The 144,179-nt window shown below is 48.4% G+C and overlaps 3 protein-coding genes and 3 pseudogenes across 6 annotated transcripts in view; 4 read left to right on the top strand and 2 right to left on the bottom strand.

The window, feature by feature from the left end:
- Positions 1-22,893: 22,893 nt before the first annotated feature.
- LOC144590561 (putative G-protein coupled receptor 139) lies at positions 22,894-25,188 on the bottom strand. Its single transcript, XM_078395087.1, has 2 exons — positions 25,056-25,188; positions 22,894-23,795 (listed from the first exon to the last, which is right to left on the bottom strand). Exons 1-2 carry the CDS (start codon positions 25,186-25,188, stop codon positions 22,894-22,896), a joined length of 1,035 nt encoding a protein of 344 aa, XP_078251213.1.
- A 5,836-nt stretch (positions 25,189-31,024) lies between these two features.
- Positions 31,025-42,029, bottom strand: LOC144590557 (protein FAM187B-like; annotated as a pseudogene).
- A 1,871-nt stretch (positions 42,030-43,900) lies between these two features.
- On the top strand, positions 43,901-84,192 carry LOC144590558 (uncharacterized). Its single transcript, XM_078395084.1, has 13 exons — positions 43,901-44,673; positions 56,471-56,615; positions 57,204-57,280; positions 58,070-58,249; positions 60,840-60,981; positions 61,274-61,350; positions 64,994-65,141; positions 67,772-67,848; positions 72,082-72,174; positions 73,547-73,651; positions 75,075-75,170; positions 81,743-81,838; positions 84,006-84,192. The coding sequence occupies exons 1-13, from the start codon at positions 44,631-44,633 to the stop codon at positions 84,071-84,073; spliced, it is 1,347 nt and encodes a 448-aa protein (XP_078251210.1). The 5' UTR covers positions 43,901-44,630; the 3' UTR covers positions 84,074-84,192.
- Positions 84,193-106,746: 22,554 nt separating this feature from the next.
- Positions 106,747-112,755, top strand: LOC144590560 (uncharacterized; annotated as a pseudogene).
- A 3,592-nt stretch (positions 112,756-116,347) lies between these two features.
- On the top strand, positions 116,348-117,465 carry LOC144590562 (protein FAM187B-like; annotated as a pseudogene).
- Positions 117,466-127,813: 10,348 nt separating this feature from the next.
- Positions 127,814-144,179, top strand: part of LOC144590559 (uncharacterized) — a 38,426-nt gene continuing 22,060 nt past the window's right edge. For 2 of the 4 annotated variants that reach the window (XR_013546438.1, XM_078395085.1), the window contains exons 1-2: positions 127,814-127,914; positions 130,256-130,361. The gene's annotated coding sequence lies outside the window, so the exon portion shown is untranslated. Of the gene's footprint in view, positions 127,915-130,255; positions 130,362-136,939; positions 140,497-143,461; positions 143,577-144,179 lie in introns of those variants that run through there. The other 2 variants (XR_013546440.1, XR_013546439.1) reach the window with 2 other exon arrangements.

The following is a 144,179-nucleotide window of genomic DNA, read 5'->3' as shown; positions in this document are numbered from 1 at the left end:
TATTATCACCCCAAGGAATTTAGTTTCATTTACTCTTTCTATGTTAACACCCTCTATCTGTACCTGTGCTTGATTGTTTATTTTACTGTTCCCAAATATCATAATTTTTGTTTTGCTCAAGTTTAGTGATAATTTGTTAATGTCAAACTATTTTTTAATTTTGCAAAATTCTGAGGTGATACTGTCCAAAGGTTACTGTAAATTTTCACCAGAACCAAGAATGTTAGTGTCATCAGCAAATAGGATGAATTTCAATATTTTTGATAATTTACATATATCATTGATGTAGATGATGAAGAGTTTAGGACCCAACACTGACCCCTGGGGGACTCCACACACAATGTCCAAACATCCAGACCGATATTCTCCCATCTTCACGAATTGTTTCCTGTTCTTTAAATAACTTCTAACCCACTCTAAAGCCAACCCCCTAATCCCATATAGTTCCAATTTATTGATTAATATTTCATCATTTATTGTATCGAATGCTTTTTTTAGATCAATGAATACCCCAACAGCATATTTCTTTTTATCTATAGAATTTGTGATTTGTTCAATGAGTTCAGTTAAAGCTAGTGATGTTGACCGGTTACTTCTAAATCCATATTGACTATTAGAGAGTAAATTGTGCTTATCTATGAAATTGTCTAATCTGTTGACGAAAAGTTTTTCCAGAATTTTAGGGAACTGTGGGAGAAGAGAAACAGGTCTGTAATTTGTGAAGTGGTGTTTATCTCCAGTTTTATATCTCCAATCTATTTTCATATTATTGGGAAATTGACCGGTTTGTAATGATAAATTAAAAATGTGTGTTTTCATATCTGTCTCATTATAATCAGTGGATGTTTTATTTTTGCATTTATTAACAATATCTACAATCTCCATTTCTTCTACCGGTTTAAGAAACATTGTACTTGGATTCGTTTCTATAAGATTATCATTAGATGTCACCGGATCTGGGATTTTTTCTGCTAAATTAGGTCTGACACTTACAAAAAAATTATTAAATTTATTAACCACGTCATCCATGTTATTTAGAGTCTTATCATTTTCTATAAAATACTGCGCGTAATTAATCTGTCTAGAGTTATTTCTAATTATGCTGTTTAATATATTCCATATACCCTTAATGTTGTGTTTATTGTTTTCTAATAGTTTATTATAATATTCTTTCTTACAATTTCTCATGATATTAGTTAACTTGTTTTTATATTTCTTATATTTATTTTCTGCTTCTATAGTTCTATGTTTAATGAATTCTCTGTATAGTGTATTTTTCTTTTTACAGGCATTTAGCAATCCTTTTGACATCCAATGATTATCTTTATACTTTATTTCTCTACAATATTGTTTCATTGGACAATTTTTATCATATAGTACTTTAAATATTCTTAAAAATTCATCATAAGCTTTATCAATATCATTTTCTTTATATATTAATTCCCAGTTTTGTGCAAGTAAATCATTTTTAAGTGCTGTATGCAGACACAAAATGCTGGAATAACTCAGCGGGTCAGGCAGCATCTTAAGAGAAGGAATGGGTGACTTTTCGGGTCGCTACCTGACCTGCTGAGTTACTCCAGTATTTTGTGTCTACCTTCCATTGAAACCAGCATCTGCAGTTTTTTTTCCTAAGTAAGCTGTATAGTCACAATCTCTTTCTCATGATAAAAGTCATAGGTTTAAGGAGGTACACATTTTTCAGAGCATGGTGAGTATATGGAATGAGCAGCCAGAGCAAGTGGTTGAGGCACGTACAATTATTATGTTTCAAAGAAATTTGAAGAGGCACTTGGACAATAAAGATGTAGAGAGAGATACAACAAACTGCATATTCTGCAATTTTGAACAAATCTCCAAGTGCTGGAAGAGCTCAGCAGGTCAAGCAGCATCTGTGGAGGGAATGGACAGGCAACGTTTCAGGTCAGTCTCCCTCGTCAGACTCCGAACACCATCTGTCCATACCCTCCACAGATGCTATCTGTCCAGTTGTGTTGCTCCAACACTTGGAGGAACACTTGCTCAGGGACATGGGCAAACCACGGACGTGTTGGGCCAAAGTGCATGTTTCCATGCTGTTCAAGTCTATGCCAGCTGTGAAGACATTAAATGTTACCACGCAGGAATGTCCAATTCAGGCTAAAATCACAGCCATACCATGTGCCCATCCCTGCTTGCTGCAATCATGCAATTTTGTTCCTGTCTAAACTAACATCATTCCTAACATTGTGTACTTTACAACACACTCAAAGCTCAGTGTTCAACATTAATAGTGAGCCATCCTGGGGAGGGATGTATCTATTCTCTGGATGTTTATTGTCCAATCCATTCTGTGTATAAAATTCCAGTACACAACAGAGGGCCATCATTAGCTCACTGCTGGTGTGGGAGGAAATTATCCTGCAGATGATGCCTCTCTCACACGTCTGTCCTCTGATTCACCATCTCTGCTCACTGTGCACCAGCCCCCCTCCTCCCTTACTCAGCTGTGCTCCCCTCAAGTCAAGGCATCACAGACAGACACAGATCAAGAGAATGGGTTTGAACCTGGTGAATGGAACTTAATAAAGAGCAATGTGAGGTCAAGCACTTGTGTGAAGTATGAAAAGGCAGAGGAAATTGAAAATGGTGGAGTGCAGACAGATCGAGGTTTTCTTGTGCATGAGACACCTGACAGTCGACATGAAGGTGTGACAAACATCAGGAAGGTAAGCAGCACATTGGGATTTATTGCAAGCGGGGTTGGAGATGAAAATGCAGAGTTTGAATTCAACCTGAAATATTATGTGTGGTATTGGTCTCGTTATTTAAGAGTATATTTGCATTGAAGATAGCCCAGAAGAGATTAACTCACCTAATTTCAGGGATAAACCTTTTATATTATCACAAATGTCTAAAAATGTTGGTTTGTGTTGTTTGGAGTTGACAAGGATGAGGGATAAATGAGGGATGAGCCACACACGAGCCCAAGGCAGCAGATATCTATGTATGTCTATAACAGGCTAGATGGTGGGACAGAGTCAATAGACAATAGACAATAGGTGCAGGAGTAGGCCATTCAGCCCTTCGAGCCAGCACCGCCATTCAATGCGATCATGGCTGATCACTCTCAATCAGTACCCCGTTCCTGCCTTCTCCCCATACCCCCTCACTCCGCTATCCTTAAGAGCTCTATCCAGCTCTCTCTTGAAAGCATCCAACGAACTGGCCTCCACTGCCTTCTGAGGCAGAGAATTCCACACCTTCACCACCCTCTGACTGAAAAAGTTCTTCCTCGTCTCCGTTCTAAATGGCCTACCCCTTATTCTCAAACTGAAGCAAACAAACAGCATGGAAACAGGACCTTTGACTCCACACCAACCATCCATTAAAAAAAAACCAAACCTCAACTAAATTATTCTCCCCCATTTTATCTTTGGGCTTGCTTTGTTTCTCACCAACATTGTTTTTATTACTAAAACATTATTTGTGTTGATGTTGTCTTTTATAGAGGTATTAGGCTGCTGCAAATAAGAATTTCATTGCACCGTTTCAGTAAATATGTTTCAATCTCTCCCTTCTCCCTCCTCCCATTCCCCCATCCGCACCCCCCTCCCCCTTTCCCACTTCCTCTTCCCATTCTGCCCACCCAGATTGCTCCATTCACCGCAACACAGAACAATGTAAAAGATAGAATTAAAATAAAGTACCATCATTGATGTTTTGGGAGCTGAGAGGAAACCCACAAGGTGAAAGGGAGAATGTGTAAATTCCACACAGTCAGCACCCGAGGTCACATTCGAAGCCAGATGATGGGAGAACCGAGGCAGCAGCTCTACGAGCTGCACCACTGTGAGAAGTTTTGAACAAAGCTATTTAAGAAGGGAATTATTGAAAAGGGCAGGAAGAATAAATCAGGGAGCTACAGAACACTGAGCCTGACATCAGTGGCGCAAAGGTTATTTGAGGGAAGTTGGAGGGACTGGATCTACCAGCATTTCGATAGGCATGGACATTCTCAAGGGGAGGTTGAGTGCTGTGCATGTTGGCACAAATGACATTAGGAAAAAGAAAGAAGTCCCACAAAATGAATATACATAGTTAGGCAAAAGGTTCAAAAGCAGGACCCCCAGTACCACGTGCTAATGAGGGTAGGTACAAGAAATTTGGACAGACAAATGTGTGGCTGAGGAGTTGTTGCAGGGGGTAGGGATTTGGATTTTTGAACCATTAGAATCTCTTCTGGGGCAGAGGTGATCCATACAAGGAGGATGGGTTACACTTGATCTGGAGACCAACCAATATCCTGGCAGGAAAGTTTACTGCTGGTAGTCGGGTGGGTTTAAATTAACTTTGCTGGTTGGGGGGGGGGGGGGTTCACTGCAGAACTGAGAGAACTGAGGCAGGTGAGAGGCTGTAACTAAATATGGAAGATGATAAAGAAAGCTCACTAGACGGGATAGTACAGCAGGACGTGACGTAGGACTATTGTGAATTTGTGGAATCACCCACAGTTTTGAAATTGTGGAATCACCCAGAGAGCTGAGAATTTATGGAATTCTCTGCCACGGAAGGCAGTGGAGGCCAATTCACTGGATGGATTTAAAAGAGAGTTAGATAGAGCTCTTGGGGTTAGCAAAATCAAAGGGTATGGGAGAAGGCAGGCACAGGTGACTGATTATGGATGATCAGCCTTGATCACAATGAATAGCGGTGCTGGCTCGAAGGGACGAATGGCCTCCTCCTCCTGCACCTATTTTCTGTTTCTATGTTTCTATTGAATTGCGTCTATTTAATGCAAGAGGCCTGATGGGTAAGACTTGGATAGGTACATGCGACTAGGACATTTTAAACATTACAAAAACGTGGCTAAGAGAGGTACAGAACTGGCAGTTTAATGATCCAGGGTACAGGTGCTAGAGGTACAAGAGATGGGGGTAAAAGAGGAGAGGATGTTGCTCGATTGATTAAGGAGAATGTCACAGCAGTAATCAGATGACATTTCTGATGGGTCTTGTTGTGAGGTTATATGGGTGGAGCTCAGAAATTAAAAAACGGATGATCAGCTTGTTGGGAGTGTACTACAGGCCCTTAAATAGCCAATGGGAATTATAAGAACAAATGTGCGAGGACATTTCAGACAGCTGACTAATAGGGTTACCATCATCGCGGATTTTAACTTTCCCAATATAGACTGGGACAGCCAGTGTCAAGGGCTGAGATGGCATGGAATTTATCAAATGAGTTCAGGAAAGTTTCCTCAGGCAATAATTAGAGGCCACTATGGGAGAGAGCAAAGCTCGATCTTCTCTTTAGAAATTGGGGCAGGCAAGTGCCTGAAATGTCAGAGGATGAGCGTTTTAGGAGGTGTTGGAAAATAACTGCAGATGCTGGTACAAATCGAAGGTATCACAAAATGCTGGAATAATTCAGCAGGTCAGGCAGCATATCATATCATATATATACAGCCAGAAACAGGCCTTTTCGGCCCTCCAAGTCCGTGCCGCCCAGCGATCCCCGTACATTAACACTATCCTACACCCACTAGGGACAATTTTTACATTTACCCAGCCAATTAACCTACATACCTGTACGTCTTTGTAGCATCTCAGGAGAGAAAGAATGGGTGACGTTTCCGGTCGAGACCATTCTTCAGACTGATGTCAGGGGGCGGGACAAAGAAAGGATATAGGTGGAGACAGGAAGACAGAGGGAGAACTGGGAAGGGGGAGGGGAAGAGAGAGACAGAGGAACTATCTAAAGTTGGAGAAGTCAATGTTCATACCGCTGCGCTGCAAGCTGACCAAGCGAAATATGAGGTGCAATTCCTCGAATTTCCGGTGGGCCTCACCATAGCACTGGAGGAGGCCCATGACAGAAAGGTCAGATTGGAAATGGGAGGGGGAGTTGAAGTGCATAGCCACCGAGAGATCAGGTTGGTTAAGGCGGACTGAACAAAGGTGTTGAGCGAAACGATCACCGAGCCTGCGTTTGGTCTCGCCGATGTAGAGAAGTTGACATCTAGAACAGCGGATACAATAGATGATGTTGGAGGAGGTGCAGGTGAACCTCTGTCTCACCTGGAAAGACAATTTGGGTCCTTGGATGGAGTTGTTGGGGGAGGTAAAGGGACATGTGTTGCATCTCCTGCGGTTGCAGGGGAAAGTGCCCGGGGAGGGGGTGGTTTGGGTAGGAAGGGACGAGTGGACCATAGAGTTACGGAGGGAACGGTCTCTGCAGAACGCAGAAAGGGGAGGAGATAGGAAGATATGGCCAGTAGTGGGGTCCCGTTGGAGGTGACGGAAATGTTGGAGGATGATTTGTTGGATACGCTGGCTGATGGGGTGGAAGGTGAGGACGAAACATCACCCATTCCTTTTCTTCTGATATGCTGCCTGACCCGCTGAGTTACTCCAGCATTTTGTGATACCAGCGTTTTAGGAGGAGTGACCACAGTTCTATTAGCTTTAAAATAGTTATGGATAAAGAGAGGGTGGGCCCACAAGTTAAAATTCTAAATTGGGACTCGTGTAACTTTGATGGTATGAGACAGGAACTTGCTCAAGTTGATGGAGTAGGTTGTTTGCAGGCAAAGGAACATCCGGAAAGCGGGATGCCTTTAAAAGTTTGATGGCATGTGCTCAGAACATGCATGTTCCGATTCGAGCAAAGGGCAAGGCAGGTGGTAGTAAGGAAGCCTGCATGATCAGAGAAATTGAGCCTCTGGTCTGGAAAAAGGAGGCATAGAACTTGTGTAGGCAGCTGGGATCAAGTGTAACCCTGGAGAAGTTTTGGGAAAATCAGGAGGGCAAAAAATAGGGAAATAATATTAAGGAAAATCCAGAGAGATTTTATGTACATTAAGATAAAGACGGTAAATAGAGAGAGAATAAGGTTCTCCAGAAACCTAAATGGCTATCTCTAAATGCTGCAGGAGACGGGCAAGGTCCTCAGTTAGGAAAGTCTGTAATATGGTCGAAGAGGTACTGGATGTCCTAAGGTAATTGGAAGTACATAAATCTCCTGGGCCTGATCAGACATATCCAAGAATACTGTAGGTAGCTTGAGAAGAATTGCAGGATCCCTGGCTAAGATATATGAATCATCATTAGGCGCGGGTGAGCTGCCGCAAGAGTGGAGGGTGGCTAATGTTGCGCCTCTATTTGAGAAAGGCTGCCAGGAAAATCCTGGGAACTATAGACCAGTAAGCCAAACATCTGTGGTAGGCAAATTACTGGAGAGGATTCTGAGATGAGATATACATGCATTTGGTTAGACATGGGCTGATTAGAGTCAGAGAGTTACACAGCGTGGAAACAGACTTTTTGGTCTAACTTGCCTAAGCCAACCAATATGCCCCATCTACACTGCCCTGGTGTGCTTAAAATGTTTAAAGTCCTCTTCATGCATGATAATAATTCTGTGTTTTAAAGAAGGTTGAAACTGAGCATCTGCAGCTGACACTCACTGCAGTTTACTTTAGTCAGATTCTGTTCTCAAAGGACAAATGGCAATGATAAAACAATAAGTTGGTGCAGTGTGTTTCCTGCAGGATGTGGGAAGGTAGAGACACTGCTGGAGCTTCTGGGAGCTTCACCTGCAAGAACTGTTTCCAGGTGCAGCTCCTGACTGGACGTGTGGCTGAGTTGGAGAAGCAGCTGGTTGACCTCAGGGCCATCCGGGAATGCGAGAGTTTCCTGGACAGGACCTACTGTGAGGCTGTCACACCAAGGGTCCAGGTCGAGCGAAGGTGGGAGACCGTTTCAGGGGGGAGCGAACGTGGACTACAGAAGACCCCGGTGGCTGTGCCTATTGCAAACAGGTACACCCTGTTGGGGCAGAAGACACTTCCAGTCCGAGCGGCAGTCGCGTTGGCGGTTCTAACCCAGGCAAGGAAACTCGACCGGGGAGACCGAAGTCAGGAAGAGCCATAGTAGTGGGTGACTCCATTGTCCGAGGTACGGACAGTAGATTCTGTGGCGACAGGCGGGAGTCGAGGATGGTTAGTTGCCTCCCTGGTGCCAGGGTTCAAGACATCACGGAGCGGCTTCAGAACATCCTAGCGAGGGAAGGTGATCAACCGGAAGTAGTTGTGCACGTGGGAACGAACGACGTCAGGAGGACGAGGAAGGAGATACTGCAGCGTGAGTTTAGAGAGTTAGGAAGAAGACTGAGAAGTAGGACGTCGAAGGTGGTTATCTCTGGACTGCTGCCTGTACCTCGTGCTGGTGAGGGCAGGAACAGAGAGATCGGGGATATGAATGTATGGCTGAGGGGCTGGTGCAGGGAGCAGGGATTTAGATTTCTGGACCACTGGGATCTCTTCTGGGGTAGGGGTGACCTGTACAAAAGGGACGGGTTACACCTTAACAGCAGGGGGACCAACATTCTGGCAGGCAGTTTTGCTAGTGCTACAAGTGTGGCTTTAAACTAAGTAGTGGGGGGGGAGGGGTTGACAAACTGGGAATATGGAGATGGAGTTAAAGGGGAAGCAAATACAGGAGAAACTGTAAAGGACTCTCGTATGAATGGGAAGGGAAGTTCTAGAAGGGATATGAGAGTAAGGTCAGGGCCAATTGTGACCGGTGTGAGAAGGGAGGTAAATACAGAAGTTAAAGTGTTGTATTTAAATGCGCGAAGTATAAGAAATAAAATGGATGAGCTTGAGGCTCAGTTAGACATTGGCAAGTATGATGTTGTGGGAATCACTGAGACATGGCTACAAGAGGACTAGGGCTGGGAGCTGAATATTCAGTGGTACACAACGTACAGAAAAAAACAGGCAGGTGGGGAGAGGGGCCGGGGTAGCTCTGTTGGTAAGGAATGATATTCACTCCCTTGCAAGGAGTGACATAGAATCAGGAGATGTAGGATCAGTATGGATAGAGATGAGGAATTGTAAGGGTAAAAAGACCCTAATGGGAGTCAGCTGCGGCTCACCGGCAGTCTCTCTGTCTTTTTTTTGTTTTTTGTCTATTGTCATCGTTTAATGTACGTTTTGTTCTATTTTTAACTCTGTGTATGTGGGGGGGTGGTGGGGGGGTTGGGGGAAACCTTTTTTTCTAATCTCTTCCTCAACGGAGATGCGACCTTTACCGTGTCGTATCTCCGTTCGCGCTACGGCCTAACATCGTGGAGTCGGCGGCCTCCAGCTGGGATCGACCTTGAAGACTCCGGTCGCAGGGCCTGGACTTACCATCTCGGAGGCTTCGGCCGTGGGCCCTGCAGACCGCAACATCGGGAGTTCGCAGGTCCCTGGCTGGCGACCGGTTTTTGGGAGCTCCAGCCGTAGCAGCTTCGACCGCCCCGAAGCGCGAGGTACGATCGACCCGCTCGCAGGCCCTTCATCACCCTGCGTGGCTCAGCCGCAGCACTTTCCATCGCCCGGTGGGGGCTCAGGACTTTCATCGGCCTGCTCGGCTCGGCCCTGGGACTTTCCATCGCCCGGTGGGGGCTTCAGAAAGTTGGGAGCCTCGATCACCTCGTGGCACCACGGGAGAAGAATGAGGAGGAGATAAGACTTTGCCTTCCATCACAGTGAGGGTATGCCTAGAGCAATCACTGTGATGGCTGTTTGTGTAAAAATTGTATCTGTGTGTCCTGTGCTTTTTGTTGTCTACTGCCGGACCCTGACGTGAGAGGATGCTGGCGTTGTTTATTCGCCGCTTTTCCGTCAGGATAGTTTGTCTGTTTGTTTTTATGTTAATTGTCTTTGTAAAGCGCTTTGAGCACCCGATAAGGCGCTATATAAAATAAATGAATTATTATTATTATTATCATTATCTACAGGCCCCCAAACAGTAGCCTCGACATAGGGTGCAAGTTGAATCAGGAGCTAAAATTGGCATGTCACAAATGTAATGCTACAGTGGTCATGGGAGATTTCAACATGCAGGTAGACTGGGAAAATCAGGTTGGTAATGGACCCCAGGAAAGAGAGTTTGTGGAGTGCCTCCGAGATGGATTCTTAGAACAGCTTGTACTGGAGCCTACCAGGGAGAAGGCAATTCTGGATTTAGTGTTATGTAATGAACCTGACCTGATAAGGGGACTCGAGGTAAATGAGCCATTAGGAGGCAGTGACCACAATATGATAAGTTTTACTGTACAAATTGAGAGGGAGAAGGGAAAATCGGAGGTGTCAGTATTACAGTATAGCAAAGGGGATTACAGAGGCATGAGGCAGGAGTTGGCCAAATTTGACTGGAAGAAGGCCCTAGCAGGGAAGAGTGGGAAGCCAGAGGATTGGGACTCTTTTAAAGAGCAACAGAAGATAACTAAAAAGGCAATACGGGGAGAAAAGATGAGTTACGAGGGTAAACTAGCCAATAATATAAAGGAGGATAGTAAAAGCTTTTTTAGGTATGTGAAGAGGAAAAAAATAGTCAAGGCAAATGTAGGTCCCTTGAAGACAGAAGCAGGGGAATTTATTATGGGGAACAAGGAAATGGCAGACGAGTTGAACCGGTACTTTGGATCTGTCTTCACTGAGGAGGATACAAACAATCTCCCAGATGTTCTAGTGGCCAGAGATCCTAGGGTGACAGAGGAACTGGAGGAAATCCACATTAGGCAGGAAAAAGTTTTGGGTAGACTAATGGGACTCAAGGCTGATAAATCCCCAGGGCCTGATGGTCTGCATCCCAGGGTGCTTAAGAAGGTTGCTCTAGAAATTGTGGACGCATTAGTGATTATTTTCCAATGTTCTATAGATTCCGGGTCAGTTCCTGTGGATTGGAGGGTAGCTAATGTTATCCCACTTTTCAAGAAAGGAGGAAGAGAGAAAACGGGAAATTATAGACCAGTTAGTCTGACATCAGTGGTGGGGAAGATGCTGGAGTCAATTATAAAAGACGAAATTGCGGAGCATTTGGATCGCAGTAACAGGATCGTTCCGAGTCAGCATGGATTTACGAAGGGGAAATCGTGCTTGACTAATCTACTGGATTTTTTGAGGATGGAACTAGGAAAATTGACAGGGGAGAGCCGGTGGATGTGGTGTACCTCGACTTTCAGAAAGCCTTCGACAAGGTCCCACATAGGAGATTGGTGGGCAAAATTAGAGCACATGGTATTGGAGATAGGGTACTGACATGGATAGAAAGTTGGTTGACAGACAGAAAGCAAAGAGTGGGGATAAATGGGTCCCTTTCAGAATGGCAGGCAGTGACTAGTGGGGTACCGCAAGGCTCGGTGTTGGGACCACAGCTATTTACAATATACATCAATGACTTGGATGAAGGGATTAAAAGTACCATTAGCAAATTTGCCGATGATACAAAGCTAGGTGGCACTGTGAACTGTGAAGAAGATGCTATGAGGTTGCAGGGTGACTTGGACAGGTTGTGTGAGTGGGCGGATGCATGGCAGATGCAGTTTAATGTAGATAAGTGTGAGGTTATCCACTTTGGTGGTAAGAATAGGAAGGCTGATTATTATTTGAATGATGTCAAGTTAGGAAAAGGGGACGTACAACGTGATCTGGGTGTCTTAGTGCATCAGTCACTGAAAGGAAGCATGCAGGTACAGCAGGCAGTGAAGAAAGCCAATGGAATGTTGGCCTTCATAACAAGAGGAGTTGAGTATAGGAGCAAAGAGGTCCTTCTGCAATTGTACAGGGCCCTAGTGAGACCGCACCTGGAGTACTGTGTGCAGTTTTGGTCTCCAAATTTGAGGAAGGATATTCTTGCCATTGAGGGCGTGCAGCGTAGGTTTACTAGGTTAATTCCCGGAATGGCGGAACTGTCATATGTTGAAAGACTGGAGAGACTATTAGTTTGTATACACTGGAATTTAGAAGGATGAGAGGGGATGTTATCGAAACGTATAAGATTATTAAGGGGTTGGACATGTTAGAGCCAGGAAACATGTTCCCAATGTTGGGGGAGTCCAGAACCAGGGGCCACAGTTTAAGAATAAGGGGTAGGCCATTTAGAACAGAGATGAGGAAACACTTTTTTAGTCAGAGAGTTGTGAATCTGTGGAATTCTCTGCCTCAGAGGGCAGTGGAGACCAATTCTCTGAATACATTCAAGAGAGAGCTAGATAGAGCTCTTAAGGATAGCGGAGTCAGGGGATATGGAGAGAAAGCAGGAACGGGGTACTGATTGAGAATGATCAGCCATGACCACATTGAATGGCGGTGCTGGCTCGAAGGGCCGAATGGCCTACTCCTGCACCTATTGTCTATTGTCTATTGTCTAATAAAATACAGTTGAAAGGGTAACAGGACATTTGCTTATCTGTAATGGCTGTGTTTACTCTGCTGCGCTTTGAGAGGTGCACAATGTATATTTGTATAAGATCATTTGGAGGAAGGAAAACCTCTAAAGTGTTTGCTATGGCAAACCAAACATCAAAAGGAAAGTCTGTACTTAAGGAACAGATGAATCTTTGTTCGTTGAGCAATCTCCTACGATTGCTCCCAGTGATCACTGTGTTTGGCGCTTTGGAATAAAGTCTTGCTTTTCTTGCCAGATCTTTGTGTTGTGTTCTAAAGTTTTCTTTAACAAGGGGGAGTTGGGCAAGCTAGGGCTTTATTCCTTTGAGCTCAGGAGGCTAAGCGGTGATCATAAGGTGTATATATTATTGTCTATGTCGTCTGAGCGTTTGACAGCACCGGGCCTCGACTCGCCAAAGTTTAGAAAGTTGAGGGGGGAACCTCATTGGAAATTACAAAACAATGAAACGCTGTAGAGTGGATGTGGAAAGCATGTTTCCACTGGTGGGAGAGTTTCGGACCAGAAGTTATAGCCACAGAATGAAAGGGCGCTCTTTCAGAAACGAGGTAAGGAGGAAATTCTTTAGTCATAGGATAGTTAATCTGTGGAATAAGAAGACAGAGGGCAGCCAGTGGATATTTTTAAGGCAGAGATGGACAAATTCTTGATTAGAATAGGTGTCAAGTGTTATGGGGAGAAGGCAGGAAATGGGATTAGGATACAGAGATCAGCCATGATTGAATGGGGAATTGGTTTTCGATGGACCAAATTGCCTAATTCTACTCGTGTAACTCGTGAACTTTTATCCTGAGTAGGGAAATCAAGAACCAGAGGGACTTAAGTTTAATGTGAGAGGCAAAAGATTCAATAGAAATCTGAGGGCAGCATTTTCAAACAGAGGGTGGATAAATAGAAGTAGCTGCCAGAGGAGGTAGTTAAGGGGGGTGCTGTATAAACATTTTAAAACATTTGGACAGGTACTTGGATAGGAAAGGTTTAGAGGGTTATGGGCCACATTGTGGCAGGTGGGACGCGTAGACAGAAGGAAGAAGAGCCTGCTCATTGAACAGAAGAGCCTGCTTCTGTGCAGTATGACTCCAGGTCGGTTTAGAGATAGTCAGCATTGCTTTGGCAATGGGAAATCCTATCTCACAAACCTAACAAGTATATTTCGAAGATGAGGCCAGGACAGTGAACAGGGCAGTTTATATGGACTTCAGAACACCATTGACAAGTTGCCATATGGTAGGCTAGTGTGGAAGGTTAGATCACATGGAATCCAAGGCAAGCTAGACAATTCGATTCAAGATTGGCTTGGATGAAAGAGTCAATGGTTAGTTTTGGAGCACTGTTTTTCTCATTGGAGGCCTGTGACCAGTGGAGTGATGCAGAGGTTAGTGCTGTGTCCACTGTTGTTTGTTATCCACATTAACAATCTGGATGACAGTGTAGTTAAATTTGTACGTGAATTTGCAAATTATGGTAATTATTACACCATAATTGTTCAGTCACATTCAGGGAGAGCATGGTGACGCTGGAATTCCCCACCCTGGAGGTTAGATTGTTGATGATGGAGGTCACAGATCAGTTTTTCAAAGATCATGGAATGCAAAGCTATGTGCAGTTGGCACAGGAGAGGAGTTGAGGTGTGGAGCAAATTGGCTCTGGTCACATTAAATTATGGGGCATGTTTGAGGAGACAAGTGGCCCACTCTCACTTCTGTCCCTTTCGTGTAGTGGTGTAAAAGGGTAGAGTGCTTTGGGAGGTGATTCTTGGGCAGAGGGTCTAATCTGAGTTACTCCAGCATTTTGTGAATAAATCGTCTAATCAGACATGTCTGGATGATCTAAATTCAGTTGAGATCGACCCCGTGGAGTGCTCATCCTGCAACATGTGGAAGATCAGGGATATTGTCGATGTCCCTGATGACTACGTGTGCAGGAAGTGTGTCCAGCTGCAGCTCCTGGCAGACCGCATTGAACGTTTGGAGCTGCGGTTGGTACTCATTCTGGAGCATCCACGATGCTGAGAAGGTCGTGAATAGCACGTACAGTGAGCTGGCCACACCGCAGGTAAAAGATAAGCGGACAGAAAGGGTACAGGTGGCCACTAGCTAGCGTAGCAGTAGGCAGGTAGTGCAGGAGTCCCCTGCGGTCATCTCCCTCCTAAACAGATATACCATTTTGGATACTGTTGGGGGAGATGGCTCATCAGGGGAAGGCAGCAGCAGCCACGTTCATGGCACCGTGGGTGGCTCTGTGGCAAAGGAGGGGAGGAAAAAGAGTGGAAGGGCTATAGTAATATGGGATTCAATTGTAAGGGGAATAAGATAGGCGTTTCTGCGGCCGCAAACGAGACTCCAGGATGGTATATTGCCTCCCTGGTGCAAGGGTCAGGGATGTCTCTGAGCGGCTGCAGAACATTCTGGAAAGGGAGGGTGAACAGCCAGTTGTCGTGGTGTACATTGGCACCAACGATGTAGGTAAAAAACGGGATGAGGTCCTACAAGGTGAATTTAGGGAACTGGGAGATAAACTTAAAAGTAGGACCTCAAAGGTAATAATCTCTGGATTACTACCAGTGCCACGTGCTAGTCAGAGTAGAAATAGGAGGATATTTCAGATGAATACGTGGCTTGAAAAATGGTGCAAGGGGGAGGGATTCAAACTTCTAGGACATTGGAACCAGTTCTGGGGGAGGTGGGACCAGTACAAACAGGACGGTCTGCACCTGAGCTGGAATGGAACCAATGTCCTTGGGGGAGTATTTGCTAGTGCTGTCGGGGAGGATTTAAACGAATGTGGCAGGGGGATGGGAGCATGAGCAGAGAGACAGAGGGGGTGTAAAATGAGGGTAGAAGCAATAGGTAGCAAGGTGAAAAGTAAAAGTGGCAGACAGACAAATCGAGGGCAAAAATCAAAAAGGGCCACTTTTCAACATAATTGTATAAGGGGTAAGAGTGTTGTAAAAACAAGCCTGAAGGCTTTGTGTCTCAATGCAAGGAGCATTCGTAATAAGGTGGATAAGTGGAATGTGCAGATAGTTATTAATGAATATGATATAGTGGGATTACGGAGACATGGCTCCAGGGTGACCAAGGCTGGGAGCTGAACATCCAGGGATATTCAATATTCAGGAGGGATAGACAGAAAGGAAAAGGAGGTGGGGTAGCGTTGCTGGTTAGAGAGGAGATTAACGCAATAGAAAGGAAGGACGTTAGCTTGGAGGATGTGGAATCGATATGGGGAGAGCTGCGAAACACTAAGGGGCAGAAAACACTAGTGGAGTTGTGTACAGGCCACCTAACAGTCGTAACAGAGTTGGGGATGGCATCAAACAGGAAATTAGAAATGCGTGCAACAAAGGTAAAACAGTTACAATGGGTGACTTCAATCTACATATAGATTGGGTGAATCAAATTGGCAGAGGTGCTGAGGAAGAGGGTTTCTTGGAATGTATGCGGGATAGTTTTCTAAACCAACATGTAGAGGAACCAACGAGAGAGCAGGCTATTCTAGACTGGGTATTGAGTAATGAGGAAGGGTTAGTTAGCAGTCTTGATGTGCGTGGCCCCTTGGGCAAGAGTGACCATAATATGGTTGAGTTCTTCATTAGGATGGAGAGTGACATAGTTAATTCAGAAACAACGGTTCTGAACTTAAAGAAAGGTAACTTTGAGGGCATGAGACGTGAATTGGCCAAGATAGACTGGCAATTGATTCTTAAAGGGTTGACGGTGGATATGCAATGGAAGGCATTTAAAGACCGCATGGATGAACTACAACAATTGTTCATCCCAGTTTGGCAAAAGAATAAATCAGGGAAGGTAGTGCATCCGTGGCTAACAAAGGAGATTAGGGATAGTATCAAAACAAAAGATGAAGCGGACAAATTAGCAAGAAAAAGCAGCCTACCAGAGGACTGGGAGAAATTCAGCCCAGCAGAGGAGGACAAAGGGCTTAATTAGGAAAGGGAAAATAGATTATGAAAGAAAACTGGCAGGGAACATAAAAACTGACTGCAAAAGCTTTTATAGATATGTGAAGAGAAAAAGAATAGTTAAAACAAATGTAGGTCCCTTGCTGTCAGAAACAGGTGAATTGGTCATGGGGAACAAGGACATGTCAGACTAATTGAATAACTACTTTGGTTCTGTCTTCACTAAGGAAGACATAAATAATCTGCCGGAAATAGCAGGGGACCGGGGGTCAAATGAGATGGAGGAACTGAGTGAAATCCAGGTTAGTCGGGAAGTTGTGTTAGGTAAATTGAATGGATTAAAGGCCGATAAATCCCCAGGGCCAGATAGGCTGCATCCCAGAGTGCTTTAGGAGGTAGCCCCAGAAATAGTGGATGCATTAATGATAATTTTTCAAAACTCTTTAGATTCTGGAGTAGTTCCTGAGGATTGGAGTGTAGCTAATGTAACCCCACTTTTCAAAAAGGGAGGGAGAGAGAAAACGGGGAATTACAGACCAGTTAGTCTAACATCGGTATTGGAGAATATGCTAGAGTCAGTTATTAAAGATGGGATAGCAGCACATTTGGAAAGTGGTGAAATCATTGGACAAAGTCAGCATGGATTTATGAAAGGTAAATCATGTCTGACGAATCTTATAGAATTTTTTAAGGATGTAACTAGTCGAATGGATAAGGGAGAACCAGTGGATGTGTTATATCTGGACTTCCAGAAGGCTTTCATCAAGGTCCCACATAAAAGATTAGTATGCAAACTTAAAGCACACGGTATTGTGGGTTCAGTATTGATGTGGATAGAGAACTGGCTGGCAGACAGGAAGCAAAGAGTAGGAATAAATGGGTCCTTTTCAGAATGGCAGGCAGTGACTAGTGGGGTACCGCAAGGCTCAGTGCTGGGACCCCAGTTATTTACAATATATATTAATGATTTGGACGAGGGAATTGAATGCAACATCTCCAAGTTTGCGGATGACACGAAGCTGGGGGGCAGTGTTAGCTGTGAGGAGGATGCTCGGAGGCTGCAACGTGACTTGGATAGGTTAGGTGAGTAGGCAAATGCATGGCAGATGCAGTATAATGTGGATAAATGTGAGGTTATCCACTTTGGTGGCAAGAACAGGAAAGCTGACTATTATCTGAATGGTGGCCGATTAGGAGAAGGGGAGGTGCAACGAGACCAGGGTGTCGTGGTACACCAGTCATTGAAAGTAGGCATGCAGGTGCAGCAGGTAGTGAAGAAAGCGAATGGTATGTTGGCATTCAGAGCGAGGGGATTTGAATATAGGAGCAGGGTGGTTCTGCTGCAGTTGTACAGGGCATTGGTGAGACCACACCTGGAGTACTGCGTACAGTTTTGGTCTCCTAATCTGAGGAAAGACATTCTTGCCATAGAGGGAGTACAGAGAAGGTTCACCAGATTGATTCCTGGGAAGGCAGGACTTTCATATGAAGAAAGACTGGATGGACTCGGCTTGTACTCGCTGGAATTTAGAAGATTGAGGGGGGATCTTATAGAAACTTACAAAATTCTTAAGGGGTTGGACAGGCTAGATGCAGGAAGATTGTTCCCGATGTTGGGGAAGTCCAGAACAAGGGGTCACAGTTTAAGGATAAGGGGGAAGTCTTTTAGGACCGAGATGAGAAAGTTTTTTTTCACACAGATTGGTGAATCTGTGGAATTCTCTGCCACAGAAGGTAGTTGAGGCCAGTTCATTGCCTATATTTAAGAGGGAGTTAGATGTGGCCTGTGTGGCTAAAGGGATCAGGGGATATGGAGAGAAGGCAGGTATGGGATACTGAGTTGGATGATCAGCCATGATCATATTGAATGGCAGTGCAGGCTCGAAGGGCCGAATGGCCTACTCCTGCACCTATTTTCTATGTTTCTAAAGAGATAAATGAGGAGGTGCGATCATAATGAGGAGTAAGGCAAGACAAAACACACACCCATCTTCCAGTCCCAGCTCCCTCTCACCTCAGCCTTTCTTGTGTCTGTTGGTCAACTGTTCCCTGCGGCCTTTCACCAAACCTTGCCTCTGTTTCTGACATGTAGAGCCCGTTGTTCTCGCTCTATCCGCTTCCTGAAACAAATGCGACATCAGTCAGGGGCGCGACAGGGAAATAAAATCTGACTGCTAGAACTTTAATGAATGTTGGAAATCAAAGAGTCATGCAGCACCACATCCCCTTTAAATTTTCCCCTCTCACACTGAACCTATAAACCCTAGTTTTAGACCTTCACCCGATCTGTGCTCACGTGATTTTATAAACCTGTATGTCATCTCCTTATGTTTCTTTGCTCCATGGAAATCAATCCCAGCCTATCCAGCTCCTCCTTCTCACTCAAACCCTCCAATCCAGGTAATGAATCGATCTATGTTGCATCTTTTCCAGTTTACTAACACCCTTCCTGTAGCAGGGTGACTGGAACTGTACATATCATAGCGGGTGTGGTCTCCCTAATGTCTTGCACATTGAGACAGGATGCTGCAGAACAGATCTAGAGACAGATTACCTCTGGGGCTGTCTGCATTCCCTATACCTCCCTGGCCAGGCTCCATCTCCCAGCTCCAACCCCCTCCATGTCTCCCTCCTACTAATGTCCCCCTCCCCAGTTCAAATATCAATCCCCCTGTGTCTGCCTCACATGTCCTAAACCCTCACCATCCCCTCTGCCCCTCCTCACTCTTTCCTCTCCCTCGACTCCCATAACCCTTGCTATCTCCTCTCCATCCTCCTTGCTGTCCCTGCCCAACCATCGTCCCCTTCAGCCCCATGTCCTCCCTCCCACCCTGACTATGCCCCTCACTGCCCACCCTCCCCCCACACCCCTCCCCACACCCCTCACCCTCTCCCCTCATCCCTCACCCTCTCCCCTACACCCTCCCCCTCTCCCCACACCCTCCCCTACACGCCTCTCTCCCCCAACACCGCTTACCCTCCCCTACACCCCTCCCCCTCCCCCAACACCCCTCACCCTCCCCCCTCCCCCTCACCCTCCCCCCCTCCCCCTCCCCCAACACCCCTCACCCTCCCCCTACACCCCTCACCCTCCCCCAACACCCCTCACCCTCCCCCAACACCCCTCACCCTCCCCTACACCCCTCACCCTCCCCCTACACCCCTCACCCTCCCCCAACACCCCTCACCCTCCCCCTACACCCCTCACCTTCTCTCCCCACTCCCTCCCCATCCCGCTTCTCACTCCCTTCCCCCTCACCTTTCCTTCCCACCCCCTTCTCTCCCCCCACATCCCCTTTCTCTCCCACCCCCTTCCCCGCCCCCATCCTCCCCTTCTCTACCCCACCCTGAGCCACCCGGCCCCACCTGTCGTCTCTCCCCGCTCCATCCTCCGTCCCCTCGGGCGCTCCCTCGCTCTCCGACCGTTAAACCGCCATCCTCGCGGGGCTCGCGATCGACCTGACGGCGTGACGTAGGGCGGGGCTGAAGGTCCGCTTGACGTGTTGACGTAGGGCGGGGCTGGAGGTCCACCTGACGGCATGACGTAGGGCGGGGCTTGAGGTCCACCTGACATAGGGCGGGGCTTGAGTTCCACCTGACGTAGTGACATACGGCGCGGCTCAGGACCACGTGACGGCGTGACATGAAGCAAACCTACGGGCACTGACGGCGTGACGTAATGGGGAGGTCGGGACCAACTGACGGCGTTACGTCATGGGAATCCCCTGGCCGACCTGTCGTGTGATGTAGATGGAATTCCGCGGGGAGCGCGGGGCAGCGGGTGAAGGTGGATCCTGGTCCGAATCAAAGATACCAGAGGAACAAAATGGTTTCCTGGCTTAAACGGGCGCATATTTCCTTCTCCTGCACCTATTGTCTATTGTCTATTGTCTATTGACCTGTGCCTGCTTAACTTTCTCAGATTTTACCAACCGTTTAATAGACAATAGGTGCAGGTGTAGGCCATTCGGCCCTTCGAGCCTGCACCGCCATTCAATGTGATCATGGCTGATCATTCACAATCAGCACCCCGTTCCTGCCTTCTCCCCGTACCCCCTGACTTCGCTATCTTTAAGAGCTCTATCTAGCTCTCTCTTGAAAACATCCAGAGAATTGGCCTCCACTGCCTTCTGAGGCAGAGAATTCCACAGATTTCAAGCTCTCTGACTGAAAAAGTTTTCCCTCATCTCCGTTCTATATTGCCTACCCCTTCTTCTTAAACTGTGGGCCCTGGTTCTGGACTCCCCCAACATTGGGAACATGTTTCCTGCCTCTAATGTGTCCAATCCCTTAATAATCTTATATGTTTCAATAAGATCCCCTCTCATCCTTCTAAATTCCAGCATGTACAAGCCTCCGTCGCTCCAGTCTTTCAACATACGGCAGTCACACCATTCCGGGAATTAACCTAGTGAACCTAGCTGCACGCTCTCAACAGCAAGAATATCCTTCCTCAAATTTGGAGACCACACATGGGTTGAACATATCTTAAGGATTTTTCATCATTGCATAACAGGGCTACCTTCTCTGGAGTCATCGGAGGTCCAGCGCTGATTCGTTCCAATCATTTGTCATAATGTATATTAATAGGACTGGTCGGTGCTATGATTGAAATTACCGAGAGCAAAGAGAGGGTTTCCACAGGGTAAACATAGACAGAGAGCGTAGGTTGAGTAGACGGATGTTAGTGCACGTAAATGAATCATCCGGATATGTTTGCGTATCTTGAAGTTCGCTATGAAAATCTGCCCCCGTTCGCTCAATTTATTGGGAGAAGATGATAACGAGAACACCATCCCTGATCTCTGGGAAACCTCCCAGTAAACAATAATGATTGAAATGGCGGATAAATCACACTTACACTCAATAAGACATCATAAAAAATGATTAAAAACGCTCGTGCAAGTTGAGTCAATAGACAATAGACAATAGACAATAGGTGCAGGAGTAGGCCATTCAGCCCTTCGAGCCAGCACCGCCATTCAATGCGATCATGGCTGATCACTATCAATCAGTACCCCGTTCCTGCCTTCTCCCCATACCCCCTCACTCCGCTATCCTTAAGAGCTCTATCCAGCTCTCTCTTGAAAGCATCCAACGAACTGGCCTCCACTGCCTTCTGAGGCAGAGAATTCCACACCTTCACCACCCTCTGACTGAAAAAGTTCTTCCTCATCTCCGTTCTAAATGGCCTACCCCTTATTCTCAAACTGTGGCCCCTTGTTCTGGACTCCCCCAACATTGGGAACATGTTATCTGCCTCTAATGTGTCCAATCCCCTAATTATCTTATATGTTTCAATAAGATCCCCCCTCATCCTTCTAAATTCCAGTGTATACAAGCCCAATCGCTCCAGCCTTTCAACATACGACAGTCCCGCCATTCCGGGAATTAATCTAGTGAACCTACGCTGCACGCCCTCCATAGCAAGAATATCCTTCCTCAAATTTGGAGACCAAAACTGCACACAGTACTCCAGGTGCGGTCTCACCAGGGCCCGGTACAACTGTAGAAGGACCTCTTTGCTCCTATACTCAACTCCTCTTGTTACGAAGGCCAACATTCCATTGGCTTTCTTCACTGCCTGCTGAACCTGCATGCTTCCTTTCATTGACTGATGCACTAGGACACCCAGATCTCGTTGAACTCCCCCTCCTCCTAACTTGACACCATTCAGATAATAATCTGCCTTTCTATTCTTACTTCCAAAGTGAATAACCTCACACTTATCTACATTAAACTGCATCTGCCATGTATCCGCCCACTCACACAACCTGTCCAGGTCACCCTGCAGCCTTATTGCATCTTCCTCACAATTCACACTACCCCCCAACTTAGTATCATCTGCAAATTTGCTAATGGTACTTTTAATCCCTTCGTCTAAGTCATTAATGTATATCGTAAATAGCTGGGGTCCCAGCACCGAACCTTGCGGTACCCCACTGGTCACTGCCTGCCATTCAGAGTCCAGAGGAAAAAGTGAATCAAAGAGAGGTAGAGTGACCGGGTACAGAGAGAGGAATCGAGAGACGGGGCACTAACGGAGAGCGAGAGCAAAACGCAGGGGAGATCGTTGAGGAAGATTAATATACAGGAACACTCATGCAGAGAGATTTGGACTAAACACAGAGTACACAGTCGAGGACTAGAAAGGGAAAAAGTAGATAAACAGAGGCCATCTTGTGGAGAGAGGGGGAGAGGGCGAGAAACCCGTTGCGCTGAGAACGGTGATGACTTTGATACATTGTTCTGGTTTCATCTTCAATGATGCCGAGAGAGTTGAACTTTGCTTAGCTTTTTAAGAATGAAAAATACCCGTTTGGTTCCTTTGGGATAATTTATTGCTTTGAGAAGAACTGTCGATGTGACAGAAATGTTCTGTGACAATCTGAAGAAAACATCCTGGTTGTGTTGTTGCGCTGCAGATTTGCCGCATGCTTCGCCATTCTTTAGATGATTTGCAATTGAACCAGAATTTCTAAGTTAGTTCAGTGGTTCGTAATTCCGATGTACTCTGTGTTGAGGCACTGGTGGGGCAATGGGGGCGGGTCTGATGGTGGTGGGAGGATGGTTGTGGATCCAGCAACTGCCGGAGATTCGTTGGGGCAAATGAAGAAATGTTGGTCACGGTATCCGGGGACATACCAGGACTGTAACTGTCCACTTTGGGTTAGCACACTGAGTTTTCACAGTGTGCCAGGGAGTGGGATGCGGTGCGGGGGTGGGTGGGTCGGATGGAGAGGGCACGGATTCCTAGACTTCGCGGCGCTGAATGCATTTTTTAAAGGGCGATTTCACCACTTCTTTAAACTGCTGCCTGAACTTAGTCTGGGTGACGGCGTAAAGAGCAGTGTTTGTGCAGCAGCTCATGATCTGCAGCATGTAGCCCACTTCCCCGATGGCGAATTCTGGATATTTCCAGCTAGGAATTATTCCAGCCAGTCTGAACCACACAACAAATATCGCATGGACTGCCCACAACACAATTAAATTCCCCGAGATGACCAGCAGTAAAATGAGGGATTTCCTACGGCGCTCCACCTCCGGATCTCTGCCACTCTCCCCACTGCTGGGACCCCGGAGTCTCCTGCGGGCTCTGCTCGCCACTAACACGTATCTGATGGTCGAAGTGTTGAACAGGAGAATGAGGACAAATGGGATCACGGGGGTGATGAGATACTGGAGAAACTCCCCGATTCCCCAGGCTAGTGAGAATCGAACACCAGGTGTTGCCCAACAAAACCAGGGAGAATTAGAAAGCAAGTACATACCCCTCAACATAAAATACCAGCATATGTTTTTTAAACAGCTCAGCACAGTAACTGTCCCCAGAACCCAAGCCGCTGTTCTCTCGGTGCAATACTTTGTTTTCAGCTTCTGGCAACAAATGACAACAAATCGATCAAAGGTGAAGGTGACGGTGAACCAGACAGAACAGTCGGTGACGGCGTAAAGCAAGACGGCGTGGATATTGCACACTCTGACATACTTCAGGAATATAAACGCTTCCCAGTAAGCAATCGGAATCTGCCTCAGTATCAGGTCGACAATCATCACCAGTAGATCAGCCGTTGCCATGGCGATCAGGTAGCGAGTGACACCTGTGGAGAGACCGCACTTCCCCCGGGACAGGACCACAATCGTCAGCGAGTTCACTGTGAGGAGGGAAGTAAACAGACATGACAGCGGACAAAGCAAATGCGGCAGATTTATCGAGGGGCAAATCAAATGCACAATCCTGCTCTGGGATTCAGAGTTGTAGAATAATGTCCAACGAGGCTGCCTACCAGTAATAATTCAACGAAATAAATTACTAATGGTAAAATAACTGCATCTGCTCGACTACTTAACAGATGAGAAGCAGCAGTTACGACGGTTCGGATAAAGAACCAAACCGGTTTCTGATCATTGCTCACTTCACCATGGGAGTTTAGCTCATTGGTTCACTGTGAATTGGGTTCAGTGTGGGCTGGAGAACACACACTCGTCCTGCTCTTTATGCGGGGACGTTGCGTTAGTGTTGGTCAATCAGCCCAGGGTTATCCCTCTGTTCATTGCCCAATGCGCCAGTGTCAGTCTGTTGGGACAGTACTGGTTCCGATACGGAGCAATACTCAGACACTGTGATATTGGGCAAAACTGGCCCAGGTCCCAGCAGGAACCATTCGCTTCAGTCGCACCTGGGAGGAGGAGGGAGGCAAAGGAATGCGTGTCAGTATCTCAAGAGTACATTACACCTGTAAAAACTATAAAACCTGTAAAAATCCAATAAAATCAGTTTACTGTTTGCCGTGGTCAGTTTCGGCAGCTGCATATAGGTCGCCAGGCGCACGCCAGCAGTGAATTACAGCAGGAAAATGACTTACAGGAACTGGAATGCCGTTAATGATTGTTTCCCGTTTTAGTAACATTAGCTGTGATAAACCGCGGGAAACATCTGATCTCCACAGTCAGCACATTATCCATTACGCAGTCGAAGATTGCTAAAATGGAACACGTCATGGATTCATATCATATCATATATATACAGCCGGAAACAGGCCTTTTCGGCCCACCAAGTCCGCGCCGCCCAGCGATCCCCGTACATTAACACTATCCTACGCCCACTAGGGACAATTTTTTTTTACATTTACCCAGCCAATTAACCTACATACCTGTACGTCTTTGGAATGTGGGAGGAAACCGAAGATCTCGGAGAAAACCCACGCAGGTCACGGGGAGAACGTACAAACTCCTTACAGTGCAGCACCCGTAGTCAGGATCGAACCTGAGTCTCCGGCGCTGCATTCGCTGTAAAGCAGCAACTCTACCGCTGCGCTACCGTGCCGCCTTGTCAGAGCTACAGTCAGTTATATCGGATCCCGTAACTGCCGCTTCTCACCTGATGTTGCACGAGAATTTAGACGGAGACTTACTTGGAAGAGCAACAAGGGCTAGGATGGGATAAACGACAGGCTGCATATTCATGAGTAACATATAGATCCGATCACTTAAGCTGTACGCAGACCCATAAGTATCGTCAGCCGGATAGAAGATACCCTTCTCCATCGCGGTAACATCCCAGTCTACCTTTGTCAGAGGCCGTAACATTTCTGCAACACCGCACCCACTGTTCCTCGATTGCAATCACTTCACTCTCTAGTCTTCTCCGATTCCTAACCACCATCTAACATCTCCCTTATTGTTCACAGATTCCGAATGGTTTTCTTCCTCTGTGGAGCTGTGAGTGTGATGGATGGCCTGGTCTCACTGACACTCTCACATCCCATCGACAGGAGCCTTTTTATTGGACCTGGTTAAACCCCTGGTGACACGAACGGGGCTCCGTGCTGACTGACGTTAATTGCACTCACTGAACAACTGTTAACTCCTTTGTGTCCGGGCACAAGTAGCCGCACGGAAAGGGTAGCAGTCATCATGGGTGATGATGCCCATTATTTATGTTCTGTCGAGTGGACTGTTAGTGCCAGGGAGCAATCTGCAGGGCTGATAGAGTCCACACCTTCTCTCCGCAATCCCAATAATCGTGAGCACTCGCCTGAAATCGGAATGTTCGGATAAATCGTTTCCATGGACGAGTGAATGGAAGTGGAAATTCGGGAACCTTGAATCATTTAATCTGACACCTTGATGTGGAGGACAGTTATTAGAAAATTAAACGAACGGACAGGCACCATTAGTTATATTTATGTAATGGTTTGGGGGCCCGGGCAACCGGACAGTAATAAAGGCATCCATCAGATCGCGTTTACACTACTTTCCTCTCACCCTAACTAAACCTATGTCCTTCTGAAGTTGATACCCAGACCAGGGAAAACAAAACGTCGACCTCTGCTCTCTGTCCCTCGTAACCGAACACATTTCATTCCGTTGACCTCTCCTCGTCCCTGGCTGCAGGGGAAAACGTCACTTTCCTCCAATCTCAAGTTTCAAAAGTGTTTAATTGTCGTATGTAGTGAAAACTCAATAATTATTTGTACTTGCAGCAGCATAACACATCTGTAAACACAGCACACGTTGAAAACATAATGAACAAATGATGGTTCAAATCTATTAGGGCAAATCCAAAGCTCGAAGTCTCAAGTGTAACCAAGGCATTTCGTAGCCCGTCATTTAGTCCATGTTTGCCGTGGTCAATAGCCTTATTGTTATTGAGAAACTGTACGTTAATCTGGGGTGATCACAGTTTGCAGACTGCGATACCCTTACTCCGAGTTGGCCGCCCCAAGGTATTGTGTATCTTGGGTCCTTTACTGTTTATTGTGGGGTGTATTCTTATTGGCATTAGCGCTGTGCATATTAACCCCCCTTATTCGGACAATCGGTAACAACAGAAAACATCATCCCACGTGTGGTCCGCTAGAGCGAGAGTTTACTGTGACACCAACAACATGTCCGGAACAATCACATTGAAATGCCGGCCGCGAAAACACAGCAATGCCTCGTCTTCCTCAGAAGAGAAAGGAAGTTCGAAATGTCCCCAGTATCTCTCACCAACTTCTGCACACTAGCAGATTGCATCACATCTTAGTTTTGCACCAACTCTGCCCAAGACAGCAATAAATTGCTGAGAGTTGTGAATGTCGCCCAATGCATTACAGAGAGCGGCTTCCCAATCCCCACCCACCCTCAGCTCCATTTACACTTCACGCTGCCTCTGGAATGCAGACAATATAATCAAGGACCATTCATCCCCTCTCCCTTTACTCTCGTACCCTCCCCCATTGGGAAAAAGATACAAAACATAGAAAAGACGAATCGCCAGATTCAGGAACAGCTTTATCCCTCCTGTTATCAGACTGCTGAACGATCCTTCCAAAGGCCAGGAATACAGCCGATGTTCCAACCTACATCAAGAGGACTGTGGACATTTGCTCTGTGAGGCGCGAACTATGTTCTTCACTGCAGATTTTATCACTTTGCACAGCCTGGTGTACGCACATAGTGTACGATTCGCCTGGGCAGCATGCAAACACTATATCTTGGTGCACATGGTAATTATAAATCTGTACCAATAGATGTGCAACAAATGTCGCCATGGACGTGGTGGGCCGAAGGACCTGTTGTTGTGCACCTTGGGTCCAGGGCTCAAAGAGCAGTATTTCACCCCACACAGTATTGCTTTGATCGAATTCTGTCCAAAGTCACAACACAAATAGACAGGCGGTTTATGCAAAAGTATTCTGGCTCCGACACCATTCCTGGTCTCTGTATCCCCCATGGCACTTAAAGCCCTGTCTGTCTCTTTAACCACACCCAGACCCTACAAACCTATCCGTCTCCAACCTTCACCGGCTACTTCATCTCTCCCTATCTTAGTTTGTTTCTGCTTTTTTTTACTGTCAAGTGTACAGGGAAAACGTTGTGTTGCGTGCTATCGAGGCGAATAATTCCATGCCTGTGTGCAACATGTTTTACAATAGAGAAAGGAAACAGGGCAGAATATAACGTTGCAGCTGCCTCTAAACCCCTACGTATGTAACTCACTGTGACCCCATACACTCCTCTCTGTCTATGAACCCCCTCCAACCCCTATACCCCTTCCTGTTTTTGTAACCCCCCTCCAACTCCTAAACCCCTTCCTGTTTCTGCAATACCTTCCTAAGCCCCTTCTTACATCTGTAACCCCCCCTCCTCCCCACCCGGCTATCACCCCCCCCCCCCCCTGTCTCTGTAACCCTCTCTGACCCCTACACCCTTCCCTGGTAGTATTCTGATGACTTTCTCTTAAAGTCCCTCCAAATCCTCCACATCCTTCCTGTAATAGGCTTCTCAGGATGGACGGCAAGCTGGCGCGACGGTAAAATTGCTGCCTTACTGCGCCAGAGACCCGGGTTCGGTCCTGATCTCGGCTGCTGTACGGACATTGTACGTCCTCTCCGTAACCGCGTGGGTATCCCCGGGACCTCCCGTTTCCTCCCGCACTCCAAACACGTACAGATTTTGAAGGTAAATTGGCTTTGGTAAATATTGCAAATTGTCAAAGGTGTGTCGGATAGTGCAACTGTAAGGGGGAATAATTCATTGGAGCGGACACGGTGGGCCGAAGGACCGGTTTCCACGGTGTATCTTTAAACTACGCCAAACTAAACTAAACAAAACTGCACGCAAACTGAAAATGTGACTGAACCCAAATTTTGTGAAATCACAGTTGATGAGGAAACTACCGATGCCAGTTTTCACAGGGCTTTGAAACAACGACACAAATTAGGGTCCTCGTCGCATTGAAGGCCGTGGAATGAAACACCAGGGTTTACTGTAGATGAGGTGAATGCACAGCATGTTTTTACCCAGGGTAGGGGAATCAAGAACCAGAGGACAAAGGTATACGTTGAGGTGATAAAGATTAAATAGGAGCTTGAGGAGCAACTTTATCACTCACTGAGTGCTGGGGATATGGAAGTACTACTAAGCATTGAAAATACATTCGGACAGGTATATGGCAAGGAAGGGTGGAGAGGGATAAGGGTCAAACGCAGGCAAATGGGACTAGCTGTAGACGGGCTAGTTTGGTTAGAATGGGAGGCCAGAGTCCAAAATCCGGCTCCGTTCGTACGCTCCACATTCCTGGCTCAAGTTCTTGAATAAATCGGGATTTCCATGACTGGTGGATGCTGGATTATCGAAGTTACGTTATATTAGTTGCCACCATCACAACATGCGCCCTCAGCCACAGCCCCCGCCACACTGCCTTCCATCAATAATACAGATAAGTTGCTCACATTTATACATGAATGGCAATATATATTCTTAATCTTTTAAATTTACCCCACCACAAAGCAGCCCCCTTTGTTGAGAACAAAGCTGCCCTGATACCCACGGTTGGCTGTGCAGATCCATGGGAGCTCTCTCCTGGTTGTTCAAGGGGTTTCCAACTCAACTCAACTCAATCCCACCAGACAATTCCACGATAAATTATTTGATGCAGACGCCAATGGAAGCTTCTCCATTGCAAGTCAATCAGGAATGTCTCAGCAACGTTTCCATCCCGTGGTTCATAATGGTGATTGTGTGCTGCAGACCAACGCAGCAAAATGTGGTTTTGTCAATGCAGCTAATTCGCTGTGGCATCGGCAGCTTTAATGCATTGGTCCTACCACTGGACTTCGTGCCGTCTGTGGTCAAATCTCAGTGCTTCTAATACCGTCCAGCAGCTTGATTGCAGCTCTCTCCCATCAACGCAGCTGAATGTAGTCTATTCAGTGCATCTTAGTCCGCTTTGGTCCAGTGCCAGATGTTGTTTCTCCAGCCTGACTGCATTGGTGCGGTGTCATTTTAATGCAACTTGCAACAAATATGTGTTTCCAATGCATCTCAACAGAGTGCCGCTCAGCTTCCAGAGCAGAACATTCAACGGATTGTCCGGGATTCACGGTGACTTAGTCGGATGGATTCAGAACCGGCTTATTCATCGAAGACAGCGAGTTGTGGTGGGCAGGGATATATTCTGGCTGGAGGTCCGAGACATGCTGAGTTCTGCGGTGATCTGCGCTGGATTGGCAGTTAGTGGGTGCGCACCGCAGTGGTAATGCGAATAAGAAGAGCTTAATTAGTTGACAAGTACAGGTGTCAGGGGTTACGGAGAGAAAACAGGAGAATGGGGTTGAGAGGGAAAGATAGATCAGCCATGATTGTATGGCGGAGTAGAATTGATGGGCCCAATGGCCTAATTATGCTGACATGAATTTATGTAATGGGGGGATGTTTGGAAAAATAATAAAGGAGAAAGGAATGGGATGGCAAACAGAACTTGCATAATCTGAATGGGCTGATTGGCCTGCTGGGATATTAGTGCATATGAAGGTGTATTTGTAACGTGTGGACGTTTCCAGTGCACGGCCTGGTGGCGCCGCACGTGGGCGCAGTATGTATAGAGAAAATACAGGAAAATGAGCAAAACAGACACCAAGGCAATGGCAGCCAAGATGTACCAAACCAAGCGCGCCCTGCTTTCCGCCCGCCGCGGCCATTCTTCCGTTATGTTCGAGCACCCTCAGGTGGAAGGCACCGGCCAGTTCCTCCGATTCGTACACCCTCTCATCTGCTTTCTGGACGCCTCTTATAGTGTCACATCGTCCAAAGTTTGAGTGCTCCCTCGTCGTCGGGAGAGATATGCCCGCGAAACCTCGTTGGAATTTCTCCGCCAGGTCACCGGAGTGCAGACTGAGGCGCCGGGACACTTAAAGCTACCGTTCCGTTGACGTTGACCAAGTGAGTATCGATCAGGAGGAACACCGGACAGTTGCAAAGGGGATTCGGTCACGTGGGGAACGATGCACGGTTCCAATCCCATCTCGGGAGGCCGTCCTGGAAGTTACTGCCGCTTCGCCAAAGACCAGATGCCATGGGTTTCTGGTCGCCCAGGAATGGACGGGCGTAACAGAATCCCAAACGTCTTTCTCTCCGCGCCGGTCGCAGTCCTCCCAAGTGTTCCAGACCGTGAATAGTTTCAAGTGCTGATCTCCGACTTCTAAGAAGCAACTGGGAAGAGAGGAGACGCCGATGGATTTGTCCGAGATATGGATCTTGTCCGCATCTTGCATGTCGCCTCGTGGTAAGCGAAAGTCCTGTTTCCCGACCTGCAGAGATAGACGCCTGAGGCCCGAACGGTGGCGGACCTGATGACTAGATGCGGCCAGGATAACATGTAACCGGCCGGGAGATAGAACAGCGCGTTCTCCTTCAGAGATTCCTCTCCCGTTCCAACGAGAACTACCGCCTTGGTGTTAGTCTCCGTGGTGTTACAGAAGACCCAAGCCACGCCACGGGGACGGGTCGGTCTGTTGGGATGGATAAAGGAGGCTGGCTTTTTGGTGTGAAAGGGGATCTGACCAGTTAGGGTAACAAGTTACTAAGGTCCCACCCCACGCCAGCCGGGCGCAGGTCAATTGGGAGAGTAGAGGACCTCCCCAACGCGCTCCAACCCAACCCGGCGTCCATCCCACGGCGTCTGAGCGAGAGAGCCGTTTCCCGCCACCAACACTCCATCTCCTGGAAAGTGCAAAGAAGTGGACAATGTCTCAATAATGGGCAGATTTCACAATTCTACCCGGTCCCGGCCAGAGGTTTGCCCCATCTGGTTCTAAAACAATAGACTGTAAATGGGAGGGGATCCTCCCTAAATCCCGGCTGTGATCACCCGAAATGAGTTTGGTTTCAGTTTAGTTTTATGGTCACGTGTACCGAGGTACACTGCCAAGCTTTTGTTGCGTGCTATCCAGTCAGCGGAAGGACAATATTGACAATCTAGCCGCCCACAGTGTACAGGTACACGATAAAGAGAATAACGCGAATAACGATTAGTGCAAGATAAAGCCAGTAAAGTCCGATCAAAGATAGTCGGAGTGTATCTAGTAATAGGGGCGGCATGGTGGCGCAGCGGTGCAGCTGCCTTCTAAGGCCAGCGATCTGTTTCGACCCTGACAATATGTTCAGTTCAGTTTATTGTATTGTCACTTGTGGTGAGGTACAGTGAAAAGCTTGTGTTTAAAATCGAGCCATCCAAAGTGTAAGATACACGACGAAGGGGAATACGTGAATAACGTTTATTGCAAGATAAAGCCAATAAAATCCGATCAAAGATAATCGGAGGGACTCTGATGAGGTAGATGGCAGTTCAGGACTACTCCCCAGTTGTTGGTAAGATAACAGTGGGGTGGAAACTGAGCCTGAATCTGCAGATGTGCGTTTTCATACTTCTATACCATTTGCCCTATGGCAGAGGGCAGAAAAGGGAGTGACCGGAGGTGCGACTGACCCTTGATGATGCTGCTGGCCTTGCCGCGGCAGCGTTTGGTGTAAATGGAGTCAATTGAATTATCTGGGATTAACTGGAATAAACGGGGATTATCCCATTTACACAATATCCGGGTAGGCTGGGTCGAATCAAACGGGTTGAGAGGGGTTATATTTAGAGTAGTGCCACCCCAAATTCGACATGTTTATATACAGTGCAGCACAGTGACTCAGCAGTAGACTTATTGCCTTCCAGTGCTAGAGATCTGCGTTTGTATGTTATTCACCGAGATGCTGCCTGACCTGCTGAGTTACTCCAGCATTTTGTGAATAAATCGATTTGTACCAGCATCTGCAGTTATTTTCTTATACATGCGTTTGTAAATTAATTGGATTGGAATAATTGTAAATTGGCCCCAGTGTGTGTAGGATGGTGCTAGTGTGCAGGGACCACTGGAACACATGGGCAAGTACTTTGAGTTAAATACATTGGGGCAGTGGGTAGACTTATGACTCCAGCATGCCGGGTTCGATCCTGACCCGCAGTGCAATGTGTGCGTTTGTAAGTGTCTGTGCCCGTGTGCGTGTCTGTGCCCAGGCTCTTGATCAGCTGGACAAGTGGCCTGAGGAATGGTTAATGGAGTTGAATGTAGAAAAGTGCGATGCATTGCATTTTGCCAGCAACCCATGGCACGGCTTTCACAGTGAATGGTCGGGCCCTGTGGAGGGTTATAGAGCAGAGCGATTGAGTACAGGTGCACAGTTCTCTGAAAATTGTGTCACAGGCAAAGAAGATGGTAAAGAATGTCTTTGGTACATTGACCTTCACTAGTCAGTGTATTGAGTACCGAAGATGGGACACCTTTACAGTTGCTGAGACCACTTTTAGAGTACAGTTTTCAATTTTAATTACCTTACCCTAGGAAGGATGTCATTAATCTGGAAAGATGCGAAGAATATGTCTAAGGATGTTACCAGGGCTGGAAAGGTTGGGTAGGCGAGGACTATATTGGCCGGGAATGCGAGAGTTTTGGACAGGACCTACTGCGAGGCTGTCACGCCAAAGGTCCAGGTCGAGCGAAGGTGGGAGACCCTTTCAGGGGGAACGAATGTGGATTACAGGAGACCCCGGTGGCTGTGCCTATTGCAAACAGGTACACCCTCTTGGGAACTATCGGGGCAGAAGACGCTTCCAGTCCGAGCGGCGGACGTGTTGGCAGATGTAACCCAGGCAAGGAAACTCGACCGGGGAGACCGAAGTCAGGAAGAGCCATAGTAGTGGGTGACTCCATTGTCCGAGGTACGGACAGTAGATTCTGTGGCGGCAGGCGGGACTCGAGGATGCTCTGTTGCCTCCCTGGTGCCAGGGTTCAAGACATCACTGCGAGGCTTCAGAACATCCTAGCGAGGGAAGGCGATCAACCGGAAGTAGTTGTGCATGTGGGCATGAACGACGTCGGGAGGACGAGGAAGGAGATACTGCGACGTGAGTATAGAGAGTTAGGAAGAAGACTGAGAAGTAGGACATTGAAGGTGGTTATCTCTGGACTGCTACCTGTACCTCGTGCTGGTGAGGGCAGGAACAGAGAGATTGGGGATATGAATGTATGGCTGAGGGGCTGGTGCAGGGAGCAGGGATTTAGATTTCTAGATCACTGGGATCTCTTCTGGCGTAGGGGTGACCTGTACAAAAGGGACGGGTTACACCTTAACAGCAGGGGGACCAACATTCTGGCAGGCAGTTTTGCTAGTGCTGTAAGTGTGGCTTTAAACTAAGCAGTGGGGGGGGGGGAGGGGGGGGGTTGACAAACTGGGAATATGAAGATGGAGTTAAAGGGGAAGCGAATACAGGAGAAATTGCAAAGGACTCTCGAATGCATGGGGAGGGATGTTCTAGAAGGGATAAGAGTAAGGTCAGGGCCAATTGTGACCGGTGCGAGAGGGGAGGTGAATATTGAAATTAAAGTATTGTATTTAAATGCGCAAAGTATAAGAAATAAAGTGGATGAGCTTGAGGCTCAGTTAGACATTGGCAAGTATGATGTTGTGGGAATCACTGAGACATGGCTACAAGAGGACCAGGGCTGGGAACTGAATATTCAGGGGTACACAACGTATGGAAAAGACAGACAGGTGGGCAGAGGGGATGGGGTCACTCTGTTGGTGAGGAATGATATTCACTCCCTTGCAAGGGGTGACATAGAATCAGGAGATGTAGAATCAGTATGGATAAAAATGAGGAATTGTAAGGGTAAAAAGACCCTAATGGGAGTTATCTACAGGCCCCCAAATAGTAGCCTCGACATAGGGTGCAAGTTGAATCAGGAGCTAAAATTGGCATGTCGCAAATGTAATGCTACGGTGGTTATGGGAGATTTCAACATGCAGGTAGACTGGGAAAATCAGGTTGGCAATGGACTCCAGGAAAGAGAGTTTGTGGAGTGTCTCCGAGAAGGATTCTTAGAACAGCTTGTACTGGAGCCTACTAGGGAGAAGGCAATTCTGGATTTAGTGTTGTGTAATGAACCTGATCTGATAAGGGGACTCGAGGTAAAAGAGCCATTAGGAGGCAGTGATCACAATATGATAAGTTTTACTCTACGAATTGAGAGTGAGAAGGGAAAATCGGAAGTGTCAGCATTACAGTATAGCAAAGGAGATTACAGAGGCATGAGGCAGGAGCTGGCCAGAATTGATTGGAAGGGGGCCCTAGCAGGGAAGACGGTGGAACAGCAATGGCAGGTATTCCTGGGAATAATGCAGAAGTTGCAAGATCAATTTATCCCAAAGAGGAGGAAAGATTCCAAGGGGAGTAAGAGGCACCTGTGGCTGACAAGGGAAGGCAAGGACAGCATAAAAATAAAAGAGAAGAAGTACAACAAAGCAAAGAAGAGTGGGAAGCTAGAGTCAAGAGCAACAGAAGATGACTAAGAAGGCAATACGGGGAGAAAAGATGAGGTACAAGGGTAAACTAGCCAATAGTATAAAGGAGGATAGTAAAAGCTTCTTTACGTATGTAAAGAGGAAAAAGTAGTCAAGGCAAATGTGGGTCCCTTGAAGACAGAAGCGGGGGAATTTATTATGGGGAACAAGGAAATGGCAGACGAGTTGAACCGGTACTTTGGATCTGTCTTCACTAAGGAAGATACAAGCAATCTCCCAGATGTTCTAGTGGCCAGAGATCCTAGGGTGACAGAGGAACTGAAGGAAATTGACATTAGGCAGGAAATGGTGTTGTGTAGACTGATGGGACAGAAGGCTGATAAATCCCCAGGGCCTGATGGTCTGCATCCCAGAGTACTTAAGGAGGTGGCGCTAGAAATTGTGGGCGCATTGGTGATCATTTTCCTATAGATTCAGGATCAGTTCCTGTGGATTGGAGGGTAGCTAATGTTGTCCCTCTTTTTAAGAAAGGAGGGAGAGAAAAAACGGGAAATTATTGCCCAGTTAGTCTGACATCAGTGGTGGGGAAGATGCTGGAGTCAATTATAAAAGACGAAATTGCGGAGCATTTGGATATTAGTAACAGGATTGTTCCGAGTCAGCATGGATTTACGAAGGGGAAATCATGCTTGACTAATCTTCTGGAATTCTTTGAGGATTTTAACTAGGAAAATTGACAGGGGAGAGTCAGTGGATGTGGTGTACCTCGACTTTCAGAAAGCCTTCGACAAGGTCCCACATAAGAAGAGGAGTTGAGTATAGGAGCAAAGAGGTCCTTCTGCAGTTGTACAGGGCCCTAGTGAGACCGCACCTGGAGTACTGTGTGCAGTTTTGGTCTCCAAATTTGAGGAAGGATATTCTTGCTATTGAGGGCGTGCAGCGTAGGTTTACTAGGGTAATTCCCGGAATGGCAGGACTGTCATATGTTGAAAGACTTGAGCGACTAACTTGTATGCACTGGAATTTAGAAGGATGAGAGGAGAACTTATCGAACCGTATAAGATTATTAAGGGGTTGGACACGTTAGAGGCAGGAAACATTTTCCCAATGTTGGGGGAGTCCAGAACAAGGGGCCACAGTTTAAGAATAGGGGGTAGACCATTTAGAACTGAGATGAGGAAAAACTTTTTCAGTCAGAGAGTTGTGAGTCTGTGGAATTCTCTGCCTCAGAAGGCAGTGGAGGCCAATTCTCTGAATGCATTCAAGAGAGAACTGGATAGAGCTCGTAAGGATAGCTGAGTCAGGGGGTATGGGGAGAAGGCAGGAACGGGGTACTGATTGAGAATGATTTGCCATGATTACATTGAATGGCGGTGCTGGCTCGAAGGGCCGAATGGCCTCCTCCTGCACCTATTGTCTATTGTCTATTCCTTGATGCGGAGAAGGGAGGATCTCGTAGAGCTGTATACTATCATGATAGAGTGAAAGCCCAGTCTTTTATCCAGAGTAAGGGAATTTAAAAAAACAGACCCATAGGTTAAAGTGAGAGAAGCAAGATTTGATCGGAATCTGACGGACAGGTTTTTCATTCAGAGGGTGGATATATAAAACAAGCTGCTGAAAGAGGTAGTTGTGTATGGTACTATAACAACATTTAAAAACACTTGGTCAGGTACACGGATCGGAAAGGTTTGGAGGGATATGTGCCAAATATGTGCAAAAAGAATGAAGGTAGATGGGGCATCTTGACAGGCATGGGCGATTTGAGCCCGAGAGCCTGTTTCCGTGCTGCATGTCTCTGAATCTAAAACAATTTGCCTTGAATGCGACCCACCAGAGTGCTAGTCCTGTCGCCACCAGTCCAGAACAGCTGTGTCATACCTTGCTCTCTTCCTCCAATGCAGCTTCTGTAGTTCATTCAATGCATCTAAATCAGTTTGTGTGCCAATGCATTTCAGCGCAATTGACATTTGATCCATATAACCATATAACAACTACAGCACGGAAACAGGCCCGTTCGGCCCTTCCAGTCCACGCCGACCACTCTCCCTGACCTAGTCTCATCTACCTGCACTCAGACCATAACCCTCTAATCCCCTCTTATCCATATACCTATCCAATTTACTCTTAAATAATAAAATCGAGCCAGCCTCCACCACTTCCACCGGAAGCCCATTCCATACAGCCACCACCCTCTGAGTAAAGAAGTTACCCCTCGTGTTACCCCTAAACTTTTGTCCCTCAATTCTGAAGCTATGTCCCCTTGTTGGAATCTTCCCCACTCTCAAAGGGAAAAGCCTACCCACGTCAACTCTGTCCGTCCCTCTCAAAATTTAAAAAACCTCTATCGTCCCCCCTCAACCTTCTACGCTCCAAAGAATAAAGACCCAACCTGTTCAACCTCTCTCTGTAGCCTAAGTGCTGAAACCCAGGCAACATTCTAGTAAATCTCCTCTGTACCCTCTCCATTTTGTCGACATCCTTCCTATAATTTGGCGACCAGAACTGCACACCATACTCCAGATTCGGCCTCACCAATGCCCTGTACAATTTTAACATTACATCCCAACTTCTATACTCGATGCTCTGATTTATAAAGGCAAGCATACCAAATGCCTTCTTCACCACCCTATCCACATGAGATTCCACCTTCAGGGAACAGTTATTCCCAGATCCCTCTGTTCCACTGCATTCCTCAATTCCCTACCATTTACCCTGTACGTCCTATTTTGATTTGTCCTACCAAAATGCAGCACCTCACACTTATCAGCATTAAACTCCATCTGCCATCTTTCAGCCCACCCTTCCAAAAGGCCCAAGTCTCTGTAGACTTTGAAACTCTACTTCATTACTAACTACACCACCTATCTTAGTATCATCTGCATATTTACTAATCCAATTTGCCACACCATCATCCAGATCATTAATGTAAATGACAAACAACAGTGGACCCAACACAGATCCCTGGGGCACTCCACTAGACACTGGCCTCCAACCTGACATACAATTGTCAACCATTACCCTCTGGTATCTCCCATTCAGCCATTGTTGAATCCATCTTGCAACCTCACTATTAATACCCAATGATTTAACCTTCTTAATCAACCTTCCATGTGGAACCTTGTCAAATGCCTTACTGAAGTCCATATAGACAACATCCACAGCCTTGCCCTTATTACCTGGTAACCTCTTCAAAAAATTCAAGAAGATTAGTCAAACATGACCTTCCAGGCACAAATCCATGTTGACTGTTTCTAATCAGTCCTTGTTTGTCCAAATAATTATATATATTGTCCCTAAGTATATTTTCCATTAATTTTCCCACCACAGACGTCAAACTAATAGGTCTATAATTGCTAAGTTTACTTTTAGAACCTTTTTTAAACAAAGGCACAACATGGCACAACATGCGCAATGCGCCAATCTTCCGGCACCATCCCCGTTTCTAATGGCGTTTGAAATATTTCCGTCTTGGCCCCTGCTATTTCTGCACTAACTTCCCTCAATGTCCTAGGGAATATCCTATCAGGACCTGGAGACTTATCCACTTTTATATTTTTCAAAAGTGTCCGTACCTCCTCTTCTTTAATCCTCATAATTTCCATCACTACTCTACTTGTTTCGCTTACCTCACATAATTCAATATCCTTCTCCTCGGTGAATACCGAAGAAATTGTTTAATATCTCCCCCATTTATTCCGGCTCATCACATAGCAGTCCACTCTGACTCTCTAATGGACCAATTTTATCCCTCACTATCCTTTTGCTATTGACATATCTGTAGAACCCCTTGGGGTTTACTTTTACATTACTTGCCAAAGCAGCCTCATATCTTTTTTTCGCTTTTCTAATTTCTTTCTTAAGATTCCTTTTACATTCTTTATATTCCTCAAGAACCTTATTTATTCCCTGCCGCTTATATATATTGTATATCTCCCTCTTTTTCCGAACCAAGTGTCCAATTTCTCTGGAAAACCACGGCTCTTTCAAATTATTATTCTTTCCTTTCCACCGAACAGGGACATAAAGACCCTGTACTCTCAAAATTTCACCTTTAAATATCCTCCATTTCTCTATTATATCCTTTTCATAAAACAAAAAGTTCCATTTCACTCCTTTTAAATCCTTTCTCATCTCCTCAAAATTAGCCTTTCTCCAATCCAAAATCTCAACCCTTGGTCCAGATTTGACCTTCTCCATAATGATATTGAAACTAATGGCATTGTGATCACTAGACCCAAAGTGCTCCTCAACACATACCTCCGTCACCTGACCCGTCTCATTTCCGAACAGGAGGTCCAACACGGCCCCTTCTCTGGTAGGCACCTCTACGTATTGCTGCAAAAAACTATCCTGCACACATTTTACAAACTCCAAACCATCCAGCCCTTTAACAGAATGTGATTCCCAGTCTATATACGGAAAATTGAAATCACCCACAATCACTACTCTGTGCTTACTACTAATATCTGCTATCTCCTTACATATTTGCTCTTCCAATTCTCGTTCCCTATTTGGCGGTCTATAATACACCCCTATAAGTGTTGCTAAACCTTTCTCATTTCTGAGTTCCACCCAAACAGCCTCCCTAATCAAGCCTTCTAGTCTGTCCTGCCAAAGCACTGCTGTGATATCCTCCCTGACAAGCAATGCCACACACCCACCTCTTGCCCCTCCGATTCTATCACATCTGAAACAATGAAATCCTGGAATATTTAATTGCCAATCGCAACCCACCTGCAACCATGTTTCACTGATCGCCACAACATCATACTTCCAGATGTCAATCCAGGCTCTAAGCTCATCCACCTTTCTTACAATGCTCCTAGCATTAAAATATACACATTTAAGGGACCCATCATTTCTTATTCTCAGTTTATTTCTTTTCCCTTCTTTCTCTCCTACATATTGGGTCTGAGTGTTTCCCTTTTCTGCCTCCTGCCTCTCACACTGCGTATTAGCTATCTATGTTTGAGTCCCTCCCCCCAACCGTACTAGTTTAAAATCTCCGCAATTACCTTAGCAAATCTCCCCGCCAGGATATTGGTTCCCCTCAGGTTCAGATGCAACCCGTCCTTTTTGTACAGGTCATACTTCCCCCAGAAGAGGTCCCAATGATCCAGAAACTTGAATACCTGCTCCTTGCACCAGTTCCTCAGCCACGTATTTATCCAGCATTGGCAGTGTACTAAGTCCACCTCAGGAACGTTTTACAGAGAGGTTCTACCAATCCCATTCAAAATTTGGAATCTTAAATGCTCCCCGCTGCATCTCTGAGGCAATGTTTGAAATATACATCAGTTCTACCACAGCTCGGTCGCTCGGGTGGAGTGCAGGTCTTCCAATGCAGCTGACTGCGTGGGTAGCGAAATCAGTGTTGCCATTGCAGGTGTTTTTCACTGCAACCAGGCATAACGAAACAGTGAGTCTGGCAGCATCTCTGGAGGAAAGGAATAGAAAAGGAAATCTGAAGAAGGATCTTGACCCAAAGCGTCACCTATTAAGGCAGAGTCACGTTGCCAAGACACGGGCGTATATAGTGAAGCGCCTGGGCAGGTCAAATGGGCATCGTCGGGTACATTGAGTAGCACCAACTCTAGCAACAGCGAACGAGGACCAGCCAGTCCAAAGCAGTCTCTTGACCCCACCACCAATCACCAATCACCGGCCGTCTCCACGGTGCCCGTCCTCTCCACCACCCCTGCCTCCTTCCGGCACGCCCGCCGGCAGATCCCAACTGAAGCTCCGCGCCGCGTCGGGGCAAGGCCTGTCCCTAGTGCTGTTTCATCAGGCCGCAGGGCAAGGTTTCTCCTTCCTCCTCCTGCTCCTCATCTTCATCCTCTCCGCGCAACATGGCGTAACAGAAGCCCACCCTTTTCTATTCCCCCACCGCACCGTCGCAGCCCTGTCAGGGTCCCCAGTGGACGTGCAGCTGGATGATGCCCTGAGCCCAGCATAGAACCTGGGGAAAACCTCAGGCTTTTGTTCACCAGCGCACACTGGCCCAACCCCCGGTGGGATACGTGAATCAGCGATGAGTCCACCCGGTAAGCGGCCAGGGTGGATAAACCCGATTTGCAGATGTACAGACCCGAATCAGATGTCTGGGCCTGGGATGGTCAAGGAGGGAATATAGGGTGGGGTGACTGCCCAGCTTACCCAGCGGGCCACGGTTGAAACTGAAGCCTCGGGGTCGAGCGAAGATGTGGGGTTCGGCTTGAGGTTGGCCTAGGCCGAGATACTGCCACTACACTGTGCCTTCCTTTGCTTCGGACACCGCTGGGTAGCGCAGGCTGAATGGGTTGTGAGACAGGAAAGCCAGCGAGCAAAGAGCCGTGCCTGAGCAATTGGCCTCGCCCCCATCCTGCCTCAGGAAACGGGCCAACCACCAGAAGGGCCAGCAGGCCCAGTTAGGGCCGTCTTAATGCATGGGCCTGATGGGCACTTGCCCGGGGCCCCACGAGCATAGGGGCCGCATGCTGATCTGTGTATGTTAAGTGACTTGCAATAAATAAATACTACTTTTATAATGTAGGTTCAATAAGTGTTTTTTTCGCAACAATGGGGCCCCGTGACCTCAACTTTGATGGCGTCACCTGTTAGGACGAGAAAGCATCGCATCTTGGGAGGGGTAGTGTGGAGGGAGCGTTGTGCCACGGGTGGGAGCGTGATTAAGCAGGGAATACTGTTCTGTGGGACGTGCAGTGAGCAGGGAATGCTGCTCTGTCGGAGGGGCAGTGTGGATGGGAATGCTGCTCTGTGAGAGGGGCAGTGAGGAGGGAATGCTGCTCTGTGGGAGGGCAGTGAGCAGGGAATACTACACGGTGGGAGGGGCGAAGATGAGGGAGAACCGTGTTGTCGGAGGGGCGCTGAGAACAAAAGTTTTCCTAACTTCCCTCTAATTTCACTCAAACATGTTCTACATTCCTTTGGGCTTTCCGCACCGTTGAGTTCTCAGTGTCTGGCAGAAACGTTGTGTTCTCTTTGGGTTCTCTCACTGTCTGTACACCTTGTTACCCATGAAGCGCCTCCTGTTTTTTCTCGGAAACATGTTTACCCTGAAGCTCCTCTTTAACAGTCTCCCTCTGCTCTGACGTGGATTCATTTTTAGTTTCCTATCCACTAATGCACAATTGTTTCTCAGTCCATTAAATATCTCAGCTGAATTCAGCACTTCCCTTAAATTTCTGTCCTTACCCAGAATGATGGCAAGTTTTGGATTTCCCCCCTTCCCCCAGATGTTCCTCCCTTCCTACCAGCTCCTTTCCCATCCCCCCAAGCATCACTCAGACCATTCTCGCATCTAAATCCTCATCTCCTCCCCCTTAAGCTCTCCTCACTCAAAATCTGCACTCCTCTTGCCCCCTCATAGCCTCCCTCCGTCCACTCAGATAGCTTCCCGCCTCAGCCCCTCTTCCTCCCAATTCAAATGCTCCTCGTTTCCCCAAAGAACATCTCAACTCAGTCTCTCCTCCCATCAATCCCTCACAACTTAGATGCTCCTCCCCTCGGTCCCTCACAGTTCCAACCTTTCTCACAGCTCAGTCCATCCTCACAGTTCAAACACACCTCACAGCTCAAACCCTCCTCACAACTCAGTCCATCCTCACAGCTCAGTTCATTCTCGCAGCCCAGACCCTCCTCACAGCTCGGACCCTCCTCACAATTCGGACCCTTCTCCTCTCAGTCCTCTCAGTCCCTCACAACTCAGAACCTTCTCTCACTCAGATCCTCATTTCCTTTCCCTTGGGCCATCGTCACTCAACATCTACCCTACAGGTCTTCTATCTACCCTCATAGCCCCCTTCCTTCCCCACAGACTCTTCCCTTCTCCACTCCTCTCCATTTACTCTATTCACTTCCCTTCAGAACCTCTCAACTCAGACCCTCCTCCCTCCCACACGGACCCTCTTCTCCTCAGTCCCTCTCAATTTAGACCCTCCTTGCCTCAACCCCTCACAACTTAGAACCTCTTCCTGCGGGCCGTCACAACTCAGACCCTCCTCACAACTCAGACCCCCCCTCACAACTCAGACCCTCCTCACAACTCAGACCCCCTCACAACTCAGACCCCCTCACAACTCAGACCCCCTCACAACTCAGACCCCCTCACAACTCAGACCCCCTCACAACTCAGACCCCCCCTCACAACTCAGACCCCCCTCACAACTCAGACCCCCTCACAACTCAGACCCTCCTCACAACTCAGACCCCCCCTCACAACTCAGACCCCCCTCACAACTCAGACCCTCCTCACAACTCAGACCCCCTCACAACTCAGACCCTCCTCACAACTCAGACCCCCCCTCACAACTCAGACCCCCCCTCACAACTCAGACCCCCTCACAACTCAGACCCCCTCACAACTCAGACCCCCCTCACAACTCAGATCCCCCTCACAACTCAGACCCCCTCACAACTCAGACCCCCTCACAACTGAGACCCTCCTCACAACTCAGACCCCCTCACAACTCAGACCCCCCTCACAACTCGGATCTTCCTCCCCTCGGTTTCTCACGACTGAGACCCACTTCTCCTCAGCCTCTCACAGGTCTGACCTGCCTCCTCTAAATCCCTCACAACACAGTCCCTCCCTCTCTCTCCCCCTCAGGCTGAGACCCTCCCCTCTCCCCATCAAAGCCTCATTCCTTCCCCTCAGTCTACCCCGCCCCTCCTCCTTTCCTCTCCATTTACTCTCCTCACTTCCCCTCAGAACTCAACTCAGTCCCTCCTCCCCTCGGTCCCTCACAACTCAGTCCCTCCTCCCTCGGTCCCTCACAACTCAGTCCCTCCTCCCCTCGGTCCCTCACAACTCAAGACGCCGCCAATCGCCCGCGCACGCGCTCTCTCTCCCGCGCGCGGAGCCGGGACGTCGCCCTCGCGCGGTGACGGTTGGAAGCAGCGGGGACGCGTTGCGCAGGCGCCGTGTTTCCAACCGGCCGCGGGGCCGCTCTGCGCGTGCGCTACTTTTCCAACCTTCACCGCGCGAGGGCGACGCGCTCCCGGCTCCGCGCGCGGGAGAGAGAGAGCGCGTGCACGGGCGGTTGGCGGCGTCCAATCGCCGGGCGGAGGGTGGAGCAGAGAGGGAGGGAGGGAGGGAGGGACTGAGCTGTGAGGGACCGAGGGGAGGAGGGTCTGAGTTGTGGAAGAGGATATCGGTCAGGAGGTTCCGAAGGGAAGTGAGGAGAGTCTGAATAGAGAGGAATGGAGGAGGGACTGAGGGGCAGGATGGGACTGGGCTGAGAGGGGAAGGAGGCTTTGAGTGGGAGAGTAAAGAGGACTGACGCGCAGTATCTGAGTGAAGAGGGGCTTAAGGAGAAGGGATGGGGAGGATCTGAGTGCAAGAAGTGTTTGAGGGGCGAGAGGAGGGACATGGAAGAAGCTGCCTGAGGGAAAGGGAGGAACATCTGAGAGAGTGGGAATCTAAGACTTTCCAACATCATTAAATGCACAAAGATAAAATAGTAGGGAAGGAGCAGAATCTTGCTGCGGTATTGACTGGGCTAAGATACAAGTGTGTAAACATGGGCAGGAAACTGATCAGAAACTGAGTCTACATCAGAGCAATGGTAGACCGTCAAGGAGGACGTTCATTGGGTTGAGATTAAACATGTTCCAAAACAAAGCAGGAGGCATTCAGTGGGTAGCATGGTTTATAGTGGGTGAGAGGACCAGTGAGGGAAGTTTCTGTCAGACACTGAGATTCCAAAACTGCACAAAGCTTGATTGAATGTAGAACATTTTAGAGTGAAATTTGAGAGAAGTTAGGAAAGCACGGTATTAAAATATATTGGCTGTAACATTAATAGAAAAGTAAGGGTGTTTTACAAGTACATTAAGATGATAACAACTGACGAAAAGACTTAGGGCCGATGGAACCAAAAATGGACCATTCTGCAGTGGCAGAGGATTTGGGTAAGGTTCCAAATGAATACTTTGCCGCTACCGTTACAAAATAAGGGTGAAGGGTTGATGCAAATGAGTGAGAAATATTGTAACGCATTAATATAGTAAGACGAGAGGTATTAAAGGGTTTGGAACCTCGACACAGTTGAACTCCACACCCAGATGGTGTTGGCGTTTGCATCTCAAGGGCAGGATAGTCGGTATTATGCTTTTATTCTTCGGACGAATAAACACACATGCTCTCATACATCGGTGTTGCTTTAACCGGAAGAGAAGACTTTTATTTTGTTTTCATATGCATTTTATATCTGGTACACCGGTAGTGACGTCAGTATAAGAGCACATCTAAACAGTTTCGGTTTAACATCCAACACCCCCACTTGCTCTTATGCTGTGTATTACATTTAACAACATATACAACATAACTTAATCTGATTACATTCTCTGTATCACCACATTTTACACATTTACAGTGTTCAACCTTTCAAAAAAAAAAAATGTTGTTATGATTTTACACTCCAAACATATAATCCCTGAATTTCTCAGTTTTAAACTTTGTTGCAGGCTTAGTTAAGATATCTGCAACCATGTCTGCTGTTGGACAATACTCAAGGATTACTTTCTTATCACTGAGTGCAGACCGAATGAAATGATACCTAATGTCGATATGTTTGCATCTTTGTCGGTTCACTGGGTTCTTTGATAATGCAATCGCACCTTGATTGTCCTCAAAGATTTTCACTGGCTCGTACTGGCAATCTTTGTCCATTCCTTTCAATAGCTGCACAAGATAAAAGCTCTCTTGTGTAGTAGCCGCCATTGCCATATATTCGGCTTCACATGTGGATAAGGCTACTGTCTGCTGTTTCTTGGATTTCCATGAAATAACAGGCCCATTTTCAGACAAACTAAAACAATATCCTGTTGTGCTTCGCCTGTCATTTTGATCTGCCGCCCAGTCAGCGTCACTGTATGCAACAAGTTTTGAGTTTTTCCTCTCTTTTCTTGTAACACAGCTCCTGGTTTATAGTACCCTTTAAGTACCTCAACACATGTTTGGTAGTTATCCTATGTTGTTCTTTAGGCTCTGCTAGATATTGTGACAGTTTACTGACAATCCAGCTTAAATCAGGCCTTGTACATGTCATCACATATATCAAGCTGCCTACCACTTCCCTGTATTGTGTTGGATTAACAGGCTCATCATCATCATAAAAGTTTTGTTTCTGTTCACATGGAGTTGACCTTGTTTTACAGTCAGACATTCCAAACTTCTCCAGTATTTTTGTTATGTACCTCTTTTGGTTCATTTTTATTTCTCCCTCTGTCTGTGAAAAATCAATGCCTAGAAAATGTCTAAGTTTCCCACGATCTTTCATATTAAACTTTGCACTTAGCATTTCTTTCACACCATTGAGATATTCTTTATCACTGGCAGCAATAATTAGGTCGTCAACCCACATGATCAGAATTATTCTCTCATTTTCAGTCTCTTTACTGTACACGCAGTGATCTGCTGGATTTTGTGCGAAACTATTTTTGCTGAGATGATCATGCAGCATCTTGTTCCAGTTCCGTCCTGACTGTTTCAGTCCATACAGTGATTTGTTAAATTTGCAGACCAGCTTTTTACCTGTGTCTGTTTTCACTTCAAATCCTTCAGGTTGTTCAATATACAGCTCACAATCAATTGGAGCATGTAGATAAGCTGTTTTCACATCCATCTGGTGTAATTCCAAATCGTACTGAGCTGCTAGCTGCATCAGACTGTGCACTGATGTCATGTTAGCTGTTGGGGAAAACGTCTCCTTGTAATCTATTCCTACTACTTGACTATACCCCTTTGCAACATACCTGGCTTTGTATGTCTCAGTCTTATCTGAAGATTCTTTTACTGCAAACACCCACTTCCCCCCCACTGCCTTTTTGCCCTGTGGTATTGTGGTTAGAGTGTATGTGTCATTTTCTTTGAGAGATTTGATTTCCTCCTTCATAGCTTTAGCCTAAATGTCAGATTTTGATGAACTCATAGCTTCTTTGAAGGTTTGTGGAACATTATACATCACGCTGTAGCAGTAGTCTACATTTACATTTATCTGGTCATCCTCTTTTACTTTACACTCATAGTCTCGTAAGTACTGTGGGCTTTTCCTTTCTCTCTTAGGATAGCGTGTGCTCTGACTATTTTCACCCTGTCCAGTTTGAGTGTTGCTATCACTCTCAATAGTATCCGTGTGTGACTTCAGTGTCACTTCTGGACTCTGATCAGTCACCTCTGCGTTTGGTCTGGGGGATGTTAATCTCTTCCCAGGATGGTCATCATCACTCATCTCCATATCTGTCTGAGTTTGGCATTCAGTTACACTTTTTGTTATGAACTTCACTAGTCTGTTTTTGAGAACTCGGTAGTAGACTAAGTATGCAGGGCTGTTTTTGTCATAACCTACAAAAATCCCTTTTTCACATCTTGAGTCTAACTTCTTTTTGACTTGTTTGTATGAGAAACAGACTGATCCAAACTTCTTCATTTTTGAAAGATTAGGCTTTCTGCCTGTCACCATGTAGTGTGGAGTCTGACCAACACGTTTGTTGTAGCATCTGTTGCGGATTACTGCAGCAGTCATTACAGCATATGTCCACAATTCTTTCGGTAGGTTACTCTCGAGTAGCATGCACCTTGCCATTTCAAATAGCGTTCTCCAGTTTCTCTCAGCTGTCCCATTTTGATGGGGGGAGTAAGGTGCGGAGGTTTCATGCCTTATGGCATTTCTACTGAGCAATGATTGGAAATCTGCTGCTGTGAACTCTGTGCCATTATCAGATCTTATGCACTTAATTTTTCCATAGGGGGCCGCGTCCGCTATGAACTTTTCTGTAGCTTTTATAGTGTCACGTTTTGTTTTCAAGAAGTAAACAAACACTTCTCCTGAGTAGTCATCTGTGAAAGTTTGTATGTATTTGTATCCATCTTTTGCTTCTGGCTCTATAGAGCCAGCCAAATCAGTATGCACTAACTCAAGTGCTTCTTTAGCCCTTACATCTGGCTCTCTGTTCCTGCTCTGTGCAAATTTGCCTTTTATACAGACCTCACAGTTGAGTTTGGACTTATCAACTTTACCTTTGATTTTCATGCCCTCTGTTACCCTCTCTAACTGTGATACATCATCATAGTTACAGTGACCAAGTATCTCGTGCCAAGTTTGAATATCATAACACCCGTGACATCCGTCATTAGTTTTATGACTTACAGTGTTTAGATAGTATAGTCTGTCGTACTCCTTAATGTCGAACTTGGTACCGTTCTTGTGGATGAGCTCGTTGCTGCCTTGGCGAAAGATCACTGAAGCTCCGGTGGTCGTTGCTGCCTTGACAGAGAAGATGTCCTGTGGGAATGATGGGATGTACAACGCCTTTCTCAGCGTCGTCCTCACACGACGGCCCTCGCTGTCTCTCAGGTACACCTCTGCTTCGCCTTTCCTCTGTGCGACACCGCTCGTCCTTGTCCCGTCAGCCAACTCGATGAAGTGTTTGGCGGGCTGGAAAGTCTCATCAAAGTTCTTAAACTTTTCAATGTCTGTGATTATGTGTGACGTTGCGCCCGTGTCGACCATAAGCTCTTTACGAGTCTCTTCACTTGCCTGGCAGTCATTTATTTTGAATGCAAATGTGTGGTCGTTGGAGTTGGATGCTTGTTTCACGTTGTCTCGCTTTTACTTTCTGCAGTTTGCCTCCTTATGAGTGGGGCTCTTGCAAAAACTGCACCACTGTCTCTGTTCTTTACCGCTGCGCTCTCCGCTGCATTCCCACGCTTTGTGTCCCGTCTGACCGCAGTTGTAGCAGGTGAATGTCTTCTCTGAGCCTTTAGTCCTTTCTTTCACCCAACCTCTTGCTTTCATTACGTTGTCGTCACTCATATGGCCGCTAAATCTTTCAGTGCTCTCGTAGCTTCTCAACTTGGTCTTAAACTCACCAAAAGTTGTCTTCTCATCACCCTGTGTTATGTGGATGGCAAATGGCTTAAATGTCTCTGGCAAGCCTTTCAGAACCATGGCAATCAGCAGCCCGTCACTAAGAGCCTCTCCAGCTTTTCTTAGTGCTGTAATCGCCGTTTCTGCACGAATAATGTATTTTGTTACACTTTCGTTTATGGCCTTTTTCAGCGACGTCAGCTCGGTGTAGAGGCCGATCACTCGCTGCTTCCCTGTTTCCGCGTAATGGCTCCTCAGTAGCTGCAACGCTTTTCTCCCGTCGTCCGCCGCTTCTCTCATAATGAGCGACGAACTTTTGTCGTCTAGCACTTGTATCAGCTCGGCGTAGGCTTTTTCGTTTTTCTCGGCTTCCCCGTCGTCTTCTTCGCCGGTAGCCAGCTCGTTCAGAATTGTTGACTTTAAGCCTTGTAGCCGCAGGTGGCCTAAAAATTTGTTTCCCATAATTCGTAATTCTTTTCATCTCCGTCGAAGCATAATCTGTTCCATCGGCTTCCACCATCCCTCCTGGGCCCATAACCTGTTGGCGTTTGCATCTCAAGGGCAGGATAGTCGGTATTATGCTTTTATTCTTCGGGGGAATAAACACACATGCTCTCATACGTCGGTGTTGCTTTAACCGGAAGAGAAGACTTTTATTTTGTTTTCATATGCATTTTATATCTGGTTTTCGAGGATGTAACTAGTAGAGTGGATAAGGGAGAACCAGTCGATGTGTTATATCTGGACTTTCAGAAGGCCTTCGACAAGGTTTCACATAGGAGATTGGTGTACAAACTTAAAGCACACGGTATTGAGGGTTCAGTGTTGAGGTGGATAGAAAATTGGTTGGCGGACAGGAAGCAAAGAGTAGGAATTAACGGGTCCTTTTCGGAATAGCAGGCAGTGACTAGTGGGGTACCGCGAGGCTCAGTGCTGGGACCCCAGTTATTTACAGTGTATATTAATGATTTGGACGAGGGAATTGAATGCAACATCTCTAAGTTTGCGGATGACACGAAGCTGGGTGGCAGTGTTAGCTGCGAGGAGGATGCTAGGAGGCTGCAGAGTGACTTGGATAGATTAGGCGAGTGGGCAAATGCATGGCAGATGCAATATAATGTGGATAAATGTGAGGTTATCCACTTTGGCGGCAAGAACAGGAAAGCAGAGTATTACCTGAATGGTGACCGATTGAGAGAAGGGGAGATGCAACGTGACCTGGGTGTCATGGTGCACCAGTCATTGAAAGCAAGCATGCAGGTGCAGCAGGCAGTGAAGAAAGCGAATGGTATGTTGGCATTCATAGCAATGCGGAAGTGACGTGACGTGAGAAGTGCGGAAGTGACGTGAGAGGACGCTGGCGTTGTTTGTTCGCCGCTTCTCACCACTTCTCTGTTTGTATTAATTTTGCTGTTTTTGGAAAGATTTTCTCTGTTTGCATTAATCCTTCTGCTTGGACTAATCCTTCTGCTTGACCCTCCTGGCATCATCTGCCCAGCTCTACCACCGTTGCCTCCGCTGCCTCCGCACCCTTGGTCTTCTCACTCCTGTCTGTGCTCCTGTCTCTGCTGGCTTGGACTGCTCTCCTGTGGGTTACCTGGACAGCTAGCTAGCTCCCTGCTAGCCACCGCTGCAGTCATCGAGCTGCAGGTTACTCGCTAGTTGCTAACGCTAACAGATGCCCGGCTACCTCCTCTGCCTGCACGTCCTCAGCTCCCTATTAACCCTCAGGCTGCTCAGCTTCCTCGATCCTCCTCATAGGCCTTGCTCTGGATCAGCCTGTTGTGCCTGTTGTGACGTTTTGATGTGCTAGCCCGCGGTAGCCGGCATGGCACTGAGGTACTTCGCTGCGAGGCTGCTCCAGCTCAACAACCACTCCACTCCGCCATGCATCTCTGCCATCATCAACCACGGACTTCTACGACGACCCAGATACATCCACAGAGGCTCCGGTCACAAGTTTGCTTACTCCCAGACCGGTCACTCCATCCCTACACTCTGGTCAGCTGAGCGGACTTCCACTCGTCGATTACATCATCACAACAACGCACACGAGCGCGCCCCCTGTCTGCAAACCCTGGCAAAATCACCCGTGTCCATCCACACCATACAAAGCAACATGAAGCTCACTCTGTTCAATATCCGGTCCCTCAACAATAAAAACCACATTCTGAATGACTTCATCCTGGAAAATAAACTGGACTTCCTCTGTCTGACTGAAACCTGGCAACAACCTCTGGATTACCTCCCACTCAACCTCATTACACCCAACGGATACTCCTACATCAATAAACCACGCTCGGAGGGCCGAGGTGGTGGGATTGCCGTAATTCACCGACAGGACTTCAAGATCAGCCTCATCTCCATCTCATCTGCTCCTTCATTTGAATACCTGGCTTTCAAACACTCTGGCCACACACAATTAGTCATGGCAGTTGTCTACCGTCCTCCCAAACCACACCCATCATTCCTTTCTGACTTCTCTGACTTTCTGACCCAGCTCTGTTCTCTCTCCCCCTCAATCCTCCTCCTCGGTGATTTCAACATCCATATGGACTCCACTGACTCCACAATAACCGCTGACTTCACTGAAATACTCAACTGCTTCAACCTCACTCAACACGTCAATTTTCCCACCCATAACCGTGGGCACATTCTGGACCTTGTCTGCTCCACTGGACTAAATCTACATCACCTCTCTGGCTCCGACTCCACCCTCTCTGATCACTTAGCCATCACCATGTCCGTCAACATTCCCACCCCAGCTCCAAGGCGAAAATGCAAAATCAACTTCCGTAAGCTGAACTCTGTTTCACCTACCTCGCTCTCATCCTCCCTCTCTGAAATAATGTCCGCCTCTCCCTTCGTTGACCTCCAAAGCCCCTCAGACCTCACTGACTACTACAACCGCACTCTCTCCTCCTGCCTCGACCAGCTTGCACCTATAAAAACCAAAACAGTTTCCTTCACCCACTCTGCTCCCTAGTTTACCCCCGAACTCCGCATGATGAAAACTCATGCCCACCAACTTGAAAGACTCCACAACAAAACAGGTCTCACAATTCAGTCCCAAGCCTACAAAGACCACCTGCAGCACTACAAAGATGCCCTCTCCCCGCGCCCACTCCACCTACTACTCTCAAATAATTCACTCTGGCTCCGGAAACCCAAAAGCACTCTTCTCTACAATAAACAAACTCCTCAGCCCCCTGGACACCATCTCCCAATCATTCACAGTTGACAAATGCACCACTTTCCTTTCATTCTTCCAAAGCAAAATAGACAGCATCTACAGCACCTTAACCACCAACGCACCTGCTCCCCCTCAAACCACCTGCCCCCCCCTTATCCTGTCAACCCCTGCCTCAGTTCTCCCCAGTCTCCACCACGGACCTCTCTGACCTCTTCACAGGAATAAAAACTGCCACCTGCTCTCTGGACCCCATCCCCTCCAGCTTTGTCAAGGCCTGCCTTCCTGCTCTCTCTCCACTTATCACTGCAACAATAAATTCCTCCCTGTCCATTGGCATCATCCCGCCATCCCTCAAAATCGCTGCTGTCACCCCCATTTTGAAAAAACCTGGTCTCAACCCTGACACCCCAAACAGGTTCAGACCAATCTCCAACCTACCCTTTCTGTCCAAAGTTTTGGAACGTGCTGTAGCTTCCCAACTCAAATACCACCTCTCTACCAATAACCTGTATGAAACTTTCCAATCCGGATTCCGCTCCAACCACTGTACTGAAACTGCACTCCTCAAAATCACAAATGACCTTTTCCTCTCCTCCGACGCTGGCAACCTCAACATCCTCATTCTACTTGACCTCAGCGCCGCGTTTGACACCATAAATCACTCCATTCTCCTCACCCGACTTGAAACCTCCTTTAACATCACCGGCACAGCCCTATCCTGGTTCAAATCTTACCTCTCTGACAGGCACCGGTTCATCTCCATTAACAACTGTAAATCCCCCACCGCTCCCCTCCCCCAAGGTGTCCCCCAAGGCTCAGTCCATGGCCCCCTCCTCTTCATCCTCTACCTGTTCCCCCTTGGTCAATTAATCCGCCGTCATGGTCTCAACTTCCACTGCTTCGCCGATGATATCCAGCTCCTCATCTCCACCAAGTCAATCTCCACCACCACACACTCTACACTGACAAACTGCATCACTGAAATAAAATCTTGGCTTCAATCAAATTTCCTCAAACTCAACTGCAACAAATCTGAAATCATCATCATTGGTCCAAAAACGCTCACCAAATCCACCCAAAACTTCATCCTCAATATTGATGGTCTCCCAGTATCCACCTCCCCTCACATCCGGAATCTTGGAATCATCTTTGATCAAACCCTCTCCTTCGACAAACACATCAAACACATCACAAAGACAGTCTTCTTCCACCTCAAAAACATTGCCCGTCTCCGTCCATCCCTCTCCTTCACAGCTGCAGAAACCCTCATCCACGCCTTCATCACCTCCCGTCTGGACTACTGCAACAGCCTCCTCTATGGCTCACCCTCAAAAATCATCAGTAAACTTCAATACATTCAAAACTCCGCTGCCCGTCTACTCACCCACTCCCCGATCCGTGACCATATCACCCCCGTCCTTTACAAACTCCACTGGCTCCCCATCCCCCAGAGAATCCAGTACAAAATCCTCCTCATGACCTACAAAGCCCTCCATAACCTGGCCCCATCCTACCTGACTGACCTCCTCCACAGGCACACTCCCACCTGCACCCTCCGCTCTGCTGCTGCCAATCTCCTGTCCCCCCCCATCCGGACCAAACTCAGATCCTGGGGGGACAGGGCTTTCTCTATCGCTGTTCCCACCCTATGGAACTCACTTCCCCAAACCGTCAGAGACTCCTCCTCACTCACCACATTCAAAACATCACTGAAGTCTCACCTCTTCAGCACTGCCTTCAACCACTGAAGGTCACCTCACCTTCTGTCTCCTTTCTCTGTTCGTTTACTTATTTATCTATTTATTCACTTCTCTATGTTCTAGAAATCCCTGTAAAGCGTCTTTGAGTGTTTGAAAAGCGCTATATAAATGTAATGCATTATTATTATTATTATTATAGCAAGAGGATTTGAGTTTAGGAGTTTAGTGAACTTCCCGCATCTAGCCTCTCCAACCCCTTAAGAATTTTATATGTTTCTATAAGATCCCCCCTCAGTCTTCTAAATTCCAGCGAGTACAAGCCTAGTCTATCCAGTCTTTCTTCATATGAAAGTCCCGCCATCCCAGGGATCAATCTGGTGAACCTTCTCTGTATTCCCTCTAAGGCAAGAACGTCTTTCCTCAGATTAGGAGACCAAAACTGCACACAATACTCCAGGTCTCACCAATGCCCTGTACAACTGCAGTAGAACCTCCCTGCTCCTAAACTCAAATCCTCTTCCGTCCATTCACAGACCTCCCAACCCTTCCGAATTTGGCAGAAAGTTTCCGCTTTCTTATTTCATTCCCGCCATTCTGATTTTGGCTCACATTTTTCCGCAAAACACATGCCTCGCCGCTTGCCACGTCCCGCCGCTCGCCACAGCCCGCCCCACCGCTCACCTCGTATCTGGCCTGGCCTGGCCTACCCGCTGGCCCGTACTCGCTGCTGTACTCACCTCGCCTCTAGCCTGGCCTTGCCTCTAGCCTGTCCTGGCCTCGACGCTAGCCTGGTCTGGCCTCGCCACTGGTCTCGCCTCGCCACTGGCCCAGCCTCGGCGCTAGCCTCGCCTCAACTCATTGCTCACACGGCCTCGCCTCGCCGCTGGCCCGGCCTCACCTCCCCTCTTGCCTCTGGTCTCGCCTCGCCTCTTGCTCCTCGCCTCGCCTCTCGCCGCTGGCCTGGCCTCGCCGCTGGCCTAACCTCGCTGCGGAGCATGAGACCCGTTGATGTTGAGAGGGGATGGGGGGGGGGTTGGGGTGCGGGGTGCGGGGGAGGGGGCCAGTGTAGTGGGAGAGGGAGTGGGGGCCGGGGGGTTGGGGGAGAGTGGGGTTTGGCGGGGAGTGCGGCAGTAGGGGTCGGGGTGTGGATTTGGGGGGAGAGGCGAGGAGGGGTGGGGGGGGTGGGGAGAGGGGGGGTGGTGGGGAGAAGGGGGGAGTAGGGTTGGGGGGGACATGGACCGTTGTGATTTGCTGTTGAAGACCACTGGAGCAAGTATGTCTTTAATTAAAATAGGTATGTGCTGTTTTTTAAATGAAACTCTTTCTTCATAACTTAATCATACATTTTATGACCATTGTTCTTTTATTCAATACCAAGAGAATTGGGATGTGTAAGGAAAAAGCAAAATAGAAAAAACGAAACAAAACAATTTTTTCTTTGTTGTAAAATGTATTTCCGTTCAATAACCTTTCTATAATAGTAGAATATACTCGTGATAGGCCTGAAATTGTACATGTAATCCAAGAACTACAGACTGTTGGAAAAAATAGTCGTTTTGCACACGTACGCGCATTTGGCGTGCATACTTTCTTTCGCTGAAAAGTTGCATTATGTGCCATATTATGAATTGTGATGTAAAATTCTGAATTTTGGACATCAAAATTATGAATTTGTAAAATCAAATGTTGGGAGGTCTGCATTAATTCAACAGAAGCTGCCTGGCCCACTGAGTTTGTCCAGTACTTTGTATTTTTGCTCTATATTCCAGCATCTGCAGTGTCTTGTGTCACCACCTTCTTTGTTTCCCAGTCAACCTGTATCACCACATCATTGGAACTATGTACCTGTACCCCTCAGTCTCTTTGTGTAAGTCCTGCCTGGCTTGTCTTACCAAAATGCAACACCTCACATTTATCTGTATTAAAATCCATCTGCTGTTGCTTGGCTCATTGACCCAGTTGATAATGATCTTGTTATTAGATAACCACCTTCGCTTCCACTATTCCTCCAATTTTAATTTGATTTGCAGGAGAAAGTTACAAATATTATACCTCCATCTCCATTTAGATCTCTTCCCTACCCACCCCTGAAAGGATTGGCTCTGGTCCTAGATAACTCAATCAGCATGGCCAGCTTCTTTTTGCCCAATCAGCTCCCTTCAATACAGCTTACACCTGTACAAGATTTATATGAAGTACTTTATATTAAATATAAATTGATATGGGCCAAACGTGAGCAGGTGGGACCAGTGTAGCTTGGACATGCTGGCCAGTGTGGGCAGATTGGGCTGAAGTCCCTGTTTCCATGCAGTATGATTCTATGAAAAGAGAATTGAATAGCCTGTGTGAAAGAGAATAAGTTGCAGGTCTGAAGGGAACTAATGAGGAAGGAATGGAAATGATGGGTTTCCTGCACCAGTAGCTGGCATCATCCAGTTGGGCCCATTGGTCTCCCCAGTCCCTTTTTCAATATAATGTGTGCGGCAGTGAAAGCAAGATGGAGGAATCATTGGTGTGTTCATTTGGTTGACCTTTATACTGGCTAGAGGGTATAACTTGGAATGCTTGGTAATCCAAGGAGAAAGTTCTTCCACACAGAGTGGTGAATGTGCAGCCAGAGAGGGTGGTAGAATCAGAACCAATCATGGGAATTATGATTCATTTACACAGATATGTGAACAGGCAAGACACAGAAGGATATGGACCTATTGTAGGCATTTGCGATTAGTCCAGATGGCCAAAAGGCTGGAATGAAATATTACGTGACAATACCAAACATAAACCAAATCCTTGATATGGTGGTTGTCGGACTCGTTTCTGTGCTGCTTTTTATCACTGGCTCTAAATTGGAGATTGTCGGTGCTCCTGTGTTGGTGGATGTGGCTGGGGTTTGAGTGAACTTAGCTCAGTCCTACTTTAACGCTGATCATCATCCTGTCCCTCAGATGCAGACTCCACGCTCGGTGATCCGTGTGTAACCCACACCGTCCTGGATCAGCCCTGGAGGAGCTCGGTTTGTCTTGAAACTCGGTGCAGTGGCCGATGGATGGATGATGGAAATCTGAAGGAAGGGTGGTACAGATTTAGCAGGTAAATTGATCGCACGTGAGAATATGTCCGAGTTAGTGCTGGTGCTTGCATCTGCAAGGATCCCACTTCGATCCTGACATCTGGCACTTTCTGTGTGGATTTGCATGGTCTTCCCTGGATGGGTTTCCCCCTGGTGTTCCGCATCCCAAATATATGCTGGTAGATGAATTGGTCCTGTGAACTCCCACTCGTGGAGGCAAGTGGCAAAATAATCAAAGGAGTATTCACGGGCAGGTGAGAGGGAATAAGTTGCAGTGCTACAGGGAAATTAGGAGAGGGGGCAGAGGGCTGAGGAGTCACTTTCCTGAGGGCCAGTATGATTATGATGGGCTGAATAGCAACCAACTGTCATATATCAAGTAACTGAAAGGGAATAAGGCGTTAGATTGATAGTATCAACCCCCATTTTGGGAAGCGAGTGGAGTATAGGGAAAGGAAACTCTTACATTCTGGTGGAAGGAATGAGATTTTGGAGAGGGCAAAAAAGGGTTTCCTGGCACTGGACCTATATTGGACAGTGCGATGGTGTAGACCCCAGTCGCTCATCTTTCCCTCAGTCGGGGGCTGACTCTCTGCTTGTTGTTTCAGTTATGACAACGTGAAGATTCCCGAGAGTGCAGTTCCATTCCAGCGCTGCTCTGGGTGGCGTCCCGGCTGGTTAAATGGTAGGTGGACAAGAATGTACAACTGATGCACTCTGTTACTTTAGCAAAGGTCAGAGTGATGATCCAGATCTGTACAGCTCTACAGATAAAATAGAATAATAAAAAATACGATGTATTTGTTAATAACTGCAACTCCAGGTAACTGTAACAGAGCAAACACCAAAGTCTGTTGTGCAACCAAAGACACAATCAATAGAAGATCATGGTTGCTGAGGTTAGTGTTGTGAAGTGTTCAAGAGCCTGATAGTTGCTGGGAAGAAGCTGTTCTTGAACCTGGAGGTCGCAGTTTTCAGGCTCCTGCACTTTCTTCCCGATGATAGTCGTGAGATGAGAGCGTGGCCAGGGTGTGGCCTCATCAACACACTGCACAGTTGCAACAAGACTTCACTGCTTGAAGTTAATCAAATTCACTTTTTGCAAAACCTGACTTTGTTTGTTTTAATATTCTGATTTTATTTTAATAGGTTTTGTATAATTTCAATGTTTGTGTCTGTAAATATGTGTGAAAGTTGAAGACTTTGCGATGTTTAATGGCCAATCAGCCTGAGGCTGAGGCAGGTCAGGGGTGGGTCTGTGTGTCCATCCGAGAGCCCAGTGACCCACAGGGTCTCATGGAGCAGGTGCTGCTGTGGGGAGTGTGGGAGAGGAGGGTGAGGGCAGCAGCTCACCACTGACTGAGACTGAGACTGACTGGGTTGTGATCGCTGCGTTACACTGGCTCCAGATTCACATTCCCTGCTGCACTGAGGGACTGGGTACATTTTACAATGTTTATAAACCTCATTGCAGGTCTCCATCCCAGTGTGGGAGATGGGGAGGTGACCAGGACAGTCTGTTTCACCTGGATTAAAGACAACAGCAATGGAGACACCTGCCTCAAGCATCAGGAAATCACAATCAAAAACTGTGATGGTTATTTTGTTTATCTTCTGAAGCCGACAGCCGGAGATTACAGTGTGTATTGTGCAGGTATGTTGCTCTCCATGTTGATAAAGTGTGGGTGGGAGTGGAGCTTGTAGGGTGTTTGAGGAGCGGAGGGGGAGGGGGTAATGTCTGGGACGTCCCGAGTCATCAGCCCACACACAGGGCTGAATGTTGCATCCGTGGTCAGTGCTCCCCACATGCAGATCTCCCTCTCCCACAGTCTGATCAAGCTGTTGTGTCTGGAACTCGCCTTCCTAGAGTGACCTGTGACCTCCACCCTGTGAATGACCTGTGCCCCCCCATGCCCCCCCCCCTACTCCCTGTCCCTATGACTGACCTGTCCACAGTCGGGGTCACATACTACCAACTAGAATACCTGGACCAATACACTGTCCACTGCCACTCCCAGTAATGTTGCTCACCCTCCCCACCTGGTGAACTGCCCCTGTCTGCCATGGTCACCCATCCCTGCCATGGTCACCCCTCCCCTGGCCCCACATTGAACGGCACAGCCCACTCACACACTGTGGCTGAGGGTGACCACTGATGCTGGGCAGGATGTCTCAGGCAAAGAACCTGGCTCCTGACAACCTGCCCCCACCGCCTTACAACGGAGCACCAATCTGAGCCCCCTACCCCTGCACCCTGATTTGCCACAGCACCTTGGGCTGACGGCTCCTTTTATTAATCCATTAGGAGTAAAAATTCCCCCAGGACAGGGTGGACCCACACCCCTCTCCCGACCATCACACCCCCTAACCCCCTGTCTTTCCCACTCCTGCCATCTGTCCCACTCCCCACCACATCCCATCCTGTGTTGAACACCCCAACCAGCCCCACACCCCGCAGCCCACCATATCGCGCGGCCTCTGCCACACCCCAACCCCCCTCAACACCCGAGACATTCCGACCCCTCCCAGCTGACCCACGGCCACCCCACTCCCCCTCCTGCAATCACACACACTCCACTCCCCCCCCCCAACCACCCTCTCCCAGACGGAGCGGGGAGAAGCAGGAATGGCTGGGGTGGGAAACTTGGACTCGGAGCACATTGATACCTGTAACATTGGCCCACAGAGTGAGCCAACCTATTTACACCATTCCTACTCTGATCCCATATTAATCTCCCCACATTCCCATCATCTACCCCTAAACTCCAGCACTAATCCAGACACTTGGGCCATTACATGGTGGCCACACAACATGCTGGTGTTTGGCACAAGAGGGGCAAACCCAGCAGCTGGGAAAAGCAAGTGGTCACCAGATCGTGCAGCCTCCACGTAGACAGCACCAGAAGCTGCGATAAGATCGGAGATGTGGAGCTGAGGCAGCAGCCTCACCGGCTGGGTCACTGTGTGGGGGCAGCAGCCTCACCGGCTGGGTCACTGTGGGGGGAGCAGCCTCACCGGCTGGGTCACTGTGGGGCAGCTGTCTCACTGGCTGGGTCACTGTGGGGCAACAGCCTCACTGGCTGGGTCACTGTGTGGGGCAGCAGCCTCACCGGCTGGGTCACTGTGGGGCAACAGCCTCACCGGCTGGGTCACTGTGTGGGGGGAGCAGCCTCACTGGCTGGGTCACTGTGTGGGGGGAGCTGTGTCACTGGCTGGGTCACTGTGTGGGGGGAGGGAGCAGTGTCACTGGCTGGGTCACTGTGGGGCAACAGCCTCACCGGCTGGGTCACTGTGTGGGGGGAGCAGTGTCACTGGCTGGGTCACTGTGTGGGGGGAGGGAGCAGTGTCACTGGCTGGGTCACTGTGGGGCAGCAGTCTCACTGGCTGGGCCACTGTTTTGCTGGGAGGAGACACAGACCTGACTGTGGGGCAGCAGACTTCCTTTATTGAAGGACGTCAGGCTTCAAAAGTGGTTCATTCATCCCCCTGAGGGGAAGGGAGAAAAGGGAGGGGTTAGACATGGAGGGAAAGGGAGGAGTGTTAGTAAAAGGTGAGAGTGGAGGAGAGACAGAGGGGTGCAGGGGAGAGATGGGTGGCGATGTTCGGGCCTGAACATGATGACAGCACATATTAGACACAATGTGCTGGAGTAACTCAGCAGGTCAAGCAGCGTTTCTGGAGAACATGGATTTGTGACGTTTCGGGTCAGGACCTTTCTTCCAAAGGATCCCAGTCTGAAGTGTCACACATCCATGATCACCAGAGATGCGACCTAACCCGCTGAGTTACTCCAGCACTTTGTGCTTTGTTTGTGATCCAACATTTGCAGTTCCTTGTATTTCGGACAACACATTATTGATCAACTGTTCGTGGAAACATAGTTCTTCAGTAATTGGTTGCTGGACTTCCCACATTACAACAGCAGCCAAACTCCTCATGCAGTTCACTAACATGCTCCAGTGCAGCCAGAGAGTTTCACTGGTGCTATATAAATGCAAGATTTACTGTATCAGACCAATATATCTGCCACAGCAAGTTAACAGATGGGGACAGCAATGGGGTAATGTTTGAAATGGAGCGTGTCTGAGGCTTTTATTCAGGGTGGTCGATCTGCTGCTTGGAGAATAAAACTGAGGATTTTCTGCTCCAAGATCGGTGGAGGTGCAGCTGGGTATATCAGAGGCTGGGTGAAGGCAAGTGGACATTACACTAACACTACCCATCATCTTGTGTCCCACCCACAGACTCCACACGCAGTGACCCGTGTGTAATCCACACCGTCCTGGATCAGCCCTGGAGGAGCACGGATTGTTCCAACACTCAGTGCATAAATGGCCAATGGAGGTCTGATGAAAACCTTGCTAAAGGATGGTACAGATTCAACAGGTAACGTGAGGAAATAATTCAATCAAACCCAGTCAGTGAGGGAGGAGGAGCGGTGAGGACATGATGGAAGATCAGGTCATCAGTCATCACAGAGGGGTAGTGATTAAAGACTGGGGTGTGGAGCTCTGAAATTCTGTACTGTGAGAGACGGGGAGGATAGGGGCCGGGATTCTACGGGAGATTATCTGGCAGTGGGGAATATTGAAATAGGACAGATTGGCCTCAATTCTTGGTCTCTCACACGGAATAAAAGACCCCAGTTCAGGGGCTGACTCTCTGATTGTTGTTTCAGTTCTGGCGGATGGAAGATTCCCGAGACTGCTGTTCCAGCGCATCACTGCTCCGGGAAGAGGCCACGCTGGTTAAATGGTAGGGTCAGAGTTTGCTACTTTGGGACTTAGCTTTTGTCAGGGAGGGTCAGACTGATGACTACGATCACTTCAGACGGCCCTTTGCATGGACACTGAAACCAACCTCCCTGAGAGTTTCTGCCCACAGTTCCTCAGATCCCGCCCTGGATCGTCATGGAGTGAGGCGGCAGAGCTCCAGCTCCCTGACTTTCCCGGTATCAGGCTGCCGTTCCAAACTAGACCCGGAGTAGTTTCAGCAGCTCCACTCATCCCAGTGAAGGAGCAGCATCTAGGGAGCTTGACACACGACTGACACTCACAGTTCATCAATTAATCAGGCCACATTGAACGAATCATACAGCGCAGAAACAGATCCTTTGGCCCAACTCCTCCATAGTGAACAAGATGCCGAAGAAAGTTAGTCCCATTTGGCCCATATCCCTCAAAACCTTTCCTATCCATGCACATGCTTAAATGTATTTTAAATATTGTTAAATATTGTTATTGTACCTGCCTCAACTACATCTTCTGGCAGCTCATTCCATGTGCCCACCACCTTCTGTGTGGTAAATGTTGTCCCTCTGGTTGCTATTAAATTATTCCCCTCTCACCTTAAACCTGAGTTCTCCGGTTCTTGATTCCCCTGCTTTCTGGGCACAATAAAGCCCCATTCACCCGACATATTTGCCCCAGGATTTTATATCCCTCTACAAGATCACGCCTGTCTCCTGCGCTCTCAGGAATAAAGTCCCAACTTAACCAACCTCTCCCTATAACTCAGACCCTTGAGTCCTGGCAACATCCTCGCAAATCTTCTCTGCGCCCTTCCCAACTTAAACCAATGAGGTTCCTAATTCAAAACCTACAAATTAATTAATTACCACACACAATAATTGCTTTTAAATTTACATAAAGTTTAATTTTAAATTTAGTTCTGAATTGTTTGACCATATTTATTCTAATTAATTTTAAAAGTTCTTCATTAATTCCCTAATGTATATTGTATTTGTAATATATGCCCTTTATCCAATTTAAAAGACATTTGTGTAGGAAGGAACAGCAGACATTTGGATGGCTACATGGATAGGAAAGCTTCAGAGTAATATGGGTCTAATGCGGTAAATGGGACGAGCTTAGATGAGGCATCTTGGTCATCATGGATGAGTTGGGCCGAAGGGCCTGCTTCTGTGCTGTAGGACTCTAATTGGGACATCATTACCTACATACATTGCTGTCAGTAATTCAATACCTTCCCGTATTGTGTGTTTTATGACTGTCGGCAAATCAATTTTCCTCCTGGGATAAATAAAGTTCTATCGGATCGTATATGACATTCCAATGCCACTAATGTTTGCCCACTGCATCAGTAAAACATGTGAGTGCATGTTGCACGGGGCCCAGGCGCTCAGTATCGTTCTTGTAGAATCTTCTCTGCAGTCCTTCACCACAGAAAATATTCACTATTTTTTCAAGTTGGTGAAATGTCTGAATTTTGCTGAAAAATAAAGGCTTTTGATGTTTTTACCAGCTCGTCAGCCTGGGGTGCAGCTTCACTGAATTGTCGATGGAGCCCTGTCTATCACACAAACCGGAATCCCCACTTTTGATTTCATCTACACTTCACGCTGCCACAAAAAAGCAGCCAACGCCATTAAAGGCGTCCCGCCCCGTTCATTCCTCCTCCTCCATGCTCCCATTGGGCAGAGGACACAGAGGGTGAAAACGCCCACGACCAGACTGAAGAACAACTACTTTGCCTCTGTTACCAGGCTTCTGTACCGTTCTTTCACAAGCTAGGGTACTGTCTGATGCATCTCCACCCCATTGTGGACATTGAACCTTGGCTCTGGAACTAATGTGCAATAATGTCTGCACTCTGTGTCGTCCCCATTGTTTGAGTTGAATGTATTTATTGATAGTTGATAGTTGATAGTTTTATCGGATCTGATTGGATGGTAGGCAAAACAAAGATTTTAACTGTGCCTTGCTACACATGACAATAATAAACTTAAACCTAAACCAAAGCAAACTAGTCTTGTTCAATCCAGGGGATCCACAATCCTCACCAAAATGATTCAGGTTTAGGGAGATGTTGATCATATTTAGTTTAATATATAATAATTCAAATGTGATGAGCATTGAAGTTATCCAAAACTGAATATTGATTGAAAGGTACAGCATGGGAAGAGGCCCTTCAGCTCACTATCTATGCTAACCATCGATCATCCATTCACACTAACTCTGTTATCCCACTTTTGCATCCAATTCCTGCACACCTGGCAATTTACAGAGGCCAATTAACTTACAAATCCACTAGTCTGGATGTGTGAGGACACCCGGACGAAAAACCAAATGTTCACAGGAAGAGGTTGCAAACTCTACTCCGACAGCTCCCAAGATCAGGACCTAACCCGGGTCTCTGGCGCTGTGAGGCAGCGGCTCTACCAGCTGCACCACTATGTCACCACAGTGTGTATTTTAATGATTGTTTGGCCTGGAGCTGTAGGTTCACCAGCTATCACTTCACATTCAGGATGTGGGCTGGGGTTTCCTGCCAAACCCGGGCCCACAGGCCTCCAGTAACACGAGCCGGTATCAGGGAGCAGGGGTGCAGTGAGGAGTGTATGTGGGGATGGGGAGGGCAGCAGCTCACTGCTGACAAAGGCAGAGCAGATGACTGTGGGTTGTGATCGCTGTGTTTTGCTGGCTCCAGATTGACATCCCATGCAGCACTGTGGGACAGGGTATATTTTACACTATTTATAAACATTATTCCAGGTCCCCATCCAAGTGTAAGAGAGGGGGAGGTGACCAGGAGAATATGTTTCAAAAAGGCTGGAAATGCCAGGAGTGGAGAGGCCGGGGCTGGAGATGGGTTCAGCATCAACCTGGACATCAAGGTTAAAAACTGCAGCAGTTACTTTGTGTATCAGTTGAATCCAACACCCCGTGGCCAGACTGTATATTGTACAGGTACGTGACTCTTCCCTATGGACAAGAGATGTGAGGGTAGTGTGGAAATCCTGGGTGCCCTGAGTCACTAATACATACAATGGACTCGCCTGCAGTCATTGATTACTTTGCTTGGTTCACCCGCACCCTGTCTGAAGTAAGCTCTGTGCATATTTATCAGCCTTTTTGTTTTTGTTTCCATCCTCCCCTGTCTGTGCCCCCCCCAAACACTATATACTTCTCTCAGGCCACCTGCCAGCTATGGTCCGATGCTCAAGGAAAAATAATCCAAGCTTAAAATAATCTAATACTGTCTAATTCAGGCAACATTCTGGCAAAACTCTTCTGTACTCTCTCCAAATCCTCCAAGGAGGGGCTAAGCCTATTTTCCCTGTGGCTGAGGTGATTTAGATGGGATATTATAAACTAATGAGGAATATAGAGTGCAGGAAACTTTCCCCTCAGAGGCAGACAAAACTGGAGGGTATATATTTACGGTGGGGGGAGGGGGGGGAAGAGATTTAGAAGGCAGATGTCATCTCCAGAGAGTAGTGCCCACATGGAATACACTGCCTCAGAGATCTTTATTTGGGTGATGATGTTATATTTCATAGAGTACAGCGGATGTTAGTGGATGTGGGTGGGGGTACAAGAGTCTGTGTGACTTTGATTAAACTGGACATTAACTCTGACCATCATTGTGCCCCCAGCCGCAGACTCCGCACTCGGTGATCCGTGTGTAAACCACACCGTCCTGGATCAGCCCTGGAGGAGCACGGGTTGTACCAACACTGAGTGCACCAGTGGGGACTGGAAGAATGATGACAACCACAGAGTGGGGTGGTACAGATTTAAGAGGTAAAACAAGGAGATCATCATGTTAGTTAATGACGTAGAAAATGTATTGGAAACACAGGCCAATGAGGGAAAATAGATAGAGACCGGGGTGATCAATGACAGTAATGGGCCAATGAGAGGATATAGGAACTGGGATCACCAGTGACAGTAATGGACAGTGTGGATACAGGGAGACTGGGATCACCAGTGACAGTAATGGACAGTGTGGATACAGGGAGACTGGGATCATCAGTGACAGTAATGGACAGTGTGGATACAGGGAGACTGGGATCATCAGTGACAGTAATGGACAGTGTGGATACAGGGAGACTGGGATCATCAGTGACAGTAATGGACAGTGTGGATACAGGGAGACTGGGATCATCAGTGACAGTAATGGACAGTGTGGATACAGGGAGACTGGGATCATCAGTGACAGTAATGGACAGTGTGGATACAGGGAGACTGGGATATATAACATATAACATATAACAACTACAGCATGGAAACAGGCCTGTCCGGCCCTACCAGTCCACGCCGACCATTCTCCCTGACCTAGTCTCATCTACCTGCACTCAGACCATAACCCTCCAATCCCCTCCTATCCATATACCTATCCAATTTACTCTTAAATAATAAAATCGAGCCAGCCTCCACCACTTCCACCGGAAGCCCATTCCATACAGCCACAACCCTCTGAGTAAAGAAGTTCCCCCTCATGTTACCCCTAAACCTTTGTCCCTCAATTCTGAAGTTATGTCCCCTTGTTGGAATCTTCCCCACTCTCAAAGGGAAAAGCCTACCCACGTCAACTCTGTCCGTCCCTCTCAAAATTTTAAAAACCTCTATCAAGTCCCCCCTTAACATTCTACGCTCCAAAGAATAAAGACCCAACCTGTTCAACCTCTCTCTGTAGCCTAAGTGCTGAAACCCAGGCAACATTCTAGTAAATCTCCTCTGTACCCTCTCCATTTTGTCGACATCCTTCCTATAATTTGGCGACCAGAACTGCACACCATACTCCAGATTTGGCCTCACCAATGCCCTGTACAATTTCAACATTACATCCCAACTTCTATACTCGATGCTCTGATTTATAAAGGCAAGCATACCAAACGCCTTCTTCACCACCCTATCCACATGAGATTCCACCTTCAGGGAACAATGCACAGTTATTCCCAGATCCCTCTGTTCCACTGCATTCTTCAATTCCCTACCATTTACCCTGTACGTCCTATTTTGATTTGTCCTACCAAAATGCAGCACCTCACACTTATCAGCATTAAACTCCATCTGCCATCTTTCAGCCCACCCTTCCAAAAGGCCCAAGTCTCTCTGTAGACTTTGAAAATCTACCTCACTATCAACTACTCCACCTATCTTAGTATCATCTGCATATTTACTAATCCAATTTGCCACACCATCATCCAGATCATTAATGTAAATGACAAACAACAGTGGACCCAACACAGATCCTTGGGGCACTCCACTAGACACTGGCCTCCAACCTGACATACAATTGTCAACCGTTACCCTCTGGTATCTCCCATTCAGCCATTGTTGAATCCATCTTGCAACCTCACTATTAATACCCAACGATTTAACCTTCTTAATCAACCTTCCATGTGGAACCTTGTCAAATGCCTTACTGAAGTCCATATAGACAACATCCACAGCCTTGCCCTTATCAATTTCCCTGGTAACCTCTTCAAAAAATTCAAGAAGATTAGTCAAACATGACCTTCCAGGCACAAATCCATGTTGACTGTTTCTAATCAGGCCTTGATTATCCAGTGACAGTAATGGACAGTGTGGATACAGGGAGACTGGGATCATCAGTGACAGTAATGGACTCAGAGAGTGGTGAAGGTGTGGAATTCCCTGCCTCAGAAGGCAGTGGAGGCCAGTTCGTTGGATGCTTTCAAGAGAGATCTGGATAGAGCTCTTAAGGATAGCGGAGTGAGGGGGTATGGGGAGAAGGCAGGAACGGGGTACTGATTGAGAGTGATCAGCCATGATCGCATTGAATGGCGGTGCTGGCTCGAAGGGCTGAATGGCCTACTCCTGCACCTATTGTCTATTGTCTATTGACAGTGTGAATACAGGGAGACTGGGATCATCAGTGACAGTAATGGACAGTGTGGATACAGGGAGACTGGGATCAGCAGTGACAGTAATGGACAGTGTGGATACAGGGAGACTGGGATCATCAGTGACAGTAATGGACAGTGTGGATACAGGGAGACTGGGATCATCAGTGACAGTAATGGGACAGTGTGGATACAGGGAGACTGGGATCATCAGTGACAGTAATGGGACAGGGAGTGGTTTATTATCCAGAACACACACCCAAAGGATGAGATGCAATCAGTGCAAATATTATGTGTAAGGATCATTTCAATGGTCAAATAGGGAAAGCACTGAAGAATTTTGGTCCAAATACATGCAAATGGGATTTGACAAAAGAGTGAGCCTGGACGTTGTGGACTGAAGGGCCATTACTGCACTGTACAAGCTGCATGACTCTGAGGGGGCAATAAATGAATGAATCCCTGTGGTGAGTGAATATTGAGAGTGGGTCCAATGCCAGTCTCTCTCTGGGTGAACAAACTCCCTCAGTTCAGGGGCTGACTCTCTGATTGTTGTTTCAGTTCCAGCGGACGGAAGATTCCCGAGACTGTTGTTCCCACCCATCACTGCTCCGGGACCAGCCCGGGCTGGTTAAACGGTAGGGTCAGAGTGTGCAACTCTGGGGCTCGGGGATGGCCGGGGAGGGTCAGAAGAGGGGAGAGTGCCCCTGATGGGAACTGACAGGTGAAGCCCTGCCCCTGATGGGTGCTGACAGGTGAAGCCCTGCCCCTGATGGGTGCTGACAGGTGAAGCCCCGCCCCTGATGGGCACTGACAGGTGAAGCCCCGCCCCTGATGGGTGCTGACAGGTGAAGCCCTGCGCACGATGAGCGCTGACAGATGAAGCCCTGCCCCTGATGGGCACTGACAGGTGAAGCCCTGCCCCTGATGGGTGCTGACAGGTGAAGCCCCGCCCATGATGAGCACTGACAGATGAAGCCCCGCCCACGATGAGAGCTGACAGGTGAAGCCCCGCCCCTGATGGGTGCTGACAGGTGAAGCCCCGCCCCTGACACATCGGCACCCATCATTGTGCTTCCCATCATAAGTTCATCAGTGATAGGAGCAGCCTCAGTCCATTTGGCCCATCAAGTCTACTCCGCCTTTTAATCGTGGCTGATCTATATCTCCTTTCCAACACCATTCTCCTGCCTTGTCCCCATAACCTCAGACCCGGCACCCCAGGGTGTCACCACCTGGAGCTGTTCTCAGTGCTGCTGTGGGGAGTGTGGGTGGGGAGGGTGAGGGCAGCAGCTCACCACTGACTGAGGCAGGTCAGACTGGACGGTGGGTTGTGATCACTCTGTTACACCGGCTCCAGATTCACATCCCATGCAGCACTGTGGGACTGGGTACATTTTACAATGTTTATAAACCTCATTCCAGGTCCCCATCCCAGTGTGGGAGACGGGGAGGTGACCAGAACAGTCTGTTTCACCTGGGATGGAAAGCACTGTGAGACATAGCATGAGATCAAGGTGAAACACTGCAGCGGTTTCTTTGTGTATCGGCTGGAACCCACACTCTGCTGTAACAAGGTGTATTGTACAGGTACGACGCAGTTCCCAGTAATGCATCTGAGAGGTTGGTGGGAAAATCCGGCAAGTGCTGAGTCAGCAATTATCCAAACACTGGTGATCACCTCGGTTCACAGTCCCACACCGACTGTCTGAGCCAAACCACGGGGGCCTGACCCCCACCCCGTCACTGACCCCAACACACATGCAGGATGGCCCCTGTCCCAGCTCACCCACCCACCCACCCATTGCCCCACCCTGTCACTCACCCACCCACCCACCCATTGCCCCACCCTGTCACTCACCCACCCACCCACCCATTGCCCCACCATGTCACTGACCCACCCACCCATTGCCCCCACCCTGTCACTCACCCACCCACCCATTGCCCCACCCTGTCACTGACCCACCCACCCATTGTCCCCACCCTGTCACTGACCCACCCACCCATTGTCCCCACCCTGTCACTCACCCATTGTCCCCACCCTGTCACTGACCCACCCACCCATTGTCCTCACCCTGTCACTGACCCACCCACCCATTGTCCCCACCCTGTCACTCACCCATTGTCCCCACCCTGTCACTGACCCACCCACCCATTGTCCCCACCCTGTCACTCACCCATTGCCCCCACCCTGTCACTGACCCACCTCACGTGCAAGATGTCCCCTGACCCAGCTCACCGACTCGCTCATTGCCTCCATCCTTTATGGACAAGACAGTTCCCTCGTTTCCCACTCACTCAGCATTCAGGTCCTAGCTGTCCCCCCCCCCTCCTCCCCCCCCCCCCCCCCCCCGGGCAGGACACAGCCACCACCCCTTTGTAACCGTTCCCTGCCCCCTCCACTTCCAGGAATCAACCAAACCATGCTACTCCTCCCCAGGTCCCAGCTGACGCGTTTATTCCTGTATCCCGTCTGCTCTCTCGACCATCCCCTCCCCTCACCACCAACCGGGAATCAGCCGTCTCAACCCCGACCCCTCCGGGACCCGCGGTCTCCTCCCCTCCCCCTGGATCCAGCCATCGATTCCCTCCCGCATCGCATCCCATCCGACCCTCCCCACGACCCTCCTCCTACTCCCTTCTATGGGACCCAGCCATCCCGTCCACTCCCCCCACACCTCCCCCACAACCCAGCTGTCCCCTCCCCCACCTCCAATCCATCCGCCCATTGAGCTGAGTCATATCCCCTCCCCCACCCCAGTATCTGGCCTTCCCCACCCCCATGCCAGTATCTGACCGTCCCCTCCCCCACCCCAGTATCTGGCTGTCCCCTACACCCCAGTATCTGGCCGTCCCCTCCCCCCACCCCAGTATCTGTCCGTCCCCTCCCCCACCCCAGTATCTGGCCGTCCCCTCCCCCCACCCCAGTATCTGTCCGTCCCCTCCCCCACCCCAGTATCTGGCCGTCCCCTCCCCCCACCCCAGTATCTGTCCGTCCCCTCCCCCACCCCAGTATCTGGCCGTCCCCTCCCCCCACCCCAGTATCTGGCCGTCCCCTCCCCCACCCCAGTATCTGGCCGTCCCCTCCCCCACCCCAGTATCTGGCCGTCCCCGACACCCCAGTATCTGGCCGTCCCCTACACCCCAGTATCTGGCCGTCCCCTCCCCCACCCCAGTATCTGGCCGACCCTTACACCCCAGTATCTGGCCGACCCTTACACCCCAGTATCTGGCCGTCCCCTCCCCCCACCCCAGTATCTGGCCGTCCCCTCCCCCACCCAAGTATCTGGCCGTCCCCTACACCCCAGTATCTGGCCGTCCCCTCCCCCACCCCAGTATCTGGCCGTCCCCTACACCCCAGTATCTGGCCGTCCCCTACACCCCAGTATCTGTCCGTCCCCTCCCCCACCCCAGTATCTGGCCGTCCCCTCCCCCCACCCCAGTATCTGGCCGTCCCCTCCCCCACCCCAGTATCTGGCCGTCCCCTCCCCCACCCCAGTATCTGGCCGTCCCCGACACCCCAGTATCTAGCCGTCCCCTCCCCCACCCCAGTATCTGGCCGACCCTTACACCCCAGTATCTGGCCGTCCCCTACACCCCAGTATCTGGCCGTCCCCTCCCCCACCCCAGTATCTGGCCGTCCCCTCCCCCACCCCAGTATCTGGCCTTCCCCTCCCCCACACCAGTATCTGGCCGACCCCTACACCCCAGTATCTGGCCGACCCTTACACCCCAGTATCTGGCCGTCCCCTCCCCCCACCCCAGTATCTGGCCGTCCCCTCCCCCACCCAAGTATCTGGCCGTCCCCTACACCCCAGTATCTGGCCGTCCCCTCCCCCACCCCAGTATCTGGCCTTCCCCTCCCCCACCCCAGTATCTGGCCGACCCCTACACCCCAGTATCTGGCCGACCCTTACACCCCAGTATCTGGCCGTCCCCTCCCCCCACCCCAGTATCTGGCCGTCCCCTCCCCCACCCCAGTATCTGGCCGTCCCCTACACCCCAGTATCTGGCCGTCCCCTCCCCCACCCCAGTATCTGGCCGTCCCCTACACCCCAGTATCTGCCCGTCCCCTCCCCCACCCCAGTATCTGCCCGTCCCCTCCCCCACCCCAGTATCTGGCCGTCCCCTCCCCCACCCCAGTATGTGGCCGTCCCCTACACCCCAGTATCTGGCCGTCCCCTCCCCCACCCCAGTATCTGGCCGTCCCCTACACCCCAGTATCTGGCCGTCCCCTCCCCCACCCCAGTATCTGCCCGTCCCCTCCCCCACCCCAGTATCTGCCCGTCCCCTCCCCCACCCCAGTATCTGGCCGTCCCCTCCCCCACCCCAGTATGTGGCCGTCCCCTACACCCCAGTATCTGGCCGTCCACTCCCCCACCCCAGTATCTGCCCGTCCCCTCCCCCACCCCAGTATCTGACCGTCCCCTACCGCAGCACACAGCCGTCTCCCCTCTTCGCCACCCAGTACCGGCCGTCCCTTCCCCCTATGTCCAAGCCCTTCCCTCCTCCTCTTCCCTTCCCCGGGATGAGGGAGAGATGGGAGGGCGATGGGGAGAGAGTGGAAAAGGGGGAGGGGGTAGTCAGCCTGGGGAGGAGCAGGAGGGGGAAAGTCAGGGTCTGGGATGGGGATGGAGGGAGCGGGGGAATGTGCAATGAAACGAGCGCAAAGAGACAGAAGGTGTGCACTGAGTAACGGCTGGAATGATGGAATGGAGGGAGAGGGGAGCCGAGCAGACTGATGCACGAGAGGGCTGGGCAATGTGGATCACCAGACACTGGTGTTGCTGTGCACTTCAGTCACCTTCCATCCACAGAGCTGCTGGATTATTTCCCCACTCCACCCACTGTCTGTCCACACTTTATTACAGATCCAGCCTCCGTACCAACTGAGGAACCCCAGGAAACAACACCCGAACCCCGGGAGGATTTGTCCACCGTCCCAGAACCAGATACAAGCTCAGGTATCGATGGAGGGATCATTGGAGCAGTGGGGGACAAGTTGGGGAGGGTAACATGAGAAGAGAGGGTCTGGAGTGGAGGAGCAGAGAGTGTGGGGTGGGGGAGGAGGGGGACTGGAGTGGGGGGAGGAGAATACCCAGGGAGAGTGGAGTTGGAGCATTGCGGAGAGGGTAGAGATTCAGAGTGAGGGGCGGAGGTTTGTGGAGAGAGGAGGAGAAAGGGCAAGTAGAAATGTGTGAAACGAGTAAGTGTAGAAGAATTAAACGGGCGGTAAGGAGGGAATGGGTGATTGGAGATCAGGCCTGTACTCGCTGGAGTTTCGAAAGTTGAGGGGGAGATCACATCAAAGTTTACCCTATAATGAGAGGCCTAGATAGAGTGGATATGGAGAGGATGTTTCCAGTATTGAAAGAGTATAGGGCCAATGGGCACAGCCTCAGAATAAAGAGACATACCTTTAGATACGAGCTGAGGAAGATTTATCTAGCCAGATGGTGGTGAATCTGTTGAATTCATTGCCACAGAAGGCTGTGGACATTGGTATCTCCAAGACGATGGTATTTTTAAAGTGGAGATTAACAGTTTTTGATTACGAAGATGGACAAAGGTTTCGAGGAGAAAGAGAATAGGGTTGACAGGGAACGATATACAGTATCAGCCATGACTAAATGGCGGAGTGGCCGATGGGTCGAATCAGGGAGAGAGAGAGTCAGGGAGAGAGAGAGAGAGTCAGGGAGAGAGAGAGAGAGAGTCAGGGAGAGAGAGAGTCAGGATGAGAGAGAGAGAGAGTCAGGGAGAGAGAGAGAGAGAGAGAGAGAGTCAGGGAGAGAGAGAGAGTCAGGGAGAGAGAGAGAGTGAGGGAGAGAGAGAGTGAGGGAGAGAGAGAGTCAGGGAGAGAGAGAGAGACGGAGAGGGTGATGGAGGGAGAGAGAGTGAGGGAGAGAGTGTAAGAGAGAGTGTGAGAGAGAGAGTGTGAGAGAGAGTGTGTGAGAGAGAGTGTGTGTGAGAGAGAGAGAGAGAGAGAGAGAGAGAGAGAGAGAGAGAGAGAGAGAGAGAGAGAGAGAGAGAGAGAGAGAGAGAGAGAGAGAGAGAGAGAGAGAGTGAGGGAAAGAGAGAGTGGGGGAGAGAGAGAGGGTAATTCGGGGAGAGAGAGAGTCGGAGAGAGAGAGAGAGTCGGAGCTTCACAAGGGAGCGAGGCGTAGATCGTGTTCGAGGAGGATGCAATGTTGAAGGCGAGACGTGTGACCTGTGAGAGTTGGTATTTTTTGGTGTTTGCACGGACTCTTTGTCTGCAGCCGACTTCCCACCTGATGAGCTGATCATTCTGTTTTAATCTCTCACCCTCCCTCTCCCGCCTCCATTCTCTTCTTCCAGATCCACCGTCGGGCACAACTCAGGAACCCCAGGGAGCAACGAGTGGAGACTCAAGTCAAGGATTGACCAGTGACCCAGCAGGGTCTGCAAGCTCAAGTATTAGTGGTGGGGAACATGAAACACAGGAACAGGCCCATTGTCCCACAATATCCGTGCCGTTAAACATATCTCCCCTGCCTGCACGTAATCCATATCCCTCCATACATTGCATGTCCACTTGCCTAAACAAAAGACTCCTTGATAGCCACTACCTCTGAGACTCAATGCCCTGACCGATGAAGGCAAGCATACCATATGTCATTTGATCATTGCCACTTTCAGGTTGTTATGGACTTGGACCCCAAACCCCCTCTGCACATCAATGGTCTCAAGGGTCTCGCTATTAACTCCATATTTTATCCTGAAATATGTCCTTCCAAAGTGCAACACCTCACACTTACTTGGATTAAATTCCATCTACAGTTTCTCTGCCCATTTCTACATCTACATCCCACAAATCTACATCCCGCTGAATACTTTGACAACATTCATCACCATCCGCACCTTCACCAATGTTATCATCTCCACACAGTTACAAAAGACACAAAGTGGTGGACTAACTCAGCAGGTCAAGCAGCATCTCCGGAGATCATTGACATTTCCCAGTGAAACTCCCACGTCAGATTTGGACTTGCATAACAACAGTCCATTTCAGTCTCCCAAGTTCCTGCCTAATAATGCTGTAATGGACCCTGTACCAATTTAATAATTCCCCCAAGGTCCAGACAGACCTATTCATAAGTCTCTTAAAACTATGGAGCTGTAATCTTTGTTGCCAAAATGCTCTCTCACTGAAACACCAGGAGAGGCTCATTTCCTGGCTCATAAAAGGGAAGGTTCTTCCCCTTGGTCGTTACATGGTTGCATGTTGGGAAGTGAAACTGGACAGAGTGAATGATAGAGTTCCCTGAAAGTGGAGTCACGAGTAGATAGGGTGGCAAAGAAGGCTTTAGGTTATGACGGGAATTGATAGGGTGAATGCACAGCACCTTTTATCCAGAGTTGGGGAAGCAAGAACCACAGGACATAAATTTAAGATAAGAGGGGAAAGATTTGATAGGAGCATGAGGGGCAACCATTTCATGTCGTGTGGTGGATGTATGGAACAAACTGCTGGAGAAGATAGTTGAGGCAGATACAATAACAAGATGTAAAAGTCACTTGGACATGTGCATGGATAATAACGTTTTACCGGAATATGGGTAACATGTGGACAAATGGGACTAACAGATAAATCGGCATGAACGAGGTGGGCCAATGGACCTGTTTCTGTGCTCTATGGTCAATCCCTGAAATTCACCCTGACTCTAAAGGGGAGAGGGAGGGGGCACGTGGAGTGAAGAGCGTTTTTGATGGAGAGTGGGTGACGGGATATCAGATGATGCTGATATCTCCACATTGGCACTCCTTGAATTGCTGTCCACATCTCGGAGTTTGATGCCATGTTGCGGTGTTGCCAGACTACCGTCTCTCTGTTCCTTCATTCCAGATCCCAAGATCTCCACAGGGGAACAGACCCAGGGATCATCAACTGGAGAATCTACCCAGGAACCGTCTTCCGTTCCAGTGGGAGACACGTCCTCAGGTACTAAGCCCCTTCATACGTTGTCGCCTGTCCTTGCAGCCAGCTTTTGGAGAGGACAGTAGTTTGTTCTGCAGTCGACACAATTCCCCTTGGATTGAGGTTGGTTGAGGGAACCACTCCAGAAATACTGCCTCACCCGCTAAGTTACTCCAACACTATGTCTTTTTTTGTGAACCAGCATCTGCAGTTCATTATGTCTCCACATGGGGTTTAATTTAGTTTTACAGTGTGGAAACAAGCCCTTTGGCTCTCCGAGCCCACGATGACCAGTAAACACTAGCACTATCCAACACACTAGGGACAACTTACAATATTTGCTGAAGCCAAATTAACCAACAAACCTATGTATTTAGAAAGTGGGAGGTAACCGGAGCGGCTGGGGAAAGCACACTGGCTCACAGGGAGAACTTACCAACTCCATGCAGACAGCAGCTGCAGTCAGGATGAAAGCCAGGGCTCTGGCGCTGTAAGGCAGCAATAACCGGGGTGGGAAAGGTCCTTGATTATGTTGGCTGTTTTCCTGAGACAGTGTGAAGTGCAGATGGAGCCAATGGTGGGGAATCAGGTCTGCGTAACAGACTTGGCAACATCCACAACTCTGCAATTTCTTGCTGTCTTGGGCAGAGCTGCTCCCAAACCAAGCTGTGATGCAACAATGTTGTGAGATGGTGTGTAGTTGGATTACTGATGATATTTGTAAGGTGCTGTGATGACTCGGGGACAAGAGGGGTCAGTGTTTAGGCCTCAGCGAGTCATTATGAGTAAAATAACTTGGCTGAGACGAATAATTGTTAGTGTTCCCTGAGGACAGAGATAAATCCAGATATTCCCCCACTGACCCACAGTGTCCCTCACTGTCCACAGTCAGTGTTCCCTGGGGACTGAGATACACCCGGATATCTCCCACTAACACCAGTGTCCCTCACTGTCCACAGTCAGTGTTCCCTGGGTGGGGGAGTGAAAGGAGAATTGGAATGTCCCAGAGAGGGGGAAGGAGTGGACTGAAGAGAGGGTGTGTAGATAGAGGTGGACTGGGAGAGTGGGGGATTTTGGACGTGCACAGTTCTACTGCCGGACACGCCAGCCCACCTTTCAATGACAGGAATCATTGAAGGAAATGGTGTTCCCCTTGGTCAGTTCCCAAAATTCATCGTGACTCGGACTGAGGAGAGTGAGGTGGTTGATGGAGGTTTGAAAGGGAAAGGCAGTGAAATGGGACAGATGATGGTTTCAATAGACAATAGACAATAGGTGCAGGAGTAGGCCATTCAGCCCTTCGAGCCAGCACCGTCATTCAATGCGATCATGGCTGATCACTCTCAATCAGTACCCCGTTCCTGCCTTCTCCCCATACCCCCTCACTCCGCTATCCTTAAGAGCTCTATCCAGCTCTCTCTTGAAAGCATCCAACGAACTGGCCTCCACTGCCTTCTGAGGCGGAGAATTCCACACCTTCACCACTCTCTGACTGAAAAAGTTCTTCCTCATCTCCGTTCTAAATGGCCTACCCCTTATTCTTAAACTGTGGCCCCTTGTTCTGGACTTCCCCAACATTGGGAACATGTTTCCTGCCTCTAATGTGTCCAATCCCCTAATTATCTTATATGTTTCAATAAGATCCCCCCTCATCCTTAACTTAAATTATTGCATCGTATGGGAGGCGCATTCCCAATCTCGTTGTACCCCTGGGTACAATGACAATAAAGATATATTGTATTGTATTGTATTGTATTGTATCCTTCTAAATTCCAGTGTATACAAGCCTAATTGCTCCAGCCTTTCAACATACGACAGTCCCGCCATTCCGGGAATTAACCTAGTGAATCTACGCTGCATGCCCTCAATAGCAAGAATATCCTTCCTCAAATTTGGAGACCAAAACTGCACACAGTACTCCAGGTGCGGTCTCACCAGGGCCCGGTACAACTGTAGAAGGACCTCTTTGCTCCTATACTCCACACACCGCTCCTCAAAGACAACATCAAAGTAAATGTGAAGGCATACAACATGGCAAAGATTGCCGGGAAGCTAGAGGTTTGGAAAGCTTTTAGGAACCACCGTTTAAGAAGGGATCGAGGCAATAGAAAGGAAATTTTAGTCTGACTTCAGTGATCTCTAAGATTTTAGAGTCCATTATTATTAGTCAAGTTTATTTGTCACATACACATACATGATGTGCAGTGAAATGAAAGTGGCAATACCTGTGGATTGTGCAAAAAAAGAATTACAGTTACAGCATATAAATTAAAGTTAATACAGATAAGACAAAATTTAGTCCCTGGAGTTATAATAGTTAACAGTCCTGATAGCCTGTGGGAAGAAACTCCGTCTCATCCTCTCCGTTTTCGCAGCGTGACAGCGGAGGCGCTTGCCTGACCGTAGCAGCTGGAACAGTCCGTTGCTGGGGTGGCAGGGGTCCCTCATAATCTTGCTTGCTCTCGATCTACACCTCCTGATGTATAGGTCCTGCAGGGGACGAGTGTAGTTCCCATGGTGCGTTCTGCCGAATGCACTATTCTCTGCAGGGCCTTCCTGTCAAGATTCAAGATTCAAGATAGCTTTATTTGTCATCCAATATTGGACGAAATTCAGTCACCCTGGGCAGAGCTGTTCCCAAACCAGACTGTGATGTTGCCGGACAGGATGCTCTCTACAGCCTCAGAGTAGAAGCAATGAAGGATCCTCAGAGACACTCTGAATTTCCTCAGCTGTCTAAGGTGGTAAAGGCGCTGCTTTGCCTAACCCACCAGTGCGGCAATGTGTGTTGTCCATGTCAGATCCTCTGTGATGTGGACTCCCAGGTATTTAAAGCTGCTTACCCTATCCACAGTAGACCCATTTATATCCAGTGGCGTGTACGTCCTTGGATGTTGAGCCCTTCTAAAGTCCACAATCAGCTCTTTAGTTTTTTTGACATTCAAGGGGAGGCTATTGTCCTGACACCAGAGTGCCAGATCAGCCACCTCCTCCCGGTAGGCCATCTCATCGTTGTCGGAGATCCGGCCCACCACCACATTGTCATCAGCAAACTTGATGATCAGCAGTCATGTATGTACAGGGAGTTCAGTAGGGGGCTAAGGACGCAACCCTGGGGGGATCCTATGTTCAGGGTGAGGGGGCTAGATGTGTGTTCCCCCATCCTGACCACTCGGGGCCTGGCGGTGAGAAAGTCCAGGACCCAGGCACACAGAGGGGTGCTAAGCCCCAGTTCCAGCAGCTTCTCAGCCAGTCTGGTGGGGACTATGGTATTGAAAGCTGAACTAAAGTCAATGAACACTGCTGAGAGGATCACTGGCGCCTCACTCCCAACACTCCTGGTCCTTTACACCACCCGCCTCACCCGCAAAGCATTGAGCATTGTGGGTGACCCCTCCCACCCCTCCAACAGCCTCTTCACCCTCCTGCCTTCAGGGAGAAGGTTTCGCAGCCTGAGGTCAAGTACCACCCGACTAAAGAACAGTTTTTTCCACCAGGCTGTCAGGATGCTGAACTCTCTCCCCTCCCTTCCTCCTCTCTCCCCTGTCCCTATTGGACCTGGACTTTAACACCCCACACACACGCACATCCAGCACCAGACACTTAAAAAAATTTTTTTTAACGCATTTGAAGTGACTATATTTTATATTTTATGTTGATTGTTGTTTGCTGTGCCTTTTTAATTTTAACTTAGTTTTATGCACTTTGTTCCTCGGGATTGTGGGAAACGGTATTTCGATTTTCTGTCTGTGTAAACTGGCTGAGGATTGACAATAAAATTGACTTTGACTTGACTTGACTTTGAACAGCATCCTCACATAGCGCCCCCTTCTGGCTGTCCAGATGAGAGAGAGCGGTGTGCAGAACCTGGGAGACCGCATCATCCGTGGACCTGTTCGGACGGTATGCGAACTGTAGTGGGTCCATGTTGCGAGGAAGGAGGGCACAGATGTGCTTCTTGATTAGTCTCTCGAAGCATTTCATGACAACCGAGGTGAGGGCCAACCGGTCGGTAGTCATTTAAACAAGCTGGAGAGGCATTCTTTGGCACCGGTACAATAATGGATAAGCTTTCAGGGTACTCGGCCGCATGTCATCAAATAGACCAAAATCAACATCGTTTTGTTCAGGGGTGATCTTGCCCGACAAATCTGTTGGAATTCTTTGAGGAAGCAACAAGCAGGACAGATAAAGGCGAGTCTGTAGGGACATAGGGATTGGCTGAGAGTTCGAGCCTTGGATTGGCTAACGATGTCACAAGGTGGGCCAGCGCGGGAGAGTCTAGTGTTGAACTCCGTCCGGTAAGGACGTATTCGTTGGTTGTCTATAGTTGTGAGTATTGCGTTTGTTACGGGGTTTTTGCCCATGCAAATAAACTCCGTCTTCAACACTCACCCGCTTCTGGACTCGCCACAAGTCAGAGGTTGTTGTTAACTTAGATTTTCAGAAGGCCTCTGATAAGGTGCTGCAAGTGAGGCTGCTCAACTAGATAAGAGCCTGTGGTATTAGAGGCAAGGTACTAACATGGAATAACGGTGGGCAGACTGTCAGAAGGCAAAGAGTGTGAATAAAGGATGCGCTTTCTGGTTGGCTGCCGGTGACGTGTGGTGTTCCACAGCGGCCAGTGTTGAGTCCACTACTTTCCATGTTACATGTTAAAGATTGGTGTGATGGAATTGATGCATTGTGGCCAAGTTTGGCGATAATATGAAGATAGATGTAGGGGCAGGTAGTATTGAGGAAGCAGGGACTTTGCAGAAGGACTTGGGTAAATTGGCAGATTGGGGAAAGAAGTGGCAGTTGGAATACAGCAGAGCAAAGTGTACGGTCATGCACTTTGGTAGAAGAAATAAATGTTTAGACTATTTTCTAAATAGAGGATCAATAAATCTGAATTGGGTGTTGGGAATGCTGGTGCAGGATTCCCAAAAGATTAACTTGCAGGTTCATTCGCTGGTAAGGAACACAAATGCAAGGTTAGCATTATTTTTCAGACTAGAAGATAAAACAAATGATGTAATGCTGAGGCTTTATAAGGTGCTGGTTTCATATTAAAACTATTCTCCCTCGTCTTTGACATTTTCACCCTGTGGTAAAAGTTCTAATCCTATCAATGCCCCTCATAATTGTATTTACTTCTGTTCGGTCTCCACTCAGCCACGACGACCCAGAGAAAACAATCCAGGTTTGTCCAAACCTTCATGACAGCCAATACCATCTAATCCAACCCACATTCTGGTACATCTCCACTGGGTGGAAATGTCAAAGCTGAGGGAGCATGGTTTTAATATGAAAGGAGCAAAGTTTAAGGGAGATGTGGGGACAAGTTGTTTTTGTTGACACAGTGAGTAGAGGATGTCTGGAGCGGCTCCCAGGGGTATTGGTGAAACCTCTCCATAACCACCACATCCTTCCTGTAATGGGGTGACCAGAATGACAAACAACACTTCAAATGCAGCCTATCCACAGTCCTATATAACAGTCGAGGGAAGAGTTATAGAGATAATTTATGTTCCCAAAATGGGAAAATAAAACAAGACTGGAAGATAAAACAAATGATGTAATGCTGAGGCTTTATAAGGTGCTGGTTAGATCAGCAGAATATTACGAGATCTTTTTGGCCTCGTATCTGTGGAAGGATCTGCTGACATTGGAGAGGGTCCATATATTTATATCAATGATCCGGTGGGTGAATGGGGATGAAGAGTGTTTGACGGGCAGGGCCTGTGGTCACTGGATATTAGAAGGTCAAGGGGGGGTGGATCTCATTGAATCCCACTGAATAATGAAAGGCCCAGACAGTGTGGATGCGGAGAAGATGTTTCCAGTGGAGGGAGAGTCAAGGAGCAGAGGGCACATCCTGAGAATACAAGAATGTATCTCTAAGGTGAAATGAGGAAGAATTTCTTTAGCCAGAGGATGGTGAATCTGTAGAATTCATTGCCACAGATGGTGGTGGAGGCTGTCATTGGGTATTTTTAAAGCAGAGATTGATAGGCTCTTGATTAATAAAGATATTAAAGGTTCCAGGGAGAATGCAGGGGAATGGCAATGAGAGGGGAGATGCCATGATGGTGGATCAAGCCCGATGGGCCAAATGGCTTCATTCTGCTCCAATGTCTTATGGTCTTCTGATTGTTTGGGGTTGGACTTTCCTCCTTTAGACATTGGTGATGTTTCTGGTCCTGGAGACACCTCCCATCTCTCCAGCCTTTTCCCATTTCCCCGCGCTCCACAATTATCTGCCTGACCCGGAGTTTGACACCACTCGGGCACCCAAGGGAGCCACGACTGGAGACCCTGGTCCCGGTTTGACCAACACCCCAGCAGGGTCTGTAGGTTCCGGAATCAGCGCTGGGATCACTGATGGGAACGCCGCTCCCTGTGGTCAGTCCGGCGGCTGGTCCACACACGGACTACGGAAGAGTTAGCGGTTAAGGAGGGAGAGCCGCTGGAGGAGATGGTGTTGTTTGGGTCAGCGAGCGGTCGAGGTTTCTCCCGAGCTTGAAGTCCGCCATTCCCTAATTTCCTGTCACATGCAGGCGATATAATTTGGTGATTCCACTCTCACTCTCCCGTCTCTTCACTTGTTCCAGGGCCCCAGAGTGCCGGAGGTGAGGAACACAAAGAGTCAACAACCAGAGACCACAGCGGGACACCGTCCGCTGCCCCAGAGGGAGAGACGTGTTCAGGTATCAGGTCTTGTGTGTGGTGTGGTCGTCAGTCAGAGTCAGTGCCCAGTGTCACCCCGTGTGGTGGTCAGTCAGAGTCGGTGCCCAGTGTCACACCGTGTGGTGGTCAGTCAGTCAGTGCCCAGTGTCTCCCCGTGTGGTCGTCAGTCAGAGTCAGTGCCCAGTGTCTCCCCGTGTGGTCGTCAGTCAGAGTCAGTGCCCAGTGTCACACCGTGTGCTCGTCAGTCAGTCAGTGCCCAGTGTCTCCCCGTGTGGTCGTCAGTCAGAGTCGGTGCCCAGTCAGTACCGTGGGCCGTGTCTGCTCCGACTGAGAACTGCTGCCCTTGGGTTGGTCCGGGTTCCTGCCCTTGTCTCCACCACCACTACCATCGCTCTGCCACAGACTGGGTCCCGTGGGCCGTGTCTGCTCACACAGCCGAGTGACGGACGCTCACTCCCACTTCCAGCCCCCTGGCTGCTGACGGAGGAGGAGTGCTGTTCGTGGGGGACCAGGACCTGGGATCGCCCGAGGACAGGAGGGCAGGTGAAAGTTCACCCAGCAGGTGAGAGTTGACCCGTCGTTACCCCCAGGCCCGGCAACTGTGCTTACAGTGACCCTCATCCTCACGGAGCAGGGACCGCCCGCCGGGGAACGATCACCCAGCCAGTCTGTCCGGTCCACAGTCACTCTGCCCGTCCACAGTCACTGTCCACGTTCCCAGTCAGTCTCCCCATCCACGGTCAGCCTCCCCGTCCCCAGTCAGTCTCTACCCCGTCCCCAGTCAGTCTCTGCCGCGTCCACAGTCAGTCTATCCCGTCCCCGGTCAGTCTCTGCCCCGTCCCCGGTCCGTCTCCCCCCCGGACCCCAGTCGAACTCCCCCCCCCGACCCCAGTCAAACTCCTCCCGACCCCAATCAGTGTCCCCATCCCTTTTACGGAAATTACCCAGTCGGAGGGGGAAGGGCCATCGCCGGTGTGAAGGGGGCGGGGGGGGGAGGGGAAATTGCCCTGGGGTGAGGGGAGAATTCTTTGGTTTCAGGTTTGGGGTAGGTTTATCCACATGATGGAGGAGAGGTGTGAGGGGGAGAGGGTGTCTATCCGCACGATGGAGAGGAGGGAGAGAGTAGGTGCATCCACACTATGGAGGAGAGGTTTGAGGGGGTAGATGTATCCTGATGATGGAGGAGAGGAGTGAGGGGGAGGGGGTAGGTGTATCCACACAATGGAGGAGAGGAGTGAGGGGGAGGGGGTAGATGTATCCACACAATGGAGGAGAGGAGTGAGGGGGAGGGGGTAGGTGTATCTACACAATGGAGGAGAGGAGTGAGGGGGAGGGGGTAGGTGTATCCACACAATGGAGGAGAGGTGTGAGGGGGTGGGTGTATCTACACAATGGAGGAGAGGAGTGAGGGGGAGGGGGTAGGTGTATCCATACAATGGAGGAGAGGAGTGAGGGGGAGGGGTTGGGTGTATCTACACAATGGAGGAGAGGAGTGAGGGGGAGGGGGTAGATGTATCCACACAATGGAGGAGAGGAGTGAGGGGGAGGGGGTGGGTGTATCCACACAATGGAGGAGAGGAGTGAGGGGGAGGGGGTAGGTGTATCCATACAATGGAGGAGAGGTGTGAGGGGATTCTCCAGGATGGTGGAGGGATGGGTTGAATTCCCTGCATTGATGTGGAAGGTGTTCCTTCGGTGGGTGGGGTGGGTGTGGGGGTGGGTGGGTGGCTTTGCACGCTTTGGTATGCGTGTGTGTCTATGTGTGTGGGGGTGGGGATTATGGAGATTCCCCTGGGTGGTGGGTTTCCCTGTTGTGTGGACAGGGGGATTTCCATCGTGTGTGAGGAAGGCGTTTACAGTGGTTGGGGGGAGGGGACGTTACTTCCATTCCTGTGGTTGGGTCAGGGGGAGGCAGGAACTTAACAACGTTTATGAGAGAGGTGATTTGGAAGGAATGTGTTCGCCTGGTGTTCGGGGTTGGAGTTTGTGCTGAGAACAGGGATTTTCCTGGCGTTTGGTGACGTGTTCTGCTGGTTTTCGGGGATGGAGTTGGTGGTGTTAAGGGGAGGGAATCTCCTGGTGTTTAGTGACAGATTGTTCTGGTGTTTGGGGATGGAGTTGGTTAAGGGGAGGGAATCTCTGGTGTTTGTAAACGGGTTCTGCAGTGACGGGATCTGTGCTCTCCAGCTCTGGGCCATGATCCCACACAGTGCAGTCTCACCCTCCATCCACTGCTCTGGTCCACAGTTACATGAGGTGCTGAGGAAGCAGCTGCCCTGTGAACAAGTCAAGCCCAAGGGCCCACAGACTGGAAAACGCCAGAAGAGGGGAAGGAACTGAGCCGGAAGGTTCTGGATTGCGATCATCCAACACATCACAGGATGACGCGGGGAGGTGGTGGGTGTGTGGGATGGGGTAGGGTAGACGTGTGGGTGGGCAGTTGGGGAAGGGTGGGGTGGGGAGGCATGTGATTGAGAGTGTGGTGGAGCGGGCAGGTGGAGAGGGGTGGGATTCTTTTGTAGGGTGGGGTGGGTGTGTGTGTTGGGGTAGGGTGGGATGGGCATGCGGGGTGGGGTGGGTGTGTGTGTTGGGGTAGGGTGGGATGGGCATGCGGGGTGGGGTGGGTGTGTGTGTTGGGGTAGGGTGGGATGGGCATGCGGGGTGGGGTGGGTGTGTGTGTTGGGGTAGGGTGGGATGGGCGTGCGGCGTGGGGTGGTGAATGGGCTGGGCGTGTGGGCAATGTGTGTGGATTGGGGTGGTGGGTGTGTAGGGTGGGCTGATAGGCAGTGTTGGGTTGTGGTGGTTTGGCAGGAATCCAAGCTGATAGTGTCAGAGATATCTGTATTAACTGCCATCTGAATATTCCATCATAATTTCTGTGTTTTATTGATAAAGTTCCTATTTCATTCTGAAAATTACACGGTTGATTATTTCTCAGTGACATGACAGATTTAAACATGATTACATTCAATGACCTATTCCTGTAATGTCTCAATATTTCTGATGCATCTGACGCTACACACTGTTCAAGAATAATATATTTCAATGTTTCCGTTAGCTGTAATGCAACTTTAATTTACTAATATTATTAAAAGTAATACAATAAAGACACAAAGTAAATCCTGTGTAAATCTTTGCTGATCAAGGAGATCACTGGAAATAAACTGCAGATGACATAAAACCTGGTGGTGCTGCTGCCACTGAGGAGGGTTGTCTTGGGTACAAGGTGATGGTGATTAGTTGGTAAGATTGTCAGAGCGATGGCGATGGAACATAATCCTGTTAATTCTTGTGTGTGTCCTGCCTTTTGGTTCTAACTGACTGTGAGCTGATTCACTGAGGGAGGATTAATAACATTGGAACATCCTTTGGGCCTGAAATACCTGAGAATCACCCACACACCCACCACCATCCTATAGGAAGTTGAATGTAAGGGGAAAGGATGCAATCATGGTAAGTCCCTTAACAACATTGATGTGCAGAGGGATCATGGAATTCAAGTTCATAGCTCGATGAATGTGACAGAAAAAGTAGATGGGGTAGTAAAGATCGCGTATGATATGCTTGCCTTTATTGCCAGGGGCATTGAGTGGAAGGGTAAGATGCTGCTGTATAGGACTTTGGTTAAGCCTAATTTGGAGTATTGTATGCAGTGGAAGTCTCCCCGTTACGGGGAGGATGTGGGGACTTTGACAAGGGTGCAGAGGAAGTTTACTAGAATGCTGCCTGGATTAAAGTGTTTCACTACTAGGAGAGGTTGGATAAACTTAGATTGTTTGTTTCTGGAATGCCTGAGGTTGCGGGAAGATTTGATAGAAGTATATATAGTTATGAGAGGCATCGGTAGGTTAGACATTGAGAACCTTTTCCCAAGATGGAAGTGTCTAAGACTAGAGAGCGTAGGTATAAGGTGAGAGGGGGAAAGTACAAAGGAGATGTTTGAGGCAAGTTTTTTTACACAGAGAGTGATGGGGCCTGGAACGTATTGACAGGGGAGGTGGTGCAAGTAGATACGATAGTGGAGTTCAAGAAGCTTTTAGATCGGCACATATGGAAATTGTACCTCATGTGTGTAGGATAGAGTTAGTGTGCGGGGTCGCTGGTCGGCGCGGACCCGGTGGGCCAAAGTATCTCTAAACTAAACTACAATACTCCCTAGTTCCTACCATTCATTCGGAAAATCCTATCCTGGTTTGACTTGACCCAAATTGCATCACCTTGTATTTGCCTGGATTCGATTTGTCATTCCTCGGCTAAACTTACCCAGTTGATCAAGATCCCGCTACAATTCATGGCAAACTTTTGGCTGTCCACAATGTAACCTATTTTATTGCAATCTGCAAACTTACTGACTATGTCTAATACATTGCCAGCCAACGTGGACCCAATATGGACCCCTGAAATATAATAGTCATGGGCCACCAGTCCGAAAACCATTCTTCCACCATCACCCTCTGCTACCTTATATTAAGTCCATTAAATATCTCAATAGTATCCATTCCCTCCAACCCATACCATCAAACCTTGCAGAATAATCTTCCACACAGCATCTTATTGAATGCCTTGCTGAAGCCCATATAGATAATGTACATTAACCAACCATTATTATCCTATTTACAGCTTCATAAACTAAATCAAGTTTGTGGAACATGATCTCCTGCACACTATAGCTGTGCTTGCTGTTACTATTCAACCCCTGTCTTTTCAAATGCTTGTATTTTCTTAACCCTAAGAATCTCCTCAGTAACTTGCCTACCACAGATTAGTTAGCTTTCTCGTTCATAGTTCCCAGGTTTTTATTTATACCCCTACTTAAATAAAGGAGCATCAGCCATCCACCATCTTACGGCACCTCACTCTGGCTAACAACGATGCCTATCTCTCAGCCGGCTTTCTTCTCCGGCTTCCCTCTGTGCTTTGAATATACCAGATCAGACACTGGAGATCTATTTACCTACATACATGACAATCAGCATCTCTAATGCAATGCGGACTAAACATCACTGTTAACCTTTGTGAATTCCCTGGTCTTCACATCTTTCTCCTTGGTAAAGCAGCCAAAATATTCAACGAGGCCCTCTCATATGAGATCTACGGCTCTTCACATAAATGTCTGCGTAGCACTTTGATGTGCCCTATACTCTCTTTCCTTTTTCACCATTAAATAATCTGTACCTCTTGCCGTCCAGGGTTTCCCAGTACTGCCAGCCTTGCCATTCACTTAAAAAGGAACATGGAGGTCTTAAACTCTCACAGTTGCACTCAGAAAGATCGTCCACTTGCCAGACATTCCTTTGTCACAAACATTCAACAGAAGTACAGCAACGTAGTGCAGGAATGGGCCCTCCAGCACACAACACCCACGACGAACATAATACCAAACAAACTAATCTCGTCTGGCTCCACGTGATCCATATCACTTCATTCTCCCATCCATGTACCGATCTAAAAACCTCTTAAACATCAAGTCAAGTCAAGTTTATTTGTCACATACACATAAATGTGCAGTGAAATGAAAGATAACCCACAGTCCAACAATAAGAGCAATAAAAATAAGTAATAACACACACAATCAAACAAAAAGAAACATCCATCACAGTGAGTCTCCTCCAGTCACCTCCTCACTGTGATGCAAGGCCAGGATATATTTTTCTCTTCCCCTGCCGTCTTCTCCCGCGGTCAGGCTGTTGTAGTTGCCACGTACCAGGCCGCGCTGGACAGTGGAAGGTCCGCAGCGGGCCGACCCAAGCACTGCGATCCGGGGCGGGCAAAGACTCCGCTGCCGCCACTGCACGTCGGGGCGTCGGGGCTCCCGACATTGAAGCCCCCGCCGGGCAGAGAAAATCCTGCGGCCTATTTCAGGCCGCGCCAGACGGTGAAAGGTCCGCGGCGGGCCGACACAAGCCCCGCGATTCGGGGCGGGCAAAGACGCTGCCGCTGTCGGAGCTCCCGATGTCGGCCCCCACCCAGGGCAGGGGCTGCGAGCTTCCGACATCCCCGCGGCCGGAGCTTCCACAGGCAAGTCCCAGGTGGAGGCCGTCAGCTCCAGGGGTTCTGGCCGATGGTAGGCCGTAGCGTGAACGTAGACACGGCCCAGAAACAAAAGGTCGCGTCTCCGTTGGGAAGAGACAATTTTACATTTACAGTTCCAGCCACCCCCCCCCCCTCCCCCCCCCCCCCCCCCCCCGCATAGTACACAACCCCAAAAAACTACATCACATTTACACTACAATCAAGACAAAGAAACAACATAAAAACACAAAGACAGACGTACTGCAGGTAAGCCGCAGCTGCAAGGGCATCTGTCTCCAACACCAACCCTGGCAACACATGCCAGGCACCTACCACTATCTGTGTAACAACTCACTCCAATAAGAGTTTGCAGGCTACTGCCAAAACCATTGAAGTTCGCTTTGCCTCAATTCTAACTTTAACGTGAGGACCAGTTCTGCCCGTTTCCATAACCATGTAAAAACTAATATAACTATGGTCACTGGTCCTAAAGTGCTCCCGAAATGACATCTCAGTCACTTCCCCTGTCCCATTTTCCAAGAGTGAGTCAAACTTTGATCTATCCCAATGGGGGGTCCTTATATGTCAACTGGAGGACATTTGCTGAACACAGAGAAAGGGCTTCTATCTAAGCCCTTAGCACTTTGGCACTTTGGGATGCAGGGGAAATGCTGGGAACTATAGAACAGTGAGCTTAACATCTGCAGTTGGAAACTTATTTTTGAGTATTCTGAGGAATATGATAAACAGGCATTTAGATGGGCAAGGGCTGATTAGGGATAATCAGCACGGTTTTGTACATGTGAGACTGTGTCTCACAAATCTGATTTAGTTTTATGAGAAAGTGACCAAACAAGTCGATGAGGGCAGGGCTATAGATGTTATACATATGGACTTCAACAAAGCATTGGACAAGGTTCCGCATGGTTGGCAGCTCTGGAAGGTTAGACCACATGGTATCCAAGGAGAGATAGCTCAATGGATAGAAAATTAGCTTCATGGAAGGAAGCAGAGGGTGATGGTGGAAGGTTGCTTCGGGGTCTGGAAGCCTGTGTGCATTAAGGTTCGTTGCTGGAACCGTTAATGTTTCTCATCTACATCAATGATTTGGATGTGAGCATACACGGCAAGATTAGCAAGTTTGCAGATGATACATAAGTGGGTGATTTTGCAGATGAGGCGGTAAGGCTCAGAAACAGTGAACATAATTGCTACTCCTCTTGGCAGCGATGCCATAGCTACAGATACAATAGGTGCAGGAGGAGGCCATTCGGCCCGTTGAGTCTCCACCGCCATTCAATGTGATCATGGCTGATCATCCACAATCAGTATCCTTTCCTGCCTTCTCCCCATATCCTTTAATTCCGCTAGCCCAAAGAGCTCGATCTAACCCTCACTGGAATGCATCCAGTGAATTGGCCTCCACTGCCTTCTGAGGCACAGAATTCCACAAATTCTCGACTCTCTGGGTGAAACAGTTTTTCCTCATCTCAATTCTAAATGGCCTACCCCTTATTATTAATCTGTGGCCCCTGGTTCTGGACTCCCCCAACATCGGGAACATGTTTCCTGCACCTAGCGTGTCCAATCCCTTTATAATTTTATAAGTTTCTTTCAGATCCCCTCTCATCCTTCTAAATTTCAGTGAATAAAAGCCCAGTCGCTCCATTCTTTCTTCATTTATCAGTCCTGCCATCCCAGGAATTAACCTTGTGAACTTACGCTGCACTCCCTCAATAGCAAGAATGTCCTTCATCAAATTAGGAGAAGAAATTTGCACACAATACTCCAGGTGCGGTCTCACCAGGGCCCTGTACAACTGCAGAAGGACCTCTTTGCTCCTATACTCAACTCCTCTCTCCATGAAGGCCAACATGCCATTAGCTTTCTTCACTGCCTGTTGTTGCATGCTTACTTTCAGTGACTGATGTACAAGGTCACCCAGGTCTCGTTGTAGTTCCCCTTTTCCTAACCTGACACCATTCAGATAGAGGTACACCCTCTTGGAAGCTGTCAGGGGATATGGGCCAAATGCGGGCAGGTGGGACCAATGCAGATGGGACAGCTTGATCGGCTTTGGCAAGTTGATACGAAGGGACTGTTCCCCTGCTGCATAAATTAAGGAGACTATTATGCAATTTTGTAAGTACATTAAGGAAACGGGCTATCTGGAGAGGCCAATAGAGTCCCTTACAAAACAAAGTGGTTTACCTGTGAAGCCACAGGAGGTTACATGGTCCTTAATGACCATATCTCGTCTCTTCTTACTGTGGTGAAGGACACAAGGCTCGGGAAGTTGGGCAGTTAATGCAGCTGACAGTTCGTATTACAGTCGAGGAGCTCCTGGATGTCCTAAACCTTCCAACATAAATATATCTCTTGGGCCTGATAGATACATCCGAAGATACTGCAGGGAGATAGAAAATATAATTTACAGGGAACTCAGCTGAGGTATCTGAATCGTCATTATACACGTATGTGTTGCCGCATGAAGAGTCACATATTGTGTTTCTGTTCAAGACGGGGTGAAAAGAAAAGCTTGGGGACTGTATATCAATGAGCATAAGATCTGTAGTAGGCAAAGTACTGGAGGGGATTTTGAAAGCTAAAATATACAGGCATTTAGATAGACAAGACATAATACGTGATAGTCAGTATGCTTATTTAGGTAGGACATCCTATCTCACAAATATTTCTAAGTTGATTGAAAGCCGTTGGTAAAGCCGTATTTGGAGTACTGCGTTCAGTTGTTTCAGCCTGCTATAGGAAGGATATCCTTAAGATGGAAAGAGTACAGAGAAGATTTACGAAAATGTTGGCAAGACTCGAGGGCCTAACGTCTCGTGAAAGCTGGGGCAGGCTTAGATGTTTATTCCCCAGCAACGCAGAATGCTGTGGCTTGTGCTTACAGAGATGTATAAAAAAACATGAGGGAGACATCGAGGGAGAATGCAGAGTCTATTAGCTAAGGTAGGGAAATCAATAACCACAGTACATACTTATAAGTTAAAAGGAGAAGAATTTAATCTGAACCCCCCAATTAGAGACTTGCCTCACCAATTGCCACTATAAATTTTATAGACAATAGACAATAGGTGCAGGAGTAGGCCATTCAGCCCTTCGAGCCAGCACCGCCATTCAATGCGATCATGGCTGATCACTCTCAATCAGTACCCCGTTCCTGCCTTCTCCCCATACCCCATCACTCCGCTATCCTTAAGTGCTCTATCCAGCTCTCTTGAAAGCATCCAACGAACTGGCCTCCACTGCCTTCTGAGGCAGAGAATTCCACACCTTCACCACTCTCTGACTGAAAAAGTTCTTCCTCATCTCCGTTCTAAATGGCCTACCCCTTATTCTTAAACTGTGGCCCCTTGTTCTGGACTCCCCCAACATTGGGAACATGTTTCCTGCCTCTAATGTGTCCAATCCCCTAATTATCTTATATGTTTCAATAAGATCCCCCCTCATGAATGGTGTCAAGTTAGGAGGAGGGGGAGTTCAACGAGATCTGGGTGTCCTAGTGCATCAGTCAATGAAAGGAAGCATGCAGGTTCAGCAGGCAGTGAAGAAAGCCAATGGAATGTTGGCCTTCGTAACAAGAGGAGTTGAGTATAGGAGCAAAGAGGTCCTTCTACAGTTGTACCGGGCCCTGGTGAGACCGCACCTGGAGTACTGTGTGCAGTTTTGGTCTCCAAATTTGAGGAAGGATATTCTTGCTATGGAGGGCGTGCAGCGTAGGTTCACTAGATTAATTCCCGGAATGGCGGGACTGTCGTATGTTGAAAGGCTGGAGCGATTGGGCTTGTATACACTGGAATTTAGAAGGATGAGGGGGGATCTTATTGAAACATATAAGATAATTAGGGGATTGGACACATTAGAGGCAGATAACATGTTCCCAATGTTGGGGGAGTCCAGAACAAGGGGCCACAGTTTGAGAATAAGGGGTAGGCCATTTAGAACGGAGATGAGGAAGAACTTTTTCAGTCAGAGGGTGGTGAAGGTGTGGAATTCTCTGCCTCAGAAGGCAGTGGAGGCCAGTTCGTTGGATGCTTTCAAGAGAGAGCTGGATAGAGCTCTTAAGGATAGCGGAGTGAGGGGGTATGGGGAGAAGGCAGGAACGGGGTACTGATTGATAGTGATCAGCCATGATCGCATTGAATGGCGGTGCTGGCTCGAAGGGCTGAATGGCCTACTCCTGCACCTATTGTCTATTGTCTATTGTCTATTGTCATCCTTCTAAATTCCAGTGTATACAAGCCTAATTGCTCCAGCCTTTCTACATACGACAGTCCCGCCATTCCGGGAATTAACCTAGTGAACCTACGCTGCACGCCCTCAATAGCAAGAATATCCTTCCTCAAATTTGGAGACCAAAACTGCACACAGTAATCTAGGTGCGGTCTCACTAGGGCCCGGTACAACTGCAGAAGGACCTCTTTGCTTCTATACTCAACTCCTCTTGTTATGAATGCCAACTTTCCATTGACTTTCTTCACTGCCTGCTGTACCTGCATCTTCCGTCTGTGAACAATCCAGTAGATGACAATGAAAACACGCTTCAAATGCCGGAGACACCAGTTTTCGTGTGTTTGACCGATAGAATTGGTTTAAACTAATTGCTGCCCTTATTTTTCTTGGATGGCGAACAATCGTTGCAGACGCAAAGAGCAAATAATCAGATCCGTGCAGTTGACCTATTTAATCCGTTTGACACTAATTTACTTTTATTCTCCTGCATTCCCACCAACTGACTTAGTTTCTAGAATATTAGCGCCAATGATAACCCACGTCACAGCAATGATTTTAAACCATTTATCCCATTGCTTTTCAACCGCGCGCTTCACTCAAATGTAAATCACAGTCACATAATGTGTTCACAGCCCCGACCCCTATATAAACATAGAAAATAGGTGCAGGAGGAGGCCATTCGGCCCTTTGAGCCAGCACCACCATTCATTGTGATTATAGCTGATCATCCACAATCAGTAACCTGTGCCCAACTTCTCCCCATATCCCTTGATTCCACTAGCCCCTCAGAACTCTTATCTAACTCTTTCTTAAATTCATCCAGTCATTTGGCCTCCACTGCCCTCTCTATGGCAGAGAATTCCACAAAATCACAACTCTTTGGGTAAAAACATTCCTTCTCACCTCAGTTTTAAATGGCCTCCCCTTTATTCTAAGATTGTGGCACCTGGTTCTGGACTCCCCCAACACCGGAAACATTTTTCCTGCATCTAGCTTGTCCAGTCCTTTTATAATTTTATATGTCTCCATAAGATCCCCTCTCCTCCTTCTAAACTCCAGTGAATACAAGCCTAGTCTTTTCAATCTTTCCTCATATGACAGTCCCGCCATCCCAGGTCCCGACATTGATCAAGGATCTGCAGACAACATTCGTTTCAACGTGTCCTCATTCGCATTAGCTCCTCTAGGTGCTACCACTCATAGACACATCTTAAACAGTCAAATCAGCCGAAAAACACCCAAGTCTCAAATGTCGGAGGAACTCTGAGGACACTGGTGGAATCCATGAGGTCTCAGGGAGAGCGTTCAAACGCAATACTATCAGCACTACGTTTCCGGAATGAAACAGGGGCTCCACAGTGATTTGCCAGCAGCTGCACAAGTTCCAATGTGAAGTTTCTTTTCCAGTTACTTGGCGGTTTCAGTGAGTTTATTCTTTGCAGGTGAATAGTTGAGCTTTGTGTGATTGGCACGTATCCTGAAGTGTTCCATATAAACGAGAATTAAACAAGGTGATTGATCAAGTTCCCTGTAGTTTGCCGTTCGCTTTTGAAGATTTAAGCAAAAGGTTGTTGAGGACAGAGCTGGGAACGACGTATATATGGATTTGAGCAAGGTATTTGAGAAGGTACGTGTGGCAGCCTGCTCCGAAAGGCTACATGGCTTGGGAACACAGGACATCTAGCCGAATGGATAGAACATTGGTTTCATGGAAGGAAGCAGAAGGTGATGGTAGAACGTTGTTTTTCGGACTGGAGGCCGATGATTAGTGGAGTGCCCCAGGATTCGGTGCTGGGCCCATTGCTGTTTGTTATTCATCGCAGAATGATGGCAAGTCTTAGATCCCCCCCCACCTTCCCCTAGATGTTCCTTCCTTCCCCCAAGCTCCTTTCCCATCCCTCCAAGCATCCGACCATCCTCGCACCTAAATCCTCATCTCCTCCCCCATAAACTCACCTCACTCACAATCTGCACTCCTCTCGCCCCCTCATAGCCTCTTTCCTTCCACTCGGATACCTTCCCGCCTCTCAGCCCCTTCTCGTCACAATTCAAACAATTCCAACCTTTCTCACAACTCAGTCCATCCTCACAGCCCGGTCCACCCTCACAGCCCGGTCCATCCCCACAGCCCAAACCCTCCTCACAACTCAGTCCATCTTCATAGCTCGGACCCTTCTCACAACTCGTACCCTCCTCCTCTCGGTCCTCTCAGTCACAACTCAGAACCTTCTCTCACTCAGATCTTCATTTCCTTTCCCTTAGGCCATCCTCACTCAAACTCTGCCCAACAGGCCTTCTACCTACCCCTCATAGCCCCATTCTTCCCCTCAGACTCTTCCCTTCTCCATTACTCTCCCTTTACTCTATTCACTTCCCTTCAGAACTTCTCAACTCAGACCCTCCCCCTCCCACACAGACCCTCTTCTCCTCAGTCCCTCACAATTCAGACCCTCAATCCCTCACAACTTAGAACCTCTTCCTGCGGGCCCCCACAGCCCGGTCCGCCCCCACAGCCCGGTCCGCCCCCACAGCCCGGTCCTCCCTCACAGCTCAGACCCTCCTCTGTCCCTCGCAAATCAGACCTTTCCCCCACTCAGAACGTCGCGCTCGCCCAAGTGCTTGAGGGGCGAGAGGAGGGACATCGAAGAAGCCGAGGGAAAGGGAGGAACATCTGAGGGTTGGGAATCTAAGACTATCGATCATTAAAAACACAAACATAAAATAGTAGGGAAGGAGCAGAATCTTGCTGCGGTATTGACTGGGCTGAGGTACGAGTGTGTAAACATGGGCAGGAAACTGATCAGAAACGGAGTCTACATCAGAGCAATGGTAGACCGTCAAGGAGGACGTTCATTGGGTTTAGATTAAACATGTTCCAAAACAAAGCAGGAGGCATTCAATGTGAAGCATGGTGTATAGTGGGTGAGGGAACACAGTGAGGGAAGTTTCTGTCAGACACTGAGATTCCAAAACTGCACAAAGCTTGATTGAATGTAGAACATTTTAGAGTGAAATTTGAGAGCAGTTAGGAAAGCACGGTGTTAAAATATATTGGCCGTAACATTAATAGAAAAGCAAAGATGTTTCACAAGTACATTAAGAAGATAACAACTGACGAAAAGACAGGTCCAATTGAACCGGAAATTGTCCATTCTGCAGTGGCAGAGGTTTTGGGTAAGGATAAAAATGAATACTTTGTCACTACCTTTACAAAATAAGGGTGAAAAGTTGATGCGAAATTGGAATTTGATATTGATATTGGAAAGGATGAACATAGTAAGACGGGGGTTATTAAAGGGTTTCGAATCTCTGGACCCAGTTGAATTCCACACCCAGATGAAATTCATCCCAACCTGTTAGAAGAATCAAGGGAAAACATTATAAGGACTTTGCAATCCCCCTGGCTGCAGGCTGTTCCCAAAGGTAAATAGGAAGCACTTAATGGAAGACATGGTGTATGGACGAAGAGAGAACGCACAGGAAAATGTCTATATCAGTCATTGGCAACTCTACACTGCTGAAAGTCTGAAGGAACGTGGAGATTACCAGGATGAAATTGGAGGGAAGTTTGGAAAGCACAAAGAAATTATAGAGGCAGTAACATTAAAAAAGGAGCTAAGATGTTTTATAAGTATTTTATGTGAAAGGCTTGAATAGTGAAAGGCTTGGATGAAGTGGATGTGGTGAGGATGTTTCCATTAGTGGGAGAGTCTAAAACTAGAGGTTATAGCCTCAGAAATAAAGGACGTTCTTTAAGAACGGAGATGAGGAGAAATCTCTTTGGTCAGAGGGTGGTAAATCTGTGGAATTTTCTGCCATGGAGGTTATAGAGGCCAGGTCAGTGGAAATTGTTAAGGCAGAGATGGATGGATTCTTGATTAGTACAGGTGTCGGAGGTTCTGGGTAGAAGGCAGGAGAATAGGGTTAGGATGGAGAGACAGATCAGCCATGATTGAATGGCAGAGTAGACCCGATGGGCTAATTGGCCTAATTCTACTCCTATTCCTTATGACCTTATGAGGAAGAGGACAAATAACTAAAAAGTAAGATCCATTAGGGTGTTGCCAGAAATGAAAAACATTAGCTGTCAGGAAAATTGTGAAAAACTGTAAATATTCTCTTTGGAACTGGGCAGATTGAAGATTGAATATTTCCCCTCAGCAGAGGTATTAGAAACAAGAAGTAGATTTAAAATAATTGTTGGAAAAGATTGGGGGGAGATGCGGTTTTTCATCTAGAGGGTTGGAGGGAACCTACAATTTCCCAGTTGAAGGTGTTGAGGAGCCAGAAACTCCCAGCCAATTCACAAAACACATGAGCGCATTTGTCTGGATCCATGATCTGTTGGAGTATTATCACGGGCAAGAATGTGTTATTAGACTGAGTAGTGTTTTCCCTAGTGGCAAGGACATGGTTGGCAGAATGACCTTGCCCTTGCCATAAATGTTCAGTGATTCTCGACATGCGGGGTGAAGATTTTGTGCGTGACAGACTGCATGGCACTGTTGGTGTTTCCTTCTTTCGCTGGATCCAAAAAAGGAAATCCTTAGTTTGATTTATGAGGAATTGGACCAAGCATTTGTCAACATGGAAACCTCACGTTTACATTGTAACCTTTCTCTCTTCCAGCTCTGTCTCAACAACATCAAGCAGCCATTCACTGGCTCAGGGCACAGAGCAAACACACAATGAACCACTGACCTGCAGGTGAGCAATGGTTGAGTGGTGGGGCGGGGGGGGGGAGGGGGTGCTCTGTGTTTTGATTTCCAACTCTTTGATCTGTTGATTCTCAGCCCCTTCCAAGCAGCATTTGGACTGAGTTGCAAATATCTGCTGGACCTAATGCACAGCTGCCACTAGTAGCTGTGGGTGGCAGTAACGTCCTCATTAGATAACAAGACAGGGTCAGTGATTTAGTGAAAAATAAAATTATGTTCAACATATCGAATGAAGCAGGTAACAGGTGAGCTGGAGAATGGGCTTTCTGAGCAAGTGGGTTCATGTATTTGCATTGAAAACCACTTCCTGAACAACCATCAGGCTCTTGAACACTGCACAACACCAACCACTACCTCACCAACTTACTACTGTGGACTTTTTGATTCACTATGGACTTTGGTTTTGCACAGGCTTTGGTGACATGATGTTACTGATTATTCATTTATGTATTCTTGATTATTGAATGCTTATTTGTCATATTATTGTCTTAATCGGCCTGTAAAGCTGCAGCATGTAAGAATTCTAATTGTTCTATTGCCGATATATATGACAATGAAACACACATGAGTCTTGAATTATCAATTTGATTTATGAACGACTTATCGATGGCCCTAAGTTGTGATCTCTCCTGCAAACAGAATTGTATTCTCGACAACTACCTGTTTGATCATTTTGAAGATTTCCTGAGGTTGAGGAATGATAGGATGGAGAAAAGAACCCCAGCCTGTTCAAACATTCTTGATAGGCATACTTTTCCAGCAGGTGTGTGTTTCAGTAGAGAGTTTTATCTTTTAACACTGTCGGATCTTTGATTTTTCCTTTGACCTATCCCTCCCCACCTCTCTGCAACTTGAAGCCAACTTGATATTTTTCCTTTTAAAGTTCTGTTTTTGACTTGAAAACTGAACAGTTTCTCTTTGCATAAATGTTGCCGGGCCTGCTGAGCCTATTCAGCTCCACAGACAGTATTGTGGTTTGAACCTGAGTCCCCGGAGCACATAAACTGCGGTGAAGGTGTGAGGGGATGGAGAGTGAGGGAGGGGCCTCTGAAACACAGATCAGAATTTTAAAATGGCCGCCAGTACTGGCACAAGTGGTTGTGAGTGTCAGATATCCTATCCACAGCAGGTGTCGGCTAGATGAATACTGTGTCTTCCACGGCCAAATTCTCTTAGAACCATGAGTACTCACAGCATGATCAATACTGGCAAAATATTTCCTTTCAGCCTTGCCGTTATTTAACCATATGCAGGCAATATTATAACACTTCCTTCTGATCAGTAAAACAACATTCGAGTCAACATGTCTAATGTTGGTATTGGATGGGAAGAGGTGAGATACATGGGAAGAGGTGGGCTGGAGAGACCCAGGGCAGCAATCGATACCCACCCTGTCTTCACTTCTCACAGAGGCATCAGCTCCCAAAATATCTTGCATTAGGAATTAGACTGAAGATAAATATCTGTGGCCATTTTCCTGTTACCGGTTTCCAGAGTCTCTTTTGACTTATTGGTATTAATGTTGGTTTTTAATTGTCACATTTACTCAGATACAGTGAAAAACATTGGTTACATATTATCGAGTGAAATCATGCTATATGTGAGTACACTCAAGCCATACACAAATAATACAGTTGGTGCAAAGAGAAAAACACCGCAGTGCAGTACATAATGGTATCGTGTTACAGTTACGGAGAAAAAGTCCAAGATCCACAATGAGTTATGTTGGAAGATCAGACCTACAACCCAGTTTATGGGAGGACCATTCAGAAGATTGTTGGGAGAGGTGAGAAAAGGGAATGGCAGTCGTTTGAGTGGTCCTTGATTATGTTGGCTGCATTCCCGAGGCAGCATCAAGTATCCCCATGGAGTTGATGTGGGGTTGGCCGTTCTGTGTGAGGGAATGGATTACGTCTAAAACCCTCCACACTTTTTTGTGGTCTTGCACAGAACTGTTGTGAAACCACAATCTGATGCAACCTGACAGGATGCTCTCCATTTCATAAACAAATAATGATCTGATTCAGCCAGAGGCTTTCTGCCTCTGACTGCCATCATCTGCCAGATATCACCCCCAACGATTGAGCAGACTGATAAAACTCCCTAATGTCTGCCACAAGAAGGCGGCATCTATCATCAAGGATTCCCCACCATCCGGGCCGTGCCATCTTCTCAGTGCCATCATCGGGCAGGTTTAGGTTTATTATTATTGTTACATGTACACTGAACAAATATGTTGTTTGCGTGCTATTGGATCAAATCAGATGAATACAATCAAGCCAACCACAGGTACAACAGATACAGATGCACCTCCTCATGATGCTTCGACTTACTTTATTTCGACTTTGCGATGGTGCAAACGGCAGCATTCCAGCACCTTCAGTCACCTGTGTCCCCGGAGCACCACGGAATATCTGTTGAAGAAAGATGTTGCAGTTGAAGTCTCCTGCTGGCCCAAAGAGGGGACACAGGTAGTTTCCCTGTGAACACCCTTATAACACGGTTAATATTGCAGGTCGGTGCATGGAACATAAATCTGGCGACTTTATATTGTAACTTTACAAAAACAGGTCGACCGCACCTGGAGTGTCTTCCGAAATTCTTGTCAGTAGACTGGAGGAAAGATGAGCATGCATAGAAGTGAATTAAATTGAATTGAATTGGATAAATTCGTACAAATTGCTTTGCTCGCAAGGATATCAAGACATACAGTAGACAATTAAAAATAAAACATGAGAATTTAAACATGTGAAGAACAAAATAAAATACCAGAGCAAAAGGAGGGGACAGACATTTGGCTGTTGAGTGGAGCTGCTGCTCGTGGAAAAAACAGTTTTTATGTCTGGCTGTGGCGGCTTTGACAGTCCGGCGTCACCTCCCAGAGGGAAGTGCTTCAAAGAGCTTGTGGCCAGGGTGAGATATGGCAGACATGACCTTAGCTGCTCCCTTCCTGGCCCTTGCAGTGTACAGTTCGTAAGTGGGGGACAGCTTGCAGCCAACAACCTTCTCAGCTGATCGAACGATGCGCTGCTACCTCCGAATGCCATGCTTGGAGGCTGAGCCAATCCAGACCATGATGGAGAAGGTGAAGACAGACTCCATGATGGCAGCATAAAACTGGACCATCAGTGCCTCTGGCAGATTGTGTTTTCTCAGCAGCCGCAGGAAGTACATCCTCTGTTGGGCCTTTTTGACTGTGGAGTCGATGGTGGCCTCCCATTTAAGGGGCCTGGAGATGATGGTACCAAGGAACTTACCGTCTGTAGGCAGATTCCTCCCGATGCTAGATCAGTTCAATCAGGGGTTGTGTTCTCTGCACTCTCTCACGTCATCGCACCAACTGCGGGCGGGAGCGGGGCTGCCCGTGACCTCATCAATGGGACCCCGTGACCTCATCAATGGGAGGGACAGTGAGGAGGGGGCACAATGCCGTCACCTGTCACAGGAGAGGATGTGAGGAGGGAGCACAGTGGCACACTATGGGAGGGACGGTGTGGAGGGAGCACAGTGGCGCACTATGGGAGGGACGGTGTGGAGGGAGCACAGTGCCGCACTGTGGGAGGGACGGTGTGGAGGGAGCACAGTGGCGCACTATGGGAGGGACGGTGTGGAGGGAGCACAGTGCCGCACTGTGGGGGGGACTGAGGAGGGAGCACAGTGCCGCACTGTGGGGAGACAGCAAGGGAGGAATGCTGCACTGCCGGAGAGGTGATGAGGAGGGAGCACTGCCTTGACAAACAGATTCAGATGTGGATATTGTTGTGCTGTGGAAGGGGGAGCGAGGGAGAGCCTCGCTGCCTGACAGTGAGGAGGGAGTGCCGCACCATGGGAGGGGTAATGAGGAGGAAGTGCTACACCATGGGAAGGGCAGTGTGAAGTGAATGAGACGCTGTGGGGGGGGGGGGGGCGGTGAGAAAGACGTGTTGCGTTGCAGGATGCGCAGTGGGGAGGGACAATCACACATTGGATGTGGCACTTTTTTATGCTTTAATACTGTTAAATTATATTCTACACTCTGATATCTTTCTCTTTGATCTACAGGTGGTCCTCAGCTTACGATGGGGTTCCGTTCCGAGAAACCCATCGGAAACCGAAAACATCGTAAGTCGAAATGCATTGAATACGACCTGACCACGTGGCCGGAAGCGAGCCGCGGCTCGCAACGGGTTGCTGCCATTTGCACCATCGCAACGTCAAAATTTCGTAAGTCGAAGCATCATAAGGTGGGGAGCACCTGTATCTGTTGTACCTGTGTTTGGCTTGATTGTATTCATCTGATTTGATCCAATAGCACGCAAACAACATTTTTGTTCAGTGCACATGTAACAATAATAATAAACCTAAACCTCCTGCCCGATGATGGCACTGAGAAGATGGCATGGCCCGGATGGTGGGGAATCCTTGATGATAGATGCCGCCTTCTTGAGGCAGACATTAGGGAGTTGTATCAGTCTGCCCAATCGTTGGGGGTGATATCTGGCAAATGATGGCAGGTCAGAGGCAGAAGGCTTCTGGCTGAATCAGATCATTATTTGTTTATGAAAGGGAAAGCATCCCGTCAGGTTGCATTAGATTGTTGTTTCACAACAGTTCTGTGCAAGACCACAAAAAAGTGTGGAGGTTGTAGACGTAGTCCAGTCCCTCACACAGCCCGGCCAACCCCACATCAACTCCATGGGGATACTTGATGCTGCCTCGGGAAGGCAGCCAACGTAATCAAGGACCACTCACACGACTGCCATTCCCTTTTCTCACCTCTCCCAACAGTCTTCTGAATGGTCCTCCCATAAACTGGGGTGTAGGTCTGATCTTCCAATATAACTCATCGTGGATCTTGGACTTTTTCTCTGTAACTCTATACCATTATGCACTGCACTGCAGTGTTTTTCTCTTTCCACCAACTGTATTATTTGTGTATGGCTTAAGTCTGCTCACATATAGTATGATTTGACTCGATAATATGTGACCAATGTTTTTCACTGTAGCTGAGTAAATGTGGCAATTAAAAACCAACATTACTACCAATAGTCAAAAGAGACTCTGGAAACTGGTAACAGGAAAATGGACACAAATATTTATTTTCAGTCTAATTCCGAATGCAAGATATTTTGGGAGCTGATGCCTCTGTGAGAAGTGAAGACAGGGTGGGTATCGATTGCTGCCCTGGGTCTCTCCAGCCCACCTCTTCCCATGTATCTCACCTCTTCCCATCCAATACCAACATTAGACATGTTCATCATATCATATCATATATATACAGCCGGAAACAGGCCTTTTCGGCCCACCAAGTCCGTGCCGCCCAGCAATCCCCGTACATTAACACTATCCTACACCCACTAGGGACAATTTTTACATTTACCCAGCCAATTAACCTACATACCCTGTTGACTTGAATGTTGTTTTACTGATCAGAAAGAAGTGTTGTAATATTGCCTGCATATGGTTAAATAACTGCAAGTCTGAAAGGAAATATTTTGCCAGCATTGATCATGTTGTGAGTACTCATGGTTCTGAGAGAATTTGGCTCTGGAAGACACAGGATTCATCTAACCAACACCTGCGTGGATAGGATATCTGACACTCACAACCACTTGTGCCCATACAGGCGGCCATTTGAAAATTCTCATCTGTGTTTCAGTCCCCTCCCTCACTCTCCATCCCCTCACCCCTTAATCACAGTTTATGTGCTCTGGGGACTCAGGTTCAACCCACAGTACTGTCTGTGGAGAGATTGCACGGTTTACCTGGGTGTTTTTTTTTTGTGAGTTGATCAGGAGGTAAAGGTAAAATGCTGAAACGGCTCAGCAGGCCCGGCAACATTTATGCAAAGAGAAACAGTTCAGGTTTCAAGCAAAAACAGAACTTTAAAAGGAAAAAAAAAAAGTTAGCTTCAAGTTGTAGGCAAATCTCGGGGGTGTGTGAAAACAACAGGGTAGTAATAGTAGGGGATTTCAACTTCCCGAATATTGATTGGGATAGCCAAAGTGTCAAGGGCCCTGAGGGTGCAGAGTTCCTAAGGGTCATCCAGGAGGGCTTTTTGAGCCAATATGTTGAAAGTCCAACAAGGGAGGGGGCGGTATTGGACTTAATCTTGGGAAATGAAGCCGGACAGGTGGCTGAAGTGTCAGTGGCAGAGCATTTTGGTGACAGTGTACACAAGTCCTTGAAGGCAGCAGGACAGGTGGACAGGGTGGTTAAAAAGGCATATGGGTTACTGGCCTTCATTAGCCGGGGCATCGAATATAAAAGTAGGGGGATAATGATGGAATTGTACAGAACACTGGTGAGGCCACAGCTGGAGTATTGTGTACAGTTCTGGTCACCACATTATAGAAAGGATGTGATAGCTTTGGAGAGGGTGCAGAGGAGATTCACCAGGATGCTGCCAGGGATGAAGGGCCTCGGCTATGAGGAGAGACTGGGCAGACTGGGGTTGTTTTCCCTGGAGCAGAGAAGGCTGAGAGGGGACATGATCGAGGTGTACAAGATCATAAGGGGCATAGATAAGGTAGATGGCGGGGAACTTCTTCCACTGGTGGAAGGTTCAACAACGAGGGGACATAGATACAGGATAAGGGGAGGGAGGTTTCGGGGGGATGTGAGAAATAACTTTTTCACCCAGAGCGTGGTTGGAGTCTGGAACTCACTGCCTGGGGTGGTGGTGGAGGCGGGAACACTCACAACGTTTAAGAGGCATTTGGATGGGCACTTGAAATGCTACAACATTCAGGGCTACGGTCCAAATGCGGGAAAATGGGATTAAAATTATACTGTGTTTGGTAACGGGCGGCACGGACACGATGGGCCGAAGGGCCTCTTTCTGTGCTGTAGGACTCTATGACTCTATGACTCTAAGTTGCAGAGATGTGGGGAAGGATAGGTTAAAGGAAAAATCAAAGATCCAACAAAGTGTTAAAAGATAAAAGTGTCTGCTAAAACAAACACATACTTAAAAATTATGCCTATCAAGAATGGTTGAACAGGCTGGGGTTCTTTTCTCTTCATCCTGTCATTCCTCAACCTCAGGAAATCATCAAAATGATCAAACAGGTAGCTGTAGAGAAGACAACTCTATTTGCTGGAGAGACCACAACTTCAGGCCATTGATAAGTTGCTGATAAATCAAATTGGTAATTCATGACTCAAGAATGTTTCATTGTCATATATATCGGCAATAGAACAATTAAAATTCTTACTTGCTGCAGCTTTACAGGCTGCAGCAACTAAGATGACATATAAGCACACAGTATTCAAGAATATATACATGAATAATCAGTAACATCATGTCACCAAAGCCTGTGCAAAACCACAGTCCATAGTACAACCAAAAAGTCAACAGTGGTAAGTCCTCAGTTGGTGAGGTAGTGGTTGGTGTGCAGTGTTCAAGAGCCTGATGATTGTTCAGGAAGTGTTTTTCAATGCAACAACATGAACCCACTTGCTCAGAAAGAACAATTCTCTAGCTCACCAGTTACCTGCTTAATTAGATGTGTTGAACATACTTTTATTTTTCACTAAATCACACTGACCCTGTCTTGTTCTATAATGAGGACGTTACTGCCACCCACAGCTACTAGTGGCAGCTGCACATTAGGTCCTGCAGATATTTGCAACTTAGTCAAAATGCTGCCTGGAAGGGGCTGAGAATCAACAGATCAAAGTGTTGGCTATCGAAACAGACCATGTTGACAAATGTTTTGTCCAATTCCTCATAAATCAAACTAAGGACTTCCTTTTTTGGATCCAACGAAAGAAGGAAACACCAACAGTGCCATGCAGTCTATCACACACGAAATCTTCACCCCGCATGTTGAAAATCACTGAACATTTATGGCTAGGGCAAGGTTATTCTGCCAACCATGTCTTTGCCAGTAGGGAAAACACGACCCAGTCTAATGCCACATTCTTGCCCTTGACAATACTCCAGCAGGTTATGGATCTAGACAAACGCGCTCATGGGTTTTATGAATTGGCTGGGAGTTTCTGTCTCTGCAACCCCTTCAACTGGGAAATTGTAGGTGTTACCCTTGAGATGAAAAAATGCACCTCCCCCCAATCTTTTCCAACAACAAATCTACTTCTTGTTTCTAACACCTCTGGTGAGGGAAAATAGATCTTTCACATTTAACCTCCCCATAATTTACCTCATCTCAATTCATTCAATCCTCAATCTGCCCAGTTCCAAAGAGAACATTTACAGTTTGTCATGTTTTTCCTTACAGCTAAGGTTTTCCTTTCTGGAAACACCCTAATGGATCTTACTTTTTACTTACTTGTCCTCTTCCTCATAAGGTCATAAGGAATAGGAGTAGGATTAGGCCATTCGGCCCATCGGGTCTACTCTGCCATTCAATCATGGCTGATCTGTCCATCCTAACCCCATTCTCCTGCCTTCGACCCAGAGCCTCTGACACCTGTACTAATCAAGAATCCATCCATCTCTTCCTTAACAATATCCACAGACCAGGTCTCTACAATCTTCCATGGCAGAAAATTCCACAGATTTACCACTCTCTGACCAAAGAAATTGCTCCTCATCTACTTTCTTAAAGAACATCCTTTAATTCTGAGGCTATAACCTCTAGTTTTCGACTCTCCCACTAATGGCAACATCCTCGCCACATACACTCCATCCAAGCCTTTCACTATTCAAGCTTTTCACATAAAAAACTTATAAAATATCTTAGCTCCTTTTTCAATGTTACTGCCTCTATAATTTCATGGTTTCTTTGTGCTTTCCCAACTTCCCTCTAATTTCATCCTGGTACTCTCCACGTTCCTTCAGACTTTCAGCAATGTAGAGTTGCCATTGCCTGATATAGACATTTTCCTCTGCGTTATCTCTTCGTCCAAACACGCTGTCTTCCATTAAGAGCTTCCTATTTATGTTTGGGAACAGCCTGCAACCAGGGGGGATTGCAAAGTCCTCATAATTCTTTCCCTTGATTCTTCTAACAGGCCGGGGTGAATTTTATTTGAATGTGAAGTTCAACTGGGTCCAGAGGTTCCAAACACATTAATACCCCCGTCTTACTATGTTCATTCTTTCCAATATTTTTCACTTATTCGCATCAACCCTTCACTCTTATTTTGTAAAGGTAGTGGCAAATTATTCATTTGGAACATTACCCACATTCTCTGCCACTGCGGAATGGACAATTTTTGGTTCCATCGGACCTAACTCTTTTCGATATTTGTCATCTTCTTAATGTACTTGTGAAACATCTTTGCTTTTCTATTAATGTTACGGCCAATATATTTCAACACCGTGCTTTCCTAACTTCTCCCAAATTTCACTCTAAAATGTTCTACATTCATTCAAGCTTTGTGCAATTTTGGAATCTCAGTGTCTGACAGAAACTTCCCTCATTGTGTTCCCTCACCCACTATACACCATGCTTCACATTGAATGCCTCCTGCTTGGTTTTGGAACATGTTCAAACTAAACCCAATGAACTTTCTCCTTGACGGTCTACCATTGCTCTGATGTGGATTCACTTTCTGGTCAGTTTCCTGCCCATTTTTACACACTCATGTCTCAGCCCAGTCAATACCGCAGCAAGATTCTGCTCCTTTCCTCCTATTCTATCTTTGTGCTTTTAATGATGATGGAAAGTCTTAGATTCCCACCGCCTCAGATGTTCCTTCCTTTCCCTCGGCTTCTTCCATATCCCTCCACTCGCCCCTCGGACACTTCTTGCACTCAGATCCTCCACATCCCCCTCAAAGCCTCCTTCCCCCTCTCAGGTCCCATCCTGCCCCTCAGTTCCTCCACCATTCCTCTCCATTCAGACTCTCCTCACTTCCCTTCAGAACCTTCTGACCGATATCCTCCTCTCACAACTCAGACCCTCCTCCCCTCGGTCCCTCACAGCTCAGTCGCTCCCTCCCTCCCTCCTCTCTCCTCCACCTTCCGTCCGGCGACTGGACGCCGCCAACCGCCAATGCAAGCGCTCTCTCTCCCGCGCGCGGAGCCGGGAGCGTCGCCCTCGCGCGGTGACAGTTGGAAAAGTAGCGCACGCGCAGAGCGGCCCCGCGGCCGGCTGGGGACAGTGCGCCTGCGCACCGCGGCCCCACGGCTTCCAACCGTCACCGCGCGAGGGCGATGCTCCCGGCTCTGCGCGCGGGAGAGAGAGCGCGTGCATTGGCGGTTGGGGGCGTCCGGTCACCGGGCGGAGGGTGGAGGAGTGAGGAGGGTGGAGGAGAGAGGAGGGCAGAGGAGAGAGGAAGGCGGAGGAGGGAGGAGGGTGGAGGAGAGAGGAGGGAGGCAGCGACTGAGTTGTGAGGGACCGAGGGGAGGAGGGTCTGAGTTGTGAGGGATTTACAGGAAGAGGGTCTGAGTTGAGTTCTGAGGGGAAGTGAGGAGAGTAAATGGAGAGGAAAGGAGGAGGGGAGGGGAAGGAATGAGGCTTTGATGGGGAGAGAGGAGGGTCTCAGCCTGAGGGGGAGAGAGAGGGAGGTGTTGTGATATTGCAAGGACTACTTTGTTTGCCCATGTAGTAACGTGTATATAAGAGAATGAGGTGATTAGGTGGGCACTCTGGTTCCAGGTGGCCATGGAATAAACAGCCTGGATCTAAGCTCTAGCTTTATAACCTTTTAAACACGTGTACTTGAGGTCTGTCCAGAGTCATAACAAAGGTATAACAGATACCGGACCATGAAGTACAACATGGTGGCAGCGGTTTGGTGATTAGCCTAGAAAGGTGAACCCAAGCAAAAAAGGTTAACAAGTAAAAAAAACAACAATAGAGCCCTGCAGAAGAAAAAGAAGATGAATGCTTTCCAGCTCGGTAAGGGATGCTAGGATTGCTTCTCAACAGGGCCAATATATGTATGTATAATTACCTGATGAGAAGTCAGCGCTGAGTTGCCGACGGGACGCTGCTAGCTGCTGAGGGAGGTGTGTGAAGGCCCAGCACCTGTGCAGGCCCAAGTTTGGAAACCTGAGACTGCTTCTCAGTGAGCCCGACACCCGCGGAGGCGCGGCGACCGGAGAGACCGACCATCCACGGAGGAGTCCGGCAACCGGAGGGACCGACACCCACGGAGGAGTTCAGCGACCGGAGAGACCGACCACCCACGGCGGCGCGACGGCCGGTAAGGCCGAGAGACTGAGTACTCATCCAGGCGTGGAGACTGGAGAGTCGGGGCGGCCCTGGGCCCGAGGTAGCGGCAGCGCGTACCGACAGTGAGCGGTAGCGGCCGGGAGCACCAGTGGGCGGGGCCAGCACGCACCGCAGCCGAGGCCTGATCGCACCGCGGTTACAGCAGCTGGGAGCTGCACAGTGCGAGCCCAGCAGTGCGAGCGAGCCCAGCGTTGCGAGGCAAATCATCGTGGTGGAGTAACAACCTTCACTCATCTAGAGTCTATACTACGCTGATCTACACAGCAAGTCTGCTTCTTGAAGGGAAGATATGGACTAAAAATTAATAATTTGTGTAATTATCTGTAATATTCTGTGTGTATTACTAAAAGCTTAATGTTTTGCATTGGAAGCTCTGAAATATATATGTATATATATGTGGATTGCATATAGTTTATACAGTAATACTGATAGCAAGTGGTGTATAATCCTGTGATACGGTTGTTTTGGTTCTATATTTAATATTTCAAGTTACCGTGTTTACGCCGTATAGAGCAAGTAACATGCCTCGGCTACCTGAAATGAACTGGCAAGTGCTGGACATTGCCAATGAGTTCTCCCTGTTCAAGCAGAGGATGCAACTGTGCCTGCAAGACTTAGAAATCGCATCGGACTCTAAGCAGGCAACAAAGATAAAACTCGCTTTAGGAGTAGAGGGACTTCGTCGTTTGAATGCGTCAGGTCTGAGTGAAGAGGATCGGAACAAGCCAAAGGACATATGGACATTTTTTGAGGGCCAGCTGAGGCCAAAGGTAAATTTCAGAGTCCACAGGTTGGAGTTGATGCGGTATCGCCAGAAACCGGAAGAATTGCTCGATCAATTTGTGACCCGGTGTCGAGAAAAGAGTCTCCAGTGTAACTTCACTGATCCTGAGCTCAATGAAAGTGTCATGGAGTTGATAATTGCTTCAACGCCCTATGAAGGTCTACAGCGAGAGCTTCTACAGAAGCCTGCAGGATACACCATTCCAGAGGTGCTTACGTTAGGTAGGCAGTATGAGGCCATTGCAGCAGGCAGACAGTGCATTGCAAATTTAGAGCCCAGGTCTAGCCATATTGATGCTGTCAAGACAAGAGGGTCAACGAGGCAAAAGCCGCAAGATGAGAGACAAAACCCTTGTGGCAAATGTGCTTTGTTTCATAAGCCCAGGCAATGCCCAGCGTAACGCGACACATGCAAGAAGTGCGGCAAGAAAGGGCATTGGGCAAGTTGTTGCAGGTCTAAGATGGATCATATACGCCCATCTAAATTGTCAAGTGGCAAATACAAAGGAGTTGACAAGGTACAGCAACAGTTCCATGGAGGTGTTGCATCGTACTGTTACAGTCAAGAGGAAGGATCGAATATGTATTTCAATACCATCGCCATTTCGAGTATGGACAGGATGCCTCCAATAGGCGATGAGGCATTTGCGGTGTTGAACATCATATGCCCGTCAATGAAGGGGCAACATCGACTGAAGGTGAAGATAGACACCGGAGCTGGAGGAAATACCATTCCCCTTCGGGTCATACAAGACGTGTATCCAAATGACAAATATAAACAGCACCTACGACCATGCAAAGTCCGACTGATGGCATATAACGGGACAGAAATCATGTGTGTTGGAACTATATCCATTTCATGCCGATACAAGGGATCGAAGTGGTGTCCTCAAGAATTTTTCATGGTAGACGTGGCAGGATCCGATGTCTTAGGCCTCCCAGGTATTGAGCAACTTCAGGTTGTCACGATACATGCTATGGGAACAGAAGAGCACCCATCAGACGCTCGGAAGGAGCAAGAAAGTTTCAACTCGGTGGGAGACCTCATGAAGAGATGGGCTAATCAGTTTTATAGGATTGGCAACTTCAAGGAGCCAGCCACTTTTCATCTCAAGGAGAAGGCCACACCACACATTGATGCGCCAAGGAAATGTAGTATCCATCTCAAAGACAAATTGCGGGCTGAGTTGGACAAAATGGAGGATGATGGAGTCATCAGAAAAGTAACTCACCATACGGACTAGTGCAGTTCAATAACAACTTCCGCTAAGAAAGATGGATCAATCAGGGTATGCCTAGACCCAAAACGCTTGAATACAAGTCTCAAACGCTGCCCACACAAGATCCAAACACTTGAGGAAATCAATCCAGCTTTTGCCAATGGGAAATTGTTCTCCAAACTGGATGCAAAAGCGGGCTATTGGTCTGTCCGACTTGAGGAGGCAAGCCAGGAACTTACCACATTCCGCACACCTTTTGGCAGGTATTGCGACAGACGGTTACCTTTCTGTTTGTTGGTGAGTCAGGATATATTCCAGCAGCGTATGGACACAATCATAGAACAGGTTCCTGGATGCATCTGCATTGCAGATGATATTGTCATAGTGGGATCCACGGAACAAGAACATGACTGTAATCTGAAGAAGCTGTTGGAGACAGCGTCCCGGGAAGGACTCGCTTTCAACAGTGAAGGCTAAGTCCATCAACTTATTCAAAACAATCTATTCAGACACAGGCAGACCAGATCTTGGTAAGGTGAAGGACATTCATATGATGCCAACACCACAAGATGAAGAAGATTTACAACGGTTCCTGGGGATGATGAATTTTTTATCACCCTACATCCCAAACTATGCTGACCTGGTCGTTATCTTGAGGGATTTACTGAAGAAAGATGTCCCATTCTTGTGGCAAGAAGACCACCAGATGGCGTTCTGTAACCTGAAGAGCAGCATACAGGAGGACAGTGGGAGACTGTTAAAGAGGAGGTTCAGGGTAAACAATGTTTCCGAGAAGAAACAGGAGGCGCTTTATTGGTAACAAGGTGTCGAGAGGATGAGAGAACCCAAAGAGAATACAGCATTTTGTGCCGGACACTGAGGACTCAGCGGTGCGGAAAGCCTAAAGGAATGTAAAACATATTTGAGTGAAATTAGAGGGAAGCTAGGAAAGCTTCCTTTTGTTCTCCGCGCTCCTCGGCCAACATGGTTCTTCCTCATCTTCGCCCTTCCCTCCCAGTGTAGCGATCCCTCCTCACTGCCCCTCCCACAGAACAGTAGACCCCCTCACTGCCCCTCCCACAGAGCAGTAGACCCCCTCACTGCCCTTCCCACAGAACAGCATTCCTTCCTCACTGCCCCTCCCACAGAACAGTAGACCCCCCTCACTGCCCTTCCCACAGAACAGCATTCCTTCCTCACTGCCCTTCCCACAGAGCAGTAGACCCTCCTCACTGCCCCTCCCACACAGCATTAGACCCCCCTCACTGCTCTCCCACGGAGCAGCATTCCCGCCTCACTGCCCCCCACAGAGCAGCATTCCCTGCTCACTGCCCCCCACAGAAAAGCATTCCCTGCTCACTGGACCTCCCACAGAACAGCAGTCCCTGCTCACTGCCCCTCCCACAGAAAAGCATTCCCTGCTCCTTGCCCCTCCCACAAAGAAGCATTGCCTGCTCATTGCTCCGCCCACAGAGCAGCATTCCATGCTCACTGCTCTTCCCACAGAACAGCATTCCCTGCCCCTTTGTCCCGCCCCCCTGACATCAGTCTGAAGAAGGGTCTCGACCCGAAACGTCACCCATTCCTTCTCTCCCGAGATGCTGCCTGACCTGCTGAGTTACTCCAGCATTTTGTGAATAAAAAAATTCCCTGCTCACTGCTCCTCCCAGAGCAGCATTCCCGCCTCATTGCCCATCCCACAGAGCAGCATTCACTGCTCATAGCCCTTCCCACGGTCCCACCTGTGGAACAGCGCTCCCTCCACACTGCCCCTCCCATGAAGTGGTGCTTTCTCTTCCTTACAGGTGACGGCATCAATGTTGAGGTCACGGGGCCCCATTGCTGAGTTGACGTGCACCCCGCTCCTGCCTGCAGTTGCTGTAATGACATTACAGAAGCAAGCTGTGCAGGCACTCGTCCCTGCTGTTGATACTGGGCCTGCTGGCCCTTCTGTTGGTTGCCCCGTTTCCGGAGGCAGGACGGGGACGAGGCCAATTACTCAGGCTCGGCCCCCTGCTCCCTGGTTTCCTGTCTCACAACCCGTTCAGCCTGCGCTACCCAGCGATGTCCGAAGCAAAGGAAGGCACAGTTTACTGGCAGTATCTTGGCCTCGCCAATCTCATGCCGAACCCCACACCTTCGCTGTATTCCGAGGCTTGTGGCCCGATGGGTAAACTGGGCAGCCACCACACCCTACAGGGTGGCTCCTTGACTTCATCCCAGGCCCGGACATCTGATTCGGGCATGTACATCTGCAAATCGGGTTTATCCAAGCTGTCTGGGTGAGAAAGACGCATCGCTGATTCACGTCTCCCACCGGGAGTTGGGCTCGTCTACGCTGGTGAACAAAAGCCTGAGGTTTTCCCCGGGCTTCATGCTGGGCTCAGGGCGCATCATCCAGCTGCACATCCGCTGGGGAACCTGGCAGGACTGCGACGGGTGCGGGGCGGTGGGAAAAGGGAAAAGGGTGGGCTTCTGTTGCGCCACGTTGCGCGGAGAGGACGAAGAGGATGAGCAGGAGGTGGAAGGAGAAACCTTGCCCTGCAGCCTGATGAAACAGTACTTGGGACAGCCCTTGCCCCGACGCGGCGCTGAGCTTAAGTTTGAGATCTGCCGGCGGGCGTTCGGGATGGAAGGGGCGTTGGAGAGGACGGGCACCGTGGAGATGGCCGAGGATTGGTGATTGGTGGTGGAGACTGCTTTGGACTGGCTGGTGCCTCATTCGCTGTTGCTGGAGTTGGTTCTGCTGAATGTACACGACCATGCCCGTTTGACCTACCCAGGCGCTTGGTGTAGTTCTGGCAACACGACCCTACCTTAATAGGTGACGCTTCGGGTCAAGATCCTTCTTCAGATTTCCTTTTCTATTCCTTTCTTCTAGACATGCGATCGGACCCACGGTAGCGTTATGCCTGGTTGCAGTGGAAAAACACCTGCAATGGCAACACTGAATTCGCTACGCACACAGTAAGCTGCATTGGAAGACCTACACTCCACCTGAGGGACCGAGCTGTGGTAGAACTGACGTATATTTCAAACATTGCATCAGATGCAGCGGGGAGCATTTAAGATTCCAAATTTGGAATGGGAATGGTAGAAGCTCTCTTTAAAAATTCCCGAGGTGGACATAGAAAATAGGTGCAGGAGTAGGCCATTCGGCCCTTCGAGCCTGCACCGCCATTCAATATGATCACGGCTGATCATCTAGCTCAGTAACCTGTACCTTCCTTCTCTCCATACCCCCTGATCCCTTTAGCCACAAGGGCCACATCTAACTCCCTCTTAAATATAGCCAATGAACTGGCCTCAACTACCTTCTGTGGCAGAGAATTCCACAGACTCACCACTCTCTGTGTGAAGAAATGTTTTCTCATCTCGGTCCTAAAAGACTTCCCCCTTATCCTTAAGCTGTGACCCCTGGTTCTGGACTTCCCCAACATCGGGAACAATCTTCCCACATCTAGCCTCTCCAACCCCTTAAGAATTTTATATGTTTCTATAAGACCCCCCCTCAGTCTTCTAAATTCCAGCGAGTACAAGCCTAGTCTATCCAGTCTTTCCTCATATGAAAGTCCTGCCATCCCAGGGATCAATCTGGTGAACCTTCTCTGTACTCCCTCTAAGGCTAGAATTTCTTTCCTCAGATTAGGAGACCAAAACTGTACACAATACTCCAGGTGCGATCTCACCAAGGCCCTGTACAACTGCAGCAGAACCTCCCTGCTCCTATACTCAAATCCTCTTGCTCTGAATGCCAACATACCATTCGCTTTCTTCACTGCCTGCTGCACCTGCACGCTTGCTTTCAATGACTGGTGCACCATGACACCCAGGACACGTTGCATCTCCCCTTTTCCTAATTGGCCACCATTCAGGTAATACTCTGCTTTCCTGTTCTTGCCGCCAAAGTGGATAACCTCACATTTATCCACATTATATTGCATCTGCCTTGCATTCGCCCACTCAACTAATCTACCCAAGTCACTCTGCAGCCTCCTAGCATCCTCCTCGCAGCTAACACTGCCACCCAGCTTCGTGTCATCCGCAAACTTAGAGATGTTGCATTCAATTCCCTCGTCCAAATCATTAATATATATTGTAAATAACTGGGGTCCCAGCACTGAGCCTTGCGGTACCCCACTAGTCACTGCCTGCCATTCCGAAAAGGACCCGTTTATTCCTACTCTTTGCTTCCTGTCCGCCAACCAATTCTCTATCCACCTCAACACTGAACCCCCAATACCGTGTGCTTTAAGTTTGTACACCAATCTCCTATGTGGGACCTTGTCGAAGACCTTCTGAAAGTCCAGATATAACACATCGACTGGTTCTCCCTTATCCAGTATACTAGTTACATCCTCGAAAAATTCTATAAGATTCGTCAGGCATGATTTGCCTTTCATAAATCCATGCTGACTTTGTCCGATGATCTCACCACTTTCCAAATGTGATGCTATCACATCTTTAATAACTGACTCTAGCATTTTCCCCACTACCGATGTTAGGCTAACTGGTCTATAATTCCCCGTTTTCTCTCTCCCTCCCTTTTTAAAAAGTGGGGTTACATTAGCTACCTTCCAATCCTCAGAAACTACTCCAGGATCTAAAGGGTATTGAAAAATTATCACTAATGCATCCACTATTTCTGAGGGTACTTCCTTAAGCACTCTGGGATGCAGCCTATCTGGCCCTGGGGATTTATCGGCCTTTAACCCATTTAATTTACCTAACACCACTTCCGACTAACCTGGATTACCCTCAGTTCCTCCATCTCGTTAGACCCCCGGTCCCCTGCTATTTCCGGCAGATTGTTTATGTCTTCCTTAGTGAAGACAGAACCAAAGTAGTTGTTCAATTGTTCTGCCATCTCCTTGTTCCCTATGATCAATTCACATGTTTCCGACTGCAAGGCACCTACATTTGTCTTAACTAGTCTTTTTCTCTTCACATATCTATAAAAACTTTTGCAGTCAGTTTTTATGTTCCCTGCCAGTTTTCTCTCATAATCTATTTTCCCTTTCCTAATTAAGCCCTTTGTCCTCCTCTGCTGGACTGAATTTCTCCCAGTCCTCTGGTATGATACTTTTTCTGGCTAATTTATATGCTTCATCTTTTGTTTTAATACTATCCTTGATTTCCCTTGTTAGCCACGGATGCACCACCTTTCCTGGTTTGTTCTTTTGCCAAACTGGGATGAACAATTGTTGTAGTTCATCCATGCAATATTTAAATGCCTTCCATTGCATGTCCACCGTCAACCCTTTAAGTATAAATTGCCAGTCTATCTTGAACAATTCACGTCTCATACCCTCAAAGTTACCTTTCTTTAAGTTCAGAACACTTGTTTCTGAATTGACTTTGTCACTCTCCATCTTTGTACACTATTAATGCTGCGAGACTGCATTAAATGTAAATTGAGCTGAAATGCATTGGCACACAAACTGATTCATTTGCATTGGATGAACTACGGTTAGCTGCATTGTAGGAAGAGAGCAAGGTATGAGACAGCTTTTCTGGACTGGTGGCGACAGGACTACCACTCTGGTGAGTCGCATTGAAGGCAAACTGGTTTAGATTCAGAGTCATGCAGCACGGAAACATGCTCTTGGGCTCAACTCAGCCATGCCAGTCAAGATGCCCCATCTCCCTTCATTCTTTTTGCCCATGTTTGGCCCATATCCCTTCAAACCTTTCTGATCCGTGTACCTGACCAAGTGTCTTTTAAATGTTGTTATAGTACCAGACACAACTACCTCTTTTAGCAGCTTGTTCTCTGAATGAAAAACTTGCTCGTCAGATTCCGATCAAACTGGGTTCTCTCACTTTAACCTATGGGCTCTGGTTTTTTGATTACCCTACTCTGGGTTAAAGGACTGGGCTTTCACCTTATCATCACCTTATCCTCCCTTCTCCGCTTCAAGGAATAAAGTCTTTGCCAACCCAACCTCTCTAGCCCTGGCTACATCCTTAGACATATTCTCTGTATCTTTCCAGATTAATGACGTCCTTCCTAGGGCAGGGTGATTAAGATTGAAAAGTGTACCCCAAAAGTGGCCTCAACAACTGTAACAGTGTCCCATCTTCGGTACTCAATACACTGACTGGTGAAGGTCAATGTACCAAAGGCATTCTTTACCATCCTCTTTACAAAGCTTTTCAGTGTACCTCGGTACACGTGACCATAAAACTAAACTGAAACCAAACTCATTTCGGGTGATCACAGCCGGGATTTAGGGAGGATCCCCTCCCATTTACAGTCTATTGTTTTAGAACCAGATGGGGCAAAGCTCTGGCCGGGACCGGGTAGAATTGTGAAATTTGTCCCATTATTGAGACATTGTCCACTTCTTTGCACTTTCCAGGAGATGGAGTGTTGGTGGCGGGAAACGGCTCTCTCGCTCAGACGCCGCGGGATGGACGCCGGGTTGGGTTGGAGCGCGTTGGGGAGGTCCTCTACTCTCCCAATTGGCCGGCGCCCGGCTGGCGTGGGGTGGGACCTTAGTAACTTGTTACCCTAACTGGCCGTGTCAGATCCTCTTTCTCACCAAAAAGCCAACCTCCTTTATCCATCCCAACAGACCGACCAGTCCCCGTGGCGTGGCTTCGGTCTTCTGTAACACCACGGAGACTAACACCAAGGCGGTAGTTCTCGTTGGAACGGGAGAGGAATCTCTGAAGGAGAACGCGCTGTTCTATCTCCCGGCCGGTTACATGTTATCCTGGCCGCATCTAGTCATCAGGTCCGCCACCGTTCGGGCCTCAGGCGTCTATCTCTGCAGGTCGGGAAACAGGACTCTCGCTTACCACGAGGCGACATGCAAGATGCGGACAAGATCCATATCTCGGACAAATCCATCGGCGTCTCCTCGCTTCCCAGTTGCTTCTTAGAAGTCGGAGACCAGCACTTGGAGTATTCACGGTCTGGAACACTTGGGAGGACTGCGGCCGGTTCGGAGAGAAAGACGTTTGGGATTCTGTTACGCTAGTCCAGTCCTGGGCGACCAGAAACCCATGGCATCTGGTCTTTGGCGAAGCGGCAGTAACTTCCAGGACGGCCTCCCGAGATGGGATTGGAACCGTGCATCGTTCCCCACGTGACCGAATCCCCTTTGCAACTGTCCGGTGTTCCTCCTGATCGATACTCACTTGTTCAACGTCAACGGAACGGTAGCTTTAAGTGTCCCGGCGCCTCAGTCTGCACTCCGGTGACCTGGCGGAGAAATTCCAACGAGGTTTCGCGGGCATATCTCTCCCGACGACGAGGGAGCACTCAAACGTTGGACGATGTGACACTATAAGAGGCGTCCAGAAAGCAGATGAGAGGGTGTACGAATCGGAGGAACTGGCCGGTGCCTTCCACCTGAGGGTGCTGGAACATAACGGAACAATGGCGGCGGCGGGCGGAAAGCAGGGCGCGCTTGGTTTGGTACATCTTGGCTGCCATTGCCTTCGTGTCTGTTTTGCTAATTTTCCTGTATTTTCTATTGCCTACTGCGCCCAGGTGCGGCGCCACCAGGCCGTGCACTGGTAACGTCCACACGTTACAAATACACCTTCATATGCACTAATATCCCAGCAGGCCAATCAGCCCATTCAGATTATGCAAGTTCTGTTTGCCATCCCATTCCTTTCCCCTTTATTCTTTTTCCAAACATCCCCCCATTACATAAATTCATATGTCAGCATAATTAGGCCATTGGGCCCATCAAGTCTACTCCGCCATGCCATCATGGCTGATCTATCTTCCCTCTCAACCGCATTCTCCTGTTTTCTCTCCGTAACCCCTGACACTTGTACTTGTCAACTAATTAAGCCCTTCTTATTCCCATTACCACTGCGGTGCGCACCCACTAACTGACAATCGAGCACACAGATCACCGCAGAACTCAGCATGTCTCGGACCTCCAGCCAGAATATATCCCTGCCCCCCACAACTCGCTGTCTTCGATGAATAAGCTAGTTCTGAATCCATCCGACTAAGTCACCGTGAATCCCGGACAATCCGTTGAATGTTCTGCTCTGGAAGCTGAGCGGCACTCTGTTGAGATGCATTGGAAACACATATTTGCTGCGTTGCATTAAAATGACACCGCACCAATGCAGTCAGGCTGGAGAAACAACAGCTGGCACTGGACCAAAGCGGACTAAGATGCACTGAATAGACTACATTCAGCTGCGTTGGTGGGAGAGAGTTGCAATCAAGCTGCTGGGCGGTATTAGAAGCACTGAGATTGAACCACAGGCGGCACGAAGTCCAGTGGTAGGACCAATGCATTAAAACTGCCGATGCCACAGCGAATTAGTTGCATTGACAAAACCACATTTTGCTGCGTTGGTCTGCAGCACACAATCACCATTATGAACCACGGGATGGAAACGTTGCTGAGACATTCCTGATTGACTTGCAATGGAGAAGCTTCCATTGGCGTCTGCATCAAATAATTTATCGTGGAATTGTCTGGTGGGATTGAGTTGAGTTGAGTTGGAAACCCCTTGAACAACCAGGAGAGAGCTCCCATGGATCTGCACAGCCAACCGTGGGTACCAGGGCAGATTTGTTCTCAACAAAGGGGCTGCTTTGTGGTGGGGTAAATTTAAAAGATTAAGAATATATATTGGCATTCATGTATAAATGTGAGCAACTTTTCTGTATTATTGATGGAAGGCAGTGTGGCGGGGGCTGTGGCTGAGGGCGCATGTTGTGATGGTGGCAACTAATATAACGTAACTCCGATAATCCAGCATCCACCGGTCATGGAAATCCCGATTTATTCAAGAACTTGAGCCGGGAATGTGGAGCGTACGAACGGAGCCGGATTTTGGACTCTAGCCTCCCATTCTAACCAAACTAGCCCGTCTACAGCTAGTCCCATTTGCCTGCGTTTGACCCCTATCCCTCTCCACCCTTCCTTGCCATATACCTGTTCGAATGTATTTTCAATGCTTAGCAGTACTTCCATATCCCTAGCACTCAGTGAGTGATAAAGTTGCTCCTCAAGCTCCTTTTTAATCTTTATCACCTCAACGTATACCTTTGTCCTCTGGTTCTTGATTCCCCTACCCTGGGTAAAAACATGCTGTGCATTCACCTTATCTACAGTAAACCCTGGTGTTTCATTCCACGGCCTTCAATGCGACGAGGACCCTAATTTGTGTCGTTGTTTCAAAGCCCTGTGGAAACTGGCATCGGTAGTTTCCTCATCAACTGTGATTTCACAAAATTTGGGTTCAGTCACATTTTAAGTTTGCGTGCAGTTTTGTTTGGTTTAGTTTAGTTTGGCGTAGTTTAAAGATACAGCGTGGAAACAGGTCCTTCGGCCCACCGTGTCCGCTCCAATGAATTATTCCCCCTTACACTTGCACTGTCCGACACACCTTGGACAATTTACAATTTTTACCAAAGCCAATTTACCGTCAAAATCTGTACGTGTTTGGAGTGTGGGAGGAAACGGGAGGTCCCTGGGATACCCACGCGGTTACGGAGAGAACGTTCAATGCCCGTACAGCAGCCGAGATCAGGACCGAACCCGGGTCTCTGGCGCGGTAAGGCAGCAATTTTACCGTCGCGCCAGCTTGCCGTCCATCCTGAGAAGCCTATTACAGGAAGGATGTGGAGGATTTGGAGGGACTTTAAGAGAAAGTCATCAGAATACTACCAGGGAAGGGTGTAGGGGTCAGAGAGGGTTACAGAGACAGGGGGGGGGAGGGGGTTACAGAAGCAAGAAGGGGTGTAGGAAGGTATTGCTGAAACAGGAAAGGGTGTAGGAGTTGGAGGGGGTTACAAAAACAGGAAGTGGTATAGGGGTTGAATGGGGTTCGTAGACAGAGAGGAGTGTATGGGGTCACAGTGAGTTACATACGTAGGGGTTTAGAGGCAGCTGCAACGTTATATTCTGCCCTGTTTCCATTCTCTATTGTAAAACATGTTGCACACAGGCATGGTATTATTCGCCTCATCATCATCATCATCATATATATACAGCCGGAAACAGGCCTTTTCGGCCCACCAAGTCCGTGCCGCCCAGCGATCCCCGTACACTAACACTATCCTACACCCACTAGGGACAATTTTTACATTTACCCAGCCAATTAACCTACATAACTCGATAGCACGCAACACAACGTTTTCCCTGTACACTTGACAGTAAAAAAAAGCAGAAACAAACTAAGATAGGGAGAGATGAAGTAGCCGGTGAAGGTTGGAGACGGATAGGTTTGTAGGGTCTGGGTGTGGTTAAAGAGACAGACAGGGCTTTAAGTGCCATGGGGGATACAGAGACCAGGAATGGTGTCGGAGCCAGAATACTTTTGCATAAACCGCCTGTGTATTTGTGTTGTGACTTTGGACAGAATTCGATCAAAGCAATACTGTGTGGGGTGAAATACTGCTCTTTGAGCCCTGGACCCAAGGTGCACAACAACAGGTCCTTCGGCCCACCACGTCCATGGCGACATTTGTTGCACATCTATTGGTACAGATTTATAATTACCATGTGCACCAAGATATAGTGTTTGCATGCTGCCCAGGCGAATCGTACACTATGTGCGTACACCAGGCTGTGCAAAGTGATAAAATCTGCAGTGAAGAACATAGTTAGCGTCTTACAGAGCAAATGTCCACAGTCCTCTTGATGTAGGTTGGAACATCGGCTATATTCCTGGCCGTTGGAAGGATCGTTCAGCAGTCTGATAACAGGAAGGATGAAGCTGTTCCTGAATCTGGTGATTCGTGTTTTCTATGTTTTGTATCTTTTTCCCAATGGGGAGGGTACGAGAGTAAAGGGAGAGGGGATGAATGGTCCTTGATTATATTGTCTGCATTCCAGAGGCAGCGTGAAGTGTAAATGGAGCTGAGGGTGAGGGTGTGGGGTGGGTGGGGGGGGGGGGGGATTGGGAAGCCGCTCTCTGTAATGCATTGGGCGACATTCACAACTCTCAGCAATTTATTGCTGTCTTGGGCAGAGTTGGTGCAAAACTAAGATATGTTGCAATCTGTTAGTGTGCAGAAGTTGGTGAGAGATACTGGGGACATTTCGAACTTCCTTTCTCTTCTGCGGAAGACGAGGCATTGCTGTGCTTTCGCGGCCGGGATTTCAATGTGATTATTCCGGACATGTTGTTGGTGTCACAGTAAACTCTCGCTCTAGCGGACCACACGCGGGAGATATTTTCTGTTGTTACCGATTGTCCGAATAAGGGGGGTTAATATGCACAGTGCTAATGCCAATAAGAATACACTCCACAATAAACAGTAAAGGACCCAAGATACACAATACCTTGGGGCGGCATAGCGCCGTACCAACTCCGAGTAAGGGTATCGCAGTCTGCAAACTGTGATCACCCCAGATTCACTTAGTTTCTCAATAACAATAGGGCTCTTGACCACGACAAACACGGACTAAACGACGGGCTACGAAATGCCTTGGTTACACTTGAGACTTCGAGCTTTGGATTGACCCTAATAGATTTGAACCATCATTTGTTCATTATGTGTTTACAGATGTGTTTACAGATGTGTTATGCTGCTACAGATGTGTTATGCTGTACAAACAATTATTGCGTTTTCACTACATACGACAATTAAGATTTGTTTTAGATTTGGAGATAGAGCGCAGAAACAGGCCCTTCGGCCCACCGGGTCCGCGCCGCCCAGCGATCCCCGCACATTAACACTATCCTACACCCACTAGGGACAATTTTTTAAAAACATTTGCCCAGACAATTAACCTACAAACCAGTACGTCTTTGGAGTGTGGGAGGAAACCGAAGTTCTCGGAGAAAACCCACGCAGGTCACGGGGAGAACGTACAAACTCTGTACAGTACCTCTAGAATTTTTTCGAGGATGTAACTTGTAGAGTGGATAAGGGAGAACCAGTCGATGTGTTATATCTGGACTTTCAGAAGGCCTTCGACAAGGTCCCACACAGGAGATTGGTGTACAAACTTAAAGCACACGGTATTGAGGGTTCAGTTTTGAGGTGGATAGACAATTGGTTGGCGGACAGGAAGCAAAGAGTAGGAATAAACGGGTCCTTTTCGGAATGGCAGGCAGTGACTAGTGGGGTACCGCAAGGCTCAGTGCTGGGACCCCAGTTATTTACAGTGTATATTAATGATTTGGACGAGGGAATTGAATGCAACATCTCTCAGTTTGCGGATGACACGAAGCTGGGTGGCAGTGTTAGCTGCGAGGAGGATGCTAGGAGGCTGCAGAGTGACTTGGATAGATTAGGCGAGTGGGCAAATGCATGGCCGATGCAATATAATGTGGATAAATGTGAGGTTATCCACTTTGGCGGCAACAACAGGATAGCAGAGTATTACCTGAATGGTGACCGATTGGGAGAAGGGGAGATGCAACGTGACCTGGGTGTCATGATGCACCAGTCATTGAAAGCAAGCATGCAGGTGCAGCAGGCAGTGAAGAAAGCGAATGGTATGTTGGCATTCATAGCAAGAGGATTTGAGTTTAGGAACAGGGAGGTTCTGCTGCAGTTGTACAGGGCCTTGGTGAGACCGCACCTGGAGTATTGAGTGCAGTTTTGGTCTCCTAACCTGAGGAAAGACGTTCTTGCCTTAGAGGGAGTACAGAGAAGGTTCACCAGATTAATCCCTGGGATGGCGGGACTTGCATATGAGGAAAGACTGGATAGACTGGGCTTGTACTCGCTGGAATTTAGAAGACTGAGTGGGGGTCTTATAGAAACATATAAAATTCTTAAGGGGTTGGAGAGGCTAGATGCGGGAAGATTGTTCCCGATGTTGGGGGAGTCCAGAACCAGGGGTCACAGCTTAAGGATAAGGGGGAAGTCTTTTAGGACCGTGATGAGAAAACATTTCTTCACACAGAGAGTGGTGAGTCTGTGGAATTCTCTGCCACAGAAGGTAGTTGAGGCCAGTTCATTGGCTATATTTAAGAGGGAGTTAGATGTGGCCCTTTTTGCTAAAGGGATCAGGGGGTATGGAGAGAAGGCAGGTACAGGCTACTGAGCTGGATGATCAGCCGTGATCATATTGAATGGCGGTGCAGGCTCGAAGGGCCGAATGGCCTACTCCTGCACCTATTTTCTATGTTTCTATGTTTCTATGTTTCCCCTGTCTTGTTCGTCTGCTGCATTGAGCCCTTTGCCGAATCCATCAGGAAGGATGCGAGCATAAGAGGAGTGATATTGCCAGGCAGCGGGTGCACTCAGGTCAAGGCCTCCCTGTACATGGACGATGTCGCCGTCTTCTGCTCGGATCCAGGGTCGGTCCGCAGACTGATCAGCGTCTGCGACCAGTTTGAGTTGGCCACGGGGGCCAGGGTAAACCGCAGGAAGAGCGAGGCCATGCTCTTTGGCATCTGGCCGACCGATCTTCCATCCCCTTCACCATCAAGCCCGACTTCTTGAAGGTGCTGGGGATCTGGTTCGGGAAGGCTGAGGCGTGTAACAAGAATTGGCTGGAGCAGATAGCCAGGGTGGGGAAGAAGCTGGAGCTGTGTAAGCAGCGCTCCCTCTCCATCACGGGGAAAAATCTGGTGTGAGGTGCTCTCGGGGCTGCTGTACTTGGCACAAGTGTGGCCCGTTCCTCCCTCCTACGCCACGGGGATCACCACTTCCACTTCATCTGGAGGTCGGCGATGGACCGGGTGCGACGAGCCACAATGCACAAGTCGGCAGAAAACGGGGGTAAAAGCGTGCCCAACGTCGCCCTCATCCTGATGGCCACCTTCGTGTGTGGCTGCATCAGGCGGAGCGTAGAGCCAAGGCACATGGGCACCAAGTGCCACTACCTGCTGAGGTTCTACCTGTCCCCGGTGTTGCGAAGGATGGGCCTGGCTCAGATGCCACTCAATGTGCATATCACAGAATCAGCTGGACATTGCCGAACCATCTGTCATTCGTGGAAAGGTTCTTCCGGACCAACACCTATGACCACAAGTCCATCGGGCAGTGGTCAGCACGGAACGTCCTGCAGGCACTGCAGGGGAATGACTCCATGGATCCTGTGGCGTGGCTCCAGAGCAGACTGCCCAGCTTGTCTGGCAAAATGCCTCATCGCCAGAACTCACCAACAAGCACCAAGACCTGGCTTGGCTGGCGGTGAGGGGAGCCCTCTCAGTCAGATCCTTCCTGCACCGCCGGAACCTCACTACCGGCGCATGCTGTCTTCGGGACGGTTGCTACGGAGAGGAGATGGTGGCCCACCTCTTCACAGAGTGTGGATTTGCAAAGAGAGTCTGGAGAGGTCTGCAAGGGTCCCTGTCACGATTCATTCCGAGCAGCTCCGTCACAGAGGACTCTGTGATCTACGGACTGTTCCCAGGGACGCATTCCGAGACTGACATCGAGTGCTGCTGGAAGGTCATCAACTCGGTGAAAGACGCTCTTTGGTCTGCCCGAGCTTTGTTGGCCTCCCGGCAGAGCGAGCTGTCCGTCAAGGAATGTTGCCGACTGGCCCGCTGCAGACTGCAGGAGTACGTGCTGAGGGACGCACTGAAGCTTGGTGCAGCCAACGCCAAGGCCCTGTGGGGGAGGACCACAGTCTAGGGTCCTTCCGCTGCTGGACATGGGGGGCAGGGTGTGGTGGAGAGAGACGCCCCTCCAAATAAGGGACACTGGGTTAGTGTCTGTAAATGTAAGTAAATGTTTGTAAATTTGGAAGTAAATGCCTGTATTGAATGTGTAACCTCCGGAAATGTCGGATGGGCTTGTTAAAAAAAGATGTTTTGTAAGTGATATTTATAACAGTATAACAGTATAACAGAGCTTTATTTGTCGTTCGGTACCGAAGTACCGAACGAAACTACATAGCAGTCATAGAAGAAAAAAAAGAACACAAGACACATAACCCCAACACAAACGTCCATCACAGTGACTCCAAACACCCCCTCACTGTGATGGAGGCAACAAAACTTCCACTCTCTTCCCCACGCCCACGGACAGACAGCTCGTCCCCGACCGACCCGCACAGTCCCCGCACCGGGCGCTGAAACGTCTCGCGGCCGAACCGGGCGATGAAAGGCCCGCGACCAAGCCTTGCGCAGCTAAGTCCCGTGGTCGAGCCGCACCGGGCTTGAATAAAGTATTTTTTGATATAAAAAAAAAAGAAAGAAAAAAAGGACCGAGCGCAGGTGTTCAGCGAAGCGATCGCCGAGCCTGCTCTTGGTTTCGCCGATGTAAATAAGTTGACATCTAGAGCAGCGGATGCAATAGATGAGGTTGGAGGAGGTGCAGGTGAACCTTTGTCACACCTGGAAAGACTGTTTGGGTCCTTGGATGGAGTTGAGGGGGGAGGTAAAGGAACAGGTGTTGCATCTTGTGCGGTTGCAGGGGAAAGTGCCCAGGGTTGGGGTGGTTTGGGTAGGAAGGGACGAGTGGACCAGGGAGTTACGGAGGGAACGGTCTCTGCGGAATGCAGAGAGGGGAGGGGATGGGAAGATATGGCCAGTGGTGGGGTCCCGTTGTAGGTGACGGAAATGTTGGTGGATGATATGTTGGATCCGCTGGCTGGTGGGGTGGAAGGTGAGAACGAGGGGGATTCTGTCCTTGTTGCGAGTGGGCGGAGGGGGAGCAAGAGCGGAGCTGCGGGATGTAGAAGGGACCCTAGTGAGAGCCTCATCTATAATGGAGGAGGGGAAGCCCCGTTTCCTGAAGAACGAGGACATCTTGGAAGCCCTAGTGTGATACACCTCATCCTGGGCGCAGATGCGGCGTAGACGGAGGAATTGGGAGTAGGGGATAGACTTTTTGCAGGGGACCGGGTGGAAAGAAGTGTAGTCCAGATAGCTGTGCGAGTCAGTGGGTTTATAGTAAATGTCCGTCACTAGTCTGTCTCCTGTGATGGAGATGGTGAGGTCCAGAAACTGATACCGGGGTACTGATTGAGTGATCAGCCATGATCGCATTGAATGGCGGTGCTGGCTCGAAGGGCTGAATGGCCTACTCCTGCACCTATTGTCTATTGTCTATTGTCTATTGAAACGTGAGGGAGATGTCGGAGATAGTCCAGGTATATTTAAGGGCAGGATGGAAATTGGAGGTGAAGTGTATGAAGTCAGTGAGTTCTGCATGGGTGCAAGAGGTAGCACCAATGCAGTCATGGATGTAGCGGAGGTGGAGTTCGGGGATGGGGCCGGTGTACGTCCGGAACAGGGATTGTTCGACGTACCCGACAAAGAGGCAGGCGTAGCTGGGGCCCATGCGAGTGCCCATAGCTACGCCTCTGGTTTGGAGGAAGTGGGAGGAGTCAAAGGAGAAGTTGTTGAGGGTAAGAACCAGCTCTGCTAGGCGGAGAGTGTTGGTCGATGGGGATTGGCTGGTTCTACGGTCGAGGAAGAAACGGAGGTCTTCGAGACCATCCTTGTGGGGGATGGAAGTGTAGAGTGATTGGACATCCATGGTGAAGATGAGGGAGTGGGGGCCTGGGAACCGGAAGTTATCGAGGAGATGGAGAGCGTGTGAGGTGTCTTGGACGTAGGTGGGGAGGGATTTAACCAGGGGGGGATAGGATGCATATGTTTTACCATCCGGACCGTCTGCCCAGGGGGCTGTGCTGTATGCCCCGGCTCATGCCTGCATATAGATATTGCCTAATATCCATACCGATTCTGCTCTGCGTTTGGGGTTGAACTTTGGGCAGTTATGGAAAAATAGAGCATTGATTACATCAACAGTCCTCAGGGATGGTAGAAAGAGCAAATGGGGAAATAAGTATGCCAAAGTTGGCCAAAGTATGTCCTTAAAGTAGGTTGTTGTGGCCAGACGCCATGCCCATAGTGAAGTATGCCCTAACAAATCAGAAAAATAGGAACACGGGCCTAACATCTCACGCGATTTTGATGGGGCGACCCAAAAACCACAGGGACCAGACCTCCGATGACTCCAGAGAAGGTAGCCCTGATATGGAATGATGAAAAATCCTTAAGATATGTTCAACTCATGTGTGGTCTCCAAATTTGAGGAAGGATATTCTTGCTGTGGAGGGTGTGCAGCTAGGTTCACTAGGTTAATTCCCGGAATGGTGGGACTGTCGTATGTTGAAAGACTGGAGCGACGGAGGCTGGAATTTAGAAGGATGAGAGGGGATCTTATTGAAACATATAAGATTATTAAGGGATTGGACACATTAGAGGCAGGAAACATGTTCCCAATGTTGGGGGAAGTCCAGAACCAGGGCCCACAGTTTAAGAAGAAGGAGTAGAAAATATAGAACGGAGATGAGGAAAAACTTTTTCAGTCAGAGAGCTGCAAATCTGTGGAATTCTCTGCCTCAGAAGGCAGTGGAGGACAATTCTCTGGATGTTTTCAAGAGAGAGCTAGATAGAGCTCTTAAAGATAGCGGAGCCAGGGGGTACGGGGAGAAGGCAGGAACGGGGTACTGATTGTGAATGATCAGCCATGATCACATTGAATGGTGGTGCTGGCTCGAAGGGCCGAATGGCCTACTCCTGCACCTATTGTCTAATGAACGGTTGGTAAAATCTGAGAAAGTTAAGCAGGCACAGGTCCTCCTGCAGAAGGAAATATGCGCCCGTTTAAGCCAGGAAACCATTTTGTTCCTCTGGTATCTTTGATTCGGACCAGGATCCACCTTCACCCGCTGCCCCGCGCTCCCCGCGGAATTCCACCTACGTCACAGGGCAGGTCGGCCAGGGGATTCCCATGACGTAACGCCGTCAGTTGGTCCCGACCTCCCCCTTACGTCACGCCGCCAGGTTGCCCGCAGGTTTTCTTTATGTCACGCCGTCACGTGGTCCTGAGCCGCGCCGTATGTCATTACGTCAGGTGGCCCTCAAGCCCCGCCCTACGTCACCACGTCAGGCGGACCTCAAGCCCCGCCCTACGTCACGCCGTCAGGTGGACCTCCAGCCCCGCCCTACGTCCACACGTCAAGCGGACCTTCAGCCCCGCCCTACGTCACGCCGTCAGGGAGACCGCGCGCCCCGCGAGGATGGCGGTTTAACGGTCGGAGAATGGAGCGGGGAGAGACGACAGGTGGGGCCGGGTGGCTCAGGGTGGGTTAGAGAAGGGGAGGATGGGGGCGGGGGAGGGGGTGGGAGAGAAAGGGGATGTGGGGGGAGAGAAGGGGGTGGGAAGGAAAGGTGAGGGGGAAGGGAGTGAGAAGCGGGATGGGGAGGGTGTGGGGAGAGAAGGTGAGGGGTGTAGGGGGAGGGTGAGGGGTGAGGGGAGAGGGTGAAGGGGGAGGGAGAGGGGTGAGGGGGAGGGAGAGGGGGAGGGAGAGGGTGTGGGGAGAGGGTGAGGGGAGTGGGGGAGGGTGAGGGGAGAGTGAGGGGGAGGGAGAGGGGAGAGGGGTGAGGGGAGAGGGTGAGGGGTGAGGGGGAGGGTGAGGGGAGAGGGTGTGGGGAGAGGGTGAGGGGAGTGGGGGAGGGTGAGGGGAGAGGGTGAGGGGGAGGGAGAGGGTGTGGGGAGAGGGTGAGGGGGAGGGAGAGGGGGGAGGGAGAGGGGGAGGGAGAGGGTGTGGGGAGAGGGAGAGGGTGAGGGGAGTGGGGGAGGGTGAGGGGAGAGGGTGAGGGGGAGGGAGAGGGTGTGGGGAGAGGGTGAGGGGAGAGGGGTGAGGGGAGAGGGTGAAGGGGGAGGGAGAGGGGTGAGGGGAGTGGGGGAGGGAGAGGGTGTGGGGAGAGGGAGAGGGTGAGGGAGAGGGTGTGGGGAGAGGGTGAGGGGAGTGGGTGAGGGGGAGGGAGAGGGTGAGGGGAGAGGGTGAGGGGAGAGGGTGAGGGGAGAGGGGGAGGGTGAGGGGAGAGGGGGAGGGAGAGGGGTGAGGGGAGTGGGGGAGGGTGAGGGGAGAGGGTGAGGGGGTGGGGAGAGGGTGAGGGGAGTGGGGGAGGGTGAGGGGAGAGGGTGAGGGGGAGGGAGAGGGTGTGGGGAGAGGGTGAGGGGAGGGAGAGGGGGAGGGAGAGGGGGAGGGAGAGGGTGTGGGGAGAGGGAGAGGGTGAGGGGAGAGGGTGAGGGGTGAGGGGGAGGGTGAGGGGAGAGGGTGTGGGGAGTGGGGGAGGGTGAGGGGAGAGGGTGAGGGGGAGGGAGAGGGTGTGGGGAGAGGGTGAGGGGGAGGGAGAGGGGGGAGGGAGAGGGGGAGGGAGAGGGTGTGGGGAGAGGGAGAGGGTGAGGGGAGTGGGGGAGGGTGAGGGGAGAGGGTGAGGGGGAGGGAGAGGGTGTGGGGAGAGGGTGAGGGGAGAGGGTGAGGGGAGAGGGGTGAGGGGAGAGGGTGAAGGGGGAGGGAGAGGGGTGAGGGGAGTGGGGGAGGGAGAGGGTGTGGGGAGAGGGAGAGGGTGAGGGAGAGGGTGTGGGGAGAGGGTGAGGGGAGTGGGTGAGGGGGAGGGAGAGGGTGAGGGGAGAGGGTGAGGGGAGAGGGTGAGGGTGAGGGGAGAGGGGGAGGGTGAGGGGAGAGGGGGAGGGAGAGGGGTGAGGGGAGTGGGGGAGGGTGAGGGGAGTGGGGGAGGGAGAGGGTGTGGGGAGAGGGTGAGGGGGGAGGGAGAGGGTGAGTGGGGGGAGGGTAAGCGGTGTAGGGGGAGAGTGAGGCGTATAGGGGGAGGGTGTGGGGAGAGGGGGAGGGTGTGGGGATAGAAGGTGAGGGGTGTGGGGAGAGTGGGGTGGGAGGAGGATGGGCAGTGAGGGGCGTAGGCAGGGTGGGAGGGAGGACATGGGGCTGAAGGGGACGATGGTTGGGCAGGGACAGCAAGGAGGATGGAGAGGAGATAGCAAGGGTTATGGGAGTCAAGGGTGAGGAGGGGCAGAGGGGATGGTGAGGGTTTAGGACATGTGAGGCAGACACAGGGGGATTGATATTTGAACTGGGGAGTGGGACATTAGCAGGAGGGAGACACGGAGGGGGTTGGAGATGGAGCCTGGCCAGGGAGGTATAGGGAATGCAGACAGCCCCAGAGGTAATCTGTCTCTAGATCTGTTCTGCAGCATCCTGTCTCAATGTGCAAGACGTTAGGGAGACCACACCCGCTATGATATGTACAGTTCCAGTCACCCTGCTACAGGAAGGGTGTTAGTAAACTGGAAAAGATGCAACATAGATCGATTGATTACCTGGATTGGAGGGTTTGAGTGAGAAGGAGGAGCTGGATAGGCTGGGATTGATTTCCATGGAGCAAAGAAACATAAGGAGATGACATACAGGTTTATAAAATCACGTGAGCACAGACCGGGTGAAGGTCTGAAACTAGGGTTTATAGGTTCACTGTGAGAGGGGAAAATTTAAAGGGGATGTGGTGCTGCATGACTCTTTGTATTCCAACATTCATTAAAGTTCTAGCAGTCAGATTTTATTTCCCTGTCGCGCCCCTGACTGATGTCGCATTTGTTTCAGGAAGCGGATAGAGCGAGAACAATGGGCTCTACATGTCAGAAACAGAGGCAAGGTCTGGTGAAAGGCCGCAGGGAACAGTTGAGCAACAGACACAATAAAGGCTGAGGTGAGAGGGAGCTGGGACTGGAAGATGGGTGTGTGTTTTGTTTTGCCTTACTCCTCATTATGATCGCACCTCCTCATTTATCTCTTTAGAAACATGGAAAATAGGTGCAGGAGTAGGCCATTCGGCCCTTCGAGCCTGCACCGCCATTCAATATGATCATGGCTGATCATCCAACTCAGTATCCTGTACCTGCCTTCTCTCCATACCCCCTGATCCCTTTAGCCACAAGGGCCACATCTAACTCCCTCTTAAATATAGCCAATGAACTGGCTTCAACTACCTTCTGTGGCAGAGAATTCCACAGATTCACCACTCTGTGTGAAAAAAAACATTCTCATCTCGGTCCTAAAAGACTTCCCCCTTATCCTTAAACTGTGACCCCTTGTTCTGGACTTCCCCAACATCGGGAACAATCTTCCTGCATCTAGCCTGTCCAACCCCTTAAGAATTTTGTAAGTTTCTATAAGATCCCCCCTCAATCTTCTAAATTCCAGCGAGTACAAGCCGAGTCTATCCAGTCTTTCTTCATATGAAAGTCCTGCCATCCCAGGAATCAATCTGGTGAACCTTCTCTGTACTCCCTCTATGGCAAGAATGTCTTTCCTCAGATTAGGAGACCAAAACTGTACGCAATACTCCAGGTGTGGTCTCACCAATGCCCTGTACAACTGCAGCAGAACCTCCCTGCTCCTATACTCAAATCCCCTTGCTATGAATGCCAACATACCATTCGCTTTCTTCACTGCCTTCTGCACCTGCATGCCTACTTTCAATGACTGGTGTACCACGACACCGAGGTCTCGTTGCATCTCCCCTTCTCCTAATCGGCCACCATTCAGATAATAGTCTGCTTTCCTGTTCTTGCCACCAAAGTGGATAACCTCACATTTATCCACATTATACTGCATCTGCCATGCATTTGCCTACACACCTAACCTATCCAAGTCACGTTGCAGCCTCCTAGCATCCTCTTCACAGCTAACACTGCCCCCCAGCTTCGTGTCATCTGCAAACTTGGAGATGTTGCATTCAATTCCCTCGTCCAAATCATTAATATATATTGTAAATAGCTGGGGTCCCAGCACTGAGCCTTGCGGTACCCCACTAGTCACTGCCTGCCATTCTGAAAAGGACCCGTTTATTCCTACTCTTTGCTTCCTGTCTGCCAGCCAGTTCTCTATCCACATCAATACTGAACCCACAATACCGTGTGCTTTAAGTTTGCATACTAATCTCTTATGTGGGACCTTGTCGAAAGCCTTCTGGAAGTCCAGATATAACACATCCACTGGTTCTCCCTTATCCACTCTACTAGTTACATCCTCGAAAAATTCTATAAGATTCGTCAGACATGATTTACCTTTCATAAATCCATGCTGACTGTCCAATGATTTCACCACTTTCCAAATGTGCTGCTATCCCATCATTAATAACTGACTCTAGCATATTCCCCACTGCCGATGTTAGACTAACTGGTCTGTAATTCCCCATTTTCTCTCTCCCTCCCTTTTTGAAAAGTGGGGTTACATTAGCTACCCTCCAATCCTCAGGAACTACTCCAGAATCTAAAAAAAATTGAAAAATTATCACTAATGCATCCACTATTTCTGGGGCTACCTCCTTAAGCACTCTGGGATGCAGCCTATCTGGCCCTGGGGATTTATTGGCCTTTAATCCATTCAATTTACCTAACACCACTTCCCGACTAACCTGGATTTCACTCAGTTCCTCCATTTCATTTGACCCCCGGTCCCCTGCTATTTCCGGCAGATTATTTATGTCTTCCTTAGTGAAGACAGAACCAAAGTAGTTATTCAATTGGTCTGCCATGTCCTTGTTCCCCATGATCAATTCACCTGTTACTGACTGCAAGGGACCTACATTTGTTTTAACTAATCTTTTTCTCTTCACATATCTATAAAAGTTTTTGCAGTCAGTTTTTATGTTCCCTGCCAGTTTTCTTTCATAATCTATTTTCCCTTTCCTAATTAAGTCCTTTGTCCTCCTCTGCTGGACTCTGAATTTCTCCCAGTCCTCTGGTAGGCTGCTTTTTCTTGCTAATTTGTACGCTTCATCTTTTGTTTTGATACTATCCCTAATCTCCTTTGTTAGCCACGGATACACTACCTTCCCTGATTTATTCTTTTGCCAAACTGGGATGAACAATTGTTGTAGTTCATCCATGCGGTCTTTAAATGCCTTCCATTGCATATCCACCGTCAACCCTTTAAGAATCAATTGCCAGTCTATCTTGGCCAATTCACGTCTCATGCCCTCAAAGTTTCCTTTCTTTAAGTTCAGAACCGTTGTTTCTGAATTAACTATGTCACTCTCCATCCTAATGAAGAACTCAACCATATTATGGTCACTCTTATGGTCAACCATATCATGGCCCAAGGGGCCACGCACATCAAGACTGCTAACTAACCTTTCCTCATTACTCAATACCCAGTCTAGAATAGCCTGCTCTCTCGTTGGTTCCTCTGCATGTTGGTTTAGAAAACTATCCCGCATACATTCCAAGAAATCCTCTTCCTCAGCACCTCTGCCAATTTGATTCACCCAATCTATATGTAGATTGAAGTCACCCATTATAACTGTTTTACCTTTGTTGCACGCATTTCTAATTTCCTGTTTGATGCCATCCCCAACTCTACTACGACTGTTAGGTGGCCTGTACACAACTCCCACTAGCGTTTTCTGCCCCTTAGTGTTTCGCAGCTCTACCCATATCGATACCACATCCTCCAAGCTAATGTCCTTCCTTTCTATTGCGTTAATCTCCTCTCTAACCAGCAACGCTACCCCACCTCCTTTTCCTTTCTGTCTATCCCTCCTGAATATTGAATATCCCTGGATGTTCAGCTCCCAGCCCTGGTCACCCTGGAGCCATGTCTCCGTAACATATAACATATAACATATAACAACTACAGCATGGAAACAGGCCTGTCCGGCCCTACCAGTCCACTGCGACCATTCTCCCTGACCTAGTCTCATCTACCTGCACTCAGACCATAACCCTCCAATCCCCTCCTATCCATATACCTATCCAATTTACTCTTAAATAATAAAATCGAGCCAGCCTCCACCACTTCCACCGGAAGCCCATTCCATACAGCCACAACCCTCTGAGTAAAGAAGTTCCCCCTCATGTTACCCCTAAACCTTTGTCCCTCAATTCTGAAGCTATGTCCCCTTGTTGGAATCTTCCCCACTCTCAAAGGGAAAAGCCTACCCACGTCAACTCTGTCCGTCCCTCTCAAAATTTTAAAAACCTCTATCAAGTCCCCCCTCAACCTTCTACGCTCCAAAGAATAAAGACCCAACCTGTTCAACCTCTCTCTGTAGCCTAAGTGCTGAAACCCAGGCAACATTCTAGTAAATCTCCTCTGTACCCTCTCCATTTTGTCGACATCCTTCCTATAATTTGGCGACCAGAACTGCACACCATACTCCAGATTTGGCCTCACCAATGCCCTGTACAATTTCAACATTACATCCCAACTTCTATACTCGATGCTCTGATTTATAAAGGCAAGCATACCAAACGCCTTCTTCACCACCCTATCCACATGAGATTCCACCTTCAGGGAACAATGCACAGTTATTCCCAGATCCCTCTGTTCCACTGCATTCCTCAATTCCCTACCATTTACCCTGTACGTCCTATTTTGATTTGTCCTACCAAAATGCAGCACCTCACACTTATCAGCATTAAACTCCATCTGCCATCTTTCAGCCCACCCTTCCAAAAGGCCCAAGTCTCTCTGTAGACTTTGAAAATCTACCTCACTATCAACTACTCCACCTATCTTAGTATCATCTGCATATTTACTAATCCAATTTGCCACACCATCATCCAGATCATTAATGTAAATGACAAACAGTGGACCCAACACAGATCCTTGGGGCACTCCACTAGACACTGGCCTCCAACCTGACATACAATTGTCAACCGTTACCCTCTGGTATCTCCCATTCAGCCATTGTTGAATCCATCTTGCAACCTCACTATTAATACCCAACGATTTAACCTTCTTAATCAACCTTCCATGTGGAACCTTGTCAAATGCCTTACTGCTTAATCAACCTTCCATGTGGAACCTTGTCAAATGCCTTACTGCTTAATCAACCTTCCATGTGGAACCTTGTCAAATGCCTTACTGATCCCAACTATATCATATTCATTAATAACTATCTGCACATTCCACTCATCCACCTTATTACAAATGCTCCTTGCATTGAGACACAAAGCCTTCAGGCTTGTTTTTACAACCCTTATACAATTATGTTGAAAAGTGGCCCTTTTTGATTTTTGCCCTGGATTTGTCTGCCTGCCACTTTTCACCTTGCTACCTATTGCTTCTAGCCTCATTTTACACCCCTCTGTCTCTCTGTTCATGCTCCCATCCCCCTGCTACATTAGTTTAAATCCTCCCCGACAGCACTAGCAAACACTCCCCCAAGGAAATTGGTTCCATTCCAGCTCAGGTGCAGACCGTCCTGTTTGTACTAGTCCCACCTCCCCCAGAACTGGTTCCAATGTCCTAGAAATTTGAATCCCTCCCCCTTGCACCATTTTTCAAGCCACGTATTCATCTGAAATATCCTCCTATTTCTACTCTGACTAGCACGTGGCACTGGTAGTAATCCAGAGATTATTACCTTTGAGGTCCTACTTTTAAGTTTATCTCCTAGCTTCCTAAATTCACCTTGTAGGACCACATCTCGTTTTTTACCTATATCGTTGGTGCCAATGTGCACCACGACAACTGGCTGTTCACCCTCCCCCTCCAGAATGTTCTGCAGCCGCTCAGAGACATCCCTGACCCTTGCACCAGGGAGGCAACATACCATCCTGGAGTCTCGTTTGCGGCCGCAGAAACGCCTATCTATTCCCCTTACAATTGAATCCCCTATTACTATAGCCCTTCCACTCTTTTTCCTCCCCTCTTTTGCCACAGCGCCACCCACGGTGCCATGAACTTGGCTGCTGCTGCCTTCCCCATGTGAGCCATCTCCCCCAACAGTATCCAAAATGGTATATCTGTTTAGGAGGGAGATGACCGCAGGAGACTCCTGCCCTACCTGCCTACTGTTACGCTGGCTAGTGGCCACCTGTTCCCTTTCTGTCCGCTTGTCTTTTATCTGCGGTGTGGCCAACTCACTGTACGTGCTATTCACGACCTTCTCAGCATCTTGGATGCTCCAGTATGAATCCAACCGCAGCTCCAACCGTTCAATGCGGTCTGCCAGGAGCTGCAGCTGGACACACTTCCTGCACACGTAGTCATCAGGGACACCGACAATATCCCTGATCTTCCACATGTTGCAGGATGAGCACTCCACGGGGCCGATCTCAACTGAATTTAGATCATCCAGACATGGCTGATTAGACCCCCTGCCCAAGAATCACCTCCCAAAGCACTCTACCCTTTTGCACCACTACACGAAAGGGACAGAAGTGAGAGTGGGCCACTTGTCTCCTCAAACATGCCCCATAATTTAATGTGACCAGAGCCAATTTGCTCCACACCTCAACTCCTCTCCTGTGCCAACTGCACATAGCTTTGCATTCCATGATCTTTGAAAAACTGATCTGTGACCTCCATCATCAACAATCTAACCTCCAGGGTGGAGAATTCCAGCGTCACCATGCTCTCCCTGAATGTGACTGAACAATTATGGTGTAATAATTACCATAATTTACAAATTCACGTACAAATTTAACTACACTGTCATCCAGATTGTTAATGTGGATAACAAACAACAGTGGACACAGCACTGACCTCTGCATCACTCCACTGGTCACAGGCCTCCAATGAGAAAAACAGTGCTCTAAAACTAACCATTGACTCTTTCATCCAAGCCATCTTGAATCGAATTGTCTAGCTCGCCTTGGATTCCATGTGATCTAACCTTCCACACTAGCCTACCATATGGCAACTTGTCAGTGGTGTTCTGAAGTCTGAAACTGCCCTGCTCACTGTCCTGGCCTCATCTTCGAAATATACTTGTTAGGTTTGTGAGATAGGATTTCCCATTGCCAAAGCAATGCTGACTATCTCTAAACCGACCTGGAGTCATACTGCACAGAAGCAGGCTCTTCTGTTCAATGAGCAGGCTCTTCTTCCTTCAGTCTACGCTAGTCCCACCTGCCAGAATGTGGCCCATAACCCTCTAAACCTTTCCTATCCAAGTACCTGTCCAAATGTTTTTAAATGTTTTTACAGCACCCGCCTTAACTACCTCCTCTGGCAGCTACTTCTATTTACCCACCCCCTGTTTGAAAATGCTGCCCTCAGATTTCTATTGAATCTTTTGCCTCTCACATTAAACTTAAGTCCCTCTGGTTCTTGATTTCCCTACTCAGGATAAAAGTTCACGAGTTACACGAGTAGAATTAGGCAATTTGGTCCATCGAGACCACTTCCCCATTCAATCATGGCTGATGTCTGTATCCTAATCCCATTTTCCTTCCTTCTCCCCATAACACTTGACACCTATTCTAATCAAGAATTTGTCCATCTCTGCCTTAAAAATATCCACTGACTGCCTTCTGTCTTCTTATTCCACAGATTAACTATCCTATGACTAAAGAAGTTCCTCCTTACCTCGTTTCTGAAAGAGCGCCCTTTCATTCTGTGGCTATAACTTCTGGTCTGAAACTCTCCCACCAGTGGAAACATGCTTTCCACATCCACTCTACAGCGTTCCATTGTTCTGTAATTTTCAATGAGGATCCCCCCTCAACTTTCTAAACTTTGGCGAGTCGAGGCCCGGTGCTGTCAAACGTTCAGACGACATAGACAATAATATATACACCTTATGATCACCGCTTAGCCTCCTGAGCTCAAAGGAATAAAGCCCTAGCTTGCCCAACTCCCCCTTGTTAAAGAAAACGTTAAAACACAACACAAAGATCTGGCAAGACAAGCAAGAGTTTATTCCAAAGCGCCAAACACAGTGATCACTGGGAGCAATTGTAGGAGATTGCTCAACGAACAAAGATTCATCTGTTCCTTAAGTACAGACTTTCCTTTTGATGTTTGGTTTGCCATAGCAAACACTTTAGAGGTTTTCCTTCCTCCAAATGATCTTATACAAATATACATTGTGCACCTCTCAAAGCGCAGCAGAGTAAACACAGCCATTACAGATAAGCAAATGTCCTGTTACCCTTTCAACTGTATTTTATTGTTTTATGATTGCCATTTGTCCTTTGAGAACAGAATCTGACTAAAGTAAACTGCAGTGAGTGTCAGCTGCAGATGCCCAGTTTCAACCTAATTTAAAACACAGACTTATTATCATGCATGAAGAGGACTTTAAACATTTTAAGCACACCAGGGCAGCGTAGATGGGGCATGTTGGTCGGCATAGGCAAGTTAGACCAAAAAGTCTGTTCCCACGCTGTGTAACTCTCTGACTCTAATCAGCCCATGTCTAACCAAATGCATGTATATCTCATCTCAGAATCCTCTCCAATAATTTGCCTACCACAGATGTTAGGCTCACTGGTCTATAGTTCCCAGGTTATTCCTTGCAGCCTTTCTCAAATAGAGGCGCAACATTAGCCACCCTCCACTCTTGCGGCAGCTCACCCGCGCCTAATGATGATTCATATATCTTAGCCAGGGATCCTGCAATTCTTCTCAAGCTACCTACAGTATTCTTGGATATGTCTGATCAGGCCCAGGAGATTTATGTACTTCCAATAACCTTAGGACATCCAGTACCTCTTCGACCATATTACAGACTTTCCTAACTGAGGACCTTGCCCGTCTCCCGCAGCATTTAGAGATAGCCATTTTGGTTTCTGGAGAACCCTATTCTCTCTCTATTTACCGTCTTTATCTTAATGTACATAAAATCTCTCTGGATTTTCCTTAATATTATTTCCCTATTTTATGCCCTCCTGATTTTCCCGAAACTTCTCCAGCGTTACACTTGATCCCAGCTGCCTACACAAGTTCTATGCCTCCTTTTTCCAGACCAGAGGCTCAATTTCTCTGATCATGCAGGCTTCCTTACTCCCACCTGCCTTGCCCTTTGCTCGAATTGGAACATGCATGTTCTGAGCACATGCCATCACACTTTTAAAGGCATCCCGCTTTCCGGATGTTTCTTTGCCTGCAAAGAACCTACTCCAATCAACTTGAGCAAGTTCCCGTCTCATACCATCAAAGTTACACGAGTCCCAATTTAGAATTTTAACTTGTGAGCCCACCCTCTCTTTAACCATGACTATTTTAAAGCTAATAGAACTGTGGTCACTCCTCCTAAAACGCTGGTATCACAAAATGCTGGAGTAACTCAGCGGGTCAGGCAGCATATCAGGAGAGAAGGAATGGGTGACGTTTCGTCCTCACCTTCCACCCCATCAGCCAGCGTATCCAACAAATCATCCTCCAACATTTCCATCACCTCCAACGGGACCCCACCACTGGCCATATCTTCCCATCTCCTCCCCTTTCTGCGTTCCGTAGAGACCGTTCCATCCGTAACTCCCTGGTCCACTCGTCCCTTCCTACCCAAACCACCCCCTCCCCGGGCACTTTCCCCTGCAACCGCACGAGATGCAACACATGTTCCTTTACCTCCCCCATCAACTCCATCCAAGGACCCAAATCGTCTTTCCAGGTGAGACAGAGGTTCACCTGCACCTCCTCCAACATCATCTATTGTGTCCGCTGTTCTAGATGTCAACTTCTCTACATCGGCGAGACCAAACGCAGGCTCGGTGATCGTTTCGCTCAACACCTTTGTTCAGTCCGCCTTAACCAACCTGATCTCTCGGTGGCTAAGCACTTCAACTCCCCCTCCCATTCCCAGTCTGACCTTTCTGTCATGGGCCTCCTCCAGTGCTATGGTGAGGCCCACCGGAAATTCGAGGAACTGCACCTCATATTTTGCTTGGTCATCTTGCAGCCTAGCGGTATGAACATTGACTTCTCCAACTTTAGATAGTTCCTCTGTCTCCCTCTTCCCCTCCCCCTTCCCAGTTCTCCCTGTGTCTTCCTGTCTCCACCTATATCCTTTCTTTGTCCCGCCCCCTGACATCAGTCTGAAGAATGGTCTCGACCCGAAACGTCACCCATTCTTTCTCTCCTGAGATGCTGCCTGACCTGCTGAATTATTTCAGCATTTTGTGACACCTTCGATTTGTACCAGCATCTGCAGTTATTTTCCAACACCTCCTAAAACGCTCATCCACTGACATTTCAGGCACTTGCCTGCCCCAATTTCTAAAGAGAAGATCGAGCTTTGCTCTCTCCCATAGTGGCCTCTAATTATTGCCTGAGGAAACTTTCCTGAACTCATTTGACAAATTCCATGCCATCTCAGCCCTTGACACTCTGGCTGTCCCAGTCTATATTGGGAGAGTTAAAATCCCTGATGATGGTAACCCTATTAGTCGGCCGTCTGAAATTTCCTCGCACATTTGTTCTTATAATTCCCGTTGGCTATTTAAGGGCCTGTAGTACACTCCCAACAAGCTAATCATCCGTTTTTTAATTTCTGAGCTCCACTGATACAACCTCACTACAAGACCCATCAGAAATGTCATCTGATTACTGCCGTGACATTCTCCTTAATCAATCGAGCAACAACCTCTCCTCTTTTACCCCCATCTCTTGTACCTCTAGCACCTGTACCCTGGATCATTAAACTGCCAGTTCTGTACCTCTCTTAGCCATGTTTTTGTAATTTTTAAAATGTCCTAGTCGCATGTACCTATCCAAGTCTTACCCATCAGGCCTCTCGCATTAAATAGACGCTATTCAATAGAAACATAGAAACAGAAAATAGGTGCAGGAGGAGTTGGCCATTCGTCCCTTTGAGCCAGCACCGCCATTCATTGTGATCAAGGCTGATCATCCACAATCAGTCACCTGTGCCTGCCTTCTCCCATACCCTTTGATTTCGCTATGCCCAAGAGCTCTATCTAACTCTCTTTTAAATCCATCCAGTGAATTGGCCTCCACTGCCTTCCGTGGCAGAGAATTCCACAAATTCTCAGCTCTCTGGGTGATTCCACAAATTCACAACTGTGGGTGATTCCACAAAATCACAACAGTCCTACGTCACGTCCTGCTGTGCTATCCGGCCTAGTGAGCTTTCTTTATCATCCTCCATACCTAGTTCCAGCCTCTCACCTGCCTCAGTTCTCTCAGTTCTGCAGTGAACACCCCCCCCCCCAACCAGCAAAGTTAATTTAAACCCACCCGACTACCAGCAGTAAACTTTCCAGCCAGGATATTGGTTGGTCTCCAGATCAAGTGTAACCCATCCTCCTTGTATGGATCAACTCTGCCCCAGAAGAGATTCTAATGGTTCAAAAATCCAAATCCCTACCCCCTGCAACAACTCCTCAGCCACACATTTATCTGTCCAAATTTCTTGTACCTACCCTCATTAGCACGTGGTACTGGAGTTCATGCTTTTGAACCTTTTGCCTAACTATGTATATTCATTTTGTGGGACCTCTTTCTTTTTCCTAAACTCATTTGTGCCAACATGCACAGCACTCACCCTCCCCTTGAGAATGTCCATGCCTATCGAAATGCTGGTAGATCCAGTCCCTCCAACTTCCCTCAAATAACCTTTGCGCCACTGATGTCAGGCTCGCTGTTCTGTAGCTTCCTAATTTATTCTTGCTGCCCTTTTCAATAATTCACTTCTTAAATAGCTTTGTTCAAAACTTCTCACAGTGGTGCAGCTCGTAGAGCTGCTGCCTCGGTTCTCCCATCATCTGGCTTCGAATGTGACCTCGGGTGCTGACTGTATGCAATTTACACATTCTCCCTGTCACCTTGTGGGTTTCCTCTCAGCTCCCAAAACATCAATGATGGTACTTTATTTTAATTCTATCTTATACATTGTTCTGTGTTGTGAATGGAGCAATCTGGGTGGGCAGAATGGGAAGAGGAAGTGGGAAAGGGGGAGGGGGGTGAGGATGGGAGAAGGGAGAGATTGAAACATATTTACCGAAACGGTGCAATGAAATTGTTATTTACAGCAGCCTAATACCTCTATAAAAGATAACATAAACACAAATAATGTTTTAGTTCATTAATAAAAACAATGTTGGTGAGAAACAAAGCAAGCCCAAAGATAAAATGGGGGAGAATAACTTAGTTGAGGTTTGGATTTTTTTTAATGGATGGTTGGTGTGGAGTCAAAGGTCCTGTTTCCATGCTGTTTGTCTCTGACTCTGTCCCACCATCTAGCCTGTTATATACATACATAGATATCTGCTGCCTTGGGCTCGTGTGTGGCTCATCCCTCATTTATCCCTTATCCTTGTCAACTCCAAACAACACAAACCAACATTTTTAGACATTTGTGATAATATAAAAGCGTTATCCCTGAAATTAGGTGAGTTAATCTCTTCTGGGCTATCTTCAATGCAAATATACTCTTAAATAACGAGACCAATACCACACATAGTATTTCAGGTTGAATTTAAACTCTGCATTATCATCTCCAACCCCGCTTGCAATAAATCCCAATGTGCTGCTTACCTTCCTGATGTTTGTCACACCTTCATGTCGACTGTCAGGTGTCTCATGCACAAGAACACCTCGATCTGTCTGCACTCCACCATTTTCAATTTCCTCTGCCTTTTCATACTTCACACAAGTGCGTGACCTCACATTGCTCTTAATTAAGTTCCATTCACCAGGTTCAAACCCATTCTCTTGATCTGTGTCTGTCTGTGATGCCTTGACTTGAGGGGAGCACAGCTGAGTAAGGGAGGAGAGGGGGTGGGGGCTGGTGCACAGTGAGCAGAGATGATGAATCAGAGGACAGACGTGTGAGAGGCATCATCTGCAGGATAATTTCCTCCCACACCAGCAGTGAGCTAATGTTGGCCCTCTGTTGTGTACTGGGATTTTATACTGAGAATGGATTGGATAATAAACATCTAGAAAATAGACACATCCCTCCCCAGGATGGCTCACTATTAATGTTGAACACTGAGCTTTGAGTGTGTTGTAAAGTACGCAATGTTAGGAATGATGTTAGTTTAGACAGGAACAAAATTGCATGATTGCAGCAAGCGGGGATGGGCACATGGCATGGCTGTGATTTTAGCCTGAATTGGACATTCCTGCGTGGTAACATTTAATGTCTTCACAGCTGGCATAGATTTGAACAGCATGGAAACATGCACTTTGGCCCAACACGTCCGTGGTTTGCCCATGTCCCTGAGCAAGTGTTCCTCCAAGTGTTGGAGCAACACAACTGGACAGATAGCATCTGTGGAGGGAATGGACAGATGGTGTTCGGAGTCTGACGAGGGAGCCTGACCTGAAACATTGCCTGTCCATTCCCTCCACAGATGCTGCTTGACCTGCTGAGCTCTTCCAGCACTTGGAGATTTGTTCAAAATTGCAGAATATGCAGTTTGTTGTATCTCTCCCGACATCTTTATTGTCCAAGTGCCTCTTCAAATTTCTTTGAAACATGATAATTGTACGTGCCTCAACCACTTGCTCTGGCTGCTCATTCCATATACTCACCATGCTCTGAAAAATGTGTCCCTCCTTAAACCTATGACTTTTATCATGAGAAAGAGATTGTGACTATACAGCTTACTTAGGAAAAAAAACTGCAGATGCTGGTTTCAATGGAAGGTAGACACAGTAACTCAGTGGGTCAGGTAGCGACTCGAAAAGTCACCCATTCCTTCTCTCCCAAGATGCTGCCTGACCCGCTGAGTTACTCCAGCATTTTGTGTCTGCATACAGCTTACTTACATTCCACATAAATTTATAAACCTCCATAAAGACACCGCTCAGGTTTTACCTTTGCTCCAGGGAAAATAGACAGCTTATCCATTCTCTCCCTTTAAACTCATTTAAAATCCCAACAACATTTTCTAGTCTTGGCTGTTTTGCAGGTGCCAAGGCTGTCCGCTCATCATAGTTCTCGAGCACTGACACCAATGTGGATGTTCCATTTCCAGTCCTCTCTGTTACTGTAGTCCCACCGCACAGCTGAGTGTCCAGGGGCTGCCACGTTAGAGAAGGTTGACGTGGAATGTAAAACATGTCATGGAGCTGCTGGGCAGAATGGCGTGTTTCTGTGCAGAGACATAAACAATTCATTTTCTCTTCTGTGGCCATTGCAGGTCAAATGGAAACCCATGTCCTGGTCAATTCTGCCCTCTTCGACTATACCTGGCAAAATGAGAGCAAGATTCAGGTACTACAATTACTGGAATCTTGAACAAAATGCTGGAGTAATATAACGGCTCAGGCAGAGTTTGCAGAAGGAATGGAAAGCAGTTTGGATTCAATAGTCAATAGTCAATGGTCGTTTATTTGTCACATACACATAAAAGTGTAGTGAAATGAAACATTACCCGCAGTTGAAACACTAAGACCAATAAGAATAATCAATAAAAATGCAATAACACATACAATCATACACTAACACCAAACAAAAGAAACATCCATCACAGTGAGTCTCCTCCAGTCCTTTCTCACTGTGATGGAAGGCCAAAATGTCTTTTCTCTTCCCTGCCGTCTTCTCCCGAGGTCAGGCTGTTGAACTTGCCACGTCGGGGCGGTCGGGGCTCCCGACATTGGAGCGCCGCGCCGGACGGTGAAAGGTCCACGGCCAATACCAGGCCGCGCCGGACGGTGAAAGGTCCGCGGCGGGCCGACCCAAGCCCCGCGATTCGGGGTGGGCGAACACGCTGCCTCTGCCGCTGCTGGTGCTCCCGATGTCGGCCCCCACCCAGGGGCCTGCGGGCTTCCGACATCCACGCGGCCCGCGCCGGAGCCTCCGGAGACGAGTCGCAGC

The sequence above is a fragment of the Rhinoraja longicauda genome, unplaced genomic scaffold, assembly GCF_053455715.1.
Source record: "Rhinoraja longicauda isolate Sanriku21f unplaced genomic scaffold, sRhiLon1.1 Scf000206, whole genome shotgun sequence".
In the NCBI taxonomy this organism is placed as follows: Eukaryota; Metazoa; Chordata; class Chondrichthyes; order Rajiformes; family Arhynchobatidae; genus Rhinoraja; species Rhinoraja longicauda.
This window is presented reverse-complemented; position numbering and strand designations above follow the sequence as displayed.

Bases quoted from the DNA above. Each gene is read 5' to 3' on its own strand.
- LOC144590561 (XM_078395087.1), bottom strand. From the start codon at position 25,188: ATGGAGAAGGGTATCTTCTATCCGGCTGACGATACTTATGGGTCTGCG. The intron at 23,796-25,055 runs GTAAGTCTCCGT...CCCTCCTCACAG, and splicing joins AGCCCTTGTTGCTCTTCCAA to TGAACTCGCTGACGATTGTG.
- LOC144590558 (XM_078395084.1), top strand. From the start codon at position 44,631: ATGGAACCAAAAATGGACCATTCTGCAGTGGCAGAGGATTTGG. The intron at 73,652-75,074 runs GTGGGGAACATG...CCTTCATTCCAG, and splicing joins TGCAAGCTCAAGTATTAGTG to ATCCCAAGATCTCCACAGGG. The intron at 81,839-84,005 runs GTATCAGGTCTT...TGTGCTCTCCAG, and splicing joins AGAGGGAGAGACGTGTTCAG to CTCTGGGCCATGATCCCACA.